General features: G+C 41.8%; 2 protein-coding genes across 4 annotated transcripts; both read left to right on the top strand.

The window, feature by feature from the left end:
• Positions 1–29570: 29570 nt before the first annotated feature.
• On the top strand, positions 29571–46624 carry tcp11l2 (t-complex 11, testis-specific-like 2). Of its 2 annotated transcripts, none has more exons than XM_067254840.1 (10): positions 29571–29678; positions 32000–32186; positions 33252–33384; positions 33588–33708; positions 33894–34117; positions 39995–40131; positions 40670–40857; positions 41181–41362; positions 42390–42562; positions 45142–46624. In XM_067254840.1, the coding sequence occupies exons 2-10, from the start codon at positions 32012–32014 to the stop codon at positions 45402–45404; spliced, it is 1596 nt and encodes a 531-aa protein (XP_067110941.1). In that variant the 5' UTR covers positions 29571–29678; positions 32000–32011; the 3' UTR covers positions 45405–46624. The 2 variants fall into 2 exon arrangements, with proteins under 2 accessions (XP_067110941.1, XP_067110942.1); XM_067254841.1 differs by having other exon boundaries at positions 42390–42558; positions 45142–45404.
• A 12864-nt stretch (positions 46625–59488) lies between these two features.
• ints13 (integrator complex subunit 13) lies at positions 59489–113440 on the top strand. Of its 2 annotated transcripts, XM_067254665.1 has the most exons (17): positions 59489–59870; positions 60323–60568; positions 60772–60846; positions 83063–83265; positions 83593–83673; positions 84815–84905; positions 85146–85274; positions 89851–89935; positions 95215–95307; positions 96403–96492; positions 109475–109653; positions 111631–111798; positions 112005–112159; positions 112268–112495; positions 112617–112753; positions 113039–113174; positions 113303–113440. In XM_067254665.1, exons 1-17 carry the CDS (start codon positions 59850–59852, stop codon positions 113337–113339), a joined length of 2154 nt encoding a protein of 717 aa, XP_067110766.1. In that variant the 5' UTR covers positions 59489–59849; the 3' UTR covers positions 113340–113440. The 2 variants fall into 2 exon arrangements, with proteins under 2 accessions (XP_067110766.1, XP_067110765.1); XM_067254664.1 differs by having other exon boundaries at positions 113039–113440.
• The last annotated feature ends 30739 nt before the right edge of the window (positions 113441–144179 follow it).

The following is a 144179-nucleotide window of genomic DNA, read 5'->3' as shown; positions in this document are numbered from 1 at the left end:
GCCTCCATCTCTTCAGCTACCGACAACATTTCGACCACTGTAGCATGCAATATGTTACATCTGGCTCACGGATGAAATCGGAAGAGAGACGTAGGCAAAAGTGGACGGCTAGCAATATGGTTTAATGTTTTCCCATGGTGGACGACAAAGAGTACACGTTATCAAACTGGGGGTCAGCTCAGGCCATCCTCCCCCATCCCTGGAGCAGGTACTTGAAGCCTGGGTCCAGGTGCGTCCAATCAACTCAATCAGCAGGGCTCGCAGGAAAGGGGAACGCCGTCACCCCCCCCCCCCCTCAAGAGGGACCCCCCAGGGTCCCCAGGCCCCACCGTTGTCCCAAGGACAGCCCCTAGTCCGTCCAGGCCCAATCCAACCGCATGGCTCCCACCACAGCAACCCCTACTGCATGTCCTAAAACACAGGAGCAGAAAGGACAAAACAGACAGAAACGGCATGGTCACCTAGGCACAAGGTGCGCGGGACAGCGCATCAGCCAACACATTCTCACAGCCCCTCACATGGCAGACATCCAGATGATAAGGCTGCAAAAACAGACACCACCTCATCAACCGCTGGTTCGGGTTCTGCAAGGAATGTAAAAAGGTAAGTGGGTTGTGGTCAGTGTAGATAACCAAACGACCCGCCCCAACATAAACCTCGAAATGCAGCAACGCCCAGACCAACGCCAATGCCTCCTTCTCGATTACTGAGTAATTCAACTGGTAAGAATGAAACTTTCTGGAGTAAAAACTGACTGGACGCTCGATGCCTCCCGAACCAGCTTGCAAAAGCACCGTGGCCAACCACCTTCCCCAAGTAAGTCACGGTGGCCTGTGCAAACTCACACTTGGCCAGGTTTACTGTAAGCCTCGCCCAGGCTAAGCGTAGGAACAGAGCCTGAATCCGCTGCAAATGTTCATTCCAGGTGTTACTGTAAATCACCACATCGTCCAAGTACACCGCACAACCGACCAGCCCGGAAACAACCCTGTTCATCAGACGCTGGAAGGTTGCAGGGGCATTACGCAGACCAAACGGCATAACGGTGTACGAGTACAACCCCGAAGGAGTGATAAAAGCAGCCACTTCCTGTGCCCGAGCCATCAAAGGGACCTGCCAGTACCCTTTGAGGAGGTCAAATTTACTAACAAACCTTGCAGAGCACACCTGGTCAACACAGTCCTCCATGCGAGGCAGAGGGTAGGAATCAGCCTTAGTAATGGCGTTAACCTTACGGTAGTCTGTACATGGGCGAAAGGTGTGATCGGGCTTTGTAACCAACAAACAGGTAGAGGCCCAGCTGGAACTAGAGGGCTCCGCTATGTTGTGGTCAAGCATGTATTGAACCTCGGCATCCAACCGCACCCGTTTCTCCGGGGACACGCGATAAAACCTTTGCCGGATTGGCGCAGCATCCCCCACCTCAATGTCATGTTGAATCAAGTGTGTACGAGATGGAGCATCCGCAAACAGCTGTGGGAAACCCCGTATCATCCCAGCCAACTCCCTACACTGGACTGCCGACAAATGGCCCAAAGCGGTCTCCAGGGTAACCATGGACTCAGAGTTCCTTAGTCTCCCTCTGAGCACACAGTCATCCGGTGAGGACAACTCCTCCTCAACCCCCCCTGCCAGGAAAGGAGGAGAGTCGGCCCTCCCACAGCCAAAGCCACGGGTTTCACCTCTGGTATGGAGTTTAAAGGAGAGGAACGGACGTAATACGGTTTTAACAGGTTGACATGACACAACTGGATTGACCTTTTCCGAGAAGGTGTAGCGATCAGGTAGTTCTGATCCAAAACCTTGCAAACCACCGAGTACGGACCAGTAAACCTGGCTTGGAAAGGAGACCCTACAACCGGTAACAATGCAAGTACCTGATCACTGGGGCTAAACTCCCGGCGTTCAGCACGGCGGTCGAACAGACGCTTCATCTTAGTTTGACAGGCTTCAAGATTCACCTTGGCCATCTTCCCAGCTTCATACAACCTCCGCCGAAAACCATTTACAAAATCCAACAGGTTCACTGGAGGCGCAGAGGCCTTCCAATCATCCTGTAACACAGCCAGGGGACCACGAACGGCATGGCCGAATACCAAATCTTTCGGACTAAAACCCGTGCTCTCTTGCGTCACTTCCCTAGCTGCCAACAACAACCATAGCAAACGTTCTTCCCAGTTGCGATCCATTTCCAAGCAGTACGCTCGCAGTAACGACTTCAGGGTAGAATGGAAACACTCCAGGGCCCCCTGACTCTGTGGATGGTAGGCGCTAGACAACGAGTGTTTAACTCGGAGCAGCTTTAGGATGGCAGTAAACATGCCAGAGGTGAAGTTAGAACCCTGATCGCTTTGTATTACCTTGGGGATGCCAAAAATGGAAATGAACTGGGTCAATGCCTTCACCACCGACCTAGTGGTGATGTTACGTAGAGGGTACGCAGCAGGGTACCTGGTGGATTGACACATCACCGTCAGCAAATAGGTACTACCGGTTTTGGAACGGGGCAGGGGACCAACACAGTCGATGATCAATCGTTCAAAAGGTTGACCGACTGCAGGGATTGGATATAGTGGGGCAGGTTTAACTGTCTGGTTAGGCTTACCAGTCATGGCAGGTCTTTATATAGGCCAAAATCGTGGTCTTCAACCGGGGCCAGAAAAAGTACCTCAGTACTCGATCGTAGGTTTTCCTAACTCCTAAATGTCCCGCTATGTCATCATGTGCAACCTGCAACACAACGTCCCTGAACTTTACCGGCATCACAATCTGAAATACAGCCTCTCCCACAAAATGATCACTTTGAGGCAGCCATTTTCTCACCAACAACCCCTCCCGAATAAAGTACCCCTGGCCAGAACTCTCCATGTCCTCCACAGGAAGAACCTGGTCAAACAGCTCCTTCAGTGTAAGATCGTCCTTCTGGTCTCTCCCCAGCTCACTGCGAGAAACAGATAAAGGGAAAGCAGGCACAGGGAAAGAAACTGACTCTGATTTATCGACAACAACCTCACCGTCTCCAGCATTAGCACGGCCCATGGCCCGTGTCACCGCGCAGACCGGAAACACCGCTGGGTCACCACACACGATGGGCTCCCCCCCCCTTCTGGTGCAGAAGTAGCCCCCAGGGAAGATGGTAGAGCAGGCCAGACCTGGTTCCCAGCCAGGGTGTTCCCCAAGATCACTTCCACCCCATCAACTGGCAAACAAGGCCGGACTCCCATGGTCACCATGCCGTGCACCAAACCGGAGGAGAGCACAAGCTGGTGCAAAGGGACTGAAAAAACTCGCTACCCAATCCCCCGAATCAACACATGACAACCAGCGTCTGACTTGGAAGAGAAAGGCAACACAGATTCCAGTATGAAGGAATCCAAAGCCCCTGTATCACGGAGGATCCTAACCGGCACCTGGGCGTCACCCCCCCCCCAAAGACACATACCCCTCCGTAACAAAAGGCATGAAACCAGGGTCACACCGCCCAGGCAGTGCCCTCCCTGCAACACGGCCAACCCCACCATCAGAGAAAAACGCCTGCGCCGCCGGGGTGGTGAAAATCTGCACAGCAGCAATGGCATCAGCCCTACCATCGACAACAGACGCAGCCAACGCAGAAGGCGTAACCTGTCGAGGCCCCGATGACTTTCCCCGCGCCCTACGAACAGGGCATTCGTTTTTCCAATGCCCGGCCCCCGAGCACTAATGACAAACCCGGCCTGGATCCGCCTCAGCCCGGCTGTCACTCGCCTGCGACCTGCTCTGGCGATAACCACAAGGGATCTCCTGGGAACCCACGGCAGCTTCACCCGCAGTACGCACCCGCTGCTCCGACACGTAGGTGGCCACACGTTCAGGCAGGGTTTCTTTAAACTGCTCCAGAATGACCAGCTCCCGTAACTCTCCAAAAGTGGTTATTTCCCCCGCCGCACACCAGCGATTAAACTGTTTGATTAACCCCCTAGAAAACTCCACATAGGTCTGACTATCCCCCTGTTATAGAGTTCGAAAACGTTGATGATACGCCTCTGGGACCAACTCATACGCCTTCAGTACTGCATCCCTTAAAGACCGGTAGACGCCACTCTGAGTGACCGTCAACGCTGACAGAGCCTCCTGAGCTCTGCCCGTCAAAACGCACTGCAACAATAAGTTGCGATCAGAATCGGTCCACCTACGGGCAATGGCTACACGTTCGAAAAAAAAAAAAAGGATCTGGATCTTCCTCGTTGAATTTCGGAACGAACCGTAGGCCTCGGCCAACATCGAAAGTCTCACCAGAAAAAAAAGAGGACCCCATGGCATCACTACCAAGCTTGCCCTCCTTAATCAAATCTAGGCGATAACACTCGACCCTCGTCCGCTCCTGCTCGAGCTTCATTCCCCACTTGTCTCGTTCCAACTGCAACTCCAACAACTCCTTCTGTTGCTCGAAAGTCAACCCAGACGCCAGCTGAGCATAACCTGGGAATTTCCATGGTACCACACCCTCCAAAAACTGGTGTCGGTGAGGACTCCCAGATCAACCAGTCCGGCCACCACAACAGACCTGGGGTCTCATTTATAAAACCGTGCGTAGGATTCTTACTAAAAGTGTACACAAAAATTCAGATTTATAAAACCGTGCGTACGCACACCTGTATGCAATGTTCCCTTTATAAATCACAGATTACCCACAAGTGTGCGTACGTGAGTCAGCATTGTACCCCGCCCTGAACACGCCCATTTTTAACCATAAATAGTCAATGCAAAGCACCTCATGAATGCTAATCTAGTATCTCATCATGACCCTGGCATGCGATTGTTCTTTACGGTGAATCATAGCGCATGACAACTTCTCAGACACTGTTAGCCTATTGGTGGAGCCCGAAAACTCCGAAAATTTGGTGGCCGGTAGATCACCAATTTTAAAAAACTGTGCGAGTGGCGTCAACTGTGCCAGTGATACCGCGAGTTGAGATACAATTTGAAAACAAGCGTTTTGTTATGAACAGTAATCTATTAAAGCCTGGACTGATAACGATGACGTGGAGTGTAGCGATTGCGCGGGAGCTTAACGACTGTATTTTCAGTTTTTGACATATGATATATGCACAGTATTAAATAAATATATGTAGTTATGCACTGTATTCTGCAGTTATTTAAAGGTAGGATATGTGATGTTATCTGCATTCCATGCAGTCGGGCATTTCCCCCTCCTGCACTCCTGTAGTGGACAATATGATGGTGAGACAGCGCTGAATTTTTATTTAAAATTTTAGTTGGATTGTACAAGGTGTTTATGGAACAATTATCACTCAGTACAAACGCAAATGGGAGTCTGTTGGCTGAGTGGTGAGGGAATCGGGCTAGTAATCCGAAGGTTGCCAGTTCGATTCCCGGTCATGCAAACTGACGTTGTGTCCTTGGGCAAGGCACTTCACCCTACTTGCCTCGGGGGAATGTCCCTGTACTTACTGTAAGTCGCTCTGGATAAGAGCGTCTGCTAAATGACTAAATGTAAATGTAAAATAACACTGCTGGATTTAATCTTCATGATAATGATGAAATCGAGTGAAAAAAACGTGTGTGAGGAAAACAAAATATATAAATATTACGAGTAATCGTTCTTCCCACATTTACTTTCTGCAGTCTGACTACAGTACGGTCATCAGCGTCGCCGATTCCAACTGTTTCCAAAATGTGCGTAGGCCTACGGGAGGGTCAGAGTTTGCGTGGAGGACCGCACATTCTCCCGTCAAGTTTGTTTTTTATAAATCACAACCTTTGCGTGGAAAGTGGCGTATGCACATTTACAGCCCCGTTTTGTGCATACGCAAGCTTTATAAATGAGACCCCTGGTCCTTCAACCGACCACTACTAACAACGATCTCATAGTGCTGCGCAATCCCTAACAGCTGATCCTTAGTGCAGCCCTCCAGCAACTCCTCGGAAGGATCCCGCACAAACTCGTCCACGCCGGTCATACTGCCCGCGTCACCTCACAGTCAAACACACAACCAACCACCCTTACCCACCTAACTAACTACCCATTAATCTAGCTAACTGGCTCCCCCTAATCTTCGCGCATGTTACTGGCGGCGGGTACTTACGCACCATAGCCCACTGAACGAATTAGGCAACCAGCAATTGGCGACCCTCTCCAATCATGGATGTGCCCCCGAGACAAATGCTCTAACTGCACGGAACTACGCCAAAACAATAAACCAGCTAAGAGAGAAAAAAACTAAACCAGCGGATCCTCCTACAGAGAAACCGCTGACTGTAGCTACTCTGGGATTTACAGCTCCAACCAACCGCTCCTTGTGACAGCCCGTCACGCGGAAATAACCAAGCGGAAACGTCTGTTGCAAAACCGGATCATGATCCCGGACGAGCGCCCATGTTACATCTGGCTCACAGATGAAATCGGAAGAGAGACTTAGACAAAACTGGACGGCTAGCAATATGGTTTAATGTTTTCCCATGGTGGACGACAAAGAGTACACGTTATCAAACTGGGGGTCAGCTCAGGCCATCCTCCCGCATCCCTGGAGCAGGTACTTGAAGCCTGGGTCCAGGTGCGTCCAATCAACCCAATCAGCAGAGCTCGCAGGAAAGGGGAGGGCCGTCACAAATATTTAATTCATTGAATCCGCACTAGGTGCTGCCATCCTGAATGAGTCAAAAGCAGTCGATTCAAGTTGAACCACCAATCAGAGGCTTTAACCCGCCCCCTGACTTGGTGACGGCGGACGACAGATTTATTTTGCTGCAGCAAGTTACACCGTGGATAAATGTAAGGATAAATAAATAAATGTAAGGATAAATAAATGTAAGTATAAATAAATAAATGTGAACACATTAAAACGTAAATATATATATAAATACACACAAATACATGTAACATTTATATATTTAGTGTCTCATTTAATTTGTAATTTATATATTATTTTGTATGTCAATTAGGAATTTCATTATATACTTAGTCATTTATTTAAGCTTTGTGTTATATAATTCTTTATTTATCCAAGTATTTATTTAGTTTTGGCCCCTATAGTCCTCCATAGATAGCTACCCTGTTTGCTATTGTATAATGCTTGTTTGAAATACGTATTTCAGAGTAGGGCTAGCCATGATCTAGTAACTTAAAGGCTGATATTTTGATTGAAGATAATAATGGGGATATGTTTAAGATTGAGATTGGACTCAAATGTGGGTAATTGGATGTGTAGGCCTACATGTAATTTCTTTTGCTTCACTTTTTCACTTCAAACATTAAAAGAAAGGGTGAGATAGCAGACTTCTTCAAAAAGCTGAGCAAACAGGATCAGGTGGAAATAGACCCCAGTCCTTGCACCACCCCAAGACCTCAGAGCAGCTCCCTCCCCGAGGCTACAGGCACAAGGTCAGAGCATAGGCAGTCAGTCACATGCCAAGTTCAGCTTGTGTTTATAGGCCACATATGTAAGCCTACACAAAGGTTTTTTTCCGATTAAGCCTCACTTTAAAATGTTGGTTGTTGATTCATGAGTGTTCTTGTGTTGATGGCTGTGGCATTCTTTGTGTGAGTATACACTAATAGTTATGTTTTAATGTAAAAGAAGGATTCTAACCTCTCACCTGGTTAGACCCAGATTATATATTAATGAAAACAAAGTGACGAAAGTCTCTCCAGTTTGTGAGTAGTAGTACAGTGTGTGTAAGAAAGAAATTAGTTGCAATTCAGATGTAGAGACACAGTATATTCATAGTAAATGTAGAATTTGATTAAAGTAACCCTAGTGGACCATACTAGGCCACACTGAAGAACTCAGGCTTAAGTGAATTTGAATTTCTATTTCTCATCAGCAATCATATTAATAATTTACAATGCTTAGATGCCAGGCTAAGGTTACACACACATTTTCAGTCTTGGTTTGTGGACCCCCTGAAGTAGCCCTGGCCACCCCTTGGCCACCCCATATATAAAAGTCTGGTTCCGCCACTGCGCAGAAGCTTGTTCCTAGCTCTGAAACTCCTGCATGCTTGCAACTAGCTGTACACGTCATACTTTGCAACAACCAGTTGCGAGCTTGTGAGCTAGAGCATTGCAGAAAACTGTCAGAATGTGGTACAAGTCCAATCAAGAAGCAGATACATGTGAACTTCAATGAAAATCAATACTATTAGTACTGTAGTATTATACGTGCAGGGCCTATATGTTGTTCTTTTTGCTTTGTGTTTTTAGTTTGACTGCTTAAGTATTGTGTCGGATTAAAGAAACTATAAACTTGAATATCTGGTTCCGTCGTTGTTCTAGCTCGGCAAAGCAAGCTAAATTAAGCCTATACCTATGTTACTATTATAATGATGATGAGTGTTGCTTACTATTACTAGCTTATTGTTAATGCCATCGTTGCCCTCTACAAGCTCCGTCAGCCCTCGGAGAGCCCCGGAGAGCTTGACGTGCACCTCCTGAATTTTCTAACTATCCTTCGTGAGCGACGGAGAGCTACGGAGACCCCCTTGGCTGTGATTGGTCAGTATTAAGAATCGCTTGCGGCGGGGGCGGGGTTGCCGGGATAAACAGGACGGACAGAATCCTTTGACCGCCATTGCTGTAAGTTTTCACAATTCATATTTCAGCTAAACAGTACATGTAAATCAGCATCTGAATTAAAATGTGACGAGAAATGGGCAGTGTAGTTGCTGAAAATGTGCGTATTTTATTGATGAAACGGCTAATTTGTAAATTTGCTCCGACTTCTCCTAGGTAAATAAACCTAGGTAAATACCTAGGTAAATAAACACTCCACGACGACTTACAAAAAACCGTTGCGCCACCTACTCTTCTGGCGGTGAATTGTTTTCAGCACCCACAGCCTACGGAGAACCATAAACGAAGTCTATCCGTCCGTGCGTATCTGTGCGCCCGCCCATCCGTAAACGGAGACGCAGAAGCATATTGCGGCCTTAAGCCTCGCCCTTTCACGCACGTTAACTTCACTGCTTAATTGATTAGCGCAGTATATTTTCAGCTGTCTGGGCTGACTTAAAAAAACAGCTCAAACATCCCCTCAGTACTTAACAAAAGCAAAGAAGAAAAAAGTCTGACTGACACTGAACCGAAGGATGCAGCTCACTGGGCGCACCGTTGCTGTCGCCGGTAGAGTTAGCTCTACAAATGCTGGACCAAAGAAAGAGGTCACTTTTGGTAGACTGAATAAAGCTTTTCTTTTGTTGTCCGATATCTTTAGTTTTTCAGCACCACTGGCATATGAACGTTTCATTTATTTTCCTGCTCAAACTAACGGTGCGTTCACACTGCAGCGTTTTTTAACGCTCTGCACCGCTTGCCTTCCCACAGTACACCACGCTCGGGGGCGTGTTAGAAAAGTTAATACAGAGTTGTAGTTCTCTAAGGTCACTGTTGTAGTCATGACCAAGCGTGCAGACTTGGGTTCATGTACTCACAATATCGATCAAAATACCACTTTTACACAACATTTGTGTAAAAATACAGACTTTTTACTAGTGCAAGATTACAGTAGAATACATGTTACGCCACCGGTCACTCAACCAGTCGTTTGTAGGCTGGGCTAGCAAGCTAGCAGTGGCACAGAACAGTCACGTAATGTGACCAGACTGAATATAAAAGTATAAAAACACACTAGGGACACTGACAACGTCGGCAACCCTGCACCATGCATTATTAGTTTAATGTAATCTTAAAATTCAGGCTTGTCACATTACGTAACTTTGTTCTGAACAGAACTGGGTGTGCACACATACAATAAGTTTCTCCTCCATCTTGAAATTGTGATCAACAGTTACTACGTTACAAGAAACAAGAAACCAATCCGATTGGCCAACGCTAGCGTTTTCACGCTCCTCATTTACATATAGGTGACAAAATACAACTTGCAACGCTCCGCTCGCCTTCCCACAATGCCCTACGCGAGCGTCAACGCCTGGTTTCACTGACTGGTATCAGAGATATCAGTCAGTGTTGTTTTGCTTAGGATTGTGGGTCCAGTGTTGGGAAAGTTCACTTTCTACATGAACTAGTTCAGTTCATAGTTCACACATTTTAAAATGAACTAGTTCAGTTCATAGTTCATAATTCAAACTTTTGAACTACGTTCACAGCTCCAAAAAATGAATTAGTTCAGTTCGCCTTTGACTGGCCTTGTGCCCTTGCCGAAGGCAAAGCACACCCAATTAGTTATAATATCGTGGCATGTTACAGCGTCATTGTTGACATTTTATTCTGGAGCAAAGACAAAGATGAATAAATCATGTCTGATAACCACAATATTGTTATGGTCGTTATTGTTAGAACTTTATGTCAGTTAACACCCAGACGCAGCCTTATCTATGTTTCACCCGTTTCAATTGAAACGGGGCCCGCCCTCCAAGGGGGCCCCCAACCGACCAGCAAATAACCCATTCATTTTCTCAGTAGGATATTGATTGTCAGCCATAATGTCTAAGCCATCCAAGGTAGACTGACCACGAGCTACGAAGTTGTGAAACGAAAGTTTCTGCTCCTATAAAAGCCACAAGTCTGTATGAAATCAACCTTGTTATTTGCGATCTTCTGTTGAAATACTACACTACCCACCAGTGTTGTGCCTGAACGCGTTCATTGAACGAAAGTTCATGAACTTGTTCATAAAGCGTTCATAAAGCGTCATTGTTGACATGTTATTCTGGAGCAAAGACGAAGATGAATAAATCATGTCTGATAACCACAATATTGTTATGGTCGTTATTGTTAGAACTTTATGTATTTAGAATTTTGGTGAACGTGAACTGAACGTACTGTATTACTGCCTGATGAACGATGCTGTGAACGCGTTCATTCTGGTGTCTGTGAACGGCACGTTCACTCTTTTTAATTTTGTTTTTTTAATTTTTTTAAAGAGTGAACGTGCCGTTCACAGACACCAGAAGAACGCGTTCACAGCATCGTTCATCAGGCAGTAATACAGTACGTTCAGTTCACGTTCACCAAAATTATGAACGAGTTCATGAACTCTAGCTAAAGTTCTAACAATAACGACCATAACAATATTGTGGTTATCAGACATGATTTATTCATCTTCGTCTTTGCTCCAGAATAAAATGTCAACAATGACGCTGTAACATGCCACGATATTATAACTAATTGGGTGTGCTTTGCCTTCGGCAAGGGCACAACCTTTGTTCTCTCACATACATATTATTATTATTATTATTTCTCTTCACACCCCTAAGCATCAGTCAATATTTGGGCTACATAGACAACGTCGCTGTCAAAAGGTTCGTCTTGGTAGTGATTGAGTTGCTTGTATTTTTATTTACGTTCCGTTGCATAGTTTAAGTAGAAATTACGTTTTTGTGTCGAAAGGTGAAGCTAACGGTGGTTAACTTGCTAGCCACAGTCACTGACTTTGCTAACGTCACGAAACCACGCGTGACTACCTGTAGCAGAACATTAGTTTAGCAGCTCATTAACTTCTGGGAGATAGCTAGGCTAACTATGGCTTTCCTGCAAGGCAGCAGCAGAAACGCCACAAGCAAAGAGGCCAGGGTGATAACTATTTACTAATTTTACTTTGTGATATGAAACACAATTGTGAAGTGTAATCTACAATATAAGCTTATATTATTAAGGAAGTACATGTACTTTCGGAAACAGTAGGCTACTATTTCACTGACGCATTAGCATCATGACATTAGCCGCTGTTGCCCGGGCAACACATACTACAGCGGTCTATGATGCATCTGTTTTCAATAAACATTCCTCACTAATACATTTTCGTTGTAGGATTTATTATGACAATAGATTACAAGTAAACTATTTGTTGGTGAAATTACCATTACCTGTGGTTTCAAACCAGTGTAGCTCACTGCAACGCTGTACTGTAGTTCGTATCCGTGAGCAGGTTTCCAGGCAACTTTTCCTGACGTAAGCAAATAAATGGGGTGCTAGTTTACCCATTTCGGATAGGTTTCAAACTTAACAAAAATCAGGAAAAATTATTCTATTGAAAAGCTAGTAGTATGAGCCAGGTTCAAGAATCAAACACAAATTGTTGGGGGATATAGTTTTAGATATGTTGACTGGAGTTAATAGAATAAAAACGACCGGACGAGTCAGGTAGCAAATCGGAAATGCAATACCACCTACATCCACCGGGGCCGTTGCCTCAAATCGAGGGGTGGGGGTCTGCGATGGACACTATTCGCCCTAAACGGGCGCCATCTTGGCTATGTAGCGGAAGAGGAGGAGCCCTTTCGGCAGCTTTTCATTTCTAAAATAATGGCGGACGAAATGACTCGCAAGCAAATTTGAGTCCGTCACTTCCGCCTTAGATTCGCGGGTGCTGTCAGGCCAAATAGTAGCCTGGTTCTAACCAGACTCTCGTACATTTCATTTGTACAGAGAGTCTGGCCACGCTCCATTGACAAGCGTTGACTTACTTGTAGGCGGGTACTCTGTTGAAGTTTAAAACTATTGGATCTGCCCATAGCCACTCTGATCTGCCATAACCAATCGCTAGCGTTCGCCTTAGCCAATTCCTCACCACTACTGTAACAGAGCTAGCTGCCGTAGCTGGAAAATCAAACTGTTCCCGAACCCCGTGGGGAGGAGGGCCACAACATCATGGCCACCAACAAAACTCAGCAAAAGTTGTTCTTGCTCTGGCTTTAGCTTATGGATATTCGGCAGCGTTGCCACAACGGACCGAATGGCTTCGCTCGCATCTTTCTCCGCCGCCATTACGGAACTACAACACAAACTAGCGCACGACAGCCACTCCCTCTGTTCGCTGATTGGCCGGTAGAAAATTAACCGGAGACATCTGACTTACTGACCTAGTAGAGAAGCAAAATCAAAATTGAGCGGAAGTGCATAGGAGGGCAGAGCCAGGCTAGCCAAATAGTGTCCTAGGGCCAAATAATGTCCTACCTGACGTCACAATGCCGTTCCGATGCAAGGGCGCGTCCGTCGCTATGCCGACCTTAAATTCCTGAGATATCTACGCGTTCCAGCAGCGGGAAACGTCCTGGTTGCTATTCTGGTTGCTAGGTAGGCGCTTCAAAATTACAATTTACCTCAGGCTCGCTCTCACAGTTTTTGACCGTCATCGGCTCGTCATTTATCTGCTGACGCATCAAGGCCAGATCAAGACATCTACCCGAAGACAATCTACACCAGATAACCCCAAAATCATTCCTTTACATTTAGTTCTAGTCTTAGTTAGATAGTTTATTGTTTTTATTAAATAATTAGTTGATTTATATCAGAGTAGTAACTTACACTTTTGAAACTAGCTAGCTTTACACTAGATAGTTTTACAGAATAACATTATTATCAGTATAACATTTGTAATACCGATTGTATATATTGTAACATTAGCTGTTTGATTTCAAAGTATCAAGATTTATCTAGTTGAAACTATCTAGCTACAGTAGTCAGTTAGCTTTAAATAGTCTTACAGAATATAGAGAAATACAGATAGGACCTAGTTACAAAAGAAATAGACGGACATTTATACTTAATTAATTAATATTTAACATTTTGTAATTTAAGTACTTAAATATGTCATCCTTCAGTGACATTTTTAATTATCTCTCAGCAGGGAAGTACAAGGACGATGCCTCTCCTGGGCACAAGCGCTCCCTCCGGAGCGGAGTGCCGCGAGCAGATTTGCTTCCTTCACTTCTGCCAAGTGGTTAACGTAAGTGTTCCATTGGAGACAGCACTAATCAGCGACGGAGTGCACCACAGATGTAAGTGCACTGTATTTCAGTGCACTGTATTAGTGCACTGCAATACAGTGCACTGCAATACAGTGCACTACTGTATTGCAGTGCACTGTGTCAACACTGTGGAGTCCTTCCGCTTCCTGGGCACCATCCTCTCCCAGGACCTCAAGTGGGAACTGAACATCAGCTCCCTCACCAAAAAAGCACAACAGAGGATGTACTTCCTACGGCAGCTGAAGAAATTCAACCTGCCAAAGACAATGATGGTGCACTTCTGGTACGCTGCTGCCACTGCCAAGGATAAGAGCAGACTGCAGCGTATCATCCGCACTGCTGAGAAGGTAATCGGCTGCAATCTGCCTACCCTCGAGGACCTGCACACCTCGAGGACCCTGAGGCGTGCGAGGAAGATTGTGGCCGACCCCTCCCACCCTGGTCACCCTGGTCCTGATGGTATTGGTCCATCAGGACCAATACCCTCACGCCATAAGAACAGTTTCTTTCCATCTGCTACTGGCCTCTTCAACAAGGCCAAGGACTCCCATTGACATTCATTCACTTATTTAACTATTATAAGTCCATCTAATGGCAATTCAGTATGCATAAGCCACTTTATCTCAGTATCCGATTGCACTATGTTGACCATTCACGCTGCTCATTCTATTCTTATTTTTATATATATTTTATTTTATATTTAAATTGTTGTATTCTTAGATTGTTTAGTTCTTAGAAATAGTTAAACTTTTGTACTTTTACTTAATTTAAGATCTGTATATGTTTAGTGTTTTGCACCTCCCTGCCACAGTAAATTCTGTGTTTGTATAACATACATGGCGAATAAACCGAATTCTGATTCCGATTCTGAATTAGTGTGGCATTTTGATTGGTTGTGTTTGAAATAGGTAATCAAATGCTTCCTGTTAGAATTTTGTGTGTTATGTGGAGAATTGTGTGTTGTGTTTTGCAAAAAGTGTTTTATGAAATTGAAAACTGAGTCAAAGGCCCAAAGTGTGCGTATGGTTTTTCAGATTTTAGGTGTGGTTCTGGTGTTTGAGTGTCAGGTTTCAGAAATTGTGTGAAAAGTAGTGGTGGGCATAGATATTTTTGTTTTTATCTAGATTAATATCACTGTAATCTTGGCGTTAATCTAGATTAAAATGGCTCATTTGAATTCCGCCGAAGGCATTCAGAATGTGTGTGCTACCCAAATAATGACTAAAAGTAAGTCTTTGAGAACGGATTTCTCAAGCCAGTTGGCGCATTAGACCAGGAGCTCATCTCCTGTTTCCAAAATGCATCACAAACTGCTTGAGAAAGCTGTTCTACTATGATAATTGGTGATGAAAATAAATTATGTTCAAGAAGTTGTACTTGTGTTTATTAACTGTTTATTAGTTTAGTTAGCTTGGCTGATAGAGCTGTGCTGACGGGCTTGCCTCGGTTGCACTCAAACATTGTAGTTTGACGACGACTCTTCCCCTGCGCTACATCAGTGCTTGGCCCGGCATCTTCCGCATTAGCTAAGGGATGCTTTGCGTTTAGGTGGTATTTGAGACTGGAAGAACTCCTACAGTAAACTAATTCCGCATAGCACAAGGTGCAAAAAACCTTAGTCTTGTCGAGGTTTCCATTGGGAAGCTTCTTAAAAATAAATTTTCTCTGAAGCAAACCAGGCGGCTTAATAGCTGCATGCACGTCGAGTTTAATGTGATAATTTCATACACAAGGCATACACACAGGTTCGAAGACTCGTTCTCGCCCCCTACAGTGCAATTTGGCTACGTATCGACCGCGCTAAAATATCAAGGTGAAAGTCCTCATAGCTTGTGTAGTATAGACCCAGGTCCCAACCCAACTTTGGGAATAGATTAACGGCAATATTTGTTTTATCGGCGATAAGAGTCGCAGCGCGTTAACGCCGATAACGGCCCACCACTAGTGAAAAGTAAGGAATTTGTGTGTAAGCATTTGAAAAAGTGAAAAGGTTTTCAGACAGCAAATGGCAACATAAGTATTATTATTTTAAAATCAAACCTACTCTTTATACAGTATTGAGTAGTGTAAGGTAGTGTGGCACAAACGTCCAGAAAGGTGGAAGGCAAGCAGACTCGGTGGACTCAGGAGATTTGCATGAATTGAGGATTTAATAAAGAGGTTCTTCATTCCACGAACCAACAGAAACAAAAGCAAAAACCCACAATACTTAGCAGGTTCAAATCATACTTAACCAAACAAAATTACCTCGTTGTGGCAGCACAACCTTCCCTCCCTATCAAGCAATCCTTCACTGGCTTTATAGGGTGGGTCCCCTACCCCTAGCCCTCTTCAGACTGCCCAAACCAAGATGCGGGTGATCTCAGCCATCCGATTCAACCGACACATACATGAATACACACAGTACCCCCCTCCACTTGGTTCAACCCATGATGTCATCTCTGACATCACCTCCACCATAAAATCAGGAAGTGCTGGGCGGCCCCCTCCCAAACCGGAGTCCTGAATGGTGGATCTAAACAAAGAACCGTGAGTGTGCAGAAATGAAACAACATTTGTTCTGTCTATCCTGCAACATAAATAAAAGGTATCATTACTAATCAAAGACTGTGACTGTGTTTGACAATAACTGAAACCAAATACTCCCACCTAAACCAAGTAGAGTATGTACAAATGTAACTGGTAAGACTCACCAGACCTCATGGCCCCAACGTGACAAGTGGTGAGTCCAGGCATGTTCTCACCCACTTTGTCACAAGTAGTTGATTTAATAATTGAATGCACAACTTTCAGGCAATCAACTCTGACGGCGGACATTCCCTCAACATCTGCTGGGCCAGATGACAGAGAGCAGCACAGAAACAAAACAAGGTTTTTCTGGCAGCAGACACTTTCTGACAAAACTTTGAATAGGGATTAGTTATAATTAATAATAATCTTAATTCTATAGGGAGAGTGAATGCTCTGAAAGTGGCCAGTGCAGGGCCAGTGACCAAATACCTGCTCTGGGAATTGAGACGTTCCAACCATCACAATTGTGGAACTGGCTACATTGGTGCCAGGAGACTAGCAAGGTGTTTTGCCACACCTGTAGAGCAGCCAACAACCTAAACATGTTAAATCTTTCTAATTGTAAAAGCGGGGCTTTTATCAAGCAAGGTTTTTCAAATTGGAAGAATGCTACAGAAAGATTTAGAAAAACATGAGGCTAGTTCATGTCATAGAGAAGCCACAGTCAAGTTGCTACACTATACAAATAATTTATCAGTTGCAAGTCAGCTTCAGTCTGAAAAACAGAAAGACCAGGCACAAGCAAGTAAGTAAGTAAGTAAGGTTTATTTATAAAGCACACTCTCAACACAGCAAGGCTTTGCACAAAAATAATAATACAAATACATTTAAAAAGCACCATAAAATACATAGTAAAAACAAAATACAAAACAGTCAACAACAGCAAAACAAGTGACATCACAACTCAAGTAGTGGGAAACGCCGGAACATATAAGTGGGTCTTAAAGGAGACATGACATGCTGTTTTTGGATGCTTTTATATAGGCCTTAGTGGTCCCCTAATACTGTATCAGATGTCTCTTTCCCGAAATTCAGCCTTGGTGCAGAATTACAGCCACTACTAGCAGTCCCACAAGGAGCTTTCCTCAGAACGCGCTGTTTTGGTGTCTGTAGCTTTAAATGCTAATGAGGAGCGGAGGGGCGGCACCATGCGCTAATGTTTACAATGGATGTATCGCGATGGCTGTAGCCCCGTTGCTGTAAGATGCCTTGAATTTGCCCATTCTCATCTGATAACCCTGGTTTGCAGAGGTACACACTCAGTCATTTCAATGAGGGGAAAGGCGGATATCGCACGTGCCATAACACCAACAGCAGAACGGTTATCCAAATAACAAAGAAGTGTACAACACTCACATTACAGCATGTGTATTCACACACATACTTAATTTATATTTTTTATTGAAAAACATGGCACAGTGAAAGATACATAACTGTGAGATACAAATGTCACATAGAAAATATAGCCATATTTAGCAGGTTTTTTGTTGTTTTCTTTATATACAATACGAAAGCAGGCAGGTGTACCAAACAAATGAATTATACAATACAAAACAGTCAGGTAATCACAAATATACACAAACAGAAATCAAATAAATACAACAGAATCGCTAAATAATAAGTAACAATAAAGGGGGGGGGGGGGGGGTTCCATCAATCCGGGGGTAGTGAAGAGAGAGACTTAAAGAAGGATAGAAAGGGCTGCCATTTACTGTAAAACTTGTAGGAAGCACCTCTCAGAGAATATTTTATCTTTTCTAATTTTAGAAAAGACATAACATCCCTTAGCCATAGGGCTGTGGAAGGGGGTTTCGTAGACTTCCAGTGAAGAAGAAGCTGACGTCTCGCCAACAGAGATGTGAAAGCAAGGATGTCTGATTGTTTAGATGTAAATCTATTGTAATCATCTGGGCATCCGAATATGGTAATGTGGGGAGAGATAGTTACGTTCACCATAAATATTTCTGAAATAATACCAAAGTACCTCTGCCAGAAGGAGAGAACTAACGGGCAAGAAAAAAACATATGAGTCAGATTACAGGGAGAGGTATGGCATTTGGAAAGCGGGAAAGATTTGTGACAGGCGTGCTTCGGAGAAATGGGTCCTATACAAAATGTTGAACTGTATCAAAGTTAAACGGGCACAGGTTGAGCTTGAGTGGATCTTACTGAGGGCAGCGTCCCACCAAGTGTCTTGTAATACCAACCCAAGTTCACCCTCCCAGGCAGCCCTAACTTTGGCAGTGGATGAAGTGTCATGATTCAGGAGTTTGTTATAAATTACTGAAATAGAAGACTTCTGAGGGGGGTCTGGAGCGAGAAACTCTTCCCACAATTGGAGTGGGGGTGCGGAAGGAAAGGTAGGGAACAAGGATTTGGCGCAGTGTCTGATTTGGAAATAGCAAAAGAGGTGAGATGGGGGGAGTTGCACTTCGCTTGACAAATCTGCAAAGCTACGGAAAGTACCATCTCTATAGAAATCTTTAAAAGTATTCAGGCCTTTGTCATACCATGTGGAAAATGTGGGATCAGACAGTGCAGGTCGAAACTGATGGTTTTTTAGTAGAGGAGCTAAAGTAGATGAAGAAGTGCATTTAAGGAACATTCGAAGTTGGAACCATATTTTAAGAGTGGAATTAACCACTGGGTTATCTGCAAAACCAGAGATGTTGGTAGGGATGGAGGAGGTAAGCAAAGCGGACAAAGAGGATGAATCGCACGAACGTAACTCTAACTGGCACCATGGGGGATGTGTAGGTTTGGACCAAAATGAAACTTTTTGAACATGCGTCGCCCAATAGTATAATTGGATATTGGGGAGAGAGAGTCCAGCGTTTAGTTTACACCTCTGGAGAATTGACTTACTTATGTCTTTCCACACCATAAAAAGCCAGATATATCCTGATCAAGTGTTTTAAAGAAGTGCTTAGGTAAGAATAAGGGGAGACATTGGAACAGAAACAAGAACTTGGGTAGGATATTCATTTGATCCTACCGATAAGTGACAGTGGTAAGCCCCTCCATCTTTGAAAGTCAGACTTAATTTTGGACAGTAAAGGGGAGACATTGGCAGAAAAAAGGGAGGATAGCTTTCTGGTTACATTTACTCCTAAATACTTAAAACCTGAGGGGCTCAATTTGAAGGGGATATCAGACTGGTTCAATTGGCATGCCAGGGCATTGAGAGGATAGCATTCGCTTTTGGATATATTAACTTTGTAACCTGAAAAAGAGCCAAATTTCTGAATAAAGGACAAGATTACTGGTATAGATCGGCCGGGGTCAGAAACATATAATAACAAATCGTCCGCTTAAAGGGAAAGTTTAAATTCCATTCCAAAACGTGATATACCAGAAAAAATGGAAGATGATCTCAAATGTATAGACAGAGGCTCTATGGCCAGCGCAAAATGTAAAGGAGATAAAGGACAACCCTGTCTGGTGCCTCGAGATTAAGGAAAAAAAGCAGATTGAATACCATTGGTGGAGATCTGAGCTAGTGGGGATGTATAGAGAAGGCGTATCCATGAAATGAATGTACCGCCCAGCCCCAATTTTTTTAGAACAGCGAGGAGGAAATCCCATTCGACCCTGTCGAAAGCCTTTTCTGCATCTACTGAGATGACCACCTCAGGGGTTATTGCGGAATCTTTTGTGTAAATTATATTTAAAAGGGTGCGAACGTTATTAAATAATTGACGGCCCTTTATAAAGCCAGTTTGCTCCTCTGAAATCATGGCCGGGAGAAGTTTTTCTAAACGGCTGGCTAGAGCCTTAGCAAGGATTTTAGCATCCACGTTGAGTAAAGACAGGGGTCTGTAAGAACCACAAAGATCGGGATCTTTGACCTTCTTCAACAGCAAACTAATGGAGGCTTGCCTTAAAGTGAGAGGGAGAGAGCCGACCTGTAGAGAGTCCTTGTATACAGAGAGCAAAATCGGGGCCAATCTGGATTGAAATCTTCTAAAACGTTCCACTGGGAATCCATCGGGGCCAGGAGCTTTATGATTTCGCAAATTATTTATAGCAGCATTGATTTCATCCACTGTTAGCGGTAGATCAAGATCGTTGGCAACATGAGGGCTAACCGTAGGAAAGTCGAGGCTATCCAAAAACGCACCCATTTCAGAGGCGTCAGGTGAGGTCTCGGACTTATACAGGGAAGAGTAGAATGAGCAGAATACTGAGTTAATGGTATTAGGATCAGTGTGTAATGTGCCCCCGGGATCCTTGATCTGAGGAATCATACGTGAGGCAGCCTGGCGACGCAACTGGTGGGCTAGGAGCCGGCTGGCCTTATCGCCATGCTCATAATATGTAGAACGTGAGCGCAAGAGAAGGCGCTCAGCCTCAATGGTCGTAGTAAGGTCAAATTCAGTTTGTAAATCAACACGGTCTTTGAACAAGCTAGGGGAGGGGCAAGCGGCTAATTGTTGGTCCAACTTGTCGAGATTGGTTGAAAGCTCTTGAAGTTTGGCTGTCCGAATTTTATTTAACCCTATCTAGCCGGCCCATTCAAATATGGGTCAAAAAAGACCCATAAGACCCGCCTTAATATCTTTGCCGTCCAATCACCGATTTTATTTCTGAAAACTGCCAGATACTCATGACAAGTTAAGCTCAAAGTACATATCATTGGTTAAGGGGTTACTGGGAGGGGGAAATAAATGTATCGTCTGCAACGGCAGCCATTGTTTTTCGAGGCGGAGCCAGAGCGGAGACCATGGGAGATTGCCTACAGTGTTAGATTTACAGCTTCGAATTGAAATCTGAGACGATATTCTGAGTAAAGACAAGTTTATTAATATGTGTTGTCAATATTGTCAATTAAAAGTCTAAACTTTTTACATACGAAGAATTTGTTTGTGGGAGTGATGCGAGTTTTTTCCAGAAAAAAACTCGCGTTCTGCCGTGTCCGGCAGGACAGGCAGTAATGACGTTAGTAGCACTGTTTAGCCTCGATTTGAGCAGATTTCTAAAAAACTTAGAAAAACAACATTAACTAGCTAGATTATATACACTGTAAGCTAAATGTACATGCCTTGTTTGGCCAATTCGGTCGATTGTGGAAGAAACTCCAACGTTTTTTAGTTATCGAGAGGAGTATCCAGCCATAGCGCTAGCTACTTTTGGGGCAGAGAAATGTAGGTTTCCCCCATGTTTCCACGTGTTTCCATGTAGTCACTAGAATGGTCATAACTTTTAATCAAAATATGATATTTCTAATCTGTCTTGTGTTCCACATTGCCCACAGATGTGTGGATATTCCACCTGCTCAAAGTTTTCCTCCATCTTGTAATTAAAGTGGTTAAAAATGAAGTTGTCTGATGAGGTATGGTGGATGGAGAAGTTTTTGTAAAAAATGGCTGCCTGAAATCACCTTGATAAAATATGATTTGCCTTAAGTAATCATATATTTATTCACATCATAAAAATCCCCTAGTTCTGTTCTTCAATATGGTGTCAACAGTTAAGGTGTATGATTTAATATGAAAATTCATAAAATTTGCATATTAATATGAATATCATATTTCAACAGCATATGGAATGTTTGGAATGTTGGCTTAGGCAGCAAAAGGCAGAGTAGGAAATTATTTGACCCCGTAAAAATGCTTTCAGTGATTCCCATAATAGCGAACTAGAAATAGTATCAGCAGCATTTTGATTGATCATGATGAAATCATCAATTGAAGATTCAATAAAAGAGTTAAATTTATCATCGGATAAGGGCAGAGTGTTTAACCTCCATGGTGAGGAGTATCGGGGTTGCGAAGAGAGCTGAATATCCAAAGAGAGCGGGGCATGATCAGAAATAACTATAGGATGATATTTAGTCGTTGACACCTTGGATATAAGTTTGGCATCAATGAAAAAGTAATCAATACGGGAGAAGGATTTATGCATATGTGAAAAAAAAGAATACTCCTTAACGGTAGGATTGTAGAACCTCCAGGGATTAATGTAACCATTCTTAGCCATGAAGTCAGAGAGCGTTCTGGACATAAATGAAGGGGTCATGCTTTTGGGAGAGGAGCGGTCTAGCCTAGGGTCAATAACACAGTTCATGTCCCCTCCAACGATAAGGAGGTTGTCATGTAGAGAGGGGAGACGTTCAAATATCTTACTCATAAAGTCTGGGTCGTCAAAATTTGGGCCGTAGATATTAACTAGTAATACAGGAACGTGTGACAGTGTACCTGAGATGATTAAATATCTGCCATTGTCGTCCGAAATCAATTTAGAAGTTGATAATTGAACTGATTTACCAATTAGAATAGCGACCCCTCTAGTTTTAGAGTTAAAATTGGAATGAAACACCTCAGAGACCCACGGGCATTTTAGCCTAACCTGGTCTGTGGTGCGCATGTGGGTTTCTTGTAAAAACACAACATCCGCTTTTAGCCTTTTCAAGTGAGTAAATACCATAGATCTTTTCATGGGACTTCCCAGGCCCTTGATGTTCCAACTCACAAGTCTAATATGTGAACCTCCCAGAGTGGGTCCTGAATTGCCAGTATTAGCAGCCATTTATGAAGTATTGTTGATGAATGAAAAACACCCCAAAGAAGAAGGAAAAAAAAAGAGAAAGAGAGGAAAAAAAAAAAAAGGGGGGAAACAAAAATAAACATGCATGCACACCTGCACATATACACTGAATGGCCAAACAGACCGAACGTTAACCCCATCCCTCCCACCCTCACCAAAGCACTTACATCAACCCCATCCCCAAACGATGGAGAACCCAGCGCTAACTCCAATAGGAGTGAAATCCCTAAGGACAAGGCTACCGGCATTAGCCTAATGGAAACGGTTAAGCTTAAGGCGGGCTCCTGCAACTGACAGCAATAGAGAAAAAGCGGCTGACATCATGGAAGGGTTGGTTGAGTCTTCGGGCACGCCAATGATCCGTATATTGTTGCGACGCGATCTGGCCTCGAGATCTTCACATTTATTGTCCACTCTTAGCAGCTCGGTAGACAAGTGTTCCACTTTAGACTGTAGCGAGGTAATGCTATCACTGCAGGTGGAGAGCGATGCTTCCATGTCGACAACAGTGCTTTCAAGGGCGCTAACTTTAGCCTGAATGTTGGTAATAGTAGAAGTCAAGTCGGATTTAACTGCCTGTAGTTCCGTCTTGATGGACATAAGATTTTCGTTTAGGGCAGCTCGGAGCTCGGTTTTGAAAATTAGCGCCATCTCCTTACGAAGTGACGAGAGCAGTTCCTCCTTGTAATCGGGTAAGATAGGGGGCGTTGCGGCTCCGTCGCAGGGGGGGGAGGAATCACTACCAGGCGAGGATGTAACGTGCGCAGCAGGCCGCTGGAGCGCCGCGGATGTGGCACTGGTAGTTTTAGGTTTATTAGGCATTTTTGTTGGCGATACAGAAAGAAAGAGTGTTGAATAGAACTAACACTAAGAGAAAAAGAAAAAAAAATATCACAAAGATGTGCTGATGAACGTAAAATTAAAATTAAGATACTGGGTCTTCAGAGGCTCGGATGAAGGAACTGTAAAAAGATTTGTGTTTTCCTTTGTACATCCAAACTGAGCAAATGTAATGCTTCGTTCGTTTGCAAGCCATGATGTCCCTCGAGGATAAAAACACTTGCACGGTTGTAGCTCAGTTTCTTATGGGCGGGCCAGATTCTCTGGGCGGGCAAAGCAGAGAGAGGGGAGGTAACCTTCCTCCTTGTGATGTAACAAAAAGGAGATTTTCAAACAGAGCAATTGAGCTTTCATTTTCTGAAAGGCGGAGAAGAACACCCAGGGCTTGGTTTACACCGATCGAAAATTCTAGCCACCGGGGGACCAAAGGCAGGCTAGGGGAACTCATATTAATGTTAAATAACCTCCTAAAGTGAAGTTTTTATGTCATGTCACCTTTAAGCCTGGATTTAAAAACAGACAATGAGGGAGCCTGCCTAATAGAAAGGGGAAGCTGATTCCACAGCCTAGGACCAGCAACTGCAAAGGCCCTATCACTTGTACATATACAGCGTGATCGGGGAGTATACAAAAGTAGCTTATCCGCAGACCTCAGTGAACTAAATGGTGCGTGCAATTTTAAGAGGTCCGAGATATATGAAGGGGCCTGTCCATGAAGAGCTTTAAAAACAAACAATAACAATTTAAAACGTATTCTAAAATGGACAGGAAGCCAGTGCAAAGAGACCAAGACAGGGGTAATGTGGTCAAACTTTCTAGTGGACAATAATATTCTGGCAGCAGCATTCTGCACCATCTGAAAACGGGCAATTGAGGACTGGGGGAGACCATCATGAAGGGAATTACAGTAATCTAAACGTGAGGTGATAAAACCATGAATAACAGTTTCAAGGTCTTTAAAAGACAGTGCAGATTTAACCTTAGAGATCATTCGTAACTGATATAAACTATTTTTCACCACTGAGTTTATCTGCTTGACTAACCCAAGGTCCGAGTCAATCATGAACCCAAGATTTTTAACAGCAAGGGAAGCCTTTATCAAAGTAATGAAAACTATCCAACTTCTGGCAGAGCAGGGCCAGCCTTTCAGGCATAATGCAGATAAACAAAGCCTTTTCTTTAAATTGTTGGAACTACAAGGAAGAGACAGTGCAGTCCTGGCATCTTGGATGCAGAGACATGAAAAGTATTGCTCTCATGAGATTTAGAATGAAATCCTCAACATAATGGCTACTGAAGTCTCAAGGGAACTATCATCTGAAATTAGGGAAAACCAATGGTTTCGTCTAATTGTAGATAGTACAACAGATATCTCAACAAAAGAACAACATTCGATAGTTATTCGTCATGTCTCACAAAACTTGGAAATCTTTGAAGACTTCATTGGGTTTTATGAAAATCCTGCAAAAGATTCTGCCACCATTGTCACAATGATTAAAGATGGATTAGTCCGCTTTAATTTAGACCTTGCAAACCTACGTGGCCAGTGCTATGATGGAGCTGCAAATATGGCTGGCCACATTAGTGGTGTGCAGGCACGGATATTCGCAGAGCAGCCCAAAGCAGTGTTTGTTTACTGTACAGCTCACTCCTTGAATCTTGCTTTACAGGCTGCTATACGCAATGTTCGCCAAGGACAAGATGTAATTGATTACACAAAAGACATCACTGCATTTGTCATCGGGACAGCCAAAAGAGAGGAGGCCTTTGAAAGGGCTCAAAGGGGCTGATGCCCCTTTGAGGGGGAGAAGAGCCAGCCAAATGGCCCACCTTTCTTAACCTCCCCTACTCCAGAAAACTCTGAATTATAAAGGATTTATCCCAAAACAGACATTTAATGGATTTACAAACATCTCTCAAAGACAATACTGCTTGTGGACACTAGAAGGATTATTGGAATTTGTGTGACAATTTATTCTTTCCCTTTAAATGCTGTGTAATTTCATGTTTTAATGTAACTTCCTTTCCTTTTATGATAAGTCAGCCAGTCATGATATCAAAATGATTGTACCATACTAACAAAACCATTTCTGAATGTTGTATTGTTATATTTTGAAGTTTAAGCACTCCATGGACATTTGAAATATTGACCTCAATCTACCGACCACTTCACACATATCTAATCTCAGGACAACGCCCAGTCAGGTTAATTGACCAATGGAAGAGTTCACCTTCAAAAAGGAATACCCCACATTTAGCTTGGATTATAAAAAGCCACGATGAACAATCACTCCCTGCTTTTATGTAGGAGTTAAACTGAAGTGAAAGCGTCATTTCTAACCTATTCCTCACATTAATGGACGCTCTGGATAAGAGCGTCCGCTAAATGACTAAAATTAAGCAACATCACTGGACAGCCCCGAACTTTGACGAGAGATTCCGTTTTCTATTCAAATCAAACTTTTCCGAAACCCGTGGGGAGGAGGGCCACAACATCAGGCCACCAACAAAACTCAGCAAAGATTGTTCTTGCTCCGGCTCTAACTTCTGTATATTCGGCAGCGTTGCCACAACTGACCGAATGGCTTCGCTTCGCCGCCATTACTGAACTACAACTCGAACTAGGGCGCGACATCAACGTCATCGTTCTCAGCCACTCCCTCTGTTCGATGATTTGAATGCCAAAAATGTAGCTGGCAAAAACCGACTAATATACCGAAAGCCTGGGTGCCAGCCAAACTTAGCCCCGCCCACAAAAACATTTGGTCTGGAAGTTGGGTCTGGGTTTTGGCACTGACACTTAATTTCAATTACTGATGTCATACATTTCTTTTGTATTGCTATCAAATAACTAACAAACTGGTAAACCAATTGCCAGCAGACAGGAACAAGTATTTGAGCACTGCTATGTTTGTTATTGGGATAGGCGGTAGCTACTCAGTCCACCAGCTTTGAGTCACATCCCAGCCTGAACTGAGAATGCATGCAAGTTTTTCAATGCACCAGTTGCTGCTGTTGGTAGCACTCCTACGTGTAATACAGAAAAAATGGGACAAATGCCATCCATCCATCATCTGCCGCTTTTCCGGGGGTCGGGTCGCAGGGGCAGCAACCTAAGCAGGGAGGCCCAGACTTCCCTCTCCCCGGCCACTTCCACCAGCTCATCCTGGGGGACCCCAAGGCGTTCCCAGGCCAGCCGAGAGACATAGTCCCTCCAGCGTGTCCTGGGTCTTCCCCGGGGCCTCTTCCCAGTGGGACGTGCCCAGAACACCTCACCAGGGAGGTGTCCAGGAGGCATCCTTATCAGATGCCCGAGCCACCTCAACTGGCCCCTCTCGACGCGGAGGAGCAGCGGTTCTACTCTGAGCCCCTCCCGGATGACCGAGCTTCTCACCCTATCTCTAAGGGAGAGCCCGGACACCCTGCGGAGAAAACTCATTTTGGCCGCTTGTATTCGCAATCTCGTTGTTTCGGTCACTACCCACAGTTTGTGACCTTAGGTGAGGGTAGGAACATAGATCGACTGGTAAATAAAGAGCTTCGCCTTTCGACTCAGCTCCTTCTTCACCACGACGGACCGATGCAGAGCCCGCATCACTGCGGACGCCGCACCGATCCGCCTGTCGATCTCGCGCTCCATCCTTCCCTCACTCGTAAACAAGACCCCAAGATACTTGAACTCCTCCGCTTGGGACAAGATCTCCTCCCCGACCCGGAGATTGCACTCCACCCTTTTGCGGTCGATAACCATGGCCTCATGGAACCAATGCATAGAGGTAAATTCAGTGTTCAATTCCTTAATTTCTGAGGATATGCCCTTCTGTCTTTCATACATGGGAGAAAGCACAGAAGAAAATTAGATGTATAACTCCTGTCAGTGTGACCCATGTCCCCGCTCCCCACGGTGATCTGTCCAACATGACTAGTCTCACCTTAGCCCTCTTTTATAATTGTTATCATACATTTTAGTTTTTAATCTCTGCCGCAATATTAATTACATTTACATTTAGTCATTTAGCAGACGCTCTTATCCAGAGCGACTTACAGTAAGTACAGGGACATTCTCCCCCGAGGCAAGTAGGGTGAAGTGCCTTGCCCTCGGAACACTTCTGTCAGCGTGACAGATTAATTGCAAAATGTACATTTGTCGCCACTGTATAGAACAGAGTTGCACTAGACAAAGTATTCAAAAAAAAGAAAAAACTATAACAAAGGAAAACTTTTTTGGGGCAAATATCATATTGTAATGTTCTATACTGCAGAAACAGATACAGTTCTTGTTGTTCAGTAGTTTAATGGATTCAATCAGATGTGAAAATGTATATAACAAGGTTGTAAATCTAGGTATAGTTATTGAATTTACATGTACGAATAAAGAAATTCCCATAACAATCAAGTTAAGAATAGAGAGAATCTTTTTCTTTTTTAATAATGTCTCAATAACAAACAATGCCTGTTTGTTTCAAAGTGCACCTATGTTAGAAATGTTTAAGATGTAGATCGATATCATCAAATTTCAAAATGTATACATTCACTGTAGATATAGTACTGTATAATGTGAGGGATTTTCATATGTATCTCATAAATCTTGTTTGGGATACAAAATCTAAAGGTTAAAAGTCATGCTTTCTTCCAGTTGATGTAATCTATTCTGGCATTCCACAGGAACTTTCCTCTAGGAGCAAACTTATTTTTTCATGAAATACATTATATTCATTTCATTTTAGCATTTTGGATTTCTTAAATCTATACTATCCATTCGAGCAATAACAAATCAAGATGTAAGATGTTTTTCAAAAGTTTCTAAATTACTTGTATAAGCTGTACAATAAAAAGTGTAACAAAAATCTAGTTTCTACAGCCCTTGATACAAAAGTCATTTTCAAGTGCATTTGGTTTAAAACTGAATATTTTCAAATGTGAAATTATCTGATACATGACAACACAGATAAATATATGCAGCCACTAGCCATTGGAATGAGGTACCAGACAGGACACACAACTTATTTGGGGTTATTTTATTTTCAATACATTGCTATGTTAAAATGTGCAACGGGTCTTTCTCAGTTGGCATGGAATGGATGCTAGATATGGCACAGCCTCCATCAAAAGTGGAACAATGTTATCACAGTTCTGCTAAAACTACTAGCAGTACTGAAAATACATATGATCTGTCTATTTTGTCCCATTTGGTAAAAGCAGAGGGCCTATCACATTTCATATATCATTAGCTTTCTCTTTTTGCAGTCAAACCAACTTATACAAATATAAATAATAACTTTGTAAAGTTCTGTTGTAATAGGTACCAGCACAGAAAACATATTTTATTTCAGGGACGAAATTAGAGGGAGGATTTGATGTGTTTACTTATTGGATGTGATTAACAGTTTAAGGTTAACTGGGTCCGTTTATTTCACCAAAAAAATGTGTTATCTTCGGGTCATTCTGACCCATCAGTCATTGTGACCCACCGTCGTATTGCGACAACTTTACCGAACAAAAACTTGTTTTTTTTTGCATTGGGTAAAATTGGGTAAACACAACCCGAAGGCAGCACAAGGGTTAAGTCGTTGCTTTCGTTCTCACCCTCAAATCTATTTGACCAGTCCACGTCACACAACGTCATATCCGTAAACAAAGAAGTCCGAACAGCATGCGGAGCAGTGGACTCTGTTGGTAGAGCTGGGGAAGAGGTTTCGTAATTTTGTTAAATTCTGTAGACAAACTACACCATGTATACTCTACTTAAATATTGTAGCGACAATTAAAGTGTATTAACAGGAAATGTATCTGCTTTTATTGTAGGTTTTATGATATATGAAAACATGTTCTGTTTGGAACATAGAAACTCCCCTTCTTAGAAATGGTCTAGCCCAGCTGAACATACAGAGAAGTGTGAGGATCTTTAAACACAACCTAAGCGAACTGTGATCCAGACGTACCAGTAAACACAAGAACAAAATAGTTATTTCGCCAATCACCAAGTCTCATTGGACAGAGATTTAATCAAGGTAAAGCATTTAGCTAGGTAGTGATTTCCTACATTTTTGGAGAGAAGAAAACTATGTTGTAGGCGCAATTGTTGCAGTAGTACTAGTCACCAAACAACATGGAGGTAAAACTCGCTTTATATTTGGGGTTAGAAAATGCAGTGATCCATGAACACTTAAATAGCTTCCGTTCGCTTTGTCCACTTAATTGCTAGCAAATCTTGATATACTTAATACCTGGTGTGCAAACTTTAACCAGCAGTACCCCAACCACTCAAAATTGTATTTAGTTGGTTCAGTCAGTTAGATTGTATGATCTGAGGTAGACTAGTTGTACTAAGTGGCCTATTAGGATGCAATTAGTTTAGCAAGCCGAGCTTGTTTTGGAAATGGGGGGAGGAGGCAGATGTTTTTGTTTACGATATTCGATTAGTTGTTTGATCATTGCCGAGGCACGAGTGTATAAAATAACGTTATAGTTTATGAACATTAAAATGCACGCAAAGCAACAGTGTTCGTTTTTAACGTTGATGCGATCTGCAGTATTCTCAGATAGACTCCGAGCAGAGCTCATCATGTCTTGTTTTGGTTCTGTACTTGCCTGGGTCACGTGTACTGATCAGTGACGCGTGTGTGGATTTTTTTTTGTCCTTGTGCACGGCTAAGATCGTCTCCCCTTTATAACAAGCCTTGTAGGGAAGGCCGAAGACACACATCAGCCAATACAGAATGTTACCATGGAAAGCTATGAAGCTGCCGACAGCCCAGTATATAAATGTACATATTATTTATCTTTAATATTTAGGCTACGGAACTGCCATTATAGTGAGCACTAATGTGAACACTAACCAACCAATTCATATATTATCGTACAATTAATTCTGTGGACTTGAATGTCAAGTCAAAATATTTAATGTGTTGCTGCATTACACTGCTTCTTAATCTGTTTAATAAGTACTTAGACTGGACATGTCACCAGAGATTAGGCTATAACCATGGCTTGCTGTCTAATAGGAACCCCATCTGTCAAGTCCCACGAGTGATACAATGACTCAAATATGACTTTAAAGGGTGGGGGTTGGGGCAGTCAGGGGTGCCATTATTAGAACTTACTATGGTAAACCAGCACCAATAAAGTAGGAAGGCCCATAACTCCATGCCAAGTAGGTCTGTTTGGCTGCAGTGTACTCCCCATTTCAGTTGAATGCTTTTAAGGCAAAAAATCTGAGTATTTATATTAGTGATTGCAAATGTTAGGAACCGAGGTGAGTGTGACCATTTGTTGGTCTAAGCCAGGAGGTCTTGTAAACAGATCTGTGTAATGTTATCAGGTTATCTAGGAGATTAATTTGATCCAAGCATAGAACAGGGTCTTTACTGTCCTCTTTGTGAAAGTCAACAGGCTTCTAGGACTAGGACTGAGCTGATTTGCTGTTGGGTCTCCCCTCTCAGGTTAACTGAACTGAACCTAGATGGGTATACCCATTATCATTTGTTTCCATGGTCACTGGCTCACCAACTGTTGATGTTTTGTTGTACCTTGTGGCTCCCTTAGCAACTGCAAAGGGACCCCCCCCCCCCCCCCCCCCCATACACACACACACAAAATGTTAACAGCAAGTTTGAGTTTAAAGAGCCATATGTGCTGCAAGGAGCTAATGTTGTTAAACACAGTTAAGTATTTTTAGGAAAAGCCTGATTAATATGCCTGATATCTGTTGTTTTTCCTGGTCTTCAGCTCAGGTATTGTGAAATTATGTGGAGGTATCAATTAAAAGAGGGGCATAAGGCTATATTAGCTCATAATATTAAGAAGTTGAGGCAAAACTAATTCGATTATTAAATTACTAAAACACACACACTGAGGAGCTGATCCACACAAAAAAAACAAAATCTCTATTCAAATATAGCGCTACACAAACAATTCTAAACACAAGCTCCACAAACTCTCTCTTGGCTAATCATTACATTGTGTAGTGGGTTTCAACATATGACTAGCACTGTAACAGTAAGTCACACAATGAGGTGTGAGACCCATCAAGCAAAGACTCTGTCCAGCAACTCCGGTCTTTATTATATGAGAGGTGGGGGCAGGGGTGTCCCCTTGCCTACACTAGAAACCATTTCAAAACAATCTGGAAAAGTGTATGTTTAAGGTGGTTGATTTGTTTGCCCCATACCGTGTATGTAGCATAATGTAAGTAGGCTAGGCCTAATCCTAAATATTAGGTACTAGAGTTGGACCAAAACAGCTCTGGAAAACATATCTCTACTGTTCCCATGTCTCTGATTTACTTATAAAGTCTCTTAATTCAGCTAAGCAATGAATGTTATGTCTTCAGCACTGTCCCACCATGCCCCTCAACGACGAGCGACCATCCTCGACTTCCACAGCGGCCAGCGAGGACCAGGGTAGCGATGGAGAGTCAATGTTGGGCCGCTGTGACAGCACTAACTCAGCCAGCGACCTGGACTATTCCCGCCAGAGCTTCACCAGCGACTGCTCCAGCAAGCAAAGCTCCCCTTCCTGTGAGTGTGTTACCTCCTATATAGCAAAGCCATTTGTAGCAAACCAGTGTTTCCCCTACCATTATATTAGGGGGGCGCCCCGCCCCCCCAACGGCATCCCCCGCCCCCCCCCCCCGGAAGGTCAAGTAAAAAAAATAAAATATATATTTTATATATAGCGCCCGATCACAAAATAAGTAATTTCAGGTTACCTTTCCTATAAAACAGGTGTATAGCTTTCTCTTTTATTAAACAAACTAAATGGCCTTATGTTATTTATCTTATTTACACGACGGCATGTCATTTCTGTTTCTACATGGTCACCCACCCCCCCACGGCGCCCCCCCCCAAGCTGTAAACCTAGGGGAAACATTGCAAACTTTTGTGATTTTACACAATCACAAAAGTTATTTTGTGATTTATTTAATTAGCAAGAGAGATTTAATGAATTGTAGCTGCAGTGCGGCCATAGACAAACAAAGAATAGACAAGGAGGTCAAACACAAAGCCTAGCGTAAAATTAAAGCCGCGCGTTTAGTCAGAAGTACTAGTGAGAACCATTCACAACGCCTTTACAAAGACCCCATTACAATGCTTCGTGGTCAATTAGGTTTGCGTGGGTAGTACCTCTAACTGTCTCAAATACATGTGTTCTACATTGTGTAGAAATCTGAAGCAGCATGACGAAACGTTCTTACACTTTAGCTTTCAAACAGAAAGCTGTGCAGAAAGCACTCACCAGCAGCAACAGATCTGTAGCACGCGAACTTGGGGTTGATGAAAGGCGAATTCGCGAGTGGCTAAGTCAGTTACCTCGCTTTGATGAACTACCTGGTACACTAATAAATACTGTCTTAATTTAACCAATGAAATACCAGTTTTCTGATGTTTTTGGTGCTGCTTTTAATTGAGGGCGGCGTTTTAACACAATGTTCATTTTTGGTGCAGCGTTTATTCGCGGACGCCGTTTATTTGAGGCCGGCGTTTAATCTAAGAAATACGGTATTGCTCTGAAATCCGTGCCCCCTCTTCCCAACCATACCCACCACTTGTAACAGCATTTTCTCCTGCATCTTGTCAATATAGCCAGCCCGCCAAAAACCATAACACTTGATGAGGTCATGACCTCTGCACGGGACCTGTCCAACCTAAACCTTGCCCATGAGATTATTGTCAACCACAGCTTCCAAGTGGAGCAGCCAAACCTGCCAGAGAACAGGTACTGGTTACTACTAGATTCCTTTCATTTGTCTTGTATAGTGTCTGATGGTCAGCCTACCATGCTATCTCTTGTTCCCTGGAGAAGGAGACTGCTCTTCCCTGTTTGGTTGGAGGGGTCAGGGGGCTGAGTAGGGATGTTGTCCGTTTATATTTTCCTGAGGTAACAAAGTTTGGGCTTGCCTTGACTTACTTCTTTTTAAGTTTGGAGAAGCGGGTCAGAGACATGGTTCACAAGGCGTTTTGGGATAGCCTGGAGGCTGAGCTAAATGACGAGCCTGCAGAATACGAGCACGCCATCAAACTACTGGAGGAGATTCGAGAGGTGACTTTTACAGATCCATGGTCCAAGAAATGTATTTTCAGCTCACTTGAGTGAAAGATTGCCATCAAAACTCCCCTGCCCTTCAAATGAAAATTCCCCTACTCTGAAAAATTGTTGATTGTTATTTTTGTTGATGAATTTGAGTTTGTCATACAATATGATTTCTCCATGTTCGTCTCGAACAGATCCTGCTGTCATTCCTGAACCCAGGAGCCAATCGGTTGCGGACACAGATCCTGGAGGTTTTGGACATGGACCTGATTCGTCAGCAGGCCGACAAGGAGGTGGTGGACATCCAGGGACTGGCCTCTTATATAATCAGCATCATGGGAAAGCTCTGCGCACCCATCAGAGATGACGAGATTAAAAAGCTCCAAGAAGGCTCCTGTAACATTGTTCAAATGTTCAAGTGAGTACCGTATTTTTACGCCACATTTTCTATAAGCCGCACCCCACCACAATGGGAGCTTTGTGTTTGTAAATCATAGTACAGGCCACACTGGAATATAGGCCACACTTTAAACGGGAACAACGATACTGCAATGCCGGCTAGCGTTGAGCGGAACAATGCTCACGACTTTATTTCCTCAGAAGCACTTTACCATTGGACAGCTTGGTTAGCCAACTAGACAACATTCCCAATCAGGGTGAACACTCAAATGATCTAAACTACAGACCATAGCATTACACATATCAAAACAGAACGAACACAACAATAGAACTCCAAACAATGCTTATTGAACTAAGCTAATGCCCTTAACTTTGTAGCTTTTCAGCTTGCCACGGGGCATTCTGGGTACCAAGAGCATTGTCGCTACATTACCAGAGAATGTCTAATATGGGGAGAACTGACACTCTCGGGAAACTTCCGGGTTCTGAACTGGTTGCAGTTCCACTCTAGTTCCATATGAGGGCTCTAACGAGCGAGTGCAGAATGAATGGAGGTCTTATGGAGCTATACCCCTCAAAATTCACTTTTCTCAGGATATAATTTTTTGTTTAGTAATTTGAATTCTGAATTCGAAAGGGGAGGCAAGAAAAATACACACTGGGTGCTTTAAGTCGCCTTTCTGTTCTAAAAAGCCTTTTAAAATGTCAATGACGTCATACACATTGTACGGCCAGAGATACTGCTTTACGGCAAGCTCTGGTCACTTCCTTTTTTCTCTCGAGGCATCAACAACACAGCTGACATGTTAGGCTCTCCCTGTCAATACACATGCTAGAAAGAGTTTTGGCTTGCTAATGTTATTGCTAATGTTGCTAATGCTCTGACATTCTGATTCCGCTTTGGATGCCATCAAGCGGGATCTCTGGTCGTAGTCAGTCCTTCACTAACCAATCAGCATTCATTAGCAGAATGCTAGCGTGTTATGGGCAACAACGACTCACCCTGTAAGAAATCAAAAGGACATAAGTACTCGTTCATTCAACTTTCGACCGATAATCAATGTTGAACATGCAAAAACTACAATCAAACCTGAGATTTCTCAACGACAATCAGGCGAAAGAGACAAATGTAGCCGTTTAGCTCCATAGTCTCCCATTCAGCAGACGCTCGCGATCAACCCCAGTGGAACTCTGGTGGAACTGCAACCAAATTCGGTACGATGAGGCTTAATAGGGAGTGGACAGGCTCTCCTTAAACAGGCTCTGACATTACCAAGCAATGCACAAGTATTCATAGTTTTCAATCACGTGACATCAGCGGTGACCTGGAGGGCAGAAAGCTGCTGGCGATGGCGGCTCACACCGTTGAGACGCAGAAAAAGCCAGCAAATTTACCTTCCCACTTTTCTTTGGATCACCTCTTAACTAAAGAAAAGGAAAGATATGGACACAAACTGCAAGTGTTGGGCACTTGCGATCCATATACAGCACCTGCTGCCGTATTTCTGCCCCTAAAAACCGCAAGGTTTTTATATATGTGATAGACTATGTGATATCATTACTGTAGACTAGCTAACCCCTCTCTCTCTCTTAAACAACTGCTAACTATTCAAACAGAAAGTCAACTTTTCCTTCAATTTGTACTTATTACAACCTCAATTCCAAAAAAGTTGGGATGCCGTGAAAAACGTAAATAAAAACAAAGGACCAAATGAGTATGAAAAACCAAAGTTTATCAGTCTTAACACAAGCCTCAAATATTGTCTTTGTTTTACATTCAGTTGAATATCGGTGTAAAAGGTTTTCCAAATCATTTAATTCCAAATGAATTTTGAGTTTGCTGCAAATATGTGTATATTTGGACGGCTGCCATTGTCTGCCCTCCCTGGAGACAGAGGTAACGTTAGGTTCAATAGCACAAATCCACAATCTCCTCCTCTGGGTTTTCTTTATCGGACGGAATTCTAAAGAAACACAGCCCAGGCTTGTGTCCTCTTCGATTACTGCATCCGATAGAACAGGGGTGTCAAACTCATTTTCACCGAGGGCCACATCAGCATTATAGTTCCCCTCAAAGGGCCAGTTGTAACTACGATGTAACAATGTAAAAACATAGTGTTTTAATTGTAGCTTTTGTGAACATATTGTGCTGCAATTGCAGTCCACCTTTTAATTCTTGGACAATCTGCTGTTTTTCTTGGAGGATAAATTTTGCATATTTATCTCCATGTTTGGTGTCAAAATGCCGACGGAGATTGTACTCTTTGACGACCAACATCGCCTTATAACACAAATTACATACCGTTTTTTCTCCTTGAAGCACAAACATTCGCTTCCCATCTTTATTGAAACTGCCTTCCATCCAGGGCCGGATGCAGATTGATTACGTAAGGGGATTGTATTATTTTCTATAGTGATAGGCCTACCATTTTTTTAGACAATTTTTGCTTATCAATCCGAGTTTTAATCAGGCGTGGAACCAGGCGTTGTAAATATTCGGAGATTAGCCCAAACCTAGGACGTATTCTGGGTTTGTTGTGATGCTTGATAGGGGCTTCCACACTTAATGCGAGCGTGCATAGCGCGAGAGCGTCATTTTTTGCCCTTCATTTGAGCGCACGTAGCAGAATAGCTTTTTGAGCTTTATGTAAAATAAACATTGCCGTTTTCCAATTGGTAAAACCTTGTCTGATGAAGGTGATGTCTTTATCATTTCTGGCTCCAAATTGTCGACAGGGGAAGCAGAAACATGGTAGCTTGGCTGAGTACTCTAACCAAGTTCGAGAGCGATACCAACTTAACTTGGGTTGAATGCCCGAGGACCTTGACTGAAAATGCGCATGGGGTACGTTTGCAGAACCGGCTGCATTGGAGTGCTATTCAAACCATGCTTGCCTTCACCCAGTTCAACTTTGCGTTAAACACTGATGTGTATACACTGCTTTCTAGAGGCGGGATGTCGTCACTTTGCCATAACATAATCTAAATGCATTGTGAGAGATGTAGTTTATGGTCAATGAACGCTGTAAAGCAGCGTAGACTTATTTCAATACATTTACATTTAGCTACGGTGGCCGACGTGCAAACGCACTGCAAATTAAGAAAACACATGCAAATAGACAAAACACAAGCAAATTAAGAAAACATCTTCATGAATTCGACAACACATGCGCAGCATTCAGCAAACGCGCTCTTTTCCAGAGCGACTTACAGTAGGTACAGGGACATTCCCCCCGAGGCAAGTAGGGTGAAGTACCTTGCCCAAGGACACAACGTCATTTGGCACGGCCCGGAATCGAACTGGCAACCTTCAGATTACTAGCCCGATTCCCTAACCGCTCAGCCACCTGACTCCCCTCAATACACCATTTAAGCTTCCGTGTTGAGTTTGACACATGTGATAGAACAACAACCATCCAGCATTTTGGCAACACAAAAGCAACAGACTCAAAGTAAATGTATGACTTTATAATGGGTGGGCGGGCAGCGGAAAGTCTTTTTTGCCCTGTGTGTGCCCCTTGGAACGTGACGTCACGTAAAAACTATTAATAGGCGATCTTACAGCATTGTGTAACACACTTCGGTTGTGGATAGTATGTCCAGAAATAAAGCCAAGTCACTCATTTAGTGGCAAAATCCATTGTTATGTCTACAAAATTATTTTAGATATAGTATAAGTTTAGCTAGCTTGCAAAATCCTGAGGATAGCCTACTGTAGCAGACCTTTCTATGTTCAACGGGCAAGGGTGTTTTGTCCCTCGGGAGTTGCCATAGGCAGGATGCAGACGTAAGCATTACGTGAAGTCAGTGAGTCAATTTTGTTGCAGTTCCACTAGAGTTCCACTGTGAGTGATCGCGGTCGAGTGCAGAATGAATGGGAGTCTATGGAGCTGAACGGCTAAATTTGTCTCTTTCACCTGATTGTCGTTGAGAAATCTCAGATTTTATTGTAGTTTTTATATGTTCAACATGGATTATAGGTCAAATATTTAATGAACGAGCACTTATGTCCTTTATATTTCTTACAGGGTGAGTGGTTGTTTCCCATAACACGCTAGCATTCTGCTAATGAATGCTGATTGGTTAGTTAAGGACTGACTACGACCAGAGATCCCGCTTGATGGCATCCGAAGCAGAATCAGAATGTCAGAGCATTAGCAACATTAGCAACAACATTAGCAACCCAAAACTCTTTTTAGCATGTGTATTGACAAGGAGAGCCTAACCTGTTAACTGTGTTGTCGATAGCTCGAGAGAAAAAAGGAAGTGACCAGAGCTTGCCGTAAAACAATATCTCTGGTCGTACGATGTGTATGACATCAATGACTTTTTAAAAGGCTTTTTAGAACAGAAAGGCGACTTCAAAAAAATCTAACACCCAGTAGTGTGTATTTGTTTTGCCTCCCCTTTCGAATTCAAAATTCAAATTATATCCTGAGAGAAGTGGATTTTGAGGGGTATAGCTCCATAGACCTCCATTCATTCTACACTCGACCGTTAGCGTCCTCATATGGAACTAGAGTGGAACTGCAACCAGTTCAGAACCCGGAAGTTTCCCGAGAGTGGCAGTTCTCTCTATATTAGACATTCTCTGACACAACCATATACAATTATATCTAAAACGAACCTACAAAGAGCTCAGTTACACTACCAAGGTGATTTAGCCAATGTCGTCAGCGATGCTAGGGTTAGCTTTCTAGCTGTATACAAGATTTCACTGGGTCTTGTTTGGTTTACTGAAATAATTATAAAATGTTATGTTATAGCCATTTGCAAGTCACTGTAATTCCAAGCCCTGATAGTGTAACTGACACAGTAGAAATAATTCCTCTTTAAAGTAAAAAGCCCCCGTTCAAGTGTTGAGCATTAAATTATCTGCACGGTCTGTAGAGATCTTGGGATGAAGCCACTTTTTCGTTCTAAACCGGGATATAAGACGCTTCGAAATATAAGCCTTACAACCACAAGAAAACAGTAAATCGGGGTACAGGCCGGGGTACAGTGTTTGTACATTTTTCTTCTTATTAAGTGTTTCTACCTTTTCTTGTTGGTGGCCAAGCAGCGAAGCTGCGGAGCCACTTAAGTGTTTCTACCTTTTCTTCTTATTATTAATCTTCCTCTCCCATTGGAGTCCATGGCAGCCCCTACAACCGTATGGTAAAAAGTTGTGAAGTTTGGCACACTCTTTAAGGACAGTCCCCTCTTTATTTTCACCAAGTTTCATGTCTCCCGTTCGAGCACTCTAGCGCCACCGATAACAGCCGAATTGATGCAGCCGCCATTTTAAATTCATGAAAGAAAAAAAAACTCTACTACTCCTACAAAGTGTGTCCAATCTTCACCAAATTTGGCACAGATTATCTTCAGACCAAGCCTCACAAAAGCCATCACATAGTATTTTGATTTTCCAAACCGTTTGCCCGGTACAGCCAATCAAAATGTGCAGTTTAGCCAGCGAACAGGAAGTTGGGTCGTATCTCAGCAAATCTTTGATGGATTCACACCAAACTTGCTGCATGCACTCGGAACCCTGTTCTGAGGATGTCTAAAATGTGACATTTGACTGCTTGGCCACCTCATTGCTGCTTGCAGTTATATTTTGTTTGCAAGATTGCTCTGTTCTGAGTTATGGCCATCTTTAATGTTTTTGGATTGAGGATTGGATTAGATATACAAATGTTATGTGAAGATCAATTGGACTATTCACAACTTGGTCTGTATATGTGTGTATTTAACATTTATTATTACAATGGATTCTCTTCATATACAACAAACTGTTAATTTACTGTTGTTGATTGGAAAAGGAAAGGTTTTCTATGCTTCTGTTGGGAGATTAAAGATGCCGTACATGGTTTGACAGATAAAAGAATATGCTGTGCTCGTTATGTTGCAACAGGGACATCTTCCGCGTGCTGGACCTAATGAAGATGGACATGGTAAACTTCACCATACAGAACTTGAGGCCTGAGCTGCAGAAGCAGTCTGTGGAGTTTGAGAGGGCCAAGTTCCAGACCATTCTGGACAAGACACCCAGTGAGTTGAACTAGTCTGAAACAGATTGATGCCCTGGAAAAACGATGATGCTAATAGGACGATGATAATGAGAACAAATATTGGTACATGAAATTGAGAAAGGACTTCAATTGGACAATGTCATGTCTTTCTAGATGATGTACATGTTGTGGTAGAATCACCTCCCCCGCTGCCAGTTCACGGTGTACTTGTTTTCACCCTTGCTTCGGCAATGAATTTAGACTGACCATTCACTGTTGAACAGTGTTGTTGAATACTAATACGTTGATTTGTCAACAGTTAAATTGCAGGCCAGCATTTGGTGTGTTTTGCACTTGGTTGAGCTGAATGGATATTATGGGCAAAGATTAAAGAAAGTGCTCATTGTGATGTACACTGCTACTTTCTACCTACCAGAGAAGGCAATTGCACTTTTGAATATTTTTGATATACGGCCCCCTTCAGTTTGACAATGTAACGTCTAACTAAAAAGTGATCTTATATGTTTGCCTACAACCTTGCCTTGCTACCGTGTGAATTGTGTATCTCGTTTTTGCAGGTGCGTTGGACCATACTACTTCCTGGATCAAGTCGGCTCTGGAGGAGTTGATGCTGTCCATGCCTCCCACGGCTGAAACCAGCAGCCAGGGGAAGGGGGGGAAGGCCCTGCCTGGACCTCTCCTGGTCATCAACACTGGGTTCATCCGTACCCTGTTTTGGAACTACCAAAAGACTCCACTGCCTGAGGTCTGTATGTGTGTGACATTTAACTATAAAAAAGCAGTGTCTGTCTGTGTGACACATTACTCTCCTGCTCTTCCTGCCTATCCTTCAGCACTCCCATTTATGAGTAACTTTTTCAGAATCTTCAGTTGTAGGTATCTATGCACAGCTTTATAGTTTTGCTATAGCGGTACCAAAATTGCCAAGTGTACCAGTTAAGTTAAATTCCGGATTTTAAGTCACTTCCTGATTCGATAGCTCCATACGACGCTACGGCTGTGAACTCTCTTCGCTCATATACACAGATACAAAAAAATCCAACCCCCCCCCCCCAATAACCCCTCCAGACGCTGGTGACGGATGAGGTGCGTTTGAGGGAGCTCCAGCGCAGGCTCCAGCTGCTGCAGGCAGTGGCCTCCGTACTGCTCATCGTCTACAGCGCTGTGGGCGGGGCCGTCTCCGGCCTGCCCGCGCTGGCCGACCGTCTCAAGAGGATGACCAGTGTGCTGCTGGAGGGCATGCACAGCCTGTGAGCTCACCTGCACGCACACTCATACGTACGCACACTGGAATACTCACATATTGAAGTATGTACACACTGGAATGCTCACATGCTTGAATACATAGACACACTACACAGACTGATACACATGCATAGTACTATGCACTGTAATACGTACACACTGTAATGCGCACACACACTACTATGTACACACACTAACACAACATTGATGCACGGACCCACCTGCTTTGCCATCCAATCAAAGTAATATTACCTTTTCAATGCTGTTCACTACCTGTATATTCTTACCTATTATGGTTCAGCCAATAATCAAATGGCTTGTTAAATGTCATATTTTTTATTGTTTGGAATGGTATCCCAGAACCTCTGGCTGCCACTCACATCACTATTGCGATTATCATTCTTGTGCAGCTTTTTTGTTACCTGACAGCTCAATATGCATCTCTCGCTAAATGACAGATTTGTGTGCTAGCAACAACAAGGATAGTGTAAAGCTAGCTTGGGAAGCTAGCTTGACCTCATGCACTCCATTCAAACCCGATCCTTAGGTCCAGCACAAGCATAAACACTTCTTGTCCCTGCCCTGTACCAGCTACCACAACACATCAGGAAATAAAGTTTAGAAATGGTGCACAGTTACAACAAGTTGTAGTACAATTAACAGACAAAAAGTATGTTTGGGTCCAACTCTCAGATTCAGTGTTTCCCCTACCATTATATTAGGGGGGCGCCCCGCCCCCCCCCAACGGCATTTTTACCCACAAAGTTTATTTTTCCCAATTTTAAAATGAGTATAAAAGGGGATCTTAGAAGTATTAAGTATTTGCCATCAACAGCAGCATGGACCCTTGTCAACAAGTTGATCTTTATCATATATATATTAAAAAAAGGATTTATAATGTTCCACTGTCAGTCTGGATCATGTCCATTGAGGTACAAACATCTCCTCTATTTCATTTTCTCTTTCTCCTCTTGCAATGCAACTCATGGATATAAATGTAAGGCCACAACCTCACTTCCTGTCTTCCTGCAGTCATTTCAATCTGGAGGAGGCTCTGGAGGGTGTCAGTGGACAGATCTGCTGTGAGCTCAACAAGTCCCTGACTAAGAGGAACTACCTGGCTCTGCCCGTGGCCCTGCAGGCCACCCTCAAGGGCCAGATCTGTGCCCTCACTCAGGAGAGCAACCCCATCCGCACACTTGTGGGTGAGCGTCGCACCCTATGACCCTGACATGTACTGGGAATGTAGGGACATGTAGGTAATCAGGTGGCTGAGCGGTGAGGGAATCGGGCTAGTAATCCGAAGGTTGCCAGTTCGATTCCCGGTCATGCCAACTGACGTTGTGTCCTTGGGCAAGGCACTTCACCCTACTTGCCTCGGGGGAATGTCCCTGTACTTACTGTAAGTCTCTCTGGATAAGAGCGTCTGCGAAAATGACTAAATGTAAATGTACTGAATCAACTGGAGATTTTTTTGTGAACATAAGGCTGTCATCCCGCAACATACAGTGAGGAAAAAAAATATTTGATCCCCTGCTGATTTTGTTTGTTTGCCCACTGACAAAGAAATGATCAGTCTATAATTTTAATGGTAGGTTTATATGAACAGTAAGAGACAGAATAACAACAACAAAAATCCCTAAAAACGCATGTCAAAAATTGTATTAATTGATTTGGATTTTTAGTGAAATAAGTATTTGACCCCCTCTCAGTCAGAAAGGTGCCTGTATAAAAGACACCAGTCCACAGAAGCAATCAATCAATCAGATTCCAAACTCTCCACCATGGCCAAGACCAAAGAGCTGTCCAAGATGTCAGGGACAAGATTGTAGACCTACACAAGGCTGGAATGGGATACAAGACTATCACCAAGCAACTTGGTGAGAAGGTGACAACATTTGGTGCGATTAGTCGCCAATGGAAGAAACACATAAGAACTGTCAATCGGCCTCTGTCCAAGGGCTCCATGCTAGATCTCACCTTGTGGAGTTGCAATAATCATGAGAACGGTGAGGAATCAGCCCAGAACTACAAGGGGATGGGGGGGGGGGTCTTGTCAATGATCTCAAGGCAGGTGGGTACATGGTCACCAAGAAAACAATTGGTAACACACTACACCATGAAGGACTGAAATCCTGCAGCACCCGCAAGGTCCCCCTGCTCAAGAAAGCACATGTACAGGCCTGTCTGAAGTTTGCCAATGAAAATCTGAATGAATCAGAGGAGAACTAGGTGAAAGTGTTGTGGTCAAATGAGACCAAAATCGAGCTCTTTGGCATCAACTCAATTTGCTGTGTTTGGAGGAGGAGGAATGCTGCCTATGACTCCAAGAACACAATTCCCACCGTCAAACACGGAGGTGGAAACATTATGCTTTGGGAGTGTTTTTCTGCTAAGGGGACAGGACAACTTCACCGCATCAAAGGGACGATGGATGGGGCCATGTACAGTCAAATCTTGGGCCCCGCGAATTCAGCGCGACGTTGCAATTTTAACCAATCACCGCAATTTTCCCACAACTTTGACCAATTATCGTAGTCTCCCACAACTCTCTCCAGTAGGGGTTAAATCCAGTGTTGCGCCTGAACGCGTTCATTGAACGAAAGTTCATGAACTCGTTGATAATTTTGGTGAACGTGAACTAAACGTACTGTATTACTGCCTGATGAACAATACTGTGAACGCGTTCATTCTGGTGTCTGAACTCTTTCACTCTTTTTAATTTCATTCAATAAGGTGCAAGATTTCTAGAGACTTCCAGGCGAAAAACACACCGTTAACAGTCCTGTATCCAGGGTTGCCCAACCAGTCAATTGCTGCGTGTGCTTTCTTCTACTGTCTATGCCTGGCAGTGTGAGAGCGCCGAGTTGCGTAGAGGCCGAGAGCGGTATTGCAGACAGATAGAGATTTCAATTTTTTTTGTTAAAAAAAGGGAGATTCCTCCCTTCAATGCATGCAATAAATCCTGGTTGGATAAGGATTAAAAATGGGATATGGGAATTGGCATGTTGGTAAGGTTATTTAGGGGACCATTTCTCAATGGTTTTATTCTTTGATTAATGTTTGTTAATTACTTAATTTTCAACCAATAACTCAATTAAAATTACAAAGAGGGAAATTTGCAACTTTTTATCGCAACTTTCACTTGCTCCCTTAATTTCATCGCAACAAACACCTAAAAAACACCGCAACTTTCATAGCAACTTTTTGGAAAAGCTCCCGCGAAATCAGGAATTTTAGCCCGCAACTATCACAAAAAAGGCCTGCGAAATCCTGGGGGGACTGGATAATGACCCAAAACACGTGGCCAACAAAGGAGTGGCTCTAGAAGAAGCACATTTAGATCCTGGAGTGCCCTAGTCTCCAGACCTTAATCCCATCAAAAATCTGTGGCGGGAGCTGAAGGTTCGAGTTGCCAAACGTCAGCCTCGAAACCTTAATAACTTGGAGAAGATCTGCAAAGAGAAGTGGGACAAAAAGCTGTGTGCAAACCTGGCCAACTACAAGAAACGTCTGACCTGTGTTTTGCCACCAAGTACCAAGTCATGTTTTGCAGAGGGGTCAAATACTCATTTCACTCATTAAAGTGCAAATCAATCATAACAATTGTCATGTGTTTTTCTGTATTTTTGGGGTTATTCTCTCACTGTACAAATAAACCTACCATTAAAATTATAAACTGATCATTTCTTTGTCAGTGGGCAAACGTACAAAATCAGCAGGGGATAAAACACATTGTTCAAGCCCATTCTGAGCTGTTTATTTATTATCCTTTTTCCTCTAGAGGGGCGGGTCCAGGAGTACCTCCAGGTGTTCCTGTCCACACCCAACTCCAACGTTAACCTGCCTCCAGTCCCGACCGGCTTATCAGCTGTCGAGCCTGAGCTTACTGCTTTAGGAGTCTCGTTTGTTTGCTTGGTGAACTACAACAAGCAAGTGTACGGCCCTTTCTACACAGGCATCCTCAAGAGCCTGCTCTTCAGCAACACCCCACCCCACCCTCTTTCAGCTCAGGACCCCCCTCAGAGACCTATGAATTCCAGCTAGAACGTAACATTTGAGTTGTTGGTTAGAAAACAGGGAGGAAGGAGATGTACTAATCAGCTAATCCCAGACTCAAACCTTGAGGTAACGTAAAAACGTAAAAATATAAATCCATAGCCCAATGGTTCCTCCCTATAAAGTACAATTCAATATGTGCTTGGTAATTTCTTAAGTAAAAATAAGTAGAGCCCAGTCTAACGTGCTGAACCCAGTGTGGGATTAAGAATTTATCATAGGTCTAGTTACCCTTGTATAGTGAATCCATATTTCCCTCTGTGATTTGTCATCTGTTCTATTATTTTGGAGGACATTTGACTAGAAAGGGCTGAATGTTAAATGCTACAGTTACAGAGAACATCGATATATATATTTTAGTCAAACTTAATATGGTGTATTTATGAAGCAATTTATCAAACATTTGCCAATCAAATTATCTGTTTATCTTCATACATGGCTCATGGGTGTTAACTTACATGGGTGTTTTCCACAGAGACCTGTTATGCTTATTAAGGGTTTATAAAGTGTTCGTCATAATCGTAGTTTTATGAATAGTCTATTTATGAATACTTGGTGGTCAACAAATGTTGTGCAACTGCTTAAAATATGTATCAAAATGCTCGAGTGCACTATGACATCTCGAAAGCAAATTCTTTGACTTTCATAAAGAATATATTTATATAATCATGTCCCATTTTATAGAAGAAACATGTCAGCTTTATGCTACAAACTATTTAGTACTGTTACATGCTGAGGTGAACAACACAAGACGACAACAATTATGGTATTGTTTGTAGCGTATGCATCAATTTGAGAAGTACATTTTTTTGTTTTGTCCTGTGATGCATCTGTCATTGGATATGTACCGTTTGTTTTAATAATAATTATTGATTTCATGTTTAAAAAAAACATGTTTAAGAACATTTGGATGCTTGACCTGGGAAAAAATCTGCATGTTTTTTTTATATTTACGTACATTCTTGTTACTCATTATTTAGTACCGTTCATTGAATTGTATTGTTTCAGAATATGAAAAATATATTCAACGCTTGCTTAAATACTTGAACCAGTCCTTTAAAACATGTTCTAAATACTAAAATAATGGGAGTTTTTAATTGACAACATTCTGTATTGTTTACTGCAAGCTTACTTGAATTCATGGAGAGTATGTTTTGATGTCTTCCTCATATGTACTGCATCTATAATACAATAAACTATAAACCTGGTGGCTATGTATGTATCTCTTTGATTATAGTGGTGGGCAACTGAGTAAAAAGAAAACTAGACCATTTTTTATGTGTACTGTTTTCGTAAAAATCTAATTAGGCCTATACCAAATTATCTACATTATAACAGCCATACATTATCAATAATGTTAGCAATGCTGGTACTACTATTGTTTATATTTTTATAACACTTTTATAACATGCCACTTAAAACACATTTTCATCCATTTGACATTTACTAAATGTAAAAGGTAATGTTTTGACCAAAAATGTATGATTATGTTAACCTTTAGAGTAATTAAGGCATTCTTAAGGCTAATATTAAACTTAAGAATGCCACAAATCACTTGTTAATATTTAGATGATCCTCTATATATGTTTATACTAGTGCTGTCAAACGATTAAAATATTTCATCGCGATTAATCGCATTAATGTCATAGTTAACTCGCACATTTTTATCTATTCTAAATGTCCCTTGATTTCTTTTTGTCCCATAATTTTTTTTTCATTTTAATGCTCTTATCAACATGGAAAAGTGGATCGGACTGCTTAGTGCAAAAAAAAATTAAATTGAAAACAACATTGCAATCGCCTGGTTTTGACGAGGGCGCGGGGAATTCGCATCAGCTGTGTGCTTGGCCATCAAGTGGTATTTCAGACTGGACGTGCTGCGATGATAGCTCAGTTCACAACGACAAAAAAAAATGATCACTTTGGTCTTGTCAATGGAACCATTTGGCAACTTTTTCCATTCAGAATCTTATTGGAATCTACTTCGGTGTCTCGCGCTCGCAATCCACTCAAAAAGGTAACGTTAACCTACTACTCTTTAGCCGGCTCGCAAGCCCAAACAAGTGTGTGCGGCGGGCCTGTTGTTTTGTTTCCGATCTAGCTAGATCAGGTTAAAATGGGTTTGGGTTAACGCCGTTAATAACACGTTTAACTGACAGCACTAGTTTCTACATATTGTATGTCTGTGCTGTAACTTTGTACAGTACTGCAATTAGTCAAATCTGGCTCACTACAAAATGCTACCAAATAAAACACAATTAATTCATAAAACTGGGAATACAGGCCCACAGTTGTACAGACAGTGTTGCTTTTTGGGGGGGGGACATGACACTGAGAGATGGCTACTCTCTACAGTTTGTTAGAGCCCCACCTCCCTTCGAGAAGGTGAAATGGACGGTGTTGTCCTACCCAGTCAAGGCACGCACTCTCGGCCAAGAGATAGCAAGCCTCCTGCGCAGAGGACCAGTCTCCTTGGTTTCCAAGGAACACCAAAACAAAGGCCTATGATCCCCGTACTTTCTTACTACAAAGAACACCTCAGTTTCTTGAACAAGAGCATCGCCAAGCGTCCATTTCGTATGCTAACAACAAAGCAGCTCTTGACTTGCGTACAAGATGGCGACTTCGGCACCAGCACAGCCTCATGCCCATGCTGCAGCCTGGGAGGCCCGGTTGAGTTTAGGCGTCACAACGACGGTTGAGGTTAGGATTAGTTTAAGTCCAGGAGTAGTAGCAGAGGAGAGAGGTTAAGGTTAGGCACAACCACGATGGTTGGGGGACAATGATGGTCGGTACAGCACACCGTGCATTTTGTCACCTGTGATGTGTTCTTTTTTTTAAAGACACTGATGTGTAGCCTACCTTAAGGAAAATCACAAAAAGAAACCATCAAAGTCTGCAACCATACAGTTCTCTAGGTAATTACCGTTAACTTTAGCTAATATTCGCTAACAAATGTCAACATAAAACGCTGATGCAGTTTTAAATGAAGGTCATCGCAGGTTTAATCAAATATACGTTAAGATCAGGGACAGAACAATAACATCCAGAAATCAGCAAACTATATCGATAACATTTTTCAATTTCAAGTTTTTCAATTTATTGCAACAAACGTGCTCACAAACTTACCTTTAACTCCATCCGTAAAATAATTCGCGATGTAGTATTTTTGACCCTCTGAACTTACCGTTGGCATGAGACGGGAGGGCATGAGACGGGAGGGCATGAGACGGGAGGCTGCAGCCATACCCATCTCCATATTTTCCATGTGCTGATGTAGCCGGTGTGTATCGGCTACACTCAAGTATATGACAGGCCACCCGCGTCAATGAATAGCTAGCTTTTTATGGGCGTAGCTGGCAGTGGTCGCGCTTGGGAAATCAGAGGTGTCGTGTTCAGCATCGGCCCATATATCGGATCAAGACGCTCATGGGAATTTTCTTTACTCAATGTTGTCCTGAGGGCAGAAACGTTTGTGATTGGTTTAATCTGACAACCAATCGCAAGAGAGGAGAGAATTGCAGAGGCAGGGCCACCATTTTCAAACTTTTTCATTCTCAACAACGTGCCGCCAGTTGCGTGCAGCCAAGATCGGAACTGGTTATCATTTCAAAGTAAGTTTTTTTTTAACCTGCTAGTGCTATCAACATTGTGTGCCCATTAACCATAAGCGCTAGCTAAGCTAGGTAGCTAGCTAAGCTAGCTAGTCAAGCTAATCAGGTTAGCTAGAAAGCTTAGCTAAGCTAGCTAGTCAAGCTAATCAGGTGAGCTAAAAAGCTTAGCTAAGCTAGCTAGTCAAGCTAATAAGGTGAGCTAGAAAGCTTGTTTAATGTACATTGCATTAAGCTTTACTGTACTCGTATTCAAAAAAACAATGGATATTTAAGGCAGTGTAGTCTAATTTATATATTTGGCTTTTCTTCATGGCTGTTTAGTCTCTGGTCCCAGGACAGAGACCATCGTGTCCCGCAATTTTGTCTGAGGGCAGGTGAATCTCTCCTGGTCTCAGGGCAGGTTGTCTGAGGGCAGGCGAATCTCCTGGTCTCAGGGCAGAAGTTGTATTTTTCTGTTCTCAGGGCAGGTTGTCTTAGGGCAGGTGCATCTCTCTTTAATGCTTCAGGACAAATACATGTTTTTAATTTTTGTCTTTTTGTCTTTGCCTGTTAAGGGAAACTTAACCAAGCCAAATGAACAGTAAGTTATTCAATACTATTTTTTTCCTAATCTCAATTAATTAATTTAATTTGTATGCTACATGTACTATATGCAAAGGGGTAATTTTCCTTTTTCTGGACACACCCGTGAATTTTCCAAAAGCCAGCTTGTGTGCTTTTTGGATGGTATTGTACAGTTCCGGGGTATGTTCGAACGCTTCGGACTTGCTCCACTCAAGTAGGTCTGATAACATGGACTGTAGGGGAGGATTCCCATGGGAGGCTTCAGACACTTGTGCATTTTCTTTGGAACGAGGGGGCACTTCACCCTACTTGCTTTGGGGGGAATGTCCCTGTACTTACTGTAAGTCGCTCTGGATAAGAGCGTCTGCTAAATGACTAAATGTAAATGTATGTCACCAAGCAGGAAGCATTCGGGTCGGAGAGGACGCCTTGATTCCAGCCAGTGTCTCTGATCTGGTGCTCGTCAAGCCCCACCCTCTCATCAGCGCGCTTCCAGCTGAGGCTGGTTTGGGACGATATAAAAGCCGTCCAATGTTCAGTTCGCGCTCTCTCTCATTTGGTGGGTCGAACATTTGTCAGTCCTGTTTTGGTGTCTAACTGTTTCTCTTTTTACTCCCGTAGGACAAACACTGTTAGACGCGTTAGGCGAGGTATTGGCGGACCACCCTCTGTGTTTTGGACAGGGCGCCTTGATCGTGTGCCAGCTTAGGGCGGGTAGGAGGCAGGAGCGTCTTCTTTTCTGTTCTTTGATTTGGTTCCGTCCAGCATTGACCAGGTAAATAAAACCCTTTGATTCACTGTACACCTCGCCTCTGTGTCCTTGCTCGCACCCACGACTCCATGCCCTTTTCACTGTCCACTGGTTGTCGCTGAGCAGCGGGCTGTCGGTCCCCACCCTCCGGGGTGGCGTACGTAACACCTTACTTAAGTAGAAATGTTGGGTATGTCATCGTTCAAAAAAACACACACAAAAAAAACTATCCAGAAAAAACGCCATCCGGATAGATTGAATTTGATTGTGGTTGGATGAGAAGTATAAACATATACCATTCCGACACCCTATTTGTTTATAAGTGATCCATCACCTGCACATGACACAAAATCACGTCAAACTCCAGCAAGGAAATCAGAATCAGAATGGGATTTATTCGCCATGAAAGTTTGCACAGACAAGGAATTTGCTTTGGCAGGAAGGTGCATACGATAAACATATAGGGACCTAAAATTTAAATAGTAGACTTATGTAGCCTACGAAGATGTCCGTGGCAGAGAATCAAGAGAACTCGAGCAAAATGTCCGAACCAAGCACCAGCGAGGAGGTTGGTAGCTAGGAAGATTAGCCAACCCTTCTACATCCCTGGCCGTACCTGGAAGAATCTTTCGACATGTTTGGATGCAAAAATAACTCCTTTCGAATGCGCTGCAAGCTCTGCGCACCCAAGTAGGCTACCACGAGCTAATGGCTTTCACAAACTCGTCGTCTAATTTGAATAAAGGCTATTTTTTAACATGCCTCTGAAGTTTGACTTCATGCAGCATTACAATACTTATAGGCAAGTAGTCATCATATCTTCCACTCCATGAAACACATGTTAATGCTTAGTAGTAGGCTACACATATATGGTTCTTTAATGTATTTGCATTGTACTAAAATGCGTTCATTTTCAATGGGCATAAACTGGTGCAGCCCACATTTTTCAACATTAACATTTCAATATAACAAGTCATTATGGCCTTTGGAAAAATGTTTTTTGGGGGGGAGGTGGGGTCGTGCATTATAGACCCCTGTGCCAAAGCTTTTGTCCTTAATGGCATTTTTTCCCCTTACTACTTTTACTTTTATACTTTAAGTAGTTTTGAAACCAGTACTTTTATACTTTTATTTGACTAAAAAGCTTGAATTGATACTTCAACTTCTACAGAAGTATTTTTAAACCCTAGTATCTATACTTCTGCTTGAGTAATGAATGTGAATACTTTTGACACCTCTGGTAGTAGGGCAGAACTGGGTACAAGTTACTGGATTGGTCCCTGGTTAGTCCCCAAAAACGTGACAGAAACAGCAGAAAATAATAGATGGCATTGCATCAAGGCCCAATTGGAGCAGAAGATATTTACAATTGTAGTAGGCCAATATATCTGTTTTAAAGGTTCAGGCAGGGGTGTAATTAGTTGGATATAAAAGGTGTAGCACAGACAAAGGAAATCGTATTTTCCTGGGAACCCTCTCATTGCTGCTCTGTGCTGTTTTTGGACTTTGAAGAAGTTGAATTTGGACATAGAATATGATCAGAACTTTGAAAAAAGTATCCACAACAGTGCCTCTGTCAGTTGTGTTTCTATGTAAACTGCAAAGGTAGCCCACATGACCTCAACTTGCTCATGATTGCCTCAATGCACTTCATTAACCCTTGTGTTCTCTTCGGGTCGTTCTGACCCATCAGTCATTGTGACCCACCGTCGTATTGCGACAACTTTACCGCATACAAAAAACAAAGTGAAGCATTTTCTTTTAACCGTCGGGCTGTCTCAGACCCCCCACATTGCGAAGGTTAAAAGAAAATAATTTTTATTTGTTTTTGTATTGGGTAAAATTGGGTAAACACAACGATGGTTCGTTATGAACCTTTGGGTCATGTGACCCGAAGGCAGCACGAGGGTTAAAACGTACAACAGAGCTGAAAGCGGTAATTTAAGTGGGGGTAGGGCTGTATGCCAGATTGCCAGTCCAGCAGGGCTGGACTGGCAATCTGGCATACCGGGAATTTGCCCGGTGGGCCGATGCATTTTTGGGCCAAATCGCCGATATACTTTATTTTTATTTTTTCAGGCCGGCCCATAAAGAACTGACAGCGGCCCATTGGTAAAAAAAAAAATGTGGTCTGGCCGGCCCATAGAGAACTGACAGCGGCCCATTGGTTAATTTTCTTTATTGACACTGGCTTGACCAAATCAAATCCAGGAACCCCCTTCCCCTGAATCATAATATCGCCACCCGCAGGCCACACGAGCTGTTGGCTAATGCGTATGCTGGTTTAGCATCGTTGAAGTTTAGCATCGCTAAAATGGAGAAACAACCACCAAAGCGCAAGGGAGGCGCAGAAAAGTTAAGGGAGAAAAAGATAAAAAATCTACAGATGAATGCCACAAAATGTGCAAAAACCCAAACATGTTTGGGGGGGCTTTTAGCTGCTTCAACATCAGCATTACCTGTAGAGGAAGGAGGAGAGGTGGCTGTCTCAGAGAGGCCGAAACATAGGCTATGGGCTCTATGCACGCTAGACTGTTACGTCACGTCCGTCTTTCGAAAAGCCAAATAATACGGTTCAGAGTGTTCCGGTTTACTTCCTAGTTACTGTTTGTTGATAGCGAGATAGCGTCGTAGCAGCCATGATTAAAAATAAAAGTGTATACCAGAAACAAATAAAGCAGTACCATGAGCACTGCTGTTTGCCGGAGAGTACTGCGTCGTCAACATACAACGGCACTCTTAGTTTTCATTCATTTCCAAGCGATGAATCTCTGAGGAGACTGTGGCTGGTTAAAGTTCGTCGCGAACGTTATCAAGTGACTTCACACAGTAAGGTATGCAGCCTACACTTTACTCATGATCTATCAGAGGCAAAGTCAGAAGGTGGGAAGAGACGGCTCACGAAAGGAGCTGTTTCATTATTATTTAAATGGAACAACTTTGAAGTCCCCCCATCGAGACCCAGTGTGTGGGACCGGGTGGAAAGACAGCCGCAGCTGGAGCCCACTGTGCCGTCTCCAGAACCCATGGAGTGCGCTGTTGTCGCAGACCACGACTACTGCTCTGAACCTGCAGGCCTGGACATGGCAGCGGTTAAAAACGAGGAACTCCAAAAAGAGATCGAGCTGTTACACAGAGAGTTGAAGGAACTGAAAATTAAGGCCACCTTCGGGTTACAGAGGTTTGCGGGATCCAACGACGACATTCGTTTCTACACAAGGTAAGTGGTATGTTTTATGACAGCAGTTAGTTGCAGTACTGTAGTTGAAACTAAACCTACACAAAATGTTATGCTATAGTCAAAGCAGCCCCTCTTTAGTATTTATGGCAACATTTCTTGGCTGACGACTGTGATGTTTGTTGTTGCTTGTAGATAGGGCTATGAGAGCGAGTATGGTGGGGAGATAACATACACGCACATGTGGAGTTAGTGAAAAAGACAAAGAGAAGGACAAGAAGTGAGAGTAGGCTATAGGAAGGCTAAAGAAAAAGGAGATGTGGATGTAGGGTAATCTCTGTAAATCTGTTTGGTATCTATTCTCTGTAAAGTCTGTACGCTTTGTCTGTTTTCTTCTCATAGATTTGCCAGTTACCGGCATTTTATGATGTTTTGGGGACTGATTGAGCCATCAGTGCACAAAAAGATCCGAACGTCAAGGGTCCGAGCTGCTGAGAGGAGAAATGAACCAGTCTCAGTGGTCCGTCCTGCACACACAGTTTGTATTTGCATGTTTAGTTGGTGCATGTAGTTCTTTAACCCTGGTAACATTCTACATTTTATCTCAACAGTCATTATAACCCATAGACGAGCTGTTCCTCTTCCTGATGTACCTAGCGGCTGGCCTTAAAGAGAGGGACTTGGCCAACAGATTCGCAATACACCAGTCCACCGTAAGCCGCATCTTGTCCTCATAGACAAACTACCTCTACACACTCCTGGGCTCTGTGTGTATTTGGATGGAAAAAGAGGATGTAAAAGCTCACCTCCCCGAAGAGTTCAAAGAATTCCCGGATACACAAGTAATTGTGGACTGCACAGAGCTCAAATGCCAGACAGATCTTCTCCTCTCCTCCAGAGTGAGATGTACTCGTCGTACAAATCTCACTGCACCATGAAGGGACTGATTGGGATGGCCTCTCATGGTGCAGTGACCTTTGTTTCCTCACTCTATGAGGGGTCTGTGAGCGACAAAGAGCTTTTTAGACGTTCAGGCTTAGCTGATCTCCTTACTGATGACATGGTTGACAAAGGCTTTCTGATATCAGATGTGGTCAAGTGCAAGGTCTACTGCCCCCCTTTTCTGCAGAAACGGAGCCAGAATCTCATTCGATTATTAATTTCCATTAAGTCTATACCAGCAGGCACATTTAAAGAAATGTGATCTGATTGATTGGGGTAATGAGGCACTTAAGATGAGCCTATACATTTCCCCAAAACTTTCGCATTTAGCTTATCGCCAATTTTTTGCCAAGCTGCTTGTCTTGCTCTGGCAGCGGTGGCGGTGTTTGACTCAGCCATGATAATATGCTTATTGTCTTCTTAGAGACTCATTATAATAGTTTGCTCGGATGGCGACAATAGCCTATCACCGCTCTCTCTTTCGTCTTTTCCGCCATCATACCGTTAAAAAAATCACGGTTTTGGTGATCGACCTTTCCTGCCTTTTGAAGTAGGACGTGCACGTGCAATTTCCCTGATAAGTTTAGCCTGATTGAAATTAACCACATCATTTGGATGCGGATCAGCCGTTGACGAACCGATATTTGCTGTTCTCACTCATCTCGCTAATGTTAACGGGCTAAAGGGACAATTGATTAACTTAGCTTCAACCCTTACGACGAACGGGGCCCTGGTATAAAACCGCGCCATTGTTTCAAAGTAGTTGGAGCGCCGGAAGTAAGTGAACCGTATTATTTGGCATTGTCGTGAACGTTCTACTTACGTGCATAGAGCCCATTGACAGGGAAGAAGCCAAGGAGGAGGAGAGCAGACACTTTTGTCCAAAGCCACAAAATATGAATCTTACATTAATTTAAATTAACAGTAACAGTTTTAAAAGTTGCTAAGCCAATATTAAGCAAAATAGTAATAATCACAATACAATATCAAAATGTAGATATTTTTTTATACCATATACAAATTATAACTCTAAGAATGAATTAATTATTTAAGTGTAAGATCGACAGATAAGTCTTGAGACCCTCCTTGATCCTCACATGAACGCAGAACACTAGGCAAATCATATTATAGAATGCACCCATATTTTAAGGACTGTCTGCAGGGAATGTGTCTGACCAGTCACGGTGAGTGTGGGCCGCCTGCGCCAAAAATGCCAGGGCCGATTTTTTGTCCCAGTCCAGCCCTGCCCTGTCTCCACTAATAAGATAATACCAATCACCTGTGTAAGAGACTGAGTGGCGCATGTCTGTTTGGTTGCCACGGTGATGGTGCAGCTATGATTGCTAACAGTGGGTTCACACTGCAGCGACGCGATGCGAGCGACAATATGTTTTCCACTCATTTTCTATGGAGCCAGGCGAATCGCTTGCGTGGTGCATTGTGAGTAGCGACGCGACCAAGTTGAGATTTTCTCAACTTTATGTAAATGAAGAGCGATTTTCGCTAGCGATGGCCAATCGGAGTGTTTTCTTGTTTCTCGTAACATAGCAACCATGGTAAACATTTCTAGGTTTCAAGGTGGAGGAGAAACTAATCATTTGTGTGGCTGCTTACCCAGTCTTGTACGATACATAGCTGTATTCGTACAGATGTTAATTTTTTTCAAACGATGCATGGCGCAAGGTTGCCGAAGTTGTTGGTGCTTGTACTTTCTAATTCAGTCTAGTCACATTACGTAACTTCGTTCTGTGGTAACTAGCTAGCTAGCCCGGCTGGAACTCCCTACTGTATCGTATCGACAGATTAGCAGAGACTTCGAGTAATATAATAAAAGGTTTTTACACATGTCAACGTGTATGTCTATTAAACAGTTTTGTATTTTGTATACAAGTTGTATTTTGATCAATGTTGCGAGTACGTAAACCCAAGTCTGCACACTTGGCCATGACAACTACAACAGTGACTTTAGAGAACTACATTCTACATTAATCTGTTTGAACTACCCCGAGCGTGGTGAACTGTGGGAAGGCAAGCGATGGCAAGCGATTCGCGTCGCTGCAGTGTGAACGCACTGTAACGCGCTGAGGGCAGAGTGAATAACAGAAATGTAGCTAGAATCCACACCTCAAACAAGTTAACCTAGACGCAAAACTATACGTCCAATACAAAAAATAAGGATATTTTCCGAGACCCAAGACTTTGCCGAAACCAGAGATATCCTTTATATGTGCGGTCAGAAATACGACTCTACCGGCAGTTTCAAAATCTTGTTCTTTTTGCTTTCTCTGACGATTTTGTCACCAGATTTGCATTGGTCTCTATGGGGCGAGTTGGACTTTGTCTCGCTTTCGTGGGGCTCTGAACAAATGTGTACGTCTCTTGGATTCCACAGACAACTGTCTACGACCAGCACAAAATTAGCCGTCTATTGATCCAAAAATGAAGCATGAAGAGTGAAAATTGTGGCAATGTTGGCAAACTAGATATACTTTTTGAAACTGATTTCAAAGCTCCCCTCCACTCAAAGCGTTTCAGTCAGCACTCTAGGCTCTCACATACACACCCATGTAAATCTCAGAAACGGTTTGAAAAACTCATGAAACATAATCAGTGATATTAAAAGGGGTTGAATAGATATCAAAAAGCTGAATAAAAAAAAAGTTTAGGGTTTTGTCAACATTTTAAAGTTTAAATGGTGGCTGAAGGATTGAGGAAGAAGGATTTGAAAGTTGAAGATTGAGAGGATTTGAAAAAAAAACTCAATTGGAAAACCATGTTAAAAATATTATGAATATTGATTTATATTAATTCAAGCATACGAGGTACAAAGCTGAAAAGATATAGTAGTCATAGCCTGAAACTGCTGAATTTTTTGATAGCTAAATGGTTTTAATAGCCGAAGATTTGAAGGCGCTGAAAGGTGTAGCGGAAGAAATAGAATAATAACTAGAAAGTGCATTTCCTGCAGAAAATGCGTTGGAATGCTGAAATATGAATTATTTGTTTTTAAATTGCAGAAAATACAGAACTGAGAAAATACCGCAAGCTGAAATTAATGTCAAATACGTGTGAGTCACACAAAAGAGGCAGTGTGGAAACTGAACTGCATCATCTAACAACGCTAAGAGCTGAAATACAATGCGGGAGAATCTGAAAGCTGAACTGTTAAACAGAAGAAGAAGTAGGCCTAGGCTAGCTAGTCATAAAAAGAATATTATAGTCTTAACAGCTGAAATTATAGTTGGGATAGTAATAGCAGTAGCAGATGTGTGCATTGAGTGCGTTTACTCGGCTTTCTTAGTAGGATTCAATGTGTTGATTGAATGAAACATACAGCAGTAGGGCCGATACAGGAAGACACGGCGACACTTTGTTGCTGAAGGATGATGGTGCAAGTTTTGTCCGTGGAGCTTACAACGATTAATAAAAAGAATCATGTAGACGCGCTTATTGAGTAATCGCATAACTAATTACACATGTAATCGGAGTAATCGTATGGCATAAACCGACAATTGCTAGTAATCGGGTTCTCATGATCAAGTAAACGCACTCAGTGGCGTAGTAGAATAAAACAGTACCATTAACAATAGTAGTAAAAGAGATATTAGCAGCACCTGCAGAGTCACCTCTTGTAAATTGTATTAGGTTGAAATACTATCAAACTCTGTCTTGTGACTCCACTAATCAGCTAATACCAATCACCTGTGTGAGAGACTGAGTGGTGCGTGTCTGTCGTTGCCACGGTGATGGTGCACCTATGATTGCTAACACGCTGAGGGCAAAGAATAACAGAAATGTAGCTAGAATCCACACCTCAAACAAGTTAACCTAGACGCAAAACTATACGTCCAATCCAAAAAATAAGGATATTTTCCGAGACCCAAGACTCTGCCGCAACTAGAGATGTCCTTTATATTTCTGTGCGTCAGAAATACGACTCTACCGGCAGTTTCAAAATCTTGTTCTTTTTGCTTTCTCTGACGATTTTGTCACCAGATTTGCATTGGTCTCTATGGGGCGAGAGTTGGACTTTGTCTCGCTTTCGTGGGGCTCTGAACAAATGTGTACGTCTGTTGGATTCAACAGACAACTGTCTACGACAAGCACAAAATTAGCTATATATTGATCCAAAAATGAAGCATGAAGAGCGAAAATTGTGGCAATGCTGGCAAACTAGAAATATTTTTTCAACGACATCCGAAGCTGCCCTCCACTCTAAGCGTTTCAGTCTGCACTCTAGGGTTTCACGTACACACCCATGTAAATCTCAGAAACGGTTTGAAAAAGTCATGAAACATAATCAGTGATATTGGAAAAAGTTGAATAGATATCAAAAAGCTGAATTATTTAAAAATAGTTTAGGGTTTTGTCAACATTTTAAAGTTTAAATGGTGGCTCTGAAAGATTGAGGAAGAAGAAGGATTTGGAAGTTGAAGTTTAAAGAAGTTTGAGAGGATTTGAAAGAAAACTCCATTGGAATCCCATGTTAAAAATAACTGAATATTGATTTATATTAATTCAAACATAAGAGGTACAAAGCTGAAAAGATATAGCAGTCATAGCCTGAAACGGCTGAAGAAGATTAATATGAAGAAGTTGAATAAAGATTCAAAGAGCAATACTTGGAATGCTGAAGCAGCATTCCAACAATAATAATATTAATATGAAGAAGTTGAATAAAGATTCAAAGAACAATACTTTGAATGCTGAAGCAGCGTTCCAACAACAAGCCGTTAGCCCATCTTCGACTTACTAAAGTGACAACGATATTACGGCCCTATTTTGCGTTTGTCAACACGGGTTGCAAAATAGAAAAACCAATGGCCACAAGGTACACGGACCCCAATGCTCTGTTACAGATGAGAATACACACGTGATGTAAAATACAATACTCTGATTTAGAGGTTATATTAGGTCTCCAGGCCTAGTCAATCTAATCAGGCTTCTCAGCTCCAAAGGTAGGAACCTTTGTTGGAAACCAAAGGAGTAGCACGAGCATATATGACAGAAAACCAACCAGCTAGGGTGCTAGCCAGAATGATTGGAGTCTTCCCGAAAACCCCACTAAAGAATATTATTGAAAAAGTATCTTCTGCCACTGCTGTCGCCTGTTTGTTTTGGTTTTGGGACACTGCAGCTGCAGCCGATTCTTTCCATGTTCGTTATCAGTACCAAACCAAGTTTATTGAACATTTAATTAATGTATGCTAGTTAGCACTAACCGAGCGTTATATACTAGGAAGCACGCTGGCTAGCTAGCTATACTAGTTTAGTGTGCTAACAATCCAGCGTTGCTAACAAAGCGAGTGCTAGTTTTGTTAACTAGCAATTATTTGGGAACGTCGTTAGCTACAGAAGTGGCTAGCTAGCCGGACTAACAAGGAATGGATTATTTCCAGGGAAAGGTAAATTAGCTGCAAACATGTATTTGTAATATATTTAGAGCTAGGTATTTGATCACCAAAAACATTTTTATTTGAAAATGTTAAGGAGCTGGTTAGCTAGGTAAGTTACCCAAACGTTACAGGATTAGGTCTTCTCATACCAGGTTAACACACTACACTAGGTATAAGACCAAGTGAGTTTGGAATCTCTTCGTTTTAAGGAATGCCGAGATTCTCCCTTAGGTAGCTTTTAATACTATGCATGTGCTCATGGAAAGATATCTACCTAAAGGAAAATAATTGGCAGTAGTGCCATAATAATAATATTAAATAAAACACCCCTCTTGTCAATTTACTCAAGGTTAGTTAGCTACGTGTCAGCTAAATAGCATTCAATTAGTGTTTGATTCACTTCAACTTAACACTGTGGCTGACCACTTTCAAATTTATTCTCTACATGCTCACCCCAACAGATTTTGTACATGGCTGAACCGAAGATGATGTTCTCGGTTTCCCACAAAACTGCATTTGTGGTTGACCACTGCCCCTACATGGCTGAATCCAGCCGTCAACAGGTAGAGTGTGACGTGCTTACCAAGAATCGTGCACAGGGGGTTATACCGCTGGCTCCTGTATCCAAGTCCCTGTGGACCTGTGCCGTAGAGTGCTCCATGGAATACTGCCGCATCCTTTATGATGTATACCCCACAAACAAACTGGTGAGCTTTAGCTTTTGCCTCTTGCGCGTCACATCGTCCTCAAATTCTAATGAAATGAATATGGTTGTATGAAGGAATCAGATGTTTGTTTTCCAAATTGTTATTAAATAGTTGAATATCCAAACTACACTACTGCTGAAATATGTATTTCTCTTCCTGTAGTGTTCTATTCATGTAATGTTGTGACGATTGGTATCTTTCAGGTCAATTACATTGTCAGTGATTCAGAGTTTCATGTCCTGAACAGTTGGAGGCAAGGAGACCAGAGCACTCAAGAGGTAAATTTTCATGTTGCGTTATTGTCACCATTACACTATCAAGCAGTTCAAACACATGGACAGCCTATCACATTTAACAGTAATAAGGACATTGTTGATTTGCCATGGAAGGTGGGAGATGGCTTCATTTGTACTACAGCATTTTTCTTTAATACTCGGTAATCATGCAAAACATTTTAATATAGCACTGGGCTGATTAGAGAGCATGAATATAAACACCACATTCCCGTATTGGGTCCATTGATCTGTTAAAGCGCCCCAAGTCACCAAAAAGTTAAATATTTCTTAACTTTCACAAAACTCAAATTGCTTGCTCCATACTCCGAGACGCTCCTCCCCCAACTACCCATTTAATTGACAATGCATTGAAACTCGATGCCTTTACATGCCGCTGCCTGTATGAATGCCTCATAAGATAAGGCCTTACTCTGTTCATTTATTCCTCATTTACTAAAACCCCCTTTATTGTCATTTTTAGGATTCCTTCGTCAGGAGGAACCCTATTTTAATTGTTGGTATTATTATTAGGGGCCACCTATTGGTTTTATTAGAGGCCAAGCAGGTGGCACCTATTGTTTTTGTTAGTTTTATTATTATTATGCATAGCGATTGGTGCAAAGTTTAGAAATTTGGCACGCTGATTGGGAACGGTCTCCTGATTATTGTCACCAAGTTTCATGTCGATCCCTGAAGCACTATAGCGCCACCAAGGCGTCAAAGTTGGAGGTGTGTTTACGCCCATACCTTTTGAAGCATGAGACCGTTTCGCTTAAAGGTGACATGACATGCTGTTTTTGGATGCATTTATATAGGCCTTAGTGGTCCCATAATACTGTATCAGAAGTTAGGGATGGGCGAACGATGCCTTGTGAAGCTTTGGTGGTTTCTTCCGGATTGTGCTGGCCCAAAAAGCCGAACTATCGGCGCATTGAAAATGAACAGCGTCATATAGCTGCCGTTTAAATTGGCTGAATGAGGCGTAGTGGTTGTCTCCGACGGTAGACTACCCTACGTTATTTAATATTTTAATTAAGGCTACATGTGTTCATTTTTATCTGATATTAGTGCTCACACATTAAAATGTTGTGATACATCTGTAAGCCGTTAGAATTATGTCATTTTCTCACAGTAAAAGTTAAAGAATATCTTCCGAGATTCGCGGCACTGAGGCGCCAACTCGGGTATACAGACTCTCATAATCAATACGTTGTCGTACAACACTTTAACCAGCTACACCACCGAAAAAGCCGTTACTTATCGATGCGGGTGGACGGACTTTATAGATACGGTTTTTATATAAATTAAACTAGATTATACTGATTTTTTCTTATTCTTAACATTTGTGAAATGTAGGCCGATTGTGAACTGGGGGGACTTTATTTTTACTAATTATTATTACTGTTGACAATGTTGACGAATCATCAACATTTGTTTTCTGTGCACTGTATAGACCTACCTAGTCCTATCATGTTACGTTTCATTTCAATAAAATAACACAACACTCAAGTGCACGGATTTATAATTATACAATACGGATTTGGCTAAATAATAATGACTGATGGAAGAAACTCGAGCGATGCCTGGTGCTGCTTATCTGGCAATGTGAGATTTGTCTTTAACAAGAAGCAGTGGCTTCGTTCCTTCTATGGCTCTGGTTCAGAAGAGCGGCAAAACTTCGAACCAGTTCGTGACGTTTGAAGCATTGAACGTCATCTATCACGTGGTTTCGTAATTTGATACAAGCTCCAAAACACTTTTTCGAAACTGTGCGTATTGGTTTTGCGACACAAGCATCGATGCGTCAGTGCCATACGTCCCATCCCTATCAGAAGTCTCTTTCCCGAAATTCAGCTTTGGTGCAGAATTACAGCCACTACTAGCAGTCCCACAAGGAGCTTTCCTCAGAACAGTTTTGGTGTCTGTAGCTTTAAATGCTAACGAGGAGCGGAGGGGCGGCACCATGCGCTAATGTTTACAATGGATGTATCGCAATGGCTATCCCCGTTGCTGTAAGATGCCTCGAATTTGCCCATTCTCGTCTGATAACCCTGGTTTGCAGAGGTACACACAGTCATTTCAATGAGGGCAAAGGCGGATATCGCGCGAGCCATAACACCAACAGCAGAACGGTTATCCAAATAACAAAGAAGTGTACAACGTTTGCAAGCCATGATGTCTCTCGAGGATAAAAACACTTGTACGGTCGTAGCTCAGTTTCTTATGGGCGTGCCAGATTCTCTGGGCGGGCAAAGCAGAGAGAGGGGAGGTAACCTTCCTCCTTGTGACGTCACAAAGAGGAGATTTTTATTTTTATCGTCGCTAAGTTTCATGTCGACCACTGAAGCACTATAGCGCCACCAAGGGGTCAAAGTTGGAAGTGTGTTTACGCCCATAACTTTTGAACCGTAAGACCGTTTTTCTTAATTGAGGTATCATTGGATTCCTTAGATCCAGACGATTCGACCCTGTGACGTCATTGTCGTCATGATGGTTTTTACGTCATTTGTATTGTACGAAAAGCCAACTTTTTCGAACTCCTCCTAGGCGGTTGCTCCGATTTTCATGAAAATCGTAACAGATCATCTTCGGATTATGCAGACAAAAATCTTTAGAATTTTATTGATAGTCAAACCGTTCATGGATAACGCGCAAACGATTTTGACAAAGAGCACGCCAAAGCGGACGTGAGGCCTTGACTCTGCAACGGTTTACCGTATGGAGACGAAACTTTGGAAATGTCATCAGAAGCATGTAATCTAATCATCTTCCTACCATAATCACCTTGATATGTAAAATATGACTGAATTACAGCTGTTTATACTTCAAATCTGACAACGCTCGACACAGGAGAAACGGCTTACTTTTTTATACAGTAACTGAACACAGCAATTCCCAGCAGTGAGAGTAGCTCACTGGCAGGGATGTAGTGGAGGCTAAACGCACGTAAACGCCGTTTACACACCTCCCGAAATTCGGAAATAGCGTTTATCCACCTCTAAATTGCGTTTATCCACCTCTAAATAGCGTCATGCGCGTTTACGCACGTCTAAGTAATGTGCCCCCCCCTTAAAAAGGGGGGGGGGGCCACATATAAAATGTGTTGTAATTCCTACACCGTTCACCTGATTTGGATGTAAATACCCTGAAATTAAAGCTGAAAGTCTGCACTTAAAGCACATCTTGAGTGTTTCATTTCAAATCCATTGTGGTGGTATACAGAGCCAAAATGATGAAAATTATGTCAATGTCCAAATACTTATGGACCTAACTGTGTATATATATATATTCTTTTGGAGCACCGAAGACCCATTTTGACCCAGGAAAAACCCTGCACTAGACTGGCATGGCTGATGTTTATCTATGGGAATATCCCTATTAAGTACAACGCTAAAGTATTAATTTGCTCGGACCATTTCACCAAGGAGAGTTTTGAAAACCTGGGACAATGTTAAGCAGGATTTGCTATGAAGCTGTTGCTGAAAAGAGGTAAGTAAGTAAGACTTTATTTATATAGCGCATTTCATACAAGAATTGTAGCTCAAGGTGCTTTACATAAAATCAATAAAAACAATAATACAAGTGATAAACAATTCAAACAAAAATAAAAATCCCAATAAGATCTCTGTTCAAGAGAGAAAACAACTTTAAAAGTAGGAAAACCCTTTTGAGATAAAATTACTTAAATGCTTCGGTAAAAAGGTACGTTTTAAGTTGTCTTTTAAAAATGTCTAGTGTTTGCTTCCCTAATATTTATGGGTAATTTGTTCCATAGTTTTGGGGCGTAATTGACAAAGGCCGAATCACCAATCTTCTTATGACTGCTTCTGGTGACCTCTAATAGGCCTGCATTTGATGATCGCAGTGTTCTAGCTGGTGTGTAGTTTATAAAGGAGTTAGCAATGTAGCTAGGTCCTTGTCCGTGTAGAGCTTTGTATGTGAGGAAAAGGACCTTAAAGTCAATTCTGAAGGTAACAGGGAGCCAGTGTAAAGTAGCTAGGACAGGACTAATGTGTTCTCTCTTTTTAGTTTTGGTTAATAATCTAGCTGCAGAATTTTGAATGAGCTGTAGTCTTTCAGTGGTTTTCTTGGGAAGACCAGTGAAAAGTGCGTTACAGTAGTCCAGCCGGCTGGATATAAAAGCATGAATTAACTTCTCTGCATCATTTTGGTTTATGAATGGTCGTACCTTTGCTATATTCCTCAGGTGAAAGAAAGCTGTTTTGGTCACTTTATTAAGGTGAGAGTTGAAATTCAAATCTGAGTCCAGGATTACACCGAGACTCGTCACCTCTGGTTTAAGACGGGGTTAAGCCTCCAAGATTCTTAATAAGAATCTCTCTTTTGGATTTGGGGCCACATAGTAGGACTTCGGTTTTGTCTTCATTTAATTTAAGAAAGTTATCATTCATCCATTTGTTTATTGCCAACAGGCAGTTGGTAATGGAATTGATGGCCGTTGCATCGTTGGGTGCTGTTCCGACCTTATGTTCATCACAACCGCAAGCTGTATGATGTTGTTGCTAACAGTTATTAGCAATGCTAACGTATAATGCCTGTATCTAGCATCGGTAGAATGTGTGATTTAGCTTATTGGCAATGGGGCTAATGTTGTTTCTTGTTTGTGACTGTTTCATTCAAATAAATAACCTATGTTGTCATGTAAATCTACAATTCAAGATGCCTTTGTCCAGATCTATTTTTCAGCTAGATTGCTAGAGCTAATTGAAGCTGAGTTGAATCACGATAGTTTGTTTGCTAAACTGTAGCTAGTTCTAAGATTACCCACCTAAGTCGATCCTGTTTGCTTGCACAGGGATGTTCTACGCTAGAGCTACGGTATAGACAAACATCAGCCATGCCCATCGAGTCAATGTTAGCTAGTAGGGATGCTCCGATCTGATCAGCGCCGATCCATATCGGCCGATATTCCCATTATTGGTTTGATCGGCGTTCTCAAAACGGCCGATCAAACATGGCCCATCAGATGACATAAAATCTGCGAGAACTACTATCAGAGACGTTTCAATAAAACGTTTGTTAGGCATTTCAGGCCGCCAATGGTAAGAAATGATTCTTTAAACTTTAGATGCGTGAGTTCTAAATATTTCCGACGCTTCCACCAGTTTGTTTTCCAAAACGGAAGCTAGCTAGCTTTAGTTAGCTTCCGTTACCTAGCAACCTAGCATAATACTCGTAACAATGCTACTACCTGCTAGTGTTACTTGTTAGCCTCTAATTGTACATTTGAAGCCATACTATAGCGTTTAGTTTTTGCCTATCGGAAAATAGTTGGTTGGAATTTTCAGAATCGCGCATGTGCGACGTTACTCTGTTTTCGTTCGAATGCGGGTCTCACAGTCACGGACAGCCACTGCTTTTTGGAAGGCCAATAAAGACCTCTTCCCTGCTTTCGCACAAGCAGCACGCGTCTTCCTCCGCACCTTGTACAAGTGTGGATAGCGAGTGACATTTCAGCACAGCAGGACATATTTGATGAGGTGAGGAACAGGTTGAATCCTAAAAATTGCTGATATGCTTATATTTATCAAGGCAAATCTTCCAGTGATGCTGCTTAATCAGAAGTAAGGTTTGAATACTTTAGTATGCCCCCTCCGAGTGAGTGCGTGCGTGAAGTGAGAGAGTGAGTAAAGGATGTGTGAGTGAGTGAGACACTATACAGATAGATATACATGTTTTTATTTTTTTGTTTAATTGCTGACTTCCTGTGCACCTTTTTATCTTCTGTCTGTTATCTCCTAAATGCAGACAAATTGACTTGAAACTGACTGACTTGAAACATATTGGATATTTGGCTATAGCCTGTTTATGTTGCAGTTAAGTTTGTATTATTTTTCCACAGGAAAGCTACTGTATAAGCTCCAAGTTCTCTTGAGAGCCTCTAGAGAGTGGAATGTTGCACATGTGATTCTATTGTTGTGATTTTTATTTAAAGATTTATATTTTTATTATTATTTTAATATTTATTATTATTTACACATTTTATAGTAAGCGAGAGAGGTTCTACACTGGAATGTTGCACGTTCCCTGCAATAGAACGGATGGTTGTCAATTCATGATAATCTCTCGTCTCGTAATTTAAATACCTAAAATACAATACCAAGAATAATTAATTTAATAAATAATGCTACACAATAAATAGAATGCTTCGATCGACACCGTGATCGGTATTATCGGATCGGCAAATACTGATTTCAGTGATCGGTGATCGGCACCAAAAAACCTGATCGGAGCATCTCTATTAGCTAGACTCTAGCTCATCTGCTTTTTATTAACACTGATTTGCAAGGAATGCAAGAACAGCTAGATGGCGAAAACACCAATAGTAGGCATGTAGCTAAACTAGTTTAGCTTACTAACGCAAGAGCATAGGTAATGTGTGATGATTTAGTTTATTGGCAATGGGGCTAACGCGTTATTTCATGTTCCTGACTGTTTCATTCGAATAAATAACCCGTACATGTAAATCTACAATTCACGATGCATGTTTGTCCAGATCTTTGCTCACTGAAGCTGAGTTGAATGACGATATAGTTTGGTTGCTAAGCTGTAACGTTCTACCCACCTAAGTCGATCCAGTTTGCTTCGACAACAGAAGTGGAAACAACTAACGTAATCATTTCAAATTATATCAAGTCAATCTGTTGAAAACAGTTGTGTAAACACAATAGATTTATTTGTATGTTTTTATTTCAGGTCTTCAGAATCAGAATGGGATTTATTCGCCATGAAAGTTTGCACAGACAAGGAATTTGCTTTGGCAGGAAGGTGCATACAATAAACATATACCTAAAATTTAAATATGTGGACTATCTATACTAAGGGTACATAAACTAGCAGTACTAAGTGGGATTAGAATAGAATTAAATATACAATAAAATATAAGTTTCCGTAAATTACAATATAAAAATACAAAAATACAAATATTACAAAAAATACAAATGTACAAGATACCATTATTGTAATGCAGTGCAAAAAGCAGTGTGTTTTAAGCAATAAGTCATTAGAGTCAGTGTGGTCCCTTGGCCTTGTTGAAGAGGCCAACAGCGGAAGGGAAGAAACTGTTTTTGTGGCGTGAGGTATTGGTCCTGATGGACCGCAGCCTTCTGCCGGAGGGGAGTGACAAACAGGGAGTGTCCAGGGTGGGAGGAGTCGGCCACAATCTTCCTCGCTCGCCTCAGGGTCCTCGGTGTGCAGGTCCTCGAGGGTAGGCAGATTGCAGCCAATCACCTTCTCAGCAGTGCGGATGATACGCTGCAAATCAAATCAAATGTATTTGTATAGCCCTTTTTACACGCAAGCATGTCACAGAGGGCTTCACATATGCCCATAGAACTGCCCCTCAACCAACCAAAACCCTCAAGGAAGACAAGGAAAAACTCCCAAAAAACTCAACAGGAGAAAAATTGAAGAAACCTTGGGAGGAGCAATTCAGAGAGGGATCCCCTCCTCCAGAGACGGTTGGTGAGAGAGAGGAGCAGAACACAGGCTAAACATAGTCATACAGTGTCGGTGGGTTTTTAAAACACCAAAATCCATTGTAGTCTCAGTCCATTGTTGTGCTGCAGTCTGCTCTTGTCCTTGGCAGTGGCAGCAGCGTACCAGACGGTGATGGAGGAGGTGAGAATGGACTCAATGATGGCTGAGTAGAAGTGCACCATCATTGTCTTTGGCAGGTTGAACTTCTTCAGCTGCCGAAGGAAGTACATCCTCTGTTGTGCTTTCTTGATGAGGGAGCTGATGTTCAGTTCCCACTTGAGGTCCTGGGAGAGGATAGTGCCCAGGAAGCGGAAGGACTCCACAGTGTTGACTGGGGAGTCACACAGGGTGATGGGGGTGAGTGGGGCTGTGTTCCTCCTGAAGTCCACAACCATCTCCACTGTCTTAAGAGCATTGAGCTCTAAGTTGTTCTGACTGCACCAGGTCACCAGGTTGTCCGCTTCCCACCTATAATCAGACTCGTCTCCACCAGAGATGACACCACCACCCTTATTGAGCCCAATAAGGGTGGTGTCGTCCGCAAACTTCAGGAGTTTGACGGACGGATGACTGGAGGTGCAACTGTTGGTGTACAGGGAGAAGAGCAGAGGAAAAAGGACGCAGCCCTGAGGTGATCCGGTGCTGATGGACCGGGAGTCAGAGACTTGTGTTCCCAGCTTAACGCACTGCTTCCTGTCAGACAGGAAGTCTGTGATCCACCTGCAGGTGGAATCAGGCACGTTCAGCTGGGAGAGCTTGTCCTGAAGCAGGGCGGGGATGATAGTATTGAAGGCAGAGCTGAAGTCCACAAACAGGATCCTGGCATAGGATGCTGGGGAGTCCAGGTGCTGTAGGGTGAAGTGGAGGGCCATGTTAACTGCATCGTCCACAGACCTGTTGGCTCTGTAGGCAAACTGCAGGGGGTCCAGTAGAGGGTCAGTGATGGATTTAAGGTGTGCCAGCACCAGGCGCTCGAAAGACTTCATTACCACAGAGGTCGGGGCGACGGGTCTGTAGTTATTATGTCCTGTTGGCCTTGGCTTTTTGGGCACAGGGATGATGGTGGAGGACTTGAGACAGGCTGGCACATGGCATGTCTCAAGGGAGTTGTTAAAGATGTAGGTAAACACCGGAGACAGCTGGTCAGCGCAGTGCTTGAGGGTGGCTGGAGAGACAGTCCGGCCCAGCTGCTTTGCGGGGATTCTGCCTCTTGAAAAGTCTATTAACTTCACCATCCTGAATGGAGAGAGTCGTCACTGTAGAGGGGGGGAGGTGGGAGGCCTCCTGGGTGGGAAGGGGTAGTTCAGGACTGTCCAATTGTCTTTCAAATCTGCAGTAGAACTCATTCAGGTCGTTGGCCAGGCGGGAGTCGTTAGTGGAGTGGGGGGCTCTGGGCTTGTAGTTGGTAATCTGCCTGAGCCCTCTCCAGACAGAAGCAGTCGTTTGCAGAGAATTGGTGTTTTAGTCTCTCTGAGTACAGTCGTTTAGCCTCCCTCACCGCCTTGCTAAACCTGTTCTTCGACTCCTTGAAACTGTCTTTGTCCCCACTCCTAAACGCGGCCTCTTTCTCTGACCTCAACCTTCTGAGTTTAGCTGTAAACCAGGGTTGGTCGTTGTTGTAGCTTACCCTGGTGTGTGTTGGTATACAGCAGTCCTCACAGAAGCTGATGTATGATGTCACAGCCTCTGTGAGCTCATCCAGTCAGTGCAGTCCAAGCACGCCCGCAGATCCTCCATAGCTTCACTGGTCCACTGTTTTGATGTCCTCACAGCAGGCTTACAGCGCTTTAGCTTCTGCCTGTATGCAGGAATCAGGTGGACCATGGCGTGGTCAGAGTGACCCAGTGCTGCTCGGGGGACCGCATGGTATGCTTTGCTGATTGTAGAGTAGCAGTGATCCAAGGTGTTTACTTCTCTGGTAGGGCATTTGATGAATTGTCTATATTTTGGGAGTTCTTGAGTGAGATTGCCTTTGTTAAAGTCGCCTAGCACAATAACCAAGGAATCCGGATTTTCATGCTCCACACTCAGTATCTGGCTGGCGAGCACACGTTGAGCCTCGTTGACGCTAGCCTGCGGAGGCATGTAGACGCCAACCAGAATGAATGATGCAAACTCTCGTGGCGAGTAAAAAGATCTACAGTTAATAAAAAATGATTCCAGATCAGGAGAACAGTGCTGCAGAATCACTGTCACATCTTCACACCAGCCACTGTTAATGTAAAAACAAATACCACCGCTTTTCGTTTTGCCAGAGAGCACAGGGTCACGATCCGCTCTCAGCAGTTTGAAACCTGCTAGCTGTAGCGCAGAGTCTGGGATCAGTTCAGTCAGCCATGTCTCCGTAAAGCACAAAACGGAAGATGAATGAAAGTCTCTGTTTTTCCACACCAGTAGCTGAAGTTCATCCAGTTTGTTGCTCAGTGAACGCACGTTGGAGAAAAATATCCCCGGTAACGCTGTGCGTGCCCCACGCCGACGGAGTCGCACCAGAGCACCGGCTCGTTTGCCTCTCCTACGGCGCTTCGCTGCTAGGACAAAGCCGAGGGTGGCTTTGACTATAATTCCCACAAATTCTGCCGCGGGAAGCAGAAAAGTGGGAAATAAATCCACAGGAGTTGTAGTCCTGATTGTTTCAGTGAGTGTTGGCCGTGTTGCGTATTTGCTCCACAGCTTCACTCGTTGTAAACCAACCAATCAGCGCGCAGCTCATCTATATATTCATGAGCATACCATAAAAGGAGAAAACCTAGTGTTTTTTGCCGGGAAAATTTCAGGATGCATCAGGGGACATAGAACAGACCCGGGCCATTTTCAGCCCAACCAATGTTACATACCCTATTCGGAGACCTTAAGGAACAGTGTGAAATACCCCAAAATCCCAGTCAATCACCCCTTTAAGACAGGGACAAACGCTAGTGGCTAGCCTACTATTAATAACGTGCTTTCAAATACGATCATGCAGGTACAAGCCAACCTTACCGGTTCCATCTAAATAGGCCTAATGAAACGTAATAATAAATAAATAAATGAATAATAACATTCATAGTTTACCCACCTCTAATTTTACCACTACACCACTTCTCATTGGGATAAGATGGGCTCCTTTGAACACAAGGTCGTAGGCTCAAATCCAGCCACAGTCATCAAGCAAGTCATGATACTGGATTATCTGTTTAGTGAAACAGGAAACCAGGTACGCCACAATAGCTGTCTAGAAGTAAAATCATAATCGTCATGGTAACGATAATGTTTCATTCTGTGCTTTGTAGATATAATGCTGCTAAATCTAGCCAGCGCATCAGATTTCTTGTATCATAACTTCGGAACAGTTGGACCAAAAATCACGAGATTGGACTCTTCTGATTCTTTGAGACATACTAAGTCGTAAAATGTGACACTTTCCTACGTCAGCCATTTAGATTTTTTTCCTAAAATGATATATTTACTGAACACATTGGCTTATCATTACAAAACTCGTTATACGTCTTTTGCACAATGCCATGAAGGTAATCAAAACATTTTGGGGTAGTACCACCGTGTGGCCAAAAGGTATAATGCATTTTAAAAAATCTCTTATTAGGATTCCTCCGTAAGGAGGGAACCTATTGTTATTGTTTTATTATTATTGGGTGTGCTCAAGCCTTTGGCGAGAGCACAACCTTTGTTCTCTCACATATATATTTATAATTATTTATTTTTGCCCCCCTAAGCCTCAGTCAATATTTGGACTACATAGACAACCTAGGTGTCAAAAGTTTCGTCTGGGTAGTGATTGAGTTGCTTGTATTTTTTTTAATTTCTGTTGTCGATCTCTGATGAGTATTTTCTTAATTTCGGACCAGGGTCAATTCTACATAAAAAATCAGAAGGAAGGCAGTGTTTTAAAGATATGGTGATTGCGAAGATAGCCAGCGGGTCAGCATATTTTTGTGATTTGTGTAAAACTTGGAATTTGAGTGACACCGCGGCTTGTTTTGACATTAGCCTCAGTCAGACTCGGCTCGCCCACTGGCAGTGTGTCGTACTGTCTTCAAAGCCACAGCTAAACTTTATGTCAAAAGAAACATTCTAATTTCCGGTGCTTTCAAACAATCAGTGAAATGTGGAGCAACAGCAGCTAGCTTGCCTCTAGCAAACTTATTTTGAATTAGCCATTTCCCCCTACATTAATGTCAAACTTATTTACGTTTTGGGGGGCTGTTTGAATCGCGATTCCACACTGCCAGTGACAACGTTGTTACAGTAGCTTGTTTCAAAGGGGGTTCGCAGCTGTTTCAAAGGGGGTTCTTAATGAAATATGCAATATGAGTAGGCTAAATGCTTGAAAATATCACTAGAAGGGAAAAACTTAGAGGATGGACCCACCTGCAACCGACGCAAGCAAGCACACCCTACAATTTCCCCAGAAATTGTACCCTCTCTAGTTTTTATTCTTGTACCATTGGAGTCAATGGCAGCCCCTAGAACCCTTGGATAACTTTTTGTGAAATTTGGCACACTCTTTAAGGACAGTTACTTCTATACCTACACCAAGTTTCATGTATCCCATTAGACCACTCTAGCGCCACCAATGGTTCAAAGTTTGACTTGTGTTTACACACGCAACTTTTGAACCGTTTGACTTATTTTCAAAAATGAGGTACCATTGGATTCCCTGGATCAAGACGAGTTCAACGCACCATATGGCGTCAATTTCCGGTTATATAGATTTTCCGCCATTTTCCGGTTTTATCAAAAACCTTTGAAAGCCTACTCCTCCTACAATTTTTTTTTCCAATCTTCCCCAGAATTGACACACATCATGGTCAGAGCAACCCTCACTCAGGTATTACTTTTCTATTTGATTTTCAAAACCGTTTGTCCGGTACAGCCAATCAAATTAGGCAACAAAGCAACCAAACAGGAATTTGGGTCAAATCTCAGCAAATCTTTGAGATATCAACACCAAAGTTGGTATATCGGTGGAAGGCACTACAACATTTTACCATGTGCAAAGGCAACTTCATACCTCCAAAAATTATTGATATAAAGCTAATCGAATGTATTGCTAACGCTAAAATAATGCTTTACAAATCCGCCGGCCAAAAACTGATACTCTGATTCAATCACAAGTTCATATGAGAGGTTCTTTTGAGAATGTTGAGTACACAAATCTGAGAAAAAGTTGACTGTAACATGAAAAGTCGATTTTTTGTGAATATTTGAAACATGCATGCTTGGCTAATTGCTAATGAAATTTCCAATGAAATGTCTCCCCTGCTCCTCAGCGCGCGAGTTCCACATTCTCACACACTCAGCCTTTCCCTTGACACACGCACAAGCTTGGCGAGACGCATACACAACATTTCAGGCAATTGTGGGCTGACCAAGCCCCCACTCATTGCTTGGTCTTTAGCAAAGGCCCATGTGGATCTTGATGGTATTGCATTTCCGATTTTGTATGCAATGGTAAAAAGTTCTCAAAATCCTGAAACATTGATAGTATAGGCCAAGAGTAACTACCACACCACAAATGGCCCAATATCACCCATAGGTGACGCTACAGGCCACCCCCTGATACACAAAGATACAAGGCTTTCTGGAATGGGTAGGCTCACCAAGCCCCCTCCCTTCACTCTTTGGCTTGAAATAAAAGCCCTTGTGGATCTTGATGGTATTGCATTTCAGATTTGGTATCCCATTGGTAAGTCTACTAGCCTGACGTTGTCATACTCATAATTCTAGTCAGAATATGAGTCTGAGAACTCTCCGTTGGGCTGTGACTCTGGGGCGTGTTTCAAATGAACCTGGAAAACAAATGCCTCTTCGCTCAATTGGATAGATCTACAACCAATCAGAGCAACGTAGTATGTGATGTATGTTAAGCGCCGCATAGTTGTTGTCAACAGAACTAAACTGCAAGCAGACTTGAAGAAGTATGCTTGAAGAATGAATACAAATGATTTTTGCCGGTGTTGTAAAAATAATTTAAGGGTACGGGGAGTACTTGTTCACATGGTCAGCCTTTTTGAGAGAAACAATAAAGGGCAATGCATATAAAATAAGAAGTACAATAAGAAGTGAGAAGTAGTGGCATTTATTACTTTTTAATGACCGTACTGACTTATAAGGGGTACAGTGACTACCGGTATGGTGTGTGGGTACATACAAAGAGGAGAGTGGTTATTAGAACTGTTTCAAGTGGACTGTAACTATGTTCTTGTAACTATGCAACTGATTTCAATTAAAGTGGTGAATTACATAAAGTGTATAAAACATCGACTGATCATGCAAGAAGTCTATGGTTTTGTACATACTTACCAGCTTTAACTAGGGATCTTAGTTCTTCCAACTTGTCGAAGCTCTCGCGAAATGCCGTCTGCCCTTTTGCACCCTGACCCCTGATAGAAATAAAAGCGCACATTAAAATGTTTGAACTGTTAGTTATTTAGCTACAATGAGACTAACTTTATGATTGTACTAAGTCTGAGTTAGCAAACGTACATTGACACCTATGGTACTATGTTTACAACATTTGATTCACATTCACTCAGACTATCTCTTACCATTTGTAAGTTAGATGAACTTCATCCACGACAATACCCATTACGTTGGCTTGAAAAACATCGGAGCCTAGCATGTCCCTCGACTTCTTGTTCAGCAGCCAGGATTCCGGGCTTCCGAAAAGGAGCTGGCAACGACCACTGGTAATATCCACCTCGTCGTGCACGCCGAGTTGCATCGCCGTGATTCCCAATTCGGTCGCCTCTTTCACTTGGTCCTCCATGAGAGCAACCAAAGGAGAAACCACAATGGCCACTGGGTTTTCATTGTGTCCCATCTTCTTCGTGACCATCGGGGCCAGCTGATAAATACAACTTTTACCGAATCCCGTAGGAAGGACGGCAAAAACATATTTTCCATCGACAAATGCCTTGATTACGTTTCTCTGTTCCTCTTTCAAAATTAATGCGCTGTCGATGTCTTCTAAAACAGACTCAATGTCAGAATCATAACATCCCAGATCTCCAGCGGTAGCCATGTTTGTTCAAAACGAATTCAACTTAAGCGCTCTTTTGTGACGTGGGTGATTACGTTACTGTTGATCATCTGTCCATCGTATAAAGCCCGCCCTGGCAATTTCATTGGTCCGCCCAGATTCTGGTTTTCTGTAGTTGTCCCCAATACGAGACCCTCCAGACCCAACTTCCCGACCAAATTTTTTTGTGTGCGGGACGAAGTTGGGCTGGCAGCCAGGCTATAAGTCTACAGCATGGATGTTTCTATACAGTGACAATTCGTGAAGAATATACATTTTTCAATGGTTCGCAGTGTTAGGAGCAATCCGCCATTGCTGCTTGCAGCTATATTTTTTGTATTAGTTGGGTGTGCTCAAGCCTTCGGCGAGAGCACAACCTTTGTTCTCTCACATATATATTTATTTATTTATTTATTATTATTTATTTTCGCCCCCCTAAGGATCAGTCAATATTTGGACTACATACACAATGGCGGTGTCAAAAGGTTCGTCTTGGTAGCGATTGCGTTGGTTGTATTTTTATTTACGTTCCGTTGCATGGTTTAAGTAGGAATTGCGTTTTTGTGGTGAAAAGTGAAGCTAACGGTGGCTAATTTGCTAGCCACAGTCACTGACGTTACTAACGTCACTACGTCACTAACGTCACGAAAACACGCGTGACTACCTGTAGCAGAACATTCGTTTCACATCTGTTAACTTGGGGGATAGCTAGGCTAACTATAGCTTTACTGCAAGGCAGCTGCAGGAACGCCACAAGCAAAGAGGCCAGGGTGATAACTATTTACTCATTTTACTTTGTGATGTGAAACAGAATTATGAAATGTAATGTACAATATTAGCTGATATTATTAAGGAAGTAGGCCCACCTCTACTTTTGGAAACGGTAGTCTACTATTTCACTGAAGCATTAGCATCATGACATTAGCCTCTGTTGCCCGGGCAACACATACTACAGTGGTCTATGATGGGTTATCTGTTTTCAATCTTTAAAATAAACATTCCTCACAAATACATTTTCGTTGTAGGATTTATTATGACATTACATTACAAGTAAACGATTTGTGGGTGAAATTATCATTACCTGTGGTTTCAAACCAGTGTTGCTCACTGCAATGCTGTAGCCTACGCGAGACACTACAAAAACATCTACACAGCTGTAGGAAGTCAAACGGCGACAGAACATGTTCGGCACTCCCCTTACTTAATCAAAAGTCTATCTAACTACTAACCTGAACTTCATTGCCACAGCCTAAACGTTGCCAATCTGTTCATGAAAATAATTAATTTCAGCCTAAACCGTACAACGGAACGTTACATCCAATTCAACCAACGCAATCGCTACCAAGACGAACACAGCAGTAGTCTACTAGTACTGTACCGTAGTAGTACAATTTACCAGGGCAGCTTCTCCACACAGGGCTATATCGCATTTTGCGTTGTTACTGACAATGATCGCTACCAGTGAGCTTTTTATGAATGAGCGATTTTCCACTAAATAAATGTCAAGCTTATTTACGTTTTGGGGGGCATATTTTCAGTTAGCAGATGGGACTGTCTGAATCGCGATTCCATCTTCTACTGCCGGGTAACGTCGTAGAATAATCTTCAAAGGGGGTTCTTTATTAATGAATGAATGCAATGAGTAGGCTACATGCCTGAAAATATCACGAGAAGGGAAAAACTTAAAATGACGTTTAAGTCATAGAGATTAGGTCAATTTTTACACCGGTCTGCCAAATGTATTCGTTTTGATTCAACGATGAGGCTGCCTCTTGCAGGGGAAATGAGAAGACATCTATTTCATTCTACACTTCACTCGTATTTTCAGTTGTAAATGAGCAGCAAAAAAAAATTCCTTTAAATCTATTTAATCTTTATAAATAATAAGTATGCATTTTCATATAAAATATACAGAAATCAGTTGTAAAAATTTCATTAAAAAACGGACCCCTGTGCAACCGACGCAAGCAAGCACACCCTACAATTTCCCCAGAAATTGTACCCTCTCTAGTTTTGCTTTGCTTCTTCATTTACATTACATTTAGTCTTTTAGCAGACACTTATCCAGAGCGACTTACAGTAAGTACAGGGACATTCCCCCGAGGCAAGTAGGGTGAAGTGCCTTGCCCAAGGACACAACGTCAGTTGGCATGACCGGGAATCGAACTGGCAACCTTCGGATTACTAGCCCGACTCCCTCACCGCTCAGCCAACTGACTCCCTCTTCAGCTACTTAATTTCCCTCTTTTCTGCTGCTTGGCCTCTTAATTGCTGCTTGCAGCTATATGTAATAATGTAAGTCTAATTCAACATGGTTATAAAGGGGGTCAGATGGCTGAGCGGTTAGGGAGTCGGGCTATTAATCAGAAGGTTGTTGGTTTGATTCCTGGCCGTGACAAATGACGGTGTCCTTGGGCAAGGCACTTCACCCTACTTGCCTCGGGGAGAATGTCCCTGTACTTACTGTAAGTCGCTCTGGATAAGAGTTTCTGCTAAATTACTAAATGTAAATGAAAATAAAAAGGAAAACATCATGTCCCTCACCCCCATGGGGCCCAAATAACCACCAGGAGAACCATCTCTGTCCGGCTTTGAATCCATATCGGTGGTGGTGGTTCAACATGGTATTTCAAATTTAGAAACCAGATGGCTTATTAGGAACAGCTTTAAATTATAGAGATACTGGTTGTCGGTTGCTGATATCAGATGGATCCAAACTTGGGTAGTGAGGATGGGATCCAGAAGGTATGTTGTTTTGCGGTGGGCTATTAATAGTCTGTTTACTTTAGTCCTCAAGTGTCCCGAAGGGGACTAACTGGTTACTGTACTCTCTTTGGGTGGTGGAGGATGTTGCCAGAGGGGACTGCTTCAGAAGGAGATAGGATGCTGGCCACCAAAATGCTATTTAAGTTATTCTGCACATACCAAACCAACACTTCTAGGCACATCTAGCTAAATGTGCCTAAAGAACACAGAACACTGGGTTACTCCTCTCCACTTGCAGTTTTCTTTGGCCAACGACTGGAATGAGCTTCAGAAAATAAACACTTAAGATGAGTTTCATCTCCATCCATAGATTTTGCAACTTGTATTTTAGGGATGCACGATATTGAATTTTAGTCGATATATACAGACTGAGTTTTGGCAATTATTAAATAAAATAAATTAAATTAATCAATGTACAGCCTGTTAGTTTAATAGCCGTATAAGTTAAGGCGTTAAGCCTACCTGTGACGCGATTTCGGTTTTGGCTTGCCCTTCAAACACCATGTTCTCCTCCAGAATTTTGTCATATACATCCAGCAGCGATCCTGTTCGGGTCTTCTTCTCTGGAGGATTCCCCGTACCGCCATCTCCACTGCTATCCATGTCGTTCAAGACTTTCAGAAGCAGGTCGCAAACACTGCTCTTCTCCTCCAAATCGAAGTAGCGATCTTTGTAACAAGCGTCAAGCATTGTTGCAACCGAATAAAGTGCCTCACGTAGCACCGTTAAAGCGCTTACTGAAAGCTTCCAACAGGGTACGTTTGGCTGTCTGTATGCCCCCGTCTGTGTCACTGGGCCGGCTAAGTAGTCCTGTAAGGGCCGCAACAGCAGGGATCACACCAGCAGCAGAGGCCTCTGCAGAACGTATCTCTCTGGTCAGGTGCTCAAAGGGAGCGAGAAGAGTGATCATGTTTTCAAGAATTCCCCACTGATTTGCCGTCCAAGTTGCAGGGAGCTCGAAATCTAAGGATATGCACCCAATGCCCTCTCTGGTCTACTAGGCTCTGCATCATGTAGTATGTCGAATTCCATCTAGTCACGACATCCTGTTGAAATCATTTTATTGGCATTCCGAGCTCCCTCTGCACATCTTCTAAGCGACTGTATGCAACCTGAGTGTGCTTGAAATGCCCCACTATTCTCCATCCCACGGCCACAACATCCGCAATGCTACGCTGAGAAAGGACACCTTCATGCACAACCAATTGCAGCGTGTGAGCCATGCATGGGAGACTTGGCACACCATAGTCCACCATTGCTTTTGCCATGTTGCGCGCATTGTCACGTAGCACTACATGCACAGTCTCTTTAGCTATTTTCCATTTCCCAAACATGCCGTCAAAAGTGGATGCTATTGCAGCTGCTGTGTGAGAACCTGAGCACTCCTGAGATTGTAGTACAGCCTTTTTAAGTATGAAGTCTTCATCGAACCATTGAGCTGTGAGACTCAACATGCTGACAGGGCTCACACTAGATGTCCAGATGGCTGTAGTAAAACTAATATGGGTGGCATCAGTGAGGAGCTTCTCTATGTAATTGGAGACCGCACTTTGGAGTTCGGGTAAGGCCACATCAGAAAAATAACGACGGCTAGGCATAGCGTAACGTGGCTCTAAGTGCATCAATAGCCTGCTGAAGCCAACATCTTCCACCACACTGAACGGTTGATTGTCAAGAGCAGGGGTGTTCAATCCTGGTCCTCGAGAGCCCCTGTCCTGCATGTTTTAGATGTTTCCCTGCTCCAGCACACCTGATTCAAATGAATGGTCATTACCCGGCTTCCACAGAGCTTAATAACAACCCATTCATTTGAATCAGGTGTGCTGGAGCAGGAAAACATCTAAAACATGCAGGACAGGGGCTCTCGAGGACCAGGATTGAACACCCCTGGTCAAGAGCAATAAACTCAATTTTTTGGTTCAGAGCTTTCACCGTTGGGTGGTCGTTGCTAAATTCCTTAGCTTTGTCAAATGACTGAAGTAGAGGCTGCTGGCAGGTCTTAGCTGGTGCCGGTTTTTCTGGCTTAGCTTTCAGAAAAGCTTTGTGTAGGTCAGCATGTTGGGCTTTGAGATGTGAAATTAAGTTGGTAGTGTTAAACGAGTGTCGTCTCGCCCCTCCTCGCATCACTGACACTTTACAAACTCCGCAAATAGCCATTTTGACATCATCCTTTGATACTGTGAAGTACTGCCACACAGCCGACATGTTGAATTACGTTGTTGGCGCTCATAGTAAGTAAGTAAGACTTTATTTATATAGCACATTTCATACAAGAATTGTAGCTCAAGGTGCTTTACATAAAATCAATAAAAACAATAATGCAAGTGATAAACAATTCAAACAAAAATAAAAATCGTAACTTAAACATTTGCTCCGCTTGCCCATAATTTGCACGTCACCTTATCGGCCAGGTACATCGGCAGAAAGTTTAATATCTGCAGATGCCGATAATTATTATTATTATTTTATCTGCCGATACCGATGTTGTGCAGATATTATCGTGCATCCCTATTATATTTGCTTGTGACAACAGAGATGTGCTGTATCATCCTATGTAGGTCTATCTAAATGTAGTTGTGCTGTGTTTCCTATCATGTTGTGTTGGTGCCTCTTGTTCTGTCTTAGTTTTTTTTTTGTAAATGATCTATTTCCCAATCCTTTACCAAACTAGTGGCCTTTTGTCTCTTGCCAGACTGCTCTTGTAAAAATCATTATGTTGTAGACTTTCCTGGTGAAATACAAAAAACTGTATGAATGAAGTGCATGAGCTAAGATAGACCTACTTCCTAAAGTGGCAATTTACCACCCTATATTGAGAAAAAAAGCATAGGATGCAGGGTTCGACATAAGTGTAAGGCTGGGTGTCAAACCTGCCCCCACCTCTCATATGCTAAAGTCTGGAGTTTCTGGACGGTCTCAACTTGATGGTCCTCACACCCCATTCAAGATTTGGTCTGATTGGTTGGTCTTGTGTATAAAGGGAATTGTAATGCATTGTTCTGTGGATTCTTCATCTCCTGAGACTTTCTCATCAGTTCTCCCTTGTCCTACTCCTTGCTCACCTCTTGCTTTCTCTCTGATTTACAATGATCATGGTAGAGTAGGTCAGATTTAAAGCTTTCATATTGTAACATGTTTGCCTTGTAATTGATTTCATTCATTTGCAATGTTATTAAATGCGTATTTCATTTAACCGTACTTTGACCATTCTTGCTCTGATTTAACCCATAGAGTCAAATACCTGGAATTCTATTTGTATTGGCATTATTTGGTTCATGCAAATACACTGTTCAGTTTCCCATCTTCCTTTAAACCATAGGGGAATTCGTTTTGGTTGTTTGGCCAATATTTAACCCCCTACATAAGCAATGGCCCGGGGCCAGTAAAAAGTAACGTCGGGACAGTTAAACTAGCAACTCACTGGCCCGATCGGGCTTCTGCAAATTATTGATTGAAAAAAAAAATTTGCATCGTAAAAGTTAACATCCTTCATATGTTTTGGTATCTGCTAAACGCATAAATAACTTTGCAGCTCGTGGGGCGCACATTTGGCAAATCAAGAGTTGAGTAGTGAGTGACGAGTGGTTGTCAAATTGTAATTCTCTAATCTCAATACATTTAACAACTGGCGCGAGACGAAGATGGCAGCAAAGTAGAGCTACGAGTTCAAACGGAAGCAACTTTTTTTTATGGAACTAAGATGCACTGTCGTCTTTCGTATGTTCCCGTCTAAAGCAGACAAAAGTGTATCTTTTTACACAGGCACGACAATGTTCGAAAACAATCCCTGACCAGCCATGCTAGCAGACAGCACGTGGTTTGCGTGACAGTTAAGCGGATGGTTGACAATCCATCTTCCAGGCCGTTGACGCTGGTCAGGAATTTAAATGCAGATGCCCATCGTGTTATTTTCACGACTTATAACAATGGCATATCACGTAAAGACGGGCCAGCCGTTCGCCTTGTTCCCCCGGGCTATTGAACTGCAGCAGAATAATGGTGTCGACTTGGGTACTTAGTATCATACTGATGAAATGCAATGGAAGCTTTTATAAATTAGCATTGAGGGACCAGAGGTTTCAGTTTCAACAAGACAGTCGTGCAGAGATGGCTGTCAGCAGGGAAGAGAGCACGTCATGTTTGAGGTTAAAAATCTATTGTTTTGCTGACTATTACCTTATTATTTTTTATCACTAGAAATATGTGAGATGTGATTTCATTTAAACCAGTAAAAATGACCTTGGGGCCAGTAAGTTTCAAACCCACTGCCCCGAGGGGCCAGTCGCAAAAAATGTTAATGTTGAGCCCTGTAGGATGTATTAGCACTGGCATCTCATTGTGCGTTGCATAACACAATCTATTCCTACATTTAAATTCCACACACTTAAGGATCAATTTTGTTTGTAGCAGGGACATGTCACTTTACTGTGGGTAAAATAGGGGGGTCAGATGGCTGATCGGTTAGGGCAGAGGTCTTCAACCCTGGTCCTCAGGGACCCCCTGTCCTGCACGTTTTAGATATTTCCCTGCTCCAACACACCTGATTCAAATGAATGGGTCGTTATCTAGTTATGCAGAAGCCTGTTAACGATCATTCATTTGAATCAGGTGTGTTGGAGCAGGGAAACATTTAAAACGTGCAGGACAGGGGGTCCCTGAGGACCAGGGTTGAAGACCTCTGGGTTAGGGAGTTGGGCTATTAATCAGAAGGTTGTTTGTTCGATTCCTGGCTGTGCAAAATTACATGTCCTTGGGCAAGGCGCTTCACCCTACTTGCCTTGGGGAGAATGTCCCTGTACTCATTGTAAGTCGCTCTGGATAAGAGCGTCTGCTAAATGTAAATTCTAAAGAGCAAGAAACATTGTTTGGAACATTTCGTTTTACTTTTACCTTATTTTGGTGACCTTCCCCATTCCTTTATCCTTGTGTTAGCTCATGTCCGCCCTGGCGGCTGTAGGGCCACCTAATCCCCGGGAAGACCCAGAGTGCTGCAGCGTCCTGCATGGGCTGGTGGCGGCAGTGGAGTCATTGTGCAAGATTACAGAGTTACAACACGAGACGCGCACCACTCTTATGGACACCGCCGAGAGGGTTGCCAACAGAGGGCGCATTATTTGTCTCACCAATGCAAAGAGGTATGTGTGTGAGAAACCTTGCTCAACCAAAAACATATGTACTGCTGTTTTTATGCATCTGCAGGACATGTTTTTGGATTGTCTATCCGTCCATCCCATTCTTGTATGTGTCATTTTCAAGAATTCCTTGAGAGAATTTATTCAAATTTGGACAGACGGATGGAAACTGACACTTGACTGGCAGAGGCACAAAAAACAGCAAGGCGGTTATTTCTAATTGAAGCCTGAAGTGTGAAGCCTGGGTGTAATACTGATTTAATTAAGACTTAATAACTTAAGCATTTCATTCCTTTCAAACGTATATTTTCCCTTTTGTCCGTTTTGCAGTGATACTCATGTACGGATGCTAGAGGATTACGTCCAAGAAACGATCCTAGAGCAAAACAAACTGGCAGCTGGCTCAGATAGGTGTGTTTGCATGTGTACTTGTCTACATTATTGTGCCAAGTGAGAAAGGCCATTAATTAGGGCTCCTCCGGTAGGAGGGAACCTATTGTTTTTGTTAGTCTCCTCCTCCTCCTCCTCCTCCTCAATATCTAAAAATGTCCCTGGTCATAAATGTTCTAATTTGGCACATTTATACTACATGCAAGTGGGTACCCCCACACCAAATATAGGCCACATCAGACCATAGGGGGGCGCCACAGGGAACGTCCAAAAGATTTTCAAAGTGATGGCATTTCCATCCCATTGCTCCAATTCTTCTGAAACTTGGTGTACATGCCTCATTTGTCATGAGGAACAAAAAAGCCTCATGGACCCATAAGGTCTGCCATGATGGATTTTCCTGTACAGTGATAATTTGGGAAAACCTTCAAAATCGATCTCCTCTTCAACAAAAGTACAAATTGACTTGAAATTTTGTACAGATATGTATCATTGATGTATTTAAAAACGTTACTTAAGACAGTTGAATCAAAAACAAAATGGCTGAAAGGGGCGTATTAATGTAACTGTACACATTGCCTCAATATGTTTGTGTCACTAAATCAAATGTCATTTTGAATGATGGTTTTTCAAACCTAATAGGCTTTAAGGTGACACCCCCCTGAAATAGCCTGCAAAGTTTAACCTTGGTATGTGAAAATATGACAATTACAGCTGTTTGTGCTTGGACCAAATCTGACAATGCTTGCCATAGGAGAAACATCTTAATTTTGTATACAGTAACAGAACATGGCAATATTCAACACTGAGAATAGCTCAATGGGCTGGGACGGTGACCTGCAAAGTATAAGGTTGTATGTTCGAATTTTCTCAGGAGCTGTTTCTCAGGAGAAACGGCTTTTTTTTATATACATGTAACTGACCACATATTCTCAGCCTTGAAGGTAGCTCAGTGGGTTGAAAAGATGTCCTGCAAAGTGCAAGGTCACAGGTTCGAATCCAGCCACTGCCTTTGGGCATGTCATGTACATGTTTATAATAATTTGCCATTTTGCGGAGGAACCTGCATTGCTGCTTGCAGCTATATTTAATTTTTGTTTTTACATACAATGATTTATTATTTGAGGGTCATTGCTACGAAATGTTTTTGACTGCATTTCAGACTAATGGCAATCCAACAGTGTGAGCTGGTTCTGGTACACATTTACCCCCAGGGCGAAGACACCTTGGTCTCTGATCGGACAAAAAAAGAGGTGGGTGACAATTAATGAACCTTAAGGTCTATTCTTTTTAATGTGTGTATATACTTGTTCATGAATCAGAACAAATGTGCACAGCTTTTTTAGTAGCCTTTGAATCTGGCCAGTATGTTATTCCTTGATGGCCCCCACAACACCCACTTCATATGTAATTACAGTGTTGTTAATATTACTTGATGGTAACGGGGAAGTCAGTGTTAAAAATGAATGACAGCATTCCTCCCCGTTCAATAGGTGTCCCATCTGCTGACTAGTGAGGTCCACAGTGTACGGGCAGGGAGGCATCTGGCCTCTAAACTGAACGTTCTGGTTCAGCAACACTTTGACTTGGCATCTACAACCATCACAAACATACCCATGAAGGTAGTGTTGTGTATTTCTGCAGGTTGTACCTTACTAATTCACCTCAGTTACACCCACTTCCCTCAAACCCACTCCATTTCAACGGGGTTAAACCAATTCACCTGGGTTAATCAGTTTGAAAATATGAGCTTGCTTTCAAACCGCAGTCATAAGTATTGTCACTGCTCAGAATTATTTTATTCTTCCCATCTGTCCAGGGCTTGAAATTAACTTTTTTACTTGGTGGCACTGGCGCTCCCAACTTAAAAGATGTAGGAGAACCCGCAAAAATGTAGGAGCACCCATCGAATATTAAGGAGCACAACAAAATGTTTTATGTTATAGATTTATTTTGTGCGCTAGTTAGCTCTGTGTCACGTGACAACGGAGCGCAGTGGCAAGGAGAGACTGATGGCTAATATCAACAAATCTCAAATCTGCACAAAAATTTAGAATGTAAAGATTACGTTTAATTAAGGGCTCTTGGGGCCGAATCCCAATACGACCCCTTACCCCTAGCCCTTGACCCTCGAAACTGAGGGGTAATGGCTACGTATCCCTAAGAAATGGGACGCCACTTGGTTATGGGTACGTCATCTAGCAAGTATCGATATCTCCAAAGCAAGTAGTGTGATGCACTGATATCAAACGAAATTCGCTGCTAATGGAGTTAACTTAAAACTGTAGACATGCTAGTGAGAGAAATGCAGGACTGTTGTGCAAATCAGCACTGTAACATCAGCGTAGCAAACTAGCAATTTTTAGAAACGTTTCAATCAGGAAAATGTTTGCAAATATATATGTACAGGACTGTGTATAGCACAAAACAAGTCTGTTTTGTGCTACACTGTCATAATTTTTTTAATCAATTATTTAAGCCATCAATTTATCAATTAAGGGCAAGGGGTAGGGGTAAGCCCTTACCCCTAGCCCTTAGTTTTGTCAAAGTATTGATCCATCCTCATAAAGATCGCCTGAAAACTCCCTGGCCCTGTCTATTCCTGTAATTTTGGTTGATAAGTCTTTCCGTGTCAATTCTTCAGGGCTGAATCTGGGCATTTTTGACTAACGTTTTAATATTGGCTACAGTAGCTGGTCTAACGTGAACGTTACTGTATCAGTTTCAGGGTTGACAGACTTCCTTTGATTGCTACCACAGACCTACTACCTACACTTGTGGCAATAGGCTCGGTTTACAGGTTAAATATTTCGAAAGAATAGAGACGTAATATGAGTTGACAAGTTTATTAAAATTTTGCCTCAGACCAATGCATTCTATTTGAATTTCTGTGGGTTATCGTCGGAATTCTGCGCTCGCGAATTACGTTTGGGCCTGCTAATATCCCACTGCAAGTGAATGCAGCACTAGACGACTCCAACCACCCTCCCCACTGTGCCGAGACCTAGGTGAAATCAGTTTTATATTTGAGATTCAACAAACATTCATATTCGTACCTCCGTTCAGGCTTCGTGTCATATTTAGGGACCGGGGTAAAAGAGTAGAGAGCCTGAATGCCAAAAAACCTAGCAGACATTTGAATACACACCATTTTCAGTGTTTATTCAATATCTTTGTCAAAATAGACCATACAAACTTCAAACTTGTTGCACATTCTTCTACTACTAGCTGGCCAAGTTGTCCAACCTTCAGTTTGGTGATAGGCTCCAGTTTATTGTTGATTAAGCAATAGCCAATAAATCAATGAAAACACTTTTTATTTATTTATCTGTGTTTCCTCAATATCTTTGATTTAAGGCTTTAATAATGTGCCATAATAATGTAGCCTAATGTTTTTGAGTTATAAAAAATTTCTTAATTTGGGGGCATTCCAAATAAACATTGATTCCAAATAAACATTGATTCCAAATAAACATTGATTAATATGACTGCAATTAAATCGGCATATATACTTCTGCCACCCTCTCTGCCACCCCATGAATATTTTTCTAGATCCGCTCCTGCTAAGGGTATTTGAATACTGTGCTACCTGCAACAATGGCGGACAGATCATCCAGAGAGTCCCAAAAATGTAGGATATTTTCGGCTTAAATAAATGATTAAAAAATTACGACTGTCTTGTTTTGTGCTATACACAGTCCTGTACATATGTGTTTGCAACCATGTTCTTAATTGAAACGTTTTTAAAAATCGCTAGTTTGCTATGCTAACGTTACATTGCTGATTTGCACAACAGTCCCGTATTTCTCTGATGAGCCTTGAATGTACTCCATGCATGTCCATCCATCCATCATCTTCCGCTTGTCCGGGGGTCGGGTCGCGGGGGCAGCAACCTAAGCAGGGAGGCCCAGACTTTCCTCTCCCCGGCCACTTCCACCAGCTCTTCCTGGGGGACCCCGAAGCGTTCCCAGGCCAGCCGAGAGACATAGTCCCTCCAGCGTGTCCTGGGTCTTCCCCGGGGCCTCTTCCCAGTGGGACGTGCCCAGAACACCTCACCAGGGAGGTGAGGTGTTCTTAAATAAACTCCATTAGCAGCAAATTTCAAACGAATTTTGTTTAATATCAGTGCATAACACTACTTTCTTTGGAGACATCGGTATACGTAACCGTAACCAAGTGGTGTCTCATTTCACAGGGCTATGTAGCCCTTACCCCTCAGTTTCGAGACACAAGGGCTAGGGGTAAACTAAGGGCTAGGGGTAGGGGTAAGACAGAGTATTGGGATTCAGCCTAAGTTTCACGCATTTCAAACATTTCACACGCTCTCACGCAGTAAGGAATAACTTGTCCCGCTATATTAACGATTCAGCAAGTGTTTTGTAAATAAATTAAAACAGATCGCACCAAAACGATTAATTGCACTTGCACAAATGCTCCCAATTATATTTTGAGGTCGCACAGACACAATTTCGGGAGCATATGTGAACAAAATGGTTGCAATTTGAAGCCCTGCTTGAAAGCTTAGGCTTTAACAGCCTAAATGGTTTCTGGGTTGCCTATTACAGTCATTTATGTGCTAGGGTGCAATTACCTGTAATTCTCAGTAAAGACAGGTGTATGTTTAAAATGCTTTTATTTAGTAGGGATTTGACTGCTAGATGAGAGTATTTATGTATGTTTTAAAATGTATTTCTCCATATTGCCGCTTTTGCTGTCTGTGCTTCCCCAATCCAGTTTCATGCACATTCTTCTTTTAACCATACAAAGCAAATTACTCTAGAAAACTGAATTAGCTAAGGTAAGCATTTAGAAGTTGCTATTGAAGGCATTGCAACGAGGTCCACTGTTTTCTCTCTCTCCTGTTTTTGTAGTTCATATGAAGAATATATTAAGTTCTCTCAGACGACAAGCAGTTAACTACCAAATCAAAGCCTTTCTGATGTGTTTCCTGTTTGCATTCAGGATACATTTTTGTTTTGATATTTGACTAATTATAGAGCATCTGACATGTGGATAAGTCTCCAAACGTCTCCTCACAAATCACCTTAAATTATAATATATCAACCCCAAAAAACAGACCACTGCTTGACCATTCCAGTTGATCACTTACATCCTGATGCTGTTTCTGTCACCATATTAAATACATACCATTAAATGTTAATCATACTGCACACATCTTGGCCCATTTCATCAGGCCTTAAGCCTAACTTTTTAACTTGCCTTTTTTGTGTTGAATCCATCACATCACAATGTTGATATTACTCTCTAGGAACAGCTGCTGTTTTCATTCTGTATTTTCTGTTTTGCTAGCCCACATTAAATGTTTGCGACCAGGTCAGTACTCTCACACACACCCAAGGGACCGCAGAATGCTCAATACTCCTTCACTACTTTGATTGGCCCTGACTGTATATCCCAGAAAGGCCGAGGACAGGACAGGCAGCTCTGGTCCTGGATCTGCCCCAACGTTGAATGTAGGCTTTTGATTTCAGCCCAACTCCAACACACACACCTAATTGATGACATTTAAGAACCACATTGACCATCAATATACATAATTTTGGTGCTGGGCTAGAACAAAAGTACACAACTAGGACTGGAGCTGCCCATCCCCGGTCTAAATCAACATTAAATGTTTTTGGGCAGGAATGAATGCATCCTGTAGTTGTCCAAACTTTTTCCTTCATATCCCAACCATATGCTGATTACGTTTTGACAATAAGATCTCCATTGAGATACAATTGGTCGCTGCCCCATCCTTCTCCCCCACCCTTTGTAGTGTCTTGCTGTGGTCCTCTGTGCTGTGTTGAGTAGTAGATGTTGATTTTTAGAGCTACTGTAATTGTTAACCTTTCATCACTTACTATCTCATGCTCTCTATCATTTGAGTTGTGAAAATGTCCATGGCTGTGGCAGGCAGGTAGCTGCCTTTTCCCTTTACTTGGTAACAAATTTCTCTGCGTTCCACATGGACCTATGTTATGTATCTGTTGTAATGTTTTCTACTGAGTCACGTACACTTCTGGATGGAGAAGAGTGAGGTTGCATCTTGCTCTGTCACTCACTTCGGACCCTTATGAACATGAAAGTGTGTGTGTGTGTGTGTGTGTGCGCACGCACGCACGCCAGAGATTGCACCGATGGCTGAAAATTATATCTTGCTGATCTTTTATTTCCTGTTGCATTATGGACATGAAGGAGGAGCAGCATGCCAACACATCAGCTAATTATGATGTGGAACTTCTCCATCACAAAGACGCCCACCTGGAGTTCTTCAAAAGTGGTAAGTACTAGTTGGCGGGCCAAGTAACGAAGCTGAAAAGCCACCTATTGGGGTTCTACCTTTTGTTATTGGGTGAATATAGGCGCAACCTATATATTCTCTCATATATATTTAGGATTCCTCCATCAGGATTGTTGTTATTGTTTGTTATTGCGTTTGTTATAAGCTGCGAAGCCACCTTAAGTGTTTTTACCTTGCTTTCGGCAAGGGCACAACCGTTGTTCTCTCTCATATATATGTTTATTAGGGTTCCTCCGGTAGGAGGGAACCTATTGTTTTTGTTAGTATTCTTATTTTTTTTTTCTTTCTCTCCTTGCGCCCCAATATCTCAAGTCCCTGGTCATAAATGTTTGGCACATTGATACTACATGCAAGTGGGTACCCCCACACCAAATATAGGCCACATCAGACCATAGGGGGCGCCACAGGGAATGTCCAAAAGATTTTCAAAGTGATGGCATTTCCACCCCATTGCTCCAATTCTTCTGAAACTTGGTGTACATGTCTCATTTGTCATGAGGAACAAAAAAGCCTCAAGGACCCATAAGGTCCGCTATGATGGATTTTCCTGTACAGTGATAATTTGGGAAAACCTTCAAAATTGATCTCCTCTTAAACAAAAGGTGAAATTTTGTACAGATATGTATCATTTATGTATTTAAAAACGTTACTTAAGACAGTAGAATCAAATACAAAATGGCTGAAAGGGGTGTATTTATGTAACTGTCCACATTGCCTCAATATGTCTGTGTCACTACATCAAATGTCATTTTGAATGATGGTTTTTCAAAACTAATAGGCTTTAAGGTGACACCCCCCTGAAATAGCCTGCAAAGTTTAACCTTGGTATGTGAAAATATGACAATTACAGCTGTTTGTGCTTGGACCAAATCTGACGATGCTTGCCTTAGGAGAAAAGTCTTATTTTATTATCCAGTTACTGAACATAGTAAAGTCCAGGGGCCTCATGTATAAGGATTGCGCAGCTTTTATACTAGAAGATGGCGTACGGCCAAAACTCAAAAAGTACCTACGCACAGAAATATTCACATGTATAAAACCGGTCATACGCCAGGTCCTGCACACCTTTCCCTTATAAATCACATTCAACGTGAGATTGACCGCACGTGAACGAGCCACTGACCCCGCCTTGCCTCCTCCCATAAATGAATATGCAGATAGCCTATAAATGCGCTCCTGAGGTAATTTCTTTGTCTGAATTACCGTATTTCTTCTAATAAACGCCGCCCTCGAATAAACGGCGCACCAAAAATGAACGTTATTTAACCTTTTCATAATCCTGTTAAATTTGCCTGAAAACGCCTAAACAGCATACCCAAAGTAAATTGGAAGCTGTTCTTGAACCATTTGGAGTACATGCATGTAAATGATCTCTTTTGAAAGCTGACACTCTGAAGTTATGTCCCCTGTTGTCAGGACCCCTGTCAGTCCTACTAGTGTTGAGTAATAGAAGCTTGAACACAAGGAAAGTGAAAATTTCTATTTCCGCCTAGATTTTGTTTTGAAAACAGAGGCCTGAAGAGGCCTAGAGGTGGTAGGTATTAGCTGGAAGACTAAATTGGACCACAGGTTGAAGCCTTACCCAATTCAAATCCCAGCCTTACCCTGGGAAGTCAGGTGGCTGAGCGGTGAGGGAATCGGGCTAGTAATCCGAAGGTTGCCAGTTCGATTCCCGGTCATGCCAACTGACGTTGTGTCCTTGGGCAAGGCACTTCACCCTACTTGCCTCGGGGGAATGTCCCTGTACTTACTGTAAGTCGCTCTGGATAAGAGCGTCTGCTAAATGACTAAATGTAAAATGTAAATGTAAATCAAAAGTCAAACATAATACCACAATATATTCATATTTGACACATGTTTTTATAAGAGTACATCCATTCATTTTCTAAAAGGGCCTTTTGGAGACTCCAAAATGACCCTTTGTAACCAAGGTCAAATACTCAGGATAAAAGGTATTATTTTTCATAATTGTTATCTCTAATGAAAGGTGGTACTTAGAACTATCATATATAATAGCTAAATCCCTAATTAGTATTACTGAAACACAAAAATTGAAGCATGAACACATTGGAGTGCTTTATCTGATTCCCAAGATTGGCGCACAAAGAAAACTGATTCTTTCAACCATATTGCGCAATCGACTTTTATTTTGAAGGCTCCACAGACACATACAAATGAGGTATTGGCATTTTCAGCTAGCTTTCAGCTACAAGGCTAACGAGCTCATTTCAGAGCCAGTCGAAGCCAGTTCGAGAAATTTGTTTAGAAAGAGTGTGTGGGGGGGGGGGGGGCGGGGGGGGGGCAGGACGCACAGACCTAATTGGCTTTAGAGGGCTGTCAACGGGGCATGGAAGCTCCTATTGGGTCAAACAAGGTGTCAATCAAAAGGGGAGGGTTCAACGGACATTTTGATGCCTCCATATCGTAAATTCTCCGTTGCTAACCGGAGAAAGAACACTTTTATGTGAACAAGTTGTTTCTTCCGTCGGCTAACTTGCATAATGAAACAAAGGATAATGGCTATTCATGAACGTAAAACATTGTATTTGGACGAATTACTTTACATGGTTAGATACTTTGAACCCTTGGGAATGTACGCAGATCAAGTTTTGATGTGTTGTTTGCATACCTGGACGACACAGAACCTTTGAGGGTAAGTAGAGACGTTTGGCTTTGTAAACAACACCAAAGTGGTGACTGGACAAAGACGTTGACTAAACTTGTTGTTGTGACTCGATCTTGAAATGGTTTACATATCTACAAGCACAAGAATCTTAGCTTTCCAATGATGTGTAACATGTGTAGTAGTAAAATTTTTTTATCTATTAACATTTAGTGCGTAGTAACAGGACGAAAAACAGGTTAATAAACGCTGTGGCGTTTATTCGAAGAAATACGGTGACTTAGATCGAGGTTCTGACAACAGAGGTGGAGGCGAGGAAATGTGTCCTGTTTGTCGGCCTGTCATCAGGTATTAGGGAGTCAGGTGGCTGAGTGGTGAGGGAGTCGGGCTAGTAATCTGAAGGTTACAGGTTCGATTCCTGGCTGCGCAAATGACATGTCCTTGGGCAAGGCACTTCACCCTACTTGCCTCGGGGGGGAATGTCCCTATACTTACTGTAAGTCACTCTGGATAAGAGCGTCTGCTAAATGACTAAATGTAAATGTATTAGCGACAAAAGAAAATCGGAAAACTGTCACTATTTGCACCCTTTCTTGTTTTTAACCTGTAGCACTTTGAGATTTAGCTAAATGTGAAGTGCATTACAAATAAAATAACTATTATTATTATAGGGCCATAAATGATGTGGGTTCAGAGAACCGGACCATGGCAGAAATTAAAAAGAAATGGTTCGATGTAAAACTTTAAATGAAGAAACGAGTGGTGGCACATCGTAACACCATGGCAGCTATAGGGTTAGTGTAACATGCATTTTCTGAGTGATTTTATCGTTTGTTTGACACCCTCAAGTCTAACAGAAGCGGATTAAACAGAAGGCTATATAGCATTTCCCGTTTTGGGTTTTGGCATTTTGATGTGATCATCCACATTAATGATCAAACTTTTATTTTTATGTTTTTTGAATAGTCAACGTCATAAACGTAGTAGTGGAAATTTTATTTTGTAATGTTTGTTTCGGCACTTTTCAGTTAGAATTCGCTACGTTACAGAGCCAGACAAGACTTTGCGGACGGTCCGCACATTCTCACGTCTGCTCAAAACTTTCCGTGACGGCCCGCGCATTCTCACAAAGTGTGCGTGAAAACCAGCATACGCAAGCTTTTTGTGCGTACGCAACATTTATACGAGGCCCCAGGTCTGTGAATGGCTTAATAGGCTGAGATGTTGTGCTGGTAAGCGAAGGGTTGTAGGTTCAAAACCAGTCTGAGGCATTTTCTTTTTTTCTTCTGACAACGGTTTCTAGTCTTCCGGTCAATCCGGTTGTAAAACATAGCAATGAGTTTTTATTTGAGCCCATCACAACACTCCGATCATCTGTTTAGCGAGACGGTGTAAACCACTGCAAAACAAGTCAGGTTCACCACAGTAGCTAGCTACTTGTATTAGGGATGCACCGATCCGACTTTTTCAGTACCGATACCGATGCCTGGGCTTTGTGTATCTGTCGATACCCGATACCGATCCGATACCGTTGTTGAATTAATAATAAACTGTATACCTCCCACCTTATACCTTGTACCTTATACCTCTTCCATCATGTGGAAGAGACTAAAGGCACCAGACTTTCCTAACTAAACATTACTTTCCTAACTAAGACAAAATAACAGATGTAATGTACTGAATTCTTATTTATTTGTCATTTAAAAAACACTTGGGCATTCAAAATTCTGAAATAGAATGTAATCAAACGTATTAAAATAAATTAAATGTAGCAGTAGAAAAACAAAATAGTGTATTGGTCAAACATACAATAGTAATCAAACAGTTACCAAACATGTAAAAAAAAATAAAAAAAAATAAAAACATTCTTATTTATTTGTTTTAGTTTTTAGCTTGAAGCATTGCACCGTGCGGTGTAAAGTTTGTGTCCAACCAGTGGACACTTAAACTTAAAAGTAACATGGAGCAAGCCAAAGAGTCGGCTGTGTGGAGATATTTCACGCTTGCCACGCCAACTAGTTCGTCGGGTGTTTGCAATGTCTGCAAAGTAGAGCTAAATGTTTTGAGGGGTGGTGTACAATACTACCAATTTAATCAAGCACATCCAAAAGCACAATGCTAGGAGCACGCCGAATTCCTGCAGCTCAACAACTCTACTATACTCGCACATATGTGATCGTTCGAATGCGGGTCTCAAAGCGTAACGTCGCATATGCGAATTCGAAAATTCCAACTGAATATTGTCCGATAGACAAAAACTGTGCGACAAACGCTGTATGGCTTCAATATGTACTAATGAGAAGGCTAACAGGTATCACTAGCATGCTAGTGCTACGAGTATTATGCTTGCTGTGGGGACCGTCGGAAATATTTAGAACTCATGCATCTAAAGGTTTGGTTAACTCATGCTGCTGAAAAATGACATGTGCTGCGAAAAAAAAAATAATGGATGGATCGGCCAGTGGATCTGTTCATTTTTCCGATCCTCGATCCAGCTATTTTGTCAATATCGGGGCCTATATCCGATCTTAATATCGGATCGGTGCACCCCTAGTACCATATGTGTTTTGTCATATTCACTTTAGACATTAGCATTGTGAAAATATTTGAATTTTGTTTTGTTTTTTATGTGCAGGTGACCTCCACATGGCAGGCAGTACCAGTCGAGACAGCGGTCTTAAAGAGACAGTTACACTTAAGTGGTGCACTCCTCGCACGAACAGCATAGGTGAGAAATGTAAACCCTGAACAATTCTGAATGATTTGGGGGTTTATCATGTTGATTGTGAGACATGTTTTAATTGTATGATTGTATTGTTCAGTAAACTACTATGCAAAGGAGTGACAAATGTATACATTTTGTTAAAATGTTTTTATTTTGGGGTATCCAGTCTCGTTAAAATATAGTTAACATAATGGATACATGTGCCGAAAAAATCTCACCAGAAGTCGCTAGTGGCTCTCTATAAAGTGACAAAGCGACAGTCGTTAAATTGGCAACACTGGACAAGCAGCTAATGCTGCAGGGGCTCCACTAAAAGTTGTCAACAAGAAAAGTGGAGAGCCACATATGGAAATACTTTGGATGGGAGGCAGATGACATCGTCAGAGAACATCGTCGATCACCAGAAACCAATTTGCAAACACCACCGTTCATGTCCTTTATGGTTTGCAGCATACTGCAAATGCAATACCTAATACTGGAGCATACGAAAGGAGAGGGCACAACAGGGTTAACACATTTTTACAGAGGCTTTTAGATTATATAGTTGCCAAAATTTGTGTTTGAGTTTGAGATGTATATTTAAGTTTTGTGCTCATAGCCCAAACAAAATTTAAAGGGCCCCACGAAGCATGTTGAATCCACTCTTGCTACTTATAAATTATGTTCAAGTCAAGATATATATATTTTTGCTCTACAAATGATCTCCAAGTCATCTGAGTTCGCTTAATGTCTCCACTCAGTCCACACAAATATTTTGCCTCTCGACCTACATGCATTGTGATTGTACTAATGTATTGTTGTTGTCATAAGTAGGCTACAGCCATAGATATTGTAGGTTACTGTCAACAAATGAGAGTTGTTCACTAACCTATTTTAGTTTTTTGCTTTGGTATCGGAAATGAAATTTCACTGGTATTAGTGCCGACTACTGACATTTTCGTACCGTGACAGCACTAGCACAGTTTGAGCATTGATATAGGTGCTTGTGGTGAAAAGGCAAAATATTTAATGAAGGAAATAATTTGATCATGCAGTAAGACTTTAAAACCATGTCCTGTAGCTTATCTGTATCATCTGTCTTCCATTGGTGCATATCAGAACTGCACTACTGCACCGGAGCCTATCGCATCTCTCCTACAGATGTCAACAGCCGTCCCTCTTCATGTTTGACCAACTTCCTTCTTAATGGTGAGTCTAGCATATAAAGTACATTTCAGGAGTTTGTCCTGGAGATCTGGAGCCATTTGTTACTTCAAAACAATATTAAATTCAAAGAATCTTACTATAATCTACACAGTAGGGATGGGTGTGGTTAATTGAATATCCAAATATCCTGAAGTAAGTTAGTATTCGAATACTTATGAGAGTACTTAATTATAAACTCTTTGAAAAATAAAATAAAATTGGTTATACAAATAAGCCCTCCATTTGACATGAATTGTAATAGCCTAGTTTCGATGTTTAAAATGGCAAAACAAATTACAAACAGGTACGATATTTTACACGGTCTGATGTGAGTCTCCTTTTTGGCGCTCAAAAAAGCGTAGTGAGGTGTGGAGGTATTTTGATCAAATTGATTACCAAAATAATGTTACCACAAGTCCACCAGCTCAATGCAAAACCGCATGTGGTTAAACCATAAAGAAACTGCGGGATTGCTGCTGCGGGATTGCTCGTCAAATAAATACAGCCCCTCACCACCTCCTTTTCAATCTTGGAAGTGCAGCCGACACAATCCCGCAGAAAGTATTTTCTACTGCCGCCCTGCTCATTAATCGCCTCCGTACTCGACTCTCCCCTGAACATATAGAATGATCATTTTCCTGAATAAGAATGTGTAGGGCTTAATGTGGTTATTGTTAGACACTGTTTAAAAAGTAGGATTCCAGTTCCAATGATCACTCTTTTCAAGTTTGTATGCAATATTTATCCATGTGTGTCTTTTGTTTATACCAAGGATAGCCTACTTACTGTAAATTCGTCCAATGTATCTTTTAACTGTTTATTTAACAAAATAATAGGCTTAGCAATTAGGGCTGTTGTTATCGAGTATTCTACCGAAAATTCCATCGATTAATCGAGTAATCGGATAAAATGTAATTTTGCTTAAAGATCCTGTAACGTGGACCTGGAAACGAGTTTTAAGTTCGCCACACCACAGAATAATGTGTTATTAACTACCCATCCAAATTCAAATTAAAAAATAACACCAAGTATGTTAAATTAGGCTTTGAAATCGTGATAAAATCAGCAGTCTTCTCTGCTTGAGACTGGGGGGGCGTGTCGCCTGACGCAGCTGAAGCTCCGCCCCTCGCTGCCTAGTGCCTACCTCCGACCCAGATAATGGACACTATGTCAAGCCGAACAAAACCGTATAGAATTTGAATTTATTTGTTCAATGAGTGAAACGTATAGATGCATATAAATGAAATGTTCCCGTGAGCTGTAACAGTAAAAATGGACACCAGAGACAGCAGACAGTGAGCTCTCCAACTAGGCTACTTCTAACACATTAGCTACCATATCACCAAAATACCATCATTCTACACCGAGTAGCCTAATATAAATTTAGCGGTTTGCACTAACTCATAGCAGAGATACCTCTGGAAAAGTTATCTAGTATAATTATAACAAGCACACAGAACTGAGTGATGAACTGCTGGCGGCGGTGGATGGTCCAGGTGCGACCGGAGGATGAACGGCCGGAGGGGCGATGCTCGGTACGGCTCCGCTCTGCAAGAGAAGCCGTGTGTTGGTGAACCCCGTCTGTCTCTGGTCCATGTTAAAACTGTCCGCCGTGAAATGGTCAGTGCAGAGGCGGCTGTTGGAGTTTATCCGAAGCTTTCCATGAGCGTGGCACTTCACAAAATCTATACACCCATTTTTCCTTTCATTATCAATAGGGAACTTAAATGGCGTTGCAGCGCAGCTGGATTTCTTGCATCCAGGGAAGATGCAGTTGTGGGTGGTGGGAGACATCCTGAAGCTAGCTAGCTAGCTGATGTGTAGGCTACAATAACAGTACAGCTGGAGGAGCCATTCAGTGATCTGGCGTAGATAGGGCGAAATGACGTAGATAGGGCATTTTTTGGCTCCGCCCATTAAAACCTGATCTGAAAACGGAAGAGAAACTGTTCTTCGGTCTAACTCCACATTTCAGTGTGACAAAGTCTTAGCGCTTTGCACATGCTTTCAGGAACTCCTTTCACACGTATATAATGTACTTAGAAGCAAAACATGGAATTTACTTTACAGGATCTTTAACTCTTTTCCCCATGGAACGCCTTATAGAACTACCCTTTCAGAACATTCCAAGGCAACCCATGGAGTATTATTGAATAAAACAATTAAAACTCGCCAGGTGATTACAAATGAATGATACACTCCATCAACTTACCTGAAACATAGTCATGTTATATATTTTTCTTGAGCACAGCGCTCCGCGTACAAGTTAGTTTCAGTAGCAATCTTCTGAAACATTGTCTCGACAAAAAAAGAAAAAAGTAATCCAAGGGTGTAGCGTTTCCTACATTGAATGTCCTTGGCAACTTCGGTCCCGAATCCATAGTAAATGGATTGATTGTTTGGTCCCTTATAACGCGACTCCAGGCTACATCTCCCGTTTCTCTCATCTCGTCAGTGACATTTTCGTGACCATCACTTTCGCTGTCACTTTCCTCCGGGGGTATAAAATCATCTTCAAACCCAGAAAAATCAGACCCATCAGATTCGTTATCAAGAAAATTCTCAATATAAAAGGCTGCATCTTCCGGATTCCTAAACACTCGCGCCGCCATGGTCAAAATGTCAACATTCGCGGGTCACTCTGACAGCTGATGCGCTCGTCTTTTTTCCCCTCAGAGGCTAGAACTTAGATCGTCAAACTTCGGAAAACCCCGCGAATATGTATCCCTCACGCCTATTGGTTAGCCTGGTGTTGCTAGGTTTCGGCTCTGCCGATCAGATTATTTGTTACAAAGGCAAACACGGTACTTGCTCTAGTCATCGTCAAAACACGTCTTTATTGATACAACAGACTCGTCAAAACTCGTCATAAAGGATTTGTGGGGGGTAGTCATATGACGTCTTTATGGGGGAAAGAGTTAATATATATGTCAAACGTCACATGACTAAACCGGAAAACAGGTCTCACCCCTTCCGCTGCTGTGCTGACCCAACGCAAAGAACTAATGTTCTTCTATTCTCTTAGCCCAACAGCAAACCCAGCTAGTTCACACAATCAACAATAACATTATTATTATTATTATCAGGATTTTAAATTATTTAACTGTGAAGACCATGTATTTATCCATACTGGTTATGTACCAGATGCGGTAAATCCGAACAGTGATTTTTACTGCGTACCTCAGTGTGAAATGACCTGATGGAGACCCATGCAAAATCACTCAAAACACTGGTTCGATTCCAGGCTCTGGCAAGAGTATTTAGCTCTAAACTGGTCAATATACACATTTGGCCAAGGACCACCTCGACATTTTCCTGTAAAGTGATTCTGACTGTCAGAGACATTTAAATAGCCTGAAATGGGCAAAACTAGCCTGACGAACGGAGGTCGCTTTCTCAGCCAGTCACATGACGAATGAAACAGGCTCGCTTTCAGAAATCAGACTATCTATCTTTAGATATCAGACTGGCTATCTTTAGCAGGCTTGTATCTACAATAAGCAGTCCTCCCTGACGTTTTAGTGTAGAATGGAGTGAAATACAACATTGTGAACACACTGCCAGTGAGCGACCAGAATCTGACTGAGGCTAACGTCAAAACAATGTAACAAGTCTAGTACCAGGGGACGGAGTCTCACTCAGATTCAAGTTTTACACAAATCACACCAAAAATCATACCGCCTGGCTAAATGCAGAATACCCATATCTCTTGAAAGCTGCCCTCCACAACCTTTTTGCTGAAAAATTGACCGACAAAATTATTTACTCTGTGACATGACGCGAACGAGACGTGGCTGTCGCCTACAGTAAGACTATGCGGCGTACCGGGTGAGCCGTTCTCAATCAAAAAAGATTATCACGACCCAAAAATACCGCTAACTCCTTGCGTCTCCTTACGCTTTGTGGGTGACGTAAGCGCGTTGTGCCACACTAAAAATAATCATTGCGAAAGAACGTGACGTGATCTTTAAAAATAATTTAAAGAAGCTTCGAGGCAGATGAATTTTCCTCTCATTTTTTGTAATCGAGTTACTCGAGGAATCGTTGCAGCCCTACTTAGCATTATTGCTCTTGGTTTACGTCTGAAGATATTCGTTTTGTTTTTTGTCTTTTTGTCATGTTCAATAAATTGATCAGTTTTTTTCTTTATTTAGGCCTAACTGTTATTTATTCTAATAGCTGGACAGTCACAATTCTTGCTAGAATTTCTAGTGGTTCATGTGTTTACTGTATGAATTGCGTCATGTCAGGCTAATTCAGGGCTTGAAATTAACTTTTTTACGTGGTTGCTGTAACAGAGGGGCTCTGTCACTAGCCAGGCTAGCAAATAGACAGTCGTTAGTTAAATCTCCGTGGGTGCAAAGTTCAGCTAGCCTTACCAGTGCATACACGCTAACATACATGCCATCTACATTTCCATTCTAGCGGTCTACCCGGTTACAAGTACTCACACACACGCACACACACAGTAGGGTTACACTTGAAGTTTATTTACGTAATGTCTGTACTGTTGTAGTGTTTTGTGTTGTGTGCTGTCCCTGTTCAGTTTGTGTTACCGTGTCGTCCACTGACTTCTGACTTCCGGGTATGGCACACGAGGAAGGCCAACTAGAATGATAGTCAAGGGGGTGAATAAATGGTGTTGGTGCCTCGCTGCACAGGTGCAGTGCGAGTGGTGGAAGGTACCATTTATGAAATTGACGAACGGACACAGAGTTGTCGGTGATGGAATAATGTTTTGTATGTGTCTGTACATTGTGTAGATGTATGTATTTGTTGGTAATTACACTGTCAGTGATGTATAACAGCATAAGTAGTTATTGTGCAGTTGGTATGGTGGGCAGGGCTACCGGTATAGTTTAAGTTCAAGTCTTTTATTGTCAGATGCACAGAACAACACAGGGTCAGACTGGGCACTGAAATTCTTATGTTATGCCAGGTTGCTTTGCGTTGTTTGCGTACCAACTGCACTGTTATGCCTCCCCCCCCCCCCCCCCCCCCCCGCCAACAAATGTTTTACGTATGAAACGGAACTGTCTGCTTAATTTGATCTTAACATATAGGCTAAGCATTCTGTAGCAAATAATAACAATAAACCCACTATTAATTACATTATCTTAATGCAGTGTAACTACTTCAGCATAATAAGGCACCTAAAATACAAACGTGGGCAAGGGCGTTCAGCAATCGGTATCGAATCAACAGCCAAGTGCAATTTAGCTAGCAGGTGAAGAATACAAACAATGAAAATCACCAGTGAACTTCATTTACATTGCAAGAACTATAGACTAATACAATAACAGGCTTAAATGAACTGACAACATAAGTTATACGACTTAAAGTTCTCAAGGACGTTCACACGCAATCTCAACTGGCTAGTTATCCTCCGGACAGCGGAAGTCTCTTTTTTCTTTCTCTCCCTTAAACGCCGAGTGGTGCACGTGCCCCCTCGCGGTGTTAAGCGTGTGTCCGTGCTATTCTCCGACATGCACTCTGCTGATAGACGGCCTTTTGTATGGCCGTATTTCTGATACCGTGGCGGCAGAAATTTTGCCGTGGCGGTCTATCAACATAGCGGAAACACTGCAGTATGCTCTCTGTAGTGCATCTGTAAAAGTTAGTGAGGATGACTGAGTCCATGCCAAACTTCTTCAGTCTCCTCAAGAAGATGAAGAGGTGTTCCCGGGCCGCTTTGACCACCTTGTCTGTGTGAGCAGACCAGGTGAGATCATTGCTGATGTTCATCCCGAGGAACCTGAAGCAGCTGACCACCTCCACTTCGGATCCGTTGATTTGTAGGGGTGCATGATCCTCTTCCTGCAGCCTCATATAGTCCACAATCCCCTTAGTCTTGCTGATGTTGAGAGAGAGGTTATTGTCCTGACACCATGATGTCAGGGTATCAACCTCCTCTCTGTAGGCTGACTCGTACTGTCAGAGATGAGGCCCACGATGGTTGTGTCGTCAGCAGATTTAACAAAAAGGTTGGAGCTGTGCGTTGCTGCACAGTCGTGAGTGAACAAGGAGAACAGGAGAGGGCTGTGTTGGTGATCAGTACGGATGAGGTGTGGTCACCGATTCTCACCACCTGGGGCCTCCCCGTCAGGAAGTGGAAGATCCACTTGCATAGGGAGGTGCTTGGAGACAAGTCTCGAGGGGGTGATGGTGTTGAATGCTGAGCTGTAGTCAATGAACAGCATCCTCACATACGTATTCCTTTGTCCAGGTGGGAGAGAGCTGTGTGCATGGTCAGGGCGATGGTATCGTCTGTATACCTGTTGGACCGTAATGCAAACTGCATAGGGTGCAGGGTGTGAGGCAGCAAGGAGCAGATGAATGATTTGACTAGCCACTCGAAGCACTTCATGATGACAAAGATCAGTGCTATCGGGCGATAGTCGTTCATGCAGGTGACCTTGGTGTTCTTGGGCACAGGGACAATGGTGGTCCTCTTGAAGCAGGTCGGGAGTACAGACAGGCTGAGGGAGAGGTTGAAGATGTCACTGAAGACCCCTGCTAGCTGGTCAGCGCAGCCCCTGAGGGCCCTACCTGATATGCCGTCTGGGCCAGGTGCCTTGCGAGGGTTGATCTTTTTAAGCAATGCCTCACCTCAGCTACAGTTAGTGTAGGCACACCACTGGCTCAGCCTTCAGGTAGCTCCACTACAGGGGGGTCACTGTCCCTCTCAAAGCGAGCGTAGAAGGCCTTCAACTCGTCTGGCAGTAGGACAGAGGACTGGGTCTCACTGTAGCCTCTTCCTTTGTAGTCTGTAACTCCACTCCACATGTGCTTGGGGTCAGAGCCATGGTAGCTGGACTCCACCTTGGTCCTGTAAGCCCTTTTCGCTGCTTTGATGGCCTTTAAGAAGGTCGTATCTGGCCTTTTTGTACCGATCAGGGTCCCCAGAGTTAAAGGCGACAGACCGGGCTCTCAGGTTGGCCTGGACAGCGGCATCAACCCAGGGCTTCAGGGCTCTACAGTGCGAGTATTTCACTGGCATTTGCGCCTAGAAATAGGTATGTGCGAACTTGAAAAATTATTTACGAGCACAGTGCGCGAGTGACGGGTTTTTGTCAATACACAGAACAACAGCGCGATGAAGTGAAGCATACCATTGATTTCCCATGGAAAGCAAGTCACAGTCGCGATTGCACGATGTGAACATAGCATAATGACGCGCGAGCGACGATTCGCAACCAATAGGCCAGAGCCATATAAAAAGAGTTACAACACTCTTTGATCTCGCCGACACGTTATCACTTGGTTCAAGTAGCTCGCAAAAAAAACACTGCTGGCAACCTGTTTGAATGGTTTCAACGGGACAGACAGTAGCAGCATCTCGATTTACTAACATTTTCGGTATATTAACACATATCAATTGGTTACTGGTGTGTTGTATATGTCTGATACTTTATTAACATTTGTGTATTACATTAACGTATAACACTAGGCAGCAATTGTGAAGCAGAGCTAGAAATGGCTATGCTAGGTACCATATTGTAGCTCACACCAGCTCAATTTAAGACAAGAAAGGAGTTTGGTAAATAGAACAGAATATACAAGGCAACCAATTGCATTCAATAAAACATTTTATTATGCAATATGTCCAGTGAGAGGGTCAAGTTTGTTTTTAGTGAGTGGACCTGAAATTCCTGCCGAGCGTCAACAGCTAGCTGGACGATTGGGGACCCTTCAATCTGCAATTCATTGTTGCTAGCTCTAATCAGATGTGCATTTAGAATCTAACAAGTTTTATCTTACAATAAACTTTAAGTAAAGCTGGCTATATACGCTAAAATTTGGGTGACCAGACGTCTTCTTTTCGAGACCTAAAAAATGCGTCCAGTAGGGATTCCAAAATTGTCCGGGATTTTGCCTCGTCGGATATTTGTGTTTCTCTGGGTCTTTCACAAACTTTTACGCCATTCATGTACAGTGTGATGAAGCAAGTTAGCTGGTAAATTGATCAAATTACTGCATTATTTTCAAAATAGCTAACTTGATTTGTAACACTGAACGTGAATGGGGTTGAACGTTGCAAAATACAATGTTTGGGACTATGTCGCAAATGACGCTTTACTTCTGCCTTCGATTAAAATGGAAGTCTATGGAAGTGTCCCAACTCTCTTTTTATATGGCTCTGGGTCTACCTAGCTTTGACTACCAAGCCTTTTAATCCGTGGCGTGCTTACATAGTCTATAATGTCCCAGTATTTTAAGAAAATATTAACTATAACTATATACATGTTTCTTAAACTATTTTTTCTAGTTCTATCAGAGTGAAAGTTGCTAGTTGTCTAGCATTAACTGTTAAGTCAGTGGCGTTGTTAGACATAAAACTGTACTGGGGCACAGGCCCCTATTCATATCCCTTCTTCCAAGCGTGTTGCGCACAATGCACTATTAGGCTATAGAAACTCCCCTCGCTTAACCCACTATATAACAGTTCAGGGACGCAAGTTTGATATCAGCTTTGGCAGGGACATCTATAGTTAATGCAAGCTTTGTGTTAAACTGCTTTGATTTTACATGCGTTGATTAGGATATTGCATTTATTTTTTTCGGGATTATCAACCTTAATTAATGCACTGACTAATAAAGTAAATTGTTAAAACTTGTTCGTTAAAAACGAATACAAAAACAACGAATACAAAAAACACTGTGCTCCTGAATTTCTTTGTTTGCTCCTAAATTTTTTCATTTAGGAGCACATGTACTCCTTGGTGAAAACATTAGCGTAGAGCCCTGGGCTTCTGACCGGACCGCCTTCTTGGGGACAACGTCATCGATACAGTGTTGAATCTCGCTGGAAACGGTGTCCGTGTATTCATTAATGTCCCCATCTGCTGCCTCTCTAAACATCAGCCAGTCAGTGGTGTCAAAGCAGTCCTGGAGGGTCGCCACACTCGCGTTACTCCATAGGTGAACTGACCTCGCAACCGGTCTGACCTCTTTTAGCTTTTGTCTATATGCGGGGAGGAGAAGAATGGAGGTGTGATCAGCCTTCCCAATAGCAGGACATCCAAAGCAGCGGCCTTATCTGCCTGGGGGGAATGTAGACTGCACTCATGACGACCGCAGTGAACTCCTGAGGCAGATAGAAGGGTCTGATTTTACAGTTAGCAGCTCAAGGACCGGAGAGCAGTGAGATGCTAGTACCGCTACATCCGTGGCCCATAGAAAGTTAACCATAACACAGACCCCTCCGCCCCTGCACTTGCCTGAATCAGCTGTGCTGTCCTGGCGGTATATGTTCTCCGGAGACAGCCAAGTCTCGACGAACGCCAGTACAAAGCAGTTCCTGATGTCCCGTTGGAATTTGACACAAGCTTTAAGTTCATCCATTTTGTTGTTGATGGACTTAACGTTAGCATGTAGGATGGTTGGAAAAGCAGGTTTGAAGCACCGTTTCCAGGGCTCTAGAGTGCGACGTACGGGTGCGACTAATATTTGTCCTAGGTCGCACCGGTGCACCTAACCTCCTCGCATCCGCTGCCTCTGCACGAACAAAGCGTTTGTTCTCCTTTGACGGAACTCACACTCATGGTTGGATCATATTGTGGTCTAAATCAATCAGAGACAATGATGGGGCGGGTCTTTGCCTCTGATTGGCTGTGGTCCAGATATTCCTGTAGGCCTACAATGCTCTGTGCTGCGTGAATAGGTGCGTTCGACATGGACTGACTTCATGCAGCCGCCTGCAGGCGGCTGACTTGAAACTGTGAATTCTGGTTAGTCTTTTTGTCCGACTTGAGACGCCCCTAGAGGCTAGGTCACTGTGACGTAACCATCAAATTACCGTGAGATTGATTCGAGAACTGCCGGCTTTGTAGACGAGCGCATTTTCTCAAGAGCAACTGCACAGGTTCTAATGACGACACAGCTATTTCATGATTGGCCAGACTCACACACGACAACTTTGACGCGTGTTTTTGTATTTGTTCTGATACCTTCAGTTTCGCCAATGCTCAAATCCAGACCAAACTTTTTAATTAATTAAATATTTGTTGAAGAAAGGGTTTTAGTCTGCCTCTTCACTAACGGGAAGACTACGTTTAATTGAGTTGATGCGATTGAGTTATGGCGACATCAACACAGCAAACCACGAGAAGCAGGAATGTCCGACTTTAAGGAGGCGTTTTTTAACTCCTCCCCGACTGCAAGCGCCAACTCTTGACGGTCGTTTCTTGCAGTCGATGTCGAAAGCACCTATTGAAATTACAACCTAAGCACCAGAGAATCAGTTATGGCAGACCTGGGCATTGTACAGCCTGCGGGCCACAACCGGCCCACGGGCTGTCCCATCTAGCCAGCGTTAGGTAAATCAAAAACATTTAATAAATAAATGTGTTAAGCGGTAGTAAATATGTAGTCCTGAAAGACTACAGTGATCAGGCTATTTACATATGTGTGCTTGCGCAACCTCACCGACAGGAGATTTAGCCCTCGAAAATGAAAAACGAAAGGTTGATACAGAATGTAGAGTTTTTATAACAATGGACTTCTAAGTATCTGTTTACTGAGGTCAAAGTCATAGCTGTGTTCTTAGTTTGTGGAGAACAGGTCGCTGTGTTGAAGGATTACAATTTGTATCGGCACTAAGGGACTAAAGAAAAAAAACTAACGCGGACATAATAAGAACTTGACTGATTCAGTGGGAGCGGGCCACTGATGGTTTGCTGGTTAAGCTGCAGACCCTGATCATCACCTGTCAGCTGTCCTTCGCATATCCACCTCAGACATTCAGCCAGATTTCGATGCACTTGTTCAAGCCCACTGGATTTCTCTCACAGAACAAAATTAACTGAAAAAAAGTATTGCTTTTGTATAAAGTTGATCAATTGCATACTGCAAAACAACTTTTCAGTGTTTGTGAAAATTAACTAGTTACAAATAAAAAAACACTGATGTAATGATTGTTTTTGTTTGTTACTTCTATAGTCTTTTCCTATTTGACCTACACTAACATTTAAAATATTTATATTAATATTTACAGAATATCCTTATTCTTCTGATGGGCAAGAAGGCCAAATTACAGGTGTTGGCCATCTGAAGGGCATGCGACAGCAAGGGGGGACCTGCTATAAGACTTTGAGCCATGAAATGTTTGGTCTCAGTTCAGGGAAGCACTTTTAAATAGTAGCACTTTATATTTTGCTTAAAATGCTTTAGTTTGCCAGCTCAGTGAAGCACTTAAAAGATTATTTTTATATACAGTATAATTGTGCTTAATCCGCTACATCCGTGGCCCATAGAAATGTGTTTACCTACACCTTATTCTTGTTTAAGATCATTTACATAATATATATGAATGTATATGGAGGTTGATAAAAAGGTTACCTTGAAATTGTGGCGACGCAAGGAAAAATGAGTGTGCACCTAAATTTTGTGCTGGTGCACCTAAATAAAAAAGTTAGGCGCACCAAGGCAAAAAGTTAGTCTGAAGCCCTGGTTTCCGAGTTCGGACGAGGACTCCAGCACGTCGGCCTCGTTTCTTCTTCCTCCGCCTTGCAGGTAAGCACAGCGGCGGAACAACAAACAGCCTGCTGCAGTCCAAGCTCGAAACCGTGTACAAGAGGAGCCCCAGACCATGGTCCAAGAGAACAGTGGTGGCCTTAGGGAGCATTAGGCCATGCTCTGTCAGGTTTCTTCAGTTTGCTTGGACTATGTTTACCTTTGCTGTTGTCATTGTATTACACTCTGTCCACTGTAAATATTGTGCACCTTCATCTGGGAATGGCAACTATTGCATTTCCATGCTGTACGGCTGAGCCATCATTTCATTTAAGCAAAGAACCAGGGAGCACTTCCCAACCATGGACTTGAACTCCAAACTTTGAAAAGTTATTTGCACCAGCAAAAATGTTGGAGCACCCACCAAATATTAAGGAGCATCACAACTTCAACTTCAATTTTTATGTTGTAGATTTACAGGGCTTTCCAGTTTTATCTCAAGTTTGGCGTGAGATTACCATACCTGTCAACGTTTGGAGGGGGAGGGGTTGTTGTTTCTGATTGGGTGTAGGCCTATAACTTGAGACGGCTCTCAACTCGGCAGAAATATTATCTCTGTATGCCTGTGCCTCGTTCATAAATGTTTGTGGGACAAGTTATCCCTTCTCAGCATGAGAATTACAAGTTCAGTCAAGACACTCACGTATTAGATTTGACCATTTATTGATGACCATAGACATGGAAATAGGTTTGACTTTGGTGGACTGGATGATCTAAGGGAAGCACTCCCTGCCTCCTCGATGCGACACATACATACATGAAATATGAGGCAGGGAGCAATAGAGATATAATCCCCCTGATGGATAGAACATACAGACAGCAAGGGGTAGAAGAAGGGTATGGTGGAGGGCGGCAGCAGCACAGATCATATAGCAACCGGGGGTGAGTGTGTGCGTATCCGTGCTGCCTTTTAATGCCGTCTTATTGGATGTGGCCCAATGGGCTTGTGCTGGCTAACACAGGTGTAGTTAATGAGCGGATGACCCGCGTTGCCCGAGTGCCATGCCTGAACTAGCTTCCCTCATGTTGCATGAGAAATGGTGCACGAGTCTCACGGCGAATGCATGAGACTTGAGCCCTGGATTGGTGAACAGTGGACCGGTCACTGTATCAGCTTACAGCCAGGCACATACTGTGTCGTAGGCTAATTGGCAAGCATTTTGTAAATTAATTAAAATGGGTCGCACCTTAATGATTATTTGCTCTTGCTCAAATGCTCTTTTTTGAGGTTGCACAGGCACAATTTCAAAATGGTCGCAATTTCAAGCCCTGGTAATTACATAACGGAACCGCAGCAGCATATAAAAATAGACTATCCAGATATTCAAGGAGAAAAAAGGATACTATTCAAATAGTGACATGTCAAATGCTCATCCCTAGTATACAGTATTTGTCTGTCCATGAATACAGTCTTTACAATAGAATAGTTGTGAGCCTATGTAGTTACTTGTTTATCTTTTTTCCCCAACAGGACGTTCAGTTCTTCTGGAACAACCCCGGAAGTCAGGGTCAAAAGTCATCAGCCACATGCTGAGCAGTCATGGGGGCGAAATATTCTTGCATGTCCTCAATAGTACCCGCTCCACCCTGGAGGACCCTCCATCTATTAGCGAGGGATGCGGGGGGCGGGTCACAGACTACCGCATAACAGTAAGGCCATCATTTCCTTGTACAAAACATCAATAAAGATAAAAATAACACAAAATATGTCTGATCCATTTTTGTAAAGCAACTTGCCTGTAGGTATAAAGAAAATAGCAAAAAGCTTAAAGAATAGTGGCAACTGTCTTAGGTGAACGTTCATGAAAAGTTTAAGAAATATCACGCAGGCATTGTTGCACCAAACCAGACTTAAATAATGGACCCTTGCTTAGTTTTTTGGAGAATTTGTTGTGCCACACATTTTTGCCATATTTGTATGACCTCACAATGTTTGAGTAGTTGGAGAGTTTTGTTTGACAATTGTCACGTGAACTGGCATACATACAGCAGGTTCCAAAGTCTGAGACAACTAGTTGTCATTTGTTTTGAAAAATGCAAATTTCAGAAAATCTTAGTGTTTGGTATGTCCTGTCCCCCCCCCCCCCCCCCCATTTAAACTGCAAAACCTGAAGACTGATATTATTCCAGCATGATTTGACAAAGACTGCGTTTATATGACCATGAGATGCACAATTTGGAATTGTCTGTTTATGCCAATAATACGATTATTCCGTACATGTGTTATTAGTAATGCAATTACTCAATACTTGCATCGACATGATTCTTTACATTAATCATTGAATGGTCCACGGACAACTTGCACCATTATGCTTCTGCAACAAAGTGTTGCCGTGTGTGTGTTCCTGTACAGGCCCCACTGCAGCTGAAGCTATGTAAAAAGTTCCAAGAAGGCTGCTGGGACTTCATTATTCTGTCAGCCATAGTTGAATTTAACTGATGCTGAATTAACGGTGCTGGCTGTAGGCTGCTGGTTACAAAATTACAAACCTCTTCCAGGCTTGTCTAACTGCTACAGTAACAACTTTGTAGAGCAGGCTAGCCCTTCGAAAAAAGCAGAAGGCTTGAATTTATGCAGGTGTTTATTTTTGTAAATAGTTTAGTCACGCTATAAAATCAAAACAAGTGCCAGACAGATAGTTTCCAAAAACTGCTAGAAAGCAGACTAACCCCCTATTTACACCGGGTGCATTACGGCTCTGATGCGGCCACTCTCATCAATGCTTGTGTTTACACCAAACACGCTGTAGCGCGTCCCAGAAGTGGCTCTCTGCTCTGTTTCGCTAAAGATGGGTAGCTTGTCTAACAGTTCCGACTGAGACAAAAATTTCATAAATGTATTACATAAAAAACATTAGATTAAATAAAATTTGGCTAATCTAGGACAATCTCAGGGTGCATTTAATTATGTGTGATTTTGGCCACAAGAGGCACTAATGAGCCAAAAACACATCCGGCTGTAGTTGGTCACGCCAAAGAAGCTGTCCGTTTGTGAGTCCTCTTGTGCATTTGTGAGTCATCCTCAACATGGCAACCTGCGTAATATTTGTCAAAACAATCTAAATTTAAAATCCTAGCAACTCGAGCATGTCATATGATCCACAAATACAGATTTTCCAGGTCACAAGCACAGGTTTTTATTTGTAAATGTTAACATTGGAAACATATCAGATATTCGTTTTTGAATTTGTGAATATAATTTTTGCATTCATTCATATAATCTACAAAACACAATTTGAGAGCGGTTTGCTTTGTGGATGGCAAAAGCATGTTCCTGGATTGGTGTGTGTTTGTGTATTTTTTTATGGAAAATACATTATTGCCATGATCGGGTTATGATCGGCGTATTAGTGTGCCTGTAAACGCACTCATTCCAAAGAGCTTCTTGTGATGTCATATAATGCTTTGAATTTTCAGTCTTCAATTCCCCAATTAAATGTTCAGTGTGGTCTCAGACTCATGGACCCTGCTTTATATAAATGGAACATAAAAATTCTTACATGCAAAAAGGCTCTCAGCGATGACTAACAGAAATTAAAATGCACAAGATCATCTTTCATATTAATATCATAATAACTTCATGTGCATATAAATTGTTATTCATGTTTCCACCGGTTGCATCTGCAGGACTTTGGGGAGTTTATGAGGGAAAACCGTCTCACTCCTGTCCCAGAATCCCAATTTGCTGATCTCTCAGAAAAGTCGCCTGTGGAAAGGGCAAAAGCCCAGCTGGAGCGCTACACTCGCTACTGGCCTATGATAATCTCCCAGACTACCATCTTCAACATGCAGGCGGTGAGAAACACACACTTTCTACTTCACTGCTGCAGTCCAACAGAGCCCATTTGACCAGACATGGGGCTCGTCAACATGGAAAGAATTGGATTGTTATCAAAAAGATTCTGAGATGATAAAACTCCTACCCACTCCAGCTTTTTATATAAAAGTTTCTGCCCCCAAGGGAGAGCAGACAATATTTCATATATCTTGTTATATTCCAGGTGGTTCCACTTGCTAATCTCATAGTGAAGGAAAATCTAAGTGAAGAAGATGTGCTAACCTGTCAGAAAACTGTCTATAATCTTGTGGAAATGGAAAGGAAGAACGACCCTCTGCCCATCTCCACTGTTGGTTCCAGGGGCAAAGGCCCCAAAAGGTTAAGTGCAGCATTAATTGTGGAACACTGTACCATGTATTCTAATGTTAATATCCTTGTTCTTGTTGTGACCTCCCTTCACTGAGGAAACTTTCCTTTTGGTTTTAGGGACGAGCAGTACCGCATCATGTGGAATGAACTGGAAACTCTAGTGAAAACCCATGTAGGAGGAAGTGAAAAACACCAACGAGTTCTGGACTGTATCAGTGCCTGCCGCAAGCCTCCCGAGGAAGAGGACAGAAAGAAAAGAGGAAGGAAGAGGGATGACAAGGAAGACCGGTTGGAGAAGAATGGCAACAAAGAGGCAGATGACAAGAGCTGGCAAGAATCTGAAAGGTTAGTAAGCATCTTGCTACAAAAAAATTTACAGATATTTTTTTTTATTAAATGTTTAACACTATTGCATTTTATTTTAGAATTCTGCCTGGTTAATTGATTGAGCTTTTCCTACCACTAGGCTAAAAGGGTCAATAGAGCGAGAGAAGGAAGAGCAGGAGTCCGAAGTGATAAAGGATTCCCCTGACTCGCCTGAGCCTCTTAACAAGAAGCCCCGACTAACTTCAGAGGACATTCAGCCTCCTGAAAAACCCAAAGGTTGGCATACAAATGCAATTTTCATCTATGGATAATTCAAGATGTTTTCGTTTAGACTGATCTGTATAAGAGGCATGACAATGTTGGTATTGTTTATTTGACAAATAAAAATACTGAAATTTATTTTACTCCTGATTTATTTTTAAATACTTTTTAAGATTCGAGCATATTATCAAATGCTTTTTAGACTTCAAATGCAAATGTATAATTTAAATGAATAGGAGTTTTTGAAACCATTATAATACTACATAATTTTGTTTATTTTCTGTGTTTATTATGATGTAGGCCCAGTCTCACTTCTCACGATGTGGACCAATAGAATTACTGCAGCCAACTCTAGGAAGCACCAAGAGTTTGCTGGAAGGATCAGCTCAGTCAACAACAAGGCGGAGTTATACCAACACCTGAACGAAGAGAATGGGTTTGATTTGACTTTGGTCATATTTGTATGGGAGTCCATATGCACATCCATTATATTGTCTTTTAAAGGGAATTTAATATATGAATAACTTGTTATATTGATTCACTCATTTATTTATCTGTTTACAGGATGGATCTTCACGAGAATGGGAAATCCACCAGATAATCTATACAAGACTCCAGTCCTTCCTGTATCATTGTTTTTTAATAAGAATTTGTATGGATTGGCCACTCATGAGACAAAATAATAAAAAGTCTGTTTTTTCAGTTTGGTGTTTTCACTTTGCTAAAAAGATGTGATTCTTCTGATATTGTAATTTGTGACATAATATTAAACACAACAATGGTTTTTGAATGTTGAACTAGTTACCTACAGTTTTTACCTTGCTATGTTCACACTGCAGGCAAAAGTGGATTCCTGTTTTTGTGAACAGCACACATAACATGCTTTTAAATTCCTGCTGTCCTTCTTAAGGCAGGATATCTTAAATCAATTTAATGTACTTTGGGTTATCATGCTAATCTGTCATTTGCCAAAACACATAAAATGATGTTCAAAGAGAGGACGTCTTCCAATACCAATCAAACCACAATACAATATTGATACTACGTTGGTCCAATGACAATTTCCAAATGTCACTGTATTGTATGTGAGTGTGACAAGCTGTTGGTAATGCAACGGATTCATACAGTAGAATATTGTAAAATAAATCATGTGCAAATTGCAAACTACTTTTAAACATCACAAAAAATATATATTTTAACTTGGACTTTGCCTTGTCCATAGAGGTAGAAGAGGTTGTCCAAATTCCTTTTGTTGCCGTTTCCAGGACACCAACTTATCCTAGTGAGCGATTCTCAGTGCTGCAAATCACAGTTCAGTTACTGGGTAAAAATATAACCAGTTTTCCCTGTGGCAAGCGGTTGTCGGATTTGGCCCAAGTTTAAACAGCTGTAATTCAGTCATATTTTGACATGTCAAGGTGATTGTGGTCTGAAGATAATCTGTCCCAAATTTGGTGAATATTTGATATATTTTGTAGGAGGAGTAGGACAAAAACGTTTTATTAATTCATTCAAAATGGCGGCATCAATTCGGCTGGTATCACAAGTTAACATGTGTCAGACATGGGATCGCCCCCCTAGAGGTTAGAGGACATATCTACAAAGCACAATAAATCTGACTCTTCTTGAGTATAGATCCCCTGAGAATGATAATTATTACCATTATACTGTTAGACAGCTACTGTGGCATACCTGGCTTCACTAAACAGATAAACCAGTATCATGACATGCTTGATGACTGTGGCTGGGTTCGAACCTATGACCTTGCACTTCAGAGGAACCCGTCTTATCCCAGTGAGCTATTCTCACTGCAGGGAAATGAGTTGTGTTCAGTTACTGTATAAAAAAAGTAAGCAGTTTATCCTGTGGGAAGCGTTGTCAGATTTGACCCAAGTATAAAAAGCTGTAATTCAGTCCTATTTTGACATGTCAAGGTGATTGTGGTCTGAAAATGATTTGATTACATGTCCATGAAAATAGGAGCAACGGCGAACGAGGAGTTTGTTTTAATGAAAATTCCAAATGGCCGACGCCCAAAATGGCAGACACGGGACAGTGTGATATATTTCGAGTTAGTATGCCACTTAGAATCAGAAGAGACCAATCTTGTGATTTATGACAAATCTGTTCAGAAGTTATGATGCAAGAAATCCGATGCACTGGCTAGATGTAGCATCACTATATATCGACAAAGCACAATAAATCTGACTGAGTATAAATCCCCTGAGAATGAAAAATTATCGTGACCATTATGATTATACTGCTCGACAGCTACTGTCGCATACCTGGCATCACTAAACAGATCAACCAGTATCATGACATGCTTGAGACTTTGGCTGGATTCGAACCTACGACCTTGCACTTCAAAGGAGCCCGTCTTATCCCAGTGAGCCATTTTCAGCGCTGGGAATGGCTGTGTACAGTTACTGTATACAAAAAGTAAGCCATTTCTCCTGTGGCACGCGTGGTCAGATTTGGCCCAAATTGTTGTCCCAACAGCTGTAATTCAGTCCTATTTTGACATGTCAAGGTGATTGTGGTCTGAAGATAATCTGTGCCAAATCTGGTGAATATTGGATACATTGTGTAGGAGTAGGGAAAAAACGTTTTATTCATTCATTCATTCAAAATGGCGGCCTCATCAATTTGTCTGGTATCAGGCATTAACATGCGTCAGACATGGGATCTCCTAAGATATCACGAGACATAGGAATCACTGAAATACAACAAACAAATCCACAGTTATTGGTCAAAACACAATTTTGCCTATTGTAGCGCCCCCTAGAGCTCAAATGACTCTACCTTTTTCGGACCTCTTAATAACAGGGTCATGAATCCATACACCAAGTTTGGAGTCAATGCATCAAAGATTCACTAAGATATGACCTCACTTCCCTTTTTCCGGATCAGTTGCTGAATTTGATTGGCTGTAACTAACAAACGGTTGCGAAAATCAAAGCTCCAGGGGATAACTTTTGTGAGGCTTGGTCTGAAGATCATCTGTGGCAATTTTGAAGAAGATTCGACAAGAATTGTAGGAGGAGTAGTAAAAAAACGTTTCTCCTTAACATTCAAAATGGCGGAGAATCTATATGACTGGGTATGACGTCATAGTGTGCGTTGAACTCGTCTTGATCCAGGGAATCCAATGGTACCTCATTTTTGAAAATCAGTCATACGTTTCAAAAGTTGCGTGTGTAAACACACCTTCAACTTTGACCCATTGGTGGCGCTAGAGTGGTCTAATTGGATACATGAAACTTGGTGTAGGTATAGAAGGAACTGTCCTTAATGAGTGTGCCAAATTTCACAAAAAGTTATCCAAGGGTTCTAGGGGCTGCCATTGACTCCCATGGAACTAGAATAATAACTAGAGGGTACAATTTCTGGGGAAATTGTAGGGTGTGCTTGCTTGCGTCGGTTGCACAGGGGTCCGTTTTTGAATGACATTTTTACAACTGATTTATGTATATTTTATATGAAAATGCATACTTATTATTTATAAAGATTAAATAGATTTAACGGAATTTTTTTTTGCTGCTCATTTACAACTGAAAATACGAGTGAAGTGTAGAATGAAATAGATGTCTTCTCATTTCCCCTGCAAGAGGCAGCCTCATCGTTGAATCAAAACGAATAAATTTGGCAGACCGGTGTAAAAATGGACCTAATCTCTATGACTTAAACGTCATTTTAAGTTTTTCCCTTCTCGTGATATTTTCAGGCATGTAGCCTACTCATTGCATTCATTCATTAATAAAGAACCCCCTTTGAAGATTATTCTACGACTTTACCCAGCAGTAGAAGATGGAATCGCGATTCAGACAGTCCCATCTGCTAACTGAAAATATGCCCCCCAAAACGTAAATAAGCTTGACATTTATTTAGAGGAAAATCGCTCATTCATAAAAAGCTCACTGGTAGCGATCATTGTCAGTAACAACGCAAAATGCGATATAGCCCTGTGTGGAGAAGCTGCCCCGGTAAATTGTACTACTACGGTACAGTACTAGTAGACTACTGCTGTGTTCGTCTTCGTAGCGATTGCGTTGGTTGAATTGGATTTAACGTTCCGTTGTACGGTTTAGGCTGAAATTAATTATTTTCATGAACAGATTGGCAACGTTTAGGCTGTGGCAATGAAGTTCAGGTTAGTAGTTAGATAGACTTTTGATTAAGTAAGGGGAGTGCCGAACATGTTCTGTCGCCGTTTGACTTCCTACAGCTGTGTAGATGTTTTTGTAGTGTCTCGCGTAGGCTACAGCATTGCAGTGAGCAACACTGGTTTGAAACCACAGGTAATGATAATTTCACCCACAAATCGTTTACTTGTAATGTAATGTCATAATAAATCCTACAACGAAAATGTATTTGTGAGGAATGTTTATTTTAAAGATTGAAAACAGATGCATCATAGACCACTGTAGTATGTGTTGCCCGGGCAACAGAGGCTAATGTCATGATGCTAATGCTTCAGTGAAATAGTAGACTACCGTTTCCAAAAGTAGATGTGGGCCTACTTCCTTAATAATATCAGCTAATATTGTACATTACATTTCATAATTGTGTTTCACATCACAAAGTAAAATGAGTAAATAGTTATCACCCTGGCCTCTTTGCTTGTGGCGTTCCTGCAGCTGCCTTGCAGTAAAGCTATAGTTAGCCTAGCTATCCCCCAAGTTAACAGATGTGAAACGAATGTTCTGCTACAGGTAGTCACACGTGTTTTCGTGACGTTAGTGACGTAGTCACGTTAGTAACGTCAGTGACTGTGGATAGCAAATTAGCCACCGTTAGCTTCACTTTTCACCACAAAAACGCAATTCCTACTTAAACCATGCAACGGAACGTAAATAAAAATACAACCAACGCAATCGCTACCAAGACGAACCTTTTGACACCGCCGTTGTGTATGTAGTCCAAATATTGACTGATCCTTAGGGGGGCGAAAATAAATAATAATAAATAAATAAATATATATGTGAGAGAACAAAGGTTGTGCTCTCGCCGAAGGCTTGAGCACACCCAATAATAAATATAGCTGCAAGCAGCAATGGCGGATTCCTCCTAAGATTGCGAACCATTGAAAAATGTATATTCTTCACAAATTGTCACTGTATAGAAAAATCCATGCTGTAGACTTACCAATGGGATACCAAATCTGAAATGCAATACCATCAAGATCCACAAGGGCTTTTATTTCAAGCCAAGGAGTGAAGGGAGGGGGCTTGGTGAGCTAGACCCCGAAGCCATTTGTTTTGAGAATAATGGCTGGCTGATGAAGTTATTGGCTGGCTAGCCAGCTCAGCCAAAACCTAAATGGCTGCTGCAGCCGCCAAAATGTTAATAGCTACAAATGCCTGAAGCTGCCACTTCATGTCTACAGATGTTTATGTTATACTGATTTACTAGATCTCAATATTTCCAAGTTTTAAAAGAGTACAAAAATACCGACAAAACCCTAGTCCTGACAAAACGGCATTCTTACTTCCAAAAACTGAAGATCTAACAAACGTCTGAGTATGCAACATAGAAATTAAGAAAGTATGTAACAAGTAACAATTACCTTTTCTAGTTGTTTCCGCCATTTCAGCTCAGCGTGAGAGAAAGACGCATTGCTGCTTTTACTGTCTATGTCTATGATCATCACCATTGGAAAACGCACAATTTTAATTGGTCATCAATTCACTGTGAGTCCTGTGTATCATAGCAACGAGCACAAGACTGTGGCGAATCCGGTGTGCAAAATTGATGTAGTTTATCATTGATTTGTGTGTGTATGTCTCTATGTGATAGATATAATTATTGTTTGACGCAAATAATTACATCTGGCTGAGCCAAAAAATATCAGATGGTGGCTCAATTTGGCTTACAAAATATTAGCTGGCTTTGGCATCGGCTTCAGGGTCTATGGTGAGCATACCCATTCCAGAAAGGCTTGTATCTTTGTGTATCAGGGCGTGGCCTGTAGCGTCACTTATGGGTGATATTGGGCCATTTGTGGTGTGGTAGTTACTCTTGGCCTATACTATCAATGTTTCAGGATTTTGAGAACTTTTTACCATTGCATACAAAATCGGAAATGCAATACCATCAAGATCCAAATGGGCCTTTGCTAAAGACCAAGCAATGAGTGGGGGCTTGGTCAGCCCACAATTGCCTGAAATGTTGTGTATGCGTCTCGCCAAGATTGCGCGTGTGTCAAGGGAAAGGCTGAGTGTGTGAGAATGTGTAGCGCGCGCTGAGGAGCGTAGGAGACGTTTCATTGGAAATTTCCGTAACAATTAATCAAGCATGCATTTTTCAAATATTCACCAAAATTCAACTTTTCATCTTACAGTCAACTTTGTGTAAAACATTATTTTAGCGTTAGAAATAAATTAGATTTACTTTATTTTAATCATTTTTTAAGATATTAATTTGCCTTCTCACATGGGAACATGATGTAGTGTCTTTCACGTGACACACCAAGTTTGGTGTTGATATTTCAAAGATTTGCTGAGATTTGATCCAACTTCCTGTTTGGTTGCTTTGTTGACGATTTTGATTGGCTGTACCGGACAAACGGTTTTGAAATTCAAAAATCTGTTGAAGAATTCAGTGAGGGTTGCTCTGACGATGATACCTGCCAATTCTGGGGAAGATTGGACAAAAATTGTAGGAGATGTAGCGAAGAAACGTGTTTCCTAAATCTTTATTGTACAGAAAAATCCAATATGGCGGCCGTTATAGGTTATTGAGGCTTTTTTGTTCCTCATGAGAAATAAGGCATATCTAATGAATTTCAGAATTTTGGGACAAATGGGATGCGAATGGCATCACTTTGTAAATGAACAATTGGGGCTTGGCCGTAGCGCCACCTATGGATAATGGTGTGCGTCATTTGTGGTGTGGTAGTTACTCCTGGCCTATACTATCAATGTTTCAGGATTTTGAGAACTTTTTCTAAAATGCATTACCATCAAGATCCACAAGGGCCTTCACTTCAAGCCAAGGAATGAGTGGGGGCTTGGTCAGCCCACAATTGCCTGAAATGTTGTGTATGCGTCTCGCCAAGCCCGCGCGTGTGTCAAGGGAAAGGCTGAGTGTGTGAGAATGTGGAGCACGCGCGCGCTGAAGAGCAGGGGAGACATTTCATTGAAAATTTCGTTAGCAATTAGCCAAGCATGCATGTTTTTAAATATTCACATAAAATCGACTTTTCATGTTACAGTCAACTTTTCATCAGATTGGTGTACTAAACATTATCAAGAGTCTTCATATAAACTTGTGATTGAATCAAAGTATCAGTTTTTGACCGGCGGATGTGTAAAGCATTATTGTAGCGTTAGCGATAAATTCGATTTGCTTTATATCAACCATTTTTGGAGATATGAAATAACCTTTGCATATGGTAACATGTTGTAGTGTCTTCCTTGTGACATACCAAGTTACGTGTTGATATCTCAAACATTTGCTGAGATTTGACCCAACTTCCTGTTTGGTTTCTTTTATTTCTCATTTTGATTGGCTGTGCCGGACAAACGGTTTATAAAATCAAAACGCCATGGGATAACTTTTGTGAGGCTTGGTCTGAAGCTCATCTCTGGTCATTTTGAAGAAGATATGACAAAAATTGTAGGAGGAGTAGGCTTTCAAAGGTTTTTGATACAACCGGAAATAGCGGAAAATCTATATAACCGGAAATTGACATCAATTGACATCGTTGAACTCGTCTTGATCCAGGGAATCCAATGGTACCTCATTTTTGAAAATCAGTTATACGGTTCAAAAGTTGCATGTGTAAACACAAGTCCAACTTTGACCCATTGGTGGCGCTAGAGTGGTCTGATGGGATACATGAAACTTGGTGTAGGTATAGAAGGAACTGTCCTTAATGAGTGTGCCAAATTTAACAAAAAGTTATCCAAGGGTTCTAGGGGCTGCCATTGACTCCCATGGAACTAGAATAATAATTGTAAATATAACTGCAAGCAGCAATGGCGGATTCCTCCAAACATTGCAAACCACTGAAAAATTTATATTCTTCACAAATTGTCACTGTAAAAATCCATGCTGCAGACTTACCAATGGGATACCAAATCTGAAATGCAATACCATCAAGATCCACAAGGGCTTTTATTTCAAGCCAAGGAGTGAAGGGAGGGGGCTTGGTGAGCCTACCCATTCCAGAAAGCCTTGTATCTTTGTGTACCAGGGCGTGGCCTGTAGCGTCACTTATGGGTGATATTGGGCCATTTGTGGTGTGGTAGTTACTCTTGGCCTATACTATCAATGTTTCAGGATTTTGAGAACTTTTTACCATTGCATACAAAATCGGAAATGCAATACCATCAAGATCCACATGGTCCTTTGCTAAAGACCAAGCAATGAGTGGGGCTTGGTCAGCCCACAATTGCCTGAAATGTTGTGTATGCGTCTCGCCAAGCTTGTGCGTGTGTCAAGGGAAAGGCTGAGTGTGTGAGAATGTGGAGCGCGCGTGCTGAGGAGCAGGGGAGACATTTCATTGGAAATTTCCTTAACAATTAGCCAAGCATGCATTTTTCAAATATTCACCTAAATTCAACTTTTCATCTTACAGTCAACTTTTTCTGAGATTTGTGTACTAAACATTCTCAAAAGTCTTCATGAACTTGTGATTGAATCAGAGTTTTTTGACTGGCGGATGTGTAAAGCATTATTTTAGCGTTAGAAATAAATTTGATTTCCTTCATTTCAATCATTTTTGAAGATATTAATTTGCCTTCCTACATGGGAACATGACGTAGTGTCTTTCACGTGACACACCAAGTTTGGTGTTGATATTTCAAAGATTTGCTGAGATTTGATCCAACTTCCTGTTTGGTTGCTTTGTTGACGATTTTGATTGGCTGTACCGGACAAACGGTTTTGAAATTCAAAAATCTGTTAAAGAATTCAGTGAGGGTTGCTCTGACGATGATACCTGCCAATTCTGGGGAAGATTGGACAAGAATTGTAGGAGAAGTAGCAAAAAAACGTGTTTCCTAAATCTTTATTGTACAAAAAAATCCAATATGGCGGCCGTTATAGGTTATTGAGGCTTTTTTGTTCCTCATGAGAAATAAGGCATATCTAATGAATTTCAGAATTTTGGGACAAATGGGATGCGAATGGCATCACTTTGTAAATGGAAAATTGGGGCTTGGCCGTAGCGCCACCTATGGATAATGGTGCGTCATTTGTGGTGTGGTAGTTACTCCTGGCCTATACTATCAATGTTTCAGGATTTTGAGAACTTTTTCTAAAATGCATTACCATCAAGATCCACAAGGGCCTTCACTTCAAGCCAAGGAATGAGTGGGGGCTTGGTCAGCCCACAATTGCCTGAAATGTTGTGTATGCGTCTCGCCAAGCCCGCGCGTGTGTCAAGGGAAAGGCTGAGTGTGTGAGAATGTGGAGCACGCGCGCGCTGAAGAGCAGGGGAGACATTTCATTGAAAATTTCGTTAGCAATTAGCCAAGCATGCATGTTTCAAATATTCACATAAAATCGACTTTTCATGTTACAGTCAACTTTTCCTCAGATTTGTGTACTAAACATTCTCAAGAGTCTTCATATGAACTTGTGATTGAATCAAAGTATCAGTTTTTGACCGGCGGATGTGTAAAGCATTATTTTAGCGTTAGCGATAAATTCGATTTGCTTTATATCAATCATCTTTTGAGATATGAAGTTGCCTTTGCACATGGTAACATGTTGTAGTGTCGTCCACCGATATACCAAGTTTAGTGTTGATATCTCAAAGATTTGCTGAGATTTGACCCAAGTTCCTGTTTGGTTACTTTTTTGCTGATTTTGATTGGTTGTGCCGGACAAACGGTTTAGAAAATCAAAACGCCATGGGATAACTTTTGTGAGGCTTGGTCTGAAGATCATCTATGGTCATTTTGAAGAAGATATGACAATAATTGTAGGAGGAGTAGGCTTTCAAAGGTTTTTGATACAACCGGAAATAGCGGAAAATCTATACAACCGGAAATTGACGTCATAGGGTGCGTTGAACTCGTCTTCATCCAGGGAATCCAATGGTACCTCATTTTTGTAAATCAGTCATACGGTTCAAAAGTTGCGTGTGTAAACACAAGTCCAACTTTGACCCATTGGTGGCGCTAGAGTGGTCTGATGGGATACATGAAACTTGGTGTAGGTATAGAAGGAACTGTCCTTAATGAGTGTGCCAAATTTAACAAAAAGTTATCCAAGGGTTCTAGGGGCTGCCATTGACTCCCATGGAACTAGAATAATAATAATAATAATAATAATAATAATAATAAAACTAACAATAACAATAGGTTTCCTCCTTACGGAGGAATCCTAAATATAACTGCAAGCAGCAATGGCGGATTCCTCCAAACATTGCAAACCACTGAAAAATTTATATTCTTCACAAATTGTCACTGTAAAAATCCATGCTGCAGACTTACCAATGGGATACCAAATCTGAAATGCAATACCATCAAGATCCACAAGGGCTTTTATTTCAAGCCAAGGAGTGAAGGGAGGGGGCTTGGTGAGCCTACCCATTCCAGAAAGCCTTGTATCTTTGTGTACCAGGGCGTGGCCTGTAGCGTCACTTATGGGTGATATTGGGCCATTTGTGGTGTGGTAGTTACTCTTGGCCTATACTATCAATGTTTCAGGATTTTGAGAACTTTTTACCATTGCATACAAAATCGGAAATGCAATACCATCAAGATCCACATGGTCCTTTGCTAAAGACCAAGCAATGAGTGGGGCTTGGTCAGCCCACAATTGCCTGAAATGTTGTGTATGCGTCTCGCCAAGCTTGTGCGTGTGTCAAGGGAAAGGCTGAGTGTGTGAGAATGTGGAGCGCGCGTGCTGAGGAGCAGGGGAGACATTTCATTGGAAATTTCCTTAACAATTAGCCAAGCATGCATTTTTCAAATATTCACCTAAATTCAACTTTTCATCTTACAGTCAACTTTTTCTGAGATTTGTGTACTAAACATTCTCAAAAGTCTTCATGAACTTGTGATTGAATCAGAGTTTTTTGACTGGCGGATGTGTAAAGCATTATTTTAGCGTTAGAAATAAATTTGATTTCCTTCATTTCAATCATTTTTGAAGATATTAATTTGCCTTCCTACATGGGAACATGACGTAGTGTCTTTCACGTGACACACCAAGTTTGGTGTTGATATTTCAAAGATTTGCTGAGATTTGATCCAACTTCCTGTTTGGTTGCTTTGTTGACGATTTTGATTGGCTGTACCGGACAAACGGTTTTGAAATTCAAAAATCTGTTAAAGAATTCAGTGAGGGTTGCTCTGACGATGATACCTGCCAATTCTGGGGAAGATTGGACAAGAATTGTAGGAGAAGTAGCAAAAAAACGTGTTTCCTAAATCTTTATTGTACAAAAACATCCAATATGGCGGCCGTTATAGGTTATTGAGGCTTTTTTGTTCCTCATGAGAAATAAGGCATATCTAATGAATTTCAGAATTTTGGGACAAATGGGATGCGAATGGCATCACTTTGTAAATGGAAAATTGGGGCTTGGCCGTAGCGCCACCTATGGATAATGGTGCGTCATTTGTGGTGTGGTAGTTACTCCTGGCCTATACTATCAATGTTTCAGGATTTTGAGAACTTTTTCTAAAATGCATTACCATCAAGATCCACAAGGGCCTTCACTTCAAGCCAAGGAATGAGTGGGGGCTTGGTCAGCCCACAATTGCCTGAAATGTTGTGTATGCGTCTCGCCAAGCCCGCGCGTGTGTCAAGGGAAAGGCTGAGTGTGTGAGAATGTGGAGCACGCGCGCGCTGAAGAGCAGGGGAGACATTTCATTGAAAATTTCGTTAGCAATTAGCCAAGCATGCATGTTTCAAATATTCACATAAAATCGACTTTTCATGTTACAGTCAACTTTTCCTCAGATTTGTGTACTAAACATTCTCAAGAGTCTTCATATGAACTTGTGATTGAATCAAAGTATCAGTTTTTGACCGGCGGATGTGTAAAGCATTATTTTAGCGTTAGCGATAAATTCGATTTGCTTTATATCAATCATCTTTTGAGATATGAAGTTGCCTTTGCACATGGTAACATGTTGTAGTGTCGTCCACCGATATACCAAGTTTAGTGTTGATATCTCAAAGATTTGCTGAGATTTGACCCAAGTTCCTGTTTGGTTACTTTTTTGCTGATTTTGATTGGTTGTGCCGGACAAACGGTTTAGAAAATCAAAACGCCATGGGATAACTTTTGTGAGGCTTGGTCTGAAGATCATCTATGGTCATTTTGAAGAAGATATGACAATAATTGTAGGAGGAGTAGGCTTTCAAAGGTTTTTGATACAACCGGAAATAGCGGAAAATCTATACAACCGGAAATTGACGTCATAGGGTGCGTTGAACTCGTCTTCATCCAGGGAATCCAATGGTACCTCATTTTTGTAAATCAGTCATACGGTTCAAAAGTTGCGTGTGTAAACACAAGTCCAACTTTGACCCATTGGTGGCGCTAGAGTGGTCTGATGGGATACATGAAACTTGGTGTAGGTATAGAAGGAACTGTCCTTAATGAGTGTGCCAAATTTAACAAAAAGTTATCCAAGGGTTCTAGGGGCTGCCATTGACTCCCATGGAACTAGAATAATAATAATAAATATAACTGCAAGCAGCAATGGCGGATTCCTCCAAACATTGCAAACCACTGAAAAATGTATATTCTTTACAAATTGTCACTGTAAAATTCCATGCTGCAGACTTACCAATGGGATACCAAATCTGAAATGCAATACCATCAAGATCCACAAGGGCTTTTATTTTAAGCCAAGGAGTGAAGGGAGAGGGCTTGGTGAGCCTACCCATTCCAGAAAGCCTTGTATCTTTGTGTATCAGGGCTTGGCCTGTAGCGTCACTTATGGGTGATATTGGGCCATTTGTGTTGTGGTAGTTACTCTTGGCCTATACTATCAATGTTTCAGGATTTTGAGAACTTTTTACCATTGCATACAAAATCGGAAATGCAATACCATCAAGATCCACATGGGCCTTTGCTAAAGACCAAGCAATGAGTGGGGGCTTGGTCAGCCCACAATTGCCTGAAATGTTGTGTATGCGTCTCGTCAAGCTTGCGCGTGTGTCAAGGGAAAGGCTGAGTGTGTGAGAATGTGGAGCACGCGCGCGCTGAAGAGCAGGGGAGACATTTCATTGAAAATTTCGTTAGCAATTAGCCAAGCATGCATGTTTCAAATATTCACATAAAATCGACTTTTCATGTTACAGTCAACTTTTCCTCAGATTTGTGTACTAAACATTCTCAAGAGTCTTCATATGAACTTGTGATTGAATCAAAGTATCAGTTTTTGACCGGCGGGTGTGTAAAGCATTATTTTAGCGTTAGCGATACATTCGATTTGCTTTATATCAATCATTTTTTGAGATATGAAGTTGCCTTTGCACATGGTAACATGTTGTAGTGTCGTCCACCGATATACCAAGTTTAGTGTTGATATCTCAAAGATTTGCTGAGATTTGACCCAAGTTCCTGTTTGGTTACTTTTTTGCTGATTTTGATTGGCTGTGCCGGACAAACGGTTTAGAAAATCAAAACGCCATGGGATAACTTTTGTGAGGCTTGGTCTGAAGATCATCTCTGGTCATTTTGAAGAAGATATGACAAAAATTGTAGGAGGAGTAGGCTTTCAAAGGTTTTTGATACAACCGGAAATAGCGGAAAATCTATATAACCGGAAATTGACGTCATAGGGTGCGTTGAACTCGTCTTGATCCAGGGAATCCAATGGTACCTCATTTTTGAAAATCAGTCATACGGTTCAAAAGTTGCGTGTGTAAACACAAGTCCAACTTTGACCCATTGGTGGCGCTAGAGTGGTCTGATGGGATACATGAAACTTGGTGTAGGTATAGAAGGAACTGTCCTTAATGAGTGTGCCAAATTTAACAAAAAGTTATCCAAGGGTTCTAGGGGCTGCCATTGACTCCCATGGAACTAGAATAATAATAATAAATATAACTGCAAGCAGCAATGGCGGATTCCTCCAAACATTGCAAACCATTGAAAAATTTATATTCTTTACAAATTGTCACTGTAAAAATCCATGCTGCAGACTTACCGATGGGACACCAAATCTGAAATGCAATACCATCAAGATCCACAAGAGCTTTTATTCCGAGCCAAGGAGTGAAGGGAGGGGGCTTGGTGAGCCTACCCATTCCAGAAAGCCTTGTATCTTTGTGCATCAGGGCGTGGCCAGTAGCGTCACCTATGGGTGATGTTGGGCCATTTGTGGTGTGGTAGTTACTGTTAACCTATACTATCAATGTCTCAGGATTTTTAGAACTTTTTACCATTGCATACAAAATCGGAAATGCAATACCATCAAGATCCACATGGGCCTTTGCTAAAGACCAAGCAATGAGTGGGGGCTTGGTCAGCCCACAATTGTCTGAAATGTTGTGTATGCGTCTCGCCAAGCTTGCGCGTGTCAAGGGAAAGGCTGAGTGTGTGAGAATGTGGAGCGCGCGCGCTGAGGGTCAGGGGAGACATTTCATTGGAAATTTCCTTAACAATTAGCAGAGCATGCATTTTTCAAATATTCACCAAAAATCAACTTTTCATCTTAGAGTCAACTTTTCTGAGATTTGTGTACTAAACATTCTCAAGAGTCTTTATGAACATGTGATTGAATCAGAGGTTTTTGACTGGCGGGTGTGTAAAGCATTATTTTAGCGTTAGATAGAAATAAATTAGATTTCCTTTATTTCAATCATTTTTTAAGATATTAATTTGCCTTCTCACATGGGAACATGATGTAATGTCTTTGAAATTCAAAAATCTGTTGAAGAATTCAGTGAGGGTTGCTCTGACGATGATACCTGCCAATTCTGGGGACGATTGGACAAAAATTGTAGGAGAAGTAAAGAAAAAACGTGTTTCCTAAATCTTTATTGTACAAAAAAATCCAATATGGCGGCCATTATAGGTTATTGAGGCTTTTTTGTTCCTCATGAGAAATAAGGCATATCTAATGAATTTCAGAATTTTGGGACAAATGGGATGCGAATGGCATCACTTTGTAAATGGAAAATTGGGGCTTGGCCGTAGCGCCACCTATGGATAATGGTGCGTCATTTGTGGTGTGGTAGTTACTCCTGGCCTATACTATCAATGTTTTAGGATTTTGAGAACTTTTTCTAAAATGCATTACCATCAAGATCCACAAGGGCCTTCACTTCAAGCCAAGGAGTGAAGGGAGGGGGCTTGGTGAGCCTACCCATTCCAGAAAGCCTTGTATCTTTGTGTATCAGGTCGTGGCCTGTAGCGTCACATATGGGTGATATTGGGCCATTTGTGGTGTGGTAGTTACTCTTGGCCTATACTATCAATGTTTCAGGATTTTGAGAACTTTTTACCATTGCATACAAAATCGGAAATGCAATACCATCAAGATCCACATGGGCCTTTGCTAAAGACCAAGCAATGAGTGGGGCTTGGTCAGCCCACAATTGCCTGAAATGTTGTGTATGCGTCTCGTCAAGCTTGCGCGTGTGTCAGGGAAAGGCTGAGTGTGTGAGAATGTGGAGCGCGCGCGCTGAGGAGCAGGGGAGACATTTCATTGGAAATTTCCTTAACAATTAGCCAAGCAAGCATTTTTCAAATATTCACCTAAATTCAACTTTTCATCTTACAGTCAACTTTTTCTGAGATTTGTGTACTAAACATTCTCAAGAGTCTTCATGAACTTGTGATTGAATCAGAGTTTTTTGACTGCCGTATGTGTAAAGCATTATTTTAGCGTTAGAAATAAATTAGATTTCCTTTATTTCAATCATTTTTTAAGATATTAATTTGCCTTCTCACATGGGAACATGACGTAGTGTCTTTCACGTGACACACCAAGTTTGGTGTTGATATTTCAAAGATTTGCTGAGATTTGATCCAACTTCCTGTTTGGTTGCTCTGTTGACGATTTTGATTGGCTGTACCGGACAAACGGTTTTGAAATTCAAAAATCTGTTGAAGATTTCAGTGAGGGTTAATCTGACGATGATACCTGGCAATTCTGGGGAAGATTGGACAAAAATTGTAATAGAAGTAGCGAAAAAACGTGTTTCCTAAATCTTTATTGTACAAAAAAATCCAATATGGCGGCCGTTATAGGTTATTGAGGCTTTTTTGTTCCTCGTGAGAAATAAGGCATATCTAATTGAATTTCATAATTTTGGGACAAATGGGATGAGAATGGCATCACTTTGTAAATAGACAATTGGGGCTTGGCCGTAGCGCCACCTATGGATAATGGTGCGTCATTTGTGGTGTGGTAGTTACTCCTGGCCAATACTATCAATGTTTCAGGATTTTGAGAACTTTTTCTAAAATGCATTACCATCAAGATCCACAAGGGCCTTCACTTCAAGCCAAGGAATGAGTGGGGGCTTTGTCAGCCCACAATTGCCTGAAATGTTGTGTATGCGTCTCGCCAAGCCCGCGTGTGTGTCAAGGGAAAGGCTGAGTGTGTGAGAATGTGGAGCACGCGCGCGCTGAAGAGCAGGGGAGACATTTCATTGAAAATTTCGTTAGCAATTAGCCAAGCATGCATTTTTCAAATATTCACCACAAATCGACTTTTCATGTTACAGTCAACTTTTCCTCAGATTTGTGTACTAAACATTCTCAAGAGTCTTCATATGAACTTGTGATTGAATCAAAGTATCAGTTTTTGACCGGCGGATGTGTAAAGCATTATTTTTGCGTTAGCGATAAATTCAATTTGCTTTAAATCAACCATTTCTGGAGATATGAAATAGCCTTTGCACATGGTAACATGTTGTAGTGTCTTCCTTGTGACATACCAAGTTACGTGTTGATATCTCAAAGATTTGCTGAGATTTGACCCAAGTTCCTGTTTGGTTACTTTTTTGCTGATTTTGATTGGCTGTGCCGGACAAACGGTTTAGAAAATCAAAACGCCATGGGATAACTTTTGTGAGGCTTGGTCTGAAGATCATCTCTGGTCATTTTGAAGAAGATATGACAAAAATTGTAGGAGGAGTAGGCTTTCAAAGGTTTTTGATACAACCGGAAATAGCGGAAAATCTATATAACCGGAAATTGACGTCATATGGTGCGTTGAACTCGTCTTGATCCAGGGAATCCAATGGTACCTCATTTTTGAAAATCAGTCATACGGTTCAAAAGTTGCGTGTGTAAACACAAGTCCAACTTTGACCCATTGGTGGCGCTAGAGTGGTCTGATGGGATACATGAAACTTGGTGTAGGTATAGAAGGAACTGTCCTTAATGAGTGTGCCAAATTTGTCAAAAAGTTATCCAAGGGGTCTAGGGGCTGCCATTGACTCCCATGGAACTAGAATAATAATAATAAATATAACTGCAAGCAGCAATGGCGGATTCCTCCAAACATTGCAAACCACTGAAAAATGTATATTCTTTACAAATAGTCACTGTAAAATTCCATGCCGCAGACTTACCAATGGGATACCAAATATGAAATGCAATACCATCAAGATCCACAAGGGCTTTTATTTCAAGCCAAGGAGTGAAGGGAGGGGGCTTGGTTGAGCCTACCCATTCCAGAAAGCCTTGTATCTTTGTGTATCAGGGTGTGGCCTGTAGCGTCACTTATGGGTGATATTGGGCCATTTGTGGTGTGGTAGTTACTCTTGGCCTATACTATCAATGTTTCAGGATTTTGAGAACTTTTTACCGTTGCATACAAAATCGGAAATGCAATACCATCAAGATCCACATGGGCCTTTGCTAAAGACCAAGCAATGAGTGGGGGCTTGGTCAGCCCACAATTGCCTGAAATGTTGTGTATGCGTCTCGTCAAGCTTGCGCGTGTGTCAAGGGAAAGGCTGAGTGTGTGAGAATGTGGAGCGCGCGCGCTGAGGAGCAGGGGAGACATTTCATTGGAAATTTCCTTAACAAGCCAAGCATGCATTTTTCAAATATTCACCAAATTTCAACTTTTCATGTTACAGTCAACTTTTTCTGAGATTTGTGTACTAAACATTCTCAAGAGTCTTTATGAACATGTGATTGAATCAGAGTTTTTTGACTGGTGGATGTGTAAAGCATTATTTTAGCGTTAGATAGAAATAAATTAGATTTCCTTTATTTCAATCATTTTTTAAGATATTAATTTGCCTTCTCACATGGGAACATGATGTAGTGTCTTTCACGTGACACACCAAGTTTGGTGGTGATATTTCAAAGATTTGCTGAGATTTGATCCAACTTCCTGTTTGGTTGCTTTGTTGACGATTTTGATTGGCTGTACCGGACAAACGGTTTTGAAATTCAAAACTCTGTTGAAGAATTCAGTGAGGGTTGCTCTGACGATGATACCTGCCAATTCTGGGGAAGATTGGACAAAAATTGTAGGAGAAGTAGCGAAAAAACGTGTTTCCTAAATCTTTATTGTACAAAAAAATCCAATATGGCGGCCGTTATAGGTTATTGAGGATTTTTTGTTCCTCATGAGAAATAAGGCATATCTAATGAATTTCAGAATTTTGGGACAAAATGGATGCGAATGGCATCACTTTGTAAATGGACAATTGGGGCTTGGCCGTAGCGCCACCTATGGATAATGGTGTGTCATTTGTGGTGTGGTAGTTACTCCTGGCCTATACTATCAATGTTTCAGGATTTTGAGAACTTTTTCTAAAATGCATTACCATCAAGATCCACAAGGGCCTTCACTTCAAGCCAAGGAATGAGTGGGGGCTTGGTCAGCCCACAATTGCCTGAAATGTTGTGTATGCGTCTCGCCAAGCCCGCGCGTGTGTCAAGGGAAAGACTGAGTGTGTGAGAATGTGGAGCTCGCGCGCGCTGAAGAGCAGGGGAGACATTTCATTGAAAATTTCGTTAGCAATTAGCCAAGCATGCATGTTTCAAATATTCACATAAAATCGACTTTTCATGTTACAGTCAACTTTTCCTCAGATTTGTGTACTAAACATTCTCAAGAGTCTTCATATGAACTTGTGATTGAATCAAAGTATCAGTTTTTGACCGGCGGATGTGTAAAGCATTATTTTAGCGTTAGCGATAAATTCGATTTGCTTTATATCAATCATTTTTTGAGATATGAAGTTGCCTTTGCACATGGTAACATGTTGTAGTGTCTTTCTTGTGACATATCAAGTTACGTGTTGATATCTCAAAGATTTGCTGAGATTTGACCCAAGTTCCTGTTTGGTTGCTTTTTTGCTGAATTTGATTGGCTGTGCCGGACAAACGGTTTAGAAAATCAAAACGCCATGGGATAACTTTTGTGAGGCTTGGTCTGAAGATCATCTATGGTCATTTTGAAGAAGATATGACAAAAATTGTAGGAGGAGTAGGCTTTCAAAGGTTTTTGATAAAACCGGAAATGGTGGAAAATCTATATAACCGGAAATTGACGTCATAGGGTGCGTTGAACTCGTCTTGATCCAGGGAATCCAACGGTACCTCATTTTTGAAAATAAGTCATACGGTTCAAAAGTTGCGTGTGTAAACACAAGTCCAACTTTGACCCATTGGTGGCGCTAGAGTGGTCTGATGGGATACATGAAACTTGGTGTAGGTATAGAAGGAACTGTCCTTAATGAGTGTGCCAAATTTAACAAAAAGTTATCCAAGGGTTCTAGGGGCTGCCATTGACTCCCATGGAACTAGAATAATAATAATAATAATAATAATAATAATAATAATAATAAAACTAACAATAACAATAGGTTTCCTCCTTACGGAGGAATCCTAATAATAATAAAACTAACAATAACAATAGGTTTCCTCCTTACGGAGGAATCCTAATAATAATAATAAAACTAACAATAACAATAGGTTTCCTCCTTACGGAGGAATCCTAAATATAGCTGCAAGCAGCAATGGCGGATTCCTCCTAAGATTGCGAACCATTGAAAAATGTATATTCTTCACAAATTGTCACTGTATAGAAAAATCCATGCTGTAGACTTACCAATGGGATACCAAATCTGAAATGCAATACCATCAAGATCCACAAGGGCTTTTATTTCAAGCCAAGGAGTGAAGGGAGGGGGCTTGGTGAGCTAGACCCCGAAGCCATTTGTTTTGAGAATAATGGCTGGCTGATGAAGTTATTGGCTGGCTAGCCAGCTCAGCCAAAACCTAAATGGCTGCTGCAGCCGCCAAAATGTTAATAGCTACAAATGCCTGAAGCTGCCACTTCATGTCTACAGATGTTTATGTTATACTGATTTACTAGATCTCAATATTTCCAAGTTTTAAAAGAGTACAAAAATATCGACAAAACCCTAGTCCTGACAAAACGGCATTCTTACTTCCAAAAACGGAAGATCTAACAAACGTCTGAGTATGCAACATAGAAATTAAGAAAGTATGTGAGAACAACACAATTACCTTTTCTACTTGTTTCCGCCATTTCAGCTCAGCGTGAGAGAAAAACGCATTGCTTCTTTTACTGTCTATGTCTATGATCATCACTATCGGAAAACGCACAATTTTAATTGGTCATCAATTCACTGTGAGTCCTGTGTATCATAGCAACGAGCACAAGACTGTGGCGAATCCGGTGTGCAAAATTGATTTAGTTTATCATTGATTTTTTGTGTGTGTATGTCTCTATGTGATAGATATAATTATTGTTTGACGCAAATAATTTCATCTTGCTAAGCCAAAAAATATCAGATGGTGGCTCAATTTGGCTTACAAAATATTAGCTGGCTTTGGCTGAAACTCAAATGGCACCGCTTGGTGGCACTTGGCGTCGGCTTCAGGGTCTATGGTGAGCCTACCCATTCCAGAAAGCCTTGTATCTTTGTGCATCAGGGTGTGGCCTGTAGCGTCAACTATTGGTGATATTGGGCCATTTGTGGTGTGGTAGTTACTCTTGGCCTATACTATCAATGTTTTAGGGTTTTGAGAACTTTTTACCATTGCATACAAAATCGGAAATGCAATACCATCAAGATCCACATGGGCCTTTGCTAAAGACCAAGCAATGAGTGGGGGCTTGGTCAGCCCACAATTGCCTGAAATGTTGTGTATGCGTCTCGCTAAGCTTGCGCGTGTGTCAAGGGAAAGGCTGAGTGTGTGAGAATGTGGAGCGCGCGCACTGAGGAGCAGGGGAGACATTTAATTAGAAATTTCCTTAACAATTAGCCAAGCATGCATTTTTCAAATATTCACCAAAATTCAACTTTTCACCTTACAGTCAACTTTTTCTGAGATTTGTGTACTAAACATTCTCAAGAGTCTTCATGAACTTGTGATTGTATCAGAGTATCAGTTTTGCACCGGCGAATGTGTAAAGCATTATTTTAGCGTTAGAAATAAATTAGATTTCCTTTATTTCAATCATTTTTGAAGATATTAATTTGCCTTCTCACATGGGAACATGATGTAGTGTCTTTCACGTGACACACCAAGTTTGGTGGTGATATTTCAAAGATTTGCTGAGATTTGATCCAACTTCCTGTTTGGTTGCTTTGTTGACGATTTTGATTGGCTGTACCGGACAAACGGTTTTGAAATTCAAAAATCTGTTGAAGAATTCAGTGAGGGTTGCTCTGACGATGATACCTGCCAATTCTGGGGAAGATTGGACAAAAATTGTAGGAGAAGTAGCAAAAAAACGTGTTTCCTAAATCTTTATTGTACAAAAAAATCCAATATGGCGGCCGTTATAGGTTATTGAGGCTTTTTTGTTCCTCATGAGACACAAGGTATATCTAATGAATTTCAGAATTTTGGGACAAATGGGATGCGAATGGCATCACTTTGTAAATGGAAAATTGGGGCTTGGCCGTAGCGCCACCTATGGATAATGGTGCGTCATTTGTGGTGTGGTAGTTACTCCTGGCCTATACTATCAATGTTTCAGGATTTTGAGAACTTTTTCTAAAATGCATTACTATCAAGATCCACAAGGGCCTTCACTTCAAGCCAAGGAATGAGTGGGGGCTTGGTCAGTCCACAATTTCCTGAAATGTTGTGTATGCGTCTCGCCAAGCCCGCGCGTGTGTCAAGGGAAAGGCTGAGTGTGTGAGAATGTGGAGCACGCGCGCGCTGAAGAGCAGGGGAGACATTTCATTGAAAATTTCGTTAGCAATTTGAAAAGCATGCATGTTTCAAATATTCACCACAAATCGACTTTTCATGTTACAGTCAACTTTTCCTCAGATTTGTGTACTAAACATTCTCAAGAGTCTTCATATGAACTTGTGATTGAATCAAAGTATCAGTTTTTGACCGGCGGATGTGTAAAGCATTATTTTAGCGTTAGCGATAAATTCGATTTGCTTTATATCAATCATTTTTTGAGATATGAAGTTGCCTTTGCACATGGTAACATGTTGTATTGTCGTCCACCGATATACCAAGTTTAGTGTTGATATCTCAAAGATTTGCTGAGATTTGACCCAAGTTCCTGTTTGGTTACTTTTTTGCTGATTTTGATTGGCTGTGCCGGACAAACGGTTTAGAAAATCAAAACGCCATGGGATAACTTTTGTGAGGCTTGGTCTGAAGATCATCTCTGGTCATTTTGAAGAAGATATGACAAAAATTGTAGGAGGAGTAGGCTTTCAAAGGTTTTTGATACAACCGGAAATAGCGGAAAATCTATATGACCGGAAATTTACGTCATAGGGTGCGTTGAACTCGTCTTGATCCAGGGAATCCAATGGTACCTCATTTTTGAAAATCAGTTATACGGTTCAAAAGTTGCATGTGTAAACACAAGTCCAACTTTGACCCATTGGTGGCGCTAGAGTGGTCTGATGGGATACATGAAACTTGGTGTAGGTATAGAAGGAACTGTCCTTAATGAGTGTGCCAAATTTCACAAAAAGTTATCCAAGGGTTCTAGGGGCTGCCATTGACTCCCATGGAACTAGAATAATAATAATAATAAATATAACTGCAAGCAGCAATGGCGGATTCCTCCAAACATTGCAAACCACTGAAAAATTTATATTCTTCACAAATTGTCACTGTAAAAATCCATGCTGCAGACTTACCAATGGGATACCAAATCTGAAATGCAATACCATCAAGATCCACAAGGGCTTTTATTTCAAGCCAAGGAGTGAAGGGAGGGGGCTTGGTGAGCCTACCCATTCCAGAAAGCCTTGTATCTTTGTGTACCAGGGCGTGGCCTGTAGCGTCACTTATGGGTGATATTGGGCCATTTGTGGTGTGGTAGTTACTCTTGGCCTATACTATCAATGTTTCAGGATTTTGAGAACTTTTTACCATTGCATACAAAATCGGAAATGCAATACCATCAAGATCCACATGGTCCTTTGCTAAAGACCAAGCAATGAGTGGGGCTTGGTCAGCCCACAATTGCCTGAAATGTTGTGTATGCGTCTCGCCAAGCTTGTGCGTGTGTCAAGGGAAAGGCTGAGTGTGTGAGAATGTGGAGCGCGCGTGCTGAGGAGCAGGGGAGACATTTCATTGGAAATTTCCTTAACAATTAGCCAAGCATGCATTTTTCAAATATTCACCTAAATTCAACTTTTCATCTTACAGTCAACTTTTTCTGAGATTTGTGTACTAAACATTCTCAAAAGTCTTCATGAACTTGTGATTGAATCAGAGTTTTTTGACTGGCGGATGTGTAAAGCATTATTTTAGCGTTAGAAATAAATTTGATTTCCTTCATTTCAATCATTTTTGAAGATATTAATTTGCCTTCCTACATGGGAACATGAAGTAGTGTCTTTCACGTGACACACCAAGTTTGGTGTTGATATTTCAAAGATTTGCTGAGATTTGATCCAACTTCCTGTTTGGTTGCTTTGTTGACGATTTTGATTGGCTGTACCGGACAAACGGTTTTGAAATTCAAAAATCTGTTAAAGAATTCAGTGAGGGTTGCTCTGACGATGATACCTGCCAATTCTGGGGAAGATTGGACAAGAATTGTAGGAGAAGTAGCAAAAAAACGTGTTTCCTAAATCTTTATTGTACAAAAACATCCAATATGGCGGCCGTTATAGGTTATTGAGGCTTTTTTGTTCCTCATGAGAAATAAGGCATATCTAATGAATTTCAGAATTTTGGGACAAATGGGATGCGAATGGCATCACTTTGTAAATGGAAAATTGGGGCTTGGCCGTAGCGCCACCTATGGATAATGGTGCGTCATTTGTGGTGTGGTAGTTACTCCTGGCCTATACTATCAATGTTTCAGGATTTTGAGAACTTTTTCTAAAATGCATTACCATCAAGATCCACAAGGGCCTTCACTTCAAGCCAAGGAATGAGTGGGGGCTTGGTCAGCCCACAATTGCCTGAAATGTTGTGTATGCGTCTCGCCAAGCCCGCGCGTGTGTCAAGGGAAAGGCTGAGTGTGTGAGAATGTGGAGCACGCGCGCGCTGAAGAGCAGGGGAGACATTTCATTGAAAATTTCGTTAGCAATTAGCCAAGCATGCATGTTTCAAATATTCACATAAAATCGACTTTTCATGTTACAGTCAACTTTTCCTCAGATTTGTGTACTAAACATTCTCAAGAGTCTTCATATGAACTTGTGATTGAATCAAAGTATCAGTTTTTGACCGGCGGATGTGTAAAGCATTATTTTAGCGTTAGCGATAAATTCGATTTGCTTTATATCAATCATCTTTTGAGATATGAAGTTGCCTTTGCACATGGTAACATGTTGTAGTGTCGTCCACCGATATACCAAGTTTAGTGTTGATATCTCAAAGATTTGCTGAGATTTGACCCAAGTTCCTGTTTGGTTACTTTTTTGCTGATTTTGATTGGTTGTGCCGGACAAACGGTTTAGAAAATCAAAACGCCATGGGATAACTTTTGTGAGGCTTGGTCTGAAGATCATCTATGGTCATTTTGAAGAAGATATGACAATAATTGTAGGAGGAGTAGGCTTTCAAAGGTTTTTGATACAACCGGAAATAGCGGAAAATCTATACAACCGGAAATTGACGTCATAGGGTGCGTTGAACTCGTCTTCATCCAGGGAATCCAATGGTACCTCATTTTTGTAAATCAGTCATACGGTTCAAAAGTTGCGTGTGTAAACACAAGTCCAACTTTGACCCATTGGTGGCGCTAGAGTGGTCTGATGGGATACATGAAACTTGGTGTAGGTATAGAAGGAACTGTCCTTAATGAGTGTGCCAAATTTAACAAAAAGTTATCCAAGGGTTCTAGGGGCTGCCATTGACTCCCATGGAACTAGAATAATAATAATAATAATAATAATAATAATAATAATAAAACTAACAATAACAATAGGTTTCCTCCTTACGGAGGAATCCTAAATATAACTGCAAGCAGCAATGGCGGATTCCTCCAAACATTGCAAACCACTGAAAAATGTATATTCTTTACAAATTGTCACTGTAAAATTCCATGCTGCAGACTTACCAATGGGATACCAAATCTGAAATGCAATACCATCAAGATCCACAAGGGCTTTTATTTCAAGCCAAGGAGTGAAGGGAGGGGGCTTGGTGAGCCTACCCATTCCAGAAAGGCTTGTATCTTTGTGTATCAGGGCGTGGCCTGTAGCGTCACTTATGGGTGATATTGGGCCATTTGTGGTGTGGTAGTTACTCTTGGCCTATACTATCAATGTTTCAGGATTTTGAGAACTTTTTACCATTGCATACAAAATCGGAAATGCAATACCACCAAGATCCACATGGGCCTTTGCTAAAGACCAAGCAATGAGTGGGGGCTTGGTCAGCCCACAATTGCCTGAAATGTTGGGTATGCGTCTCGCCAAGCTTGCGCGTGTGTCAAGGGAAAGGCTGAGTGTGTGAGAATGTGGAGCGCGCGCGCTGAGGGTCAGGGGAGACATTTAGTTGGAAATTTCCTTAATAATTAGCCAAGCATGCATTTTTCAAATATTCACCAAAAATCAGCTTTTCATCTTAGAGTCAACTTTTTCTGAGATTTGAGTACTAAACATTCGCAAGAGTCTTCATGAACTTGTGATTGAATTAGAGTTTTTTGACTGGCGGAAGTGTAAAGCATTATTTTAGCGTTAGATAGAAATAAATTAGATTTCCTTTATTTCAATCATTTTTTAAGATATTAATTTGCCTTCTCACATGGGAACATGATGTAGTGTCTTTCACGTGACACACCAAGTTTGGTGGTGATATTTCAAAGATTTGCTGAGATTTGATCCAACTGCCTGTTTGGTTGCTTTGTTGACGATTTTGATTGGCTGTACCGGACAAACGGTTATGAAATTCAAAAATCTGTTGAAGATTTCAGTGAGGGTTGCTCTGACGATGATACCTGCCAATTCTGGGGAAGATTGGACAAAAATTGTAGGAGAAGTAGCAAAAAAACGTGTTTCCTAAATCTTTATTGTACAAAAAAATCCAATATGGCGGCCGTTATAGGTTATTGAGGCTTTTTTGTTCCTCATGAGAAATAAGGCATATATAATGAATTTCAGAATTTTGGGACAAATGGGATGTGAATGGCATCACTTTGTAAATGGAAAATTGGGGCTTGGCCGTAGCGCCACCTATGGATAATGGTGCGTCATTTGTGGTGTGGTAGTTACTCCTGGCCTATACTATCAGAAACACACTAGATCTAGTGATAACAACTGGACTAAATATCAATAATATTTCAATAACTGATCTACCCCTCTCAGACCATCATTATATACTTTTTAATGTGGAAATTATCCTAACAAAAACCAAAAAAGAATTCTTAGTCCATAGAAGATATTTCGACGATACAGCTATGATGACATTTTCTGAACAATTTGCTCTACATGAGCCGACTTACCATGATTGCTCTCTGAATGAAATGGTAGAGAACCTCAATTATGCACTATTATCTGTGTTAGACTCTGTTGCACCACTGAAAACCAAAAAGAAGTGCACAAGCAGAACCTCCCCATGGCTGAGAAATAAAAATGTTAGTGAAACGAAAAGAAAATGCCGTGCAGCAGAGAGAAAATGGAGGAAAACAAAGATCACTATCCACTACAATATCTACAAAGATACACTAACCACCTTTAACAAAACCATCCGTCTAGCAAGGAGAGAATATTTCTCCAACATTATTACAGAAAATGCCAGAAATTCCAGAGTTATTTTCTCCACCATTGACCAGCTGCTAAACACTGTCCCTGCCCCACCTCCATCCTCAGCAGTTAAATGTGAAGAGCTTGCTTTGTTCTTCAAGAACAAAATAACTTTGATTAGAGCGAGTATTATTAATAGTGGGGTCGAAACTGACATCAGTAGATTCTGCAACATAACCATGAGCACATTTACCTGTATCACACTTAGTGAACTTTCCAAAATTGTCAGCGAATCTAACTCCACAACCTCAGATATTGATCCTATACCCACAACATTCTTTAAGCGAGTGTTTGATAGTGTCTCAGGTCCGGTGCTAGAGATTATAAACACATCCCTTAGAACTGGCGTCTTCCCAGATGCCTTCAAAACAGCTGTTGTAAAGCCCCTATTAAAGAAACCCAAATTGGATAACAGTCTACTTGCAAATTACAGACCAATATCAAACCTCCCATTTATTAGTAAAGTACTGGAAAAGATAGTTTTAGTCCAATTAAATTATTTTCTTGAAGAAAATAACATCCTGGAAGTCTCGCAGTCAGGTTTCAGGAAATATCACAGTACTGAAACTGCTCTCACCAAAATAATTAGCGACCTCAGACTAAACTCTGATGCAAATAAAGTCTCTATTCTTATCCTGTTAGATCTCAGTGCAGCATTTGATACAATTGATCACGACATCCTAATCAATAGACTGGAAAAGCTTATTGGGTTCACGGATAGTGTATTGAACTGGCTGAAATCATATATCACAGGAAGGAAGTTTTATGTTAGTTTAGGTGACCATAGGTCCAAGAAACATCAGAACTGCTACGGGGTTGCTCAAGGAAGCTGCTTAGGTCCATTACTTTTTTCTCTTTATATGTTACCACTCGGCGACATAATCAGAAAACATAACATAGATTTCCATAGCTATGCGGATGACACACAACTATATATATCCACTGAACCCAACGATGCAACGGCCATCAATTCCATTACAAACTGCCTGTTGGCAATAAACAAATGGATGAATGATAACTTTCTTAAATTAAATTAAGACAAAACCGAAGTCCTACTATGTGGCCCCAAATCCAAAAGAGAGATGCTTATTAAGAATCTTGGAGGCTTAACCCCCTGTCTTAAACCAGAGGTGACGAGTCTCTGCGTAATCCTGGACTCAGATTTGAATTTCAACTCTCACATTAATAAAGTGACCAAAACAGCTTTCTTTCACCTGAGGAATATAGCAAAGGTACGACCATTCATAAACCAAAATGATGCAGAGAAGTTAATTCATGCTTTTATATCCAGCCGGCTGGACTACTGTAACGTACTTTTCACTGGTCTTCCCAAGAAAACCACTGAAAGACTACAGCTCATTCAAAATTCTGCAGCTAGATTATTAACCAAAACTAAAAGGAGAAAACACATTAGTCCTGTCCTAGCTACTTTACACTGGCTCCCTGTTACCTTCAGAATTGACTTTAAGGTCCTTTTTCTCACATACAAAGCTCTACACGGACAAGGACCTAGCTACATTGCTAACTCCTTTATAAACTACACACCAGCTAGAACACTGCGATCATCAAATGCAGGCCTATTAGAGGTCACCAGAAGCAGTCATAAGAAGATTGGTGATTCGGCCTTTGTCAATTACGCCCCAAAACTATGGAACAAATTACCCATAAATATTAGGGAAGCTAACACTCTAGACATTTTTAAAAGACAGCTTAAAACCTACCTTTTTACCGAAGCATTTAAGTAATTTTATCTCAAAAGGGTTTTCCTACTTTTTAAAGTTGTTTTCTCTCTTGAACAGAGATCTTATTGGGATTTTTATTATTGTTTGAATTATTTATCACTTGTATTATTGTTTTTATTGATTTTATGTAAAGCACCTTGAGCTACAATTCTTGTATGAAATGTGCTATATAAATAAAGTCTTACTTACTTACTTACTTACTTACTATCAATGTTTCAGGATTTTGAGAACATTTTCTAAAATGCATTACCATCAAGATCCACAAGGGCCTTCACTTCAAGCCAAGGAATGAGTGGGGGCTTGGTCAGCCCACAATTGCCTGAAATGTTGTGTATGCGTCTCGCCAAGCCCGCGCGTGTGTCAAGGGAAAGGCTGAGTGTGTGAGAATGTGGAGCACGCGCACGCTGAAGAGCAGGGGAGACATTTCATTGAAAATTTTGTTAGCAATTAGCCAAGCATGCATGTTTCAAATATTCACATAAAATCGACTTTTCATGTTACAGTCAACTTTTCCTCAGATTTGTGTACTAAACATTCTCAAGAGTCTTCATATGAACTTGTGATTGAATCAAAGTATCAGTTTTTGACCGGCGGATGTGTAAAGCATTATTTTAGCGTGAGCGATAAATTCGATTTGCTTTATATCAATCATTTTTTGAGATATGAAGTTGCCTTTGCACATGGTATCATGTTGTAGTGTCGTCCACCGATATACCAAGTTTAGTGTTGATATCTCAAAGATTTGCTGAGATTTGACCCAAGTTCCTGTTTGGTTACTTTTTTGCTGATTTTGATTGGCTGTGCCGGACAAACGGTTTAGAAAATCAAAACGCCATGGGATAACTTTTGTTAGGCTTGGTCTGAAGATCATCTCTGGTCATTTTGAAGAAGATATGACAAAAATTGTAGGAGGAGTAGGCTTTCAAAGGTTTTTGATACAACCGGAAATAGCGGGAAATCTATATAACCGGAAATTGACGTCATAGGGTGCGTTGAACTCGTCTTGATCCAGGGAATCCAATGGTACCTCATTTTTGAAAATCAGTCATACGGTTCAAAAGTTGCGTGTGTAAACACAAGTCCAACTTTGACCCATTGGTGGCGCTAGAGTGGTCTGATGGGATACATGAAACTTGGTGTAGGTATAGAAGGAACTGTCCTTAATGAGTGTGCCAAATTTAACAAAAAGTTATCCAAGGGTTCTAGGGGCTGCCATTGACTCCCATGGAACTAGAATAATAATAATAAATATAACTGCAAGCAGCAATGGCGGATTCCTCCAAACATTGCAAACCACTGAAAAATGTATATTCTTTACAAATAGTCACTGTAAAATTCCATGCCGCAGACTTACCAATGGGATACCAAATATGAAATGCAATACCATCAAGATCCACAAGGGCTTTTATTTAAAGCCAAGGAGTGAAGGGAGGGGGCTTGGTTGAGCCTACCCATTCCAGAAAGCCTTGTATCTTTGTGTATCAGGGCGTGGCCTGTAGCGTCACTTATGGGTGATATTGGGCCATTTGTGGTGTGGTAGTTACTCTTGGCCTATACTATAAATGTTTCAGGATTTTGAGAACTTTTACCATTGCATACAAAATCGGAAATGCAATACCATCAAGATCCACATGGGCCTTTGCTAAAGACCAAGCAATGAGTGGGGGCTTGGTCAGCCCACAATTGCCTGAAATGTTGTGTATGCGTCTCGTCAAGCTTGCGCGTGTGTCAAGGGAAAGGCTGAGTGTGTGAGAATGTGTAGCGCGCGCGCTGAGGAGCAGAGGGAGACGTTTCATTGGAAATTTCCTTAACAATTAGCCAAGCATGCATTTTTCAAATATTCACCAAAATTCAACTTTTCATCTTACAGTCAACTTTTTCTGAGATTTGTGTACTAAACATTCTCAAGAGTTTTCATGAACTAAAGGCAAACAAATCAACAGTTATTGGCCAAAAAACATTTTTGGTTCCTGCGGCCACGCCGATCACATGACACGATCACATGACACCAAATTGATTGGACATCCTCAGAAGACGGTTCCGAGTCATCTTACCAAGTTTGGTGTTGATATTTCAAAGATTTGCTGAGATTTGATCCAACTTCCTGTTTGGTTGCTTTGTTGACGATTTTGATTGGCTGTACCGGACAAACGGTTTTGAAATTCAAAAATCTGTTAAAGAATTCAGTGAGGGTTGCTCTGACGATGATACCTGCCAATTCTGGGGAAGATTGGACAAGAATTGTAGGAGAAGTAGCAAAAAAACGTGTTTCCTAAATCTTTATTGTACAAAAACATCCAATATGGCGGCCGTTATAGGTTATTGAGGCTTTTTTGTTCCTCATGAGAAATAAGGCATATCTAATGAATTTCAGAATTTTGGGACAAATGGGATGCGAATGGCATCACTTTGTAAATGGAAAATTGGGGCTTGGCCGTAGCGCCACCTATGGATAATGGTGCGTCATTTGTGGTGTGGTAGTTACTCCTGGCCTATACTATCAATGTTTCAGGATTTTGAGAACTTTTTCTAAAATGCATTACCATCAAGATCCACAAGGGCCTTCACTTCAAGCCAAGGAA

This window comes from Osmerus mordax, chromosome 17 (genome assembly GCF_038355195.1).
Source record: "Osmerus mordax isolate fOsmMor3 chromosome 17, fOsmMor3.pri, whole genome shotgun sequence".
NCBI classification, from domain to species: Eukaryota; Metazoa; Chordata; class Actinopteri; order Osmeriformes; family Osmeridae; genus Osmerus; species Osmerus mordax.
Note: the sequence above shows the minus strand (reverse complement) of the source record. Positions and strands in the feature narration are given on the sequence as shown.

Coding starts and splice junctions, on each gene's coding strand:
- tcp11l2 (XM_067254840.1), top strand. CDS start 32,012: ATGCCCCTCAACGACGAGCGACCATCCTCGACTTCCACAGCGGCCAGC. Junction 40,858..41,180: donor AAAAGACTCCACTGCCTGAG/GTCTGTATGTGT, acceptor TAACCCCTCCAG/ACGCTGGTGACGGATGAGGT. Junction 41,363..42,389: donor CTGGAGGGCATGCACAGCCT/GTGAGCTCACCT, acceptor GTCTTCCTGCAG/TCATTTCAATCTGGAGGAGG.
- ints13 (XM_067254664.1), top strand. CDS start 59,850: ATGGATTATTTCCAGGGAAAG. Junction 84,906..85,145: donor CTGATCGGACAAAAAAAGAG/GTGGGTGACAAT, acceptor CCCGTTCAATAG/GTGTCCCATCTGCTGACTAG. Junction 111,799..112,004: donor CCATCTTCAACATGCAGGCG/GTGAGAAACACA, acceptor GTTATATTCCAG/GTGGTTCCACTTGCTAATCT.